The sequence below is a fragment of the Aythya marila genome (genome assembly GCF_965140915.1).
Source record: "Aythya marila genome assembly, chromosome: 8".
NCBI lineage: Eukaryota > Metazoa > Chordata > Aves > Anseriformes > Anatidae > Aythya > Aythya marila.
The window spans coordinates 3,836,172-3,980,047 of record NC_139049.1 but is presented as its reverse complement, the minus strand read 5'-3'; the positions used below and the strand labels follow the sequence as shown (position 1 = coordinate 3,980,047).

Sequence of the window (143,876 nt, the reverse complement as noted above, 5' to 3'; positions counted from 1 at the left end):
GCTTAGCTTTCTATCTTGAAGATAGTATGTATTGCTCTTATTTGTTTTTATTGTTGGTAATACTTGAAAGCCAGAGCATAGACTCCCCAAAACTTTTATAGTGCTGGACCAAAACAAAAACAACACAAGAAAAAAAAAATCAGCATGGTAGAGATGGACTTATATGGGAAAGCTATAAGTGCAAAACACCTAATCAAAGTCTTTGCAGTTTGCAGAGGGATGATCCAGATGTCTAAACTTGTCAGATGCCTCTGTTTACCTAGGTAGCTATACCACTGCCTAGGTGCCTTGTTGGATTTTATTAACTCATCTGTATATTTCAACAACTTTACGAATGTATTACCTGTGTGAACTGCTTATAAAAGACCTGTATGTATTCAATGTATGTTTTGTAATAGAGTTGATATAAGGTCATGTTCTGAACACATCTAAACTGAAGGTGTGTGATGTCTGGATCTTGCTCTTATGTTGACTCTAGGGCCAATCTCAAGTAGACTAAAGAAAAGTGTTTTTTTTCGTACAGCTTTCCCCAGTGATCCTGTCATTGAGATCAGCACATCATTAGTTGCCGGGGAACCAGCCACTGTCGTCTGTAAAATTCCTGATGTGTTTCCTTCTGATCACCTGGAAGTACTCTTAATGAAAGAGGGACACACTCTTCATGAGAAACATTTCTTGGATGACGACAGCAGAAATAAAGAAACAAAAACTGTGACATACTCATTTAACCCCACAACTGAAGATATTGGGAAAGAGATTACTTGTGTGGCCAAATTGCCAATTGCTACCATGGACTTTGAGCCCAAAGAAAGAGTTACTTCTCTGAAACTGAATGCAAACTGTAAGTGTTTTTATATCAGGGCTTTCATACCAAATACTGTTTAATGTTATGGTTCATTAAATAGATTTATGAAGTTTGTGCTATAAATCATTAATAATCTGCACTTCTTTGTATTTATATAGTCTATTGCCTAGGATCTATGTTAAACTGTAGCAATTGTATTGCAAAAATATCAAAGCTAGGATATGCCTTTTATTTCTTAAATGTTATCTCTGAGCACAGTCTTTTAACATCTTTGTGGAACAGATAATGGTTTCATGTTCAAAGGCCAGGGCATAGAAATTTAATGTTTTTATTCAGTAATGGTCATTGAGAAGCTTGTGCATATTGCCTTAAGCACCTGCTGTTGTTCATGACGGAAGTTAATCTGTCCTGTGGTAACTCATCTGTCACTCTCATATCTTGGGCCCTGATGCTCAGTCAGAAAGTTGAAGACCAGAAGAAAAATGACAGTATGCAGAAAAACAATTATTTTTAAAATTGCCATGGTATGCTTAGCAATTTCAGGTTTATAGACTTAACAGGGAGACAAACGTAAGAGTAAACAAACACTAAGCTATGGGTACATATTGTGACTAGCTTCGCTTTCAAAACTGCAAACTAAATGTCTTATCAAGTCTGGCAAAAGTGCTCCACTACATTAATGCTATCCACATTATTCATTTTTCCTTTGTAGTGCATGCAACACACCCGTAGAGAAGCTGCTGTTAAAGATGTACATATCATTCTTCACTAACATGTTGACCTTTTCTTTCTTCTGTTTTCTTCCAGTTGGTCCACAAAATACTATCATTACTGTATCTCCAAGCAACTTTACAGTGGAAGGCAACCCTCTAAAACTCACTTGTGTGACTGAGAGTAATCCACCAGCACAAGTAGTTTGGAGCAAACATCTGGCTGATGGAAACATTGAGCATTTTATAGAAAACAATGTCCTTTCTATTCCTCATGCTCGTTTCACTGACTCAGGACTGTACATCTGTGAAGTAATTAATCTTGTAACTAATAAAACAGAAAAAGCAACAGTCGACATTTTTATACAAGGTACAAGTCTACTTGAATTTAATTCAGTAACCAGTCTGTGTATTGGGTTGGAGTGTGCTGACATACTGATATATAGGAAATTAAGAAGCTTTCCTTACGTATTCAGGATTTAACTTACAGTTTACTAATGCTCTTTAAGGCTATGCTTTTAATTTCTATGCTTAATTTTCAGCTAATTCTCTAAGGCTATACATACATACCTCTGTATGTTTACTGCAATGCAACACTCAAAGTGATAAAAGAATCTGAAGAACTGGTGTTTTGGGGGATACTTATTTCCTTGAAATAAGCCGTAGGAATAGTCTGTAGAAATAGTCCGTAGCAATTTCACAGCAACATCTCAGTCTCCTTTGGACAGGTAGTTTTAGTGATGAGCAAATTTAGTGGTCATTTAATAGTACTACTTTGTCTACTACTTAGTGGTCATTTAATAGTACTACAAACTACTTTGGACTATATTTTGTTGTTGTTGTTCTGATTATTGTGCTACTGCTGTTTTAGTAGAGCCAAATGTTTCGGATGAAATCTGAGACCAAAACCAAAATGAGGAAATACTTGAGTGAGCAGTTCTTGATTTCATAAAAATCTCCTCTATCTTTAGTATTACTTTTGCCTTATGCAGAATTAACATAACTAATGATATTTAAGTGGTTTAGAATAGATTGCAGACACATTCCACATTAAGTGTCACTTCACTTTTTCCATACTTATTTTCTGCTGCACATTGGTAGTTGGTTCCATTTACAAATGTCACAGATGGAAGAAGGAGAACTCTTGCTGTAAGGCTCCATGCCTACACTGTCAGTGTCTACACTATTCCTTAAAATAATCTTGTGAGGAGGGTTACTCTCAGCAGAGAGTTGTATGGAAACATTTTTTCCTACTTGAACTGTTGTAGAAGACTCGGTGCAGAGTTCTACAATATTTGGGGCACCTGCGTGACAAGAAAAAATGGAGACAAAAGGTGGCCCCAACGCCACTGTCATTTAGGTATCTTTAAATAATTAAGGGTGAAATCTGCCTTAGTACAGATAGCTTATATGAAGTTCTTCATGTCAGTTGAGTTTTCATCACTCCTTTGAGTGATGCATGAGACAAAGAACCTATGCAGAGAAGTGCCTGTGTTTTCCATCAAATAGTTCTTGGTGTAGGATCCAGTTACCTGCATACAAAAGATTCAAAGAGAAAATACAAACTAATTTTTTTTTCTGTGGAGGAGACTACAGTGCACCTTTTGGCTTTCCTTTGAGCTACAACTTCGTAGACTGTTCTTGCAACTGCCATTTAAGCTATGCCAAATGTTGACTCCTCAACCAATATGAAATGATTGCAGTTTCATTTCAGTAGTAAGTGGATTTCTCTGCTTAAGCCCTGCTGCTGTTTATTACATAACAATGAAGTAGTATGTAGGGGTTGTTTCTGGCACTAATCTATGTCTTTTTGTTATTCTCTACTTGTAGCGCCACCAAAAAATACAACACTTTCAATTTTCCCTTCAAGTGTGGTGAAGCAAGGAGAAAGTGTTACCATCTCTTGCACATCTGCAGATGTTCCAGCTGTTCAGATTACCCTGAGGAAGAAAACAGGTGATGTGATCACAACCCTTGAAACAGAAGATGGCAAATACACCATAGACAAGGCTCAACTAAAGGATGCAGGAATATATGAATGCATATCCATTAACAAACTTGGAAAGCAGTCTCAACACATAGTACTTGATGTCAAAGGTAAGTTAAAATAACTACCGTACAGAGTTAATATTTGGTTTAGATGGATGGAATGACAATGTCTTTAAAAAACTGAGATGAGTTGCACAGGTTCTTGACATAAGTGGTAGGGTATTAGTGGTGATGAAAACTTCTGTCTGGATTTGCAGAGCACAAAATATTTGCTTATTCAAAATATTTCATATTTCCACTTCCCCCCCAACTTTGAAAACAGGATTTAAAATTGTGGAAGCTGGTGAAAAGCTGTTATTTTAGAACTTCTTTGCCTTTTGTACTTCTTTTCTATTGAAAGAGGACCTTGGGATCTATTGGTCTGTGTCCTTTTGTGAACTCAAATGAATACACAGTGAATTTAAAACAAGAGAAGAAAAGGCTCCATATAATGTAAAGATACACAGAATACCCCATCAAAATGTTCTTTCTGTCAACTGCTGTTGGATGAAGTATGTGTGGGATAGCCTGTGACAGAGTAGTGTCTGTCTAATATTATAAAGCTATGTGCTTGAAGAATGTAGTGAATTCATCAGCTGGATTAGTACTTCTCATATACAAGCCGCTGATACTTTGTGAGTTTTGGTGTGTTTTTTTGTTTTGTTTTGTTTTTTCTTCTGTTTATTTCTAATTTGTATGTTGTGTTTCTTTTCAGTTCCTCCTCAAAATATTACCGTGTTAGTATATCCATCAGAAAATGTTAAAGAAGGAGAAAATGTCACTATAACATGTAGCACATACAGTAACCCACCATCACAGATGGTCCTGAAAAAAGTTCACCAAGAGAGAGAAATTATTCTGCCATCAGTGAATGGAACCTTTACACTCTACAATGTCACCAAAAACGATACAGGCAAATATTTGCTTGATGTTTTCAATGAGGTTGGAAACAATATCAAAGTGATAGAGATAGCTGTTACAGGTAAGTCAATGTATTACCTTAAACTTATTTTGTTTGCACCTTCCAATGAATTTTGTGTCCAGGTGAGCAAAACTAGTTCACAGATAGTTTTCACAGCTGATATTTCACAAAAATACTGCACTTAACATTAACAAATAAATAAATAAATAAACAGGACAGCTGGTGAGAACCTCTTTTCAGCATGGATGTTGTCTCTGCTACCTGAGTTGGCATAGTAGCTTTAAGGATATGGCCAGAAAAAGGTGGATTCTGGCTCCATTCTGTCCCCTGCATGAACTACACATGATGTTCTTCTTGTATTCTTTATGGACTCCATGGTAATCTTTATTGTAGATTATATCAGATGGGTCTGAACATGCGTAGCATACTGAAGACCAAGATACCTGCCAAGAATTAAAGTAGTACTATGAAGTTACTAAAGAAAATGAACAAAAAACAACCAAAAAAACAAACAAACAAACAACAAAAAAAAAAAACATAAGGAAAAGGTTTTGAAATGTGCTTTGTGCATGAAAACAGAAAATGTGTTCCAATGAAGGTCATTAATAGCTCTGCTTTTAGTTATACATGTATATCCATTTGAATCAATTTTTACACAACTTTTTTTTCCTTTTGTCTCCATTTTCAGGAAAATTGGAAAAAAGACATCAAATGATGCCACTGATTATTGCATTCTCTTGCACAACAGCAATAGCGATACCTGTGGTTGCAATTTTGATCTACGTGTCAAGAAAAGCGAAGATAAATGGATCCTACAGTCTTGTTAAAGCACTGAGGCTGAAAGTGTGATTGTGTGAATATAAGTCTAAGTAGTTCATAGTAAGCAATGTTATTTATTGTTGTGACTGGCTCTACTCCTCTACATTTGGTAACAAACAAGTGATTTAAGAACACTATCATGTGATAGCAAATGGAAATTTTTTCAAGTCTTGTTAAGAATTTCAGTATTTAAATGAAAGGGAAGGCCAGCATCCTGTCCTAAGAACAGATAATACACTTCCATGTCGAAGCAGGCTGAACAGAGTTCCTTGGAGAACTAGGTTTGTACATAGTGTATAAATTGTGTTATAAATATGTTCAACTGGATATCAGTTTGTAAAATTGCAGTCTCTGCAACTGTACATAGATTTTGTTAATTCAGAAATACAAATCAGCATTACTTGAGCTGATCAGATGATATTTTATTTTGTATTATTCCACAGAGTGACTGTTTTTAATATAATCTTTCTGCTTGTGGTAATGTTTGGAAAATGTTCTCTTTTCATTTATTTTACCATAAACTCTGTACCTCCAAAGAAGTTACACAATCACTGGGCTGTACGCTTTCAATTATTTTAAATTAATTTACAAGCTGAAGACTTGTTCATGAAATATTGTATTTTAGCTAGTGAATATATTATTATGAATATTATTCAGAAAGTGGCTGGGATTATATGTTAGTTTTAGTACAGCTAAGGTGTTTATGTAGGATTCAGTCATTCACAAATTAATGGTAGTATTCTGTTGTTTCCTGAGGAACCAAATCAGACCCTTTATTTAGAGTATAAGCTACCATTAACTATACTTTTACGGATTTCCACTACAAGATAATACTGTTGCTGGGTTTCTTTTAGATTCCTCTAGTAATTCTTGCTTAATATTATGTCAGAATACCTGCTTACCATATCCCCTTTGCTAATGCTTATTTTTTGGAGAGCACAATGGTTTATACTTGGAAATCAGCTGCTGAAAATGTAGCTACTTTCTATCTGTGGACTTCATCTGATGTATGCAAACTTAGAGAGATCTTGGTGTAGGTTAGCGTTATTGAGGGAAAACTTGTGCAGTTCTCAGGCATGTTCCTGTGGAAGGAACGAGTGAAAACTGCTGTCATTAGCAATAGCAGGTTGTGTCAGGGGAAGCTCTCTCTGTAAAGGCACGAGCAACTCTGAGTGTATGTAAGTGGGGAGAGGCAAAATCTGTGCAACTTCAGCCACAGGGGTTGAGTTGGTTACTGGAGCAATACCCTTCCCAGGCTGCTCACTGTGGAAAATCAGATTACTTGCCTGACAGATTTCCTTTGAATAGACAACCTGTGCCTGTGTGTTTCACCCTGGCTAGTGCCCCTTTCCACCACGTGCTCTCTCCAGTGCTGGGAAAATGGCTGTGAAAACAGTGGGCCCTCTGTGCACAGGCAAAGATGAGAGGGAGCGCGAGGTGGCATTTAATGGTATTCTCCTTTGTATCTCTACTCCTGGGCAGCAGTGCTGCTTTGACTCATTAGGTCAGTGATGTTCAGCACTGAAGGCAAAGTTGTGGGAGGTACAAAGTGAGGTTACGCATGCAGGTGCTGAGGTATTGGAGCGCATTTAGGCCCAGCAGCCCTGAGGCACTGTGTTAGGCACAAGAAGGTGGGCCTGGCTCCTCCAAACACACTCGCATACGCCAAATCTGACAGATATGTGAAAGGAATTTCTTTATATTATTTACCATTCTTTAAAAATGCTAACAGCTGCCACCAACAGCAGTACAAATGCAGATGTCTCATGGGAGCTAGCTGCAGGGTGAGGTGGGGTACGGATCTCTCATGTCTTCTTCATAACATGTTCTGCACTGTTTTGTGCACAGTAAATCAGTTCATGCAGGGTCCTATGCTTATTTACAGTTGGAATGGGAGGTTTGGAAAGTGGGGGTGTAGCAGAAAAATGGGAGAGCAGTGTGGACTTGGCTTGGAGGAATGTGAGCGTGCAGTAGGAGGGTGAAGAAAAGATTGAAGACAGAGGAGGAGGAGAGCTTTGACAGGCCCATGACATAAATTTCTTGGAGGTGGTGCCAGGCAGATTTATTCAGAATAATGTCAGGCCTGTCTCTGTGCTGGCTTGTGAGCAAACCAGAAAGTATAATTTTTCAACTGTGTGAAACTTTAGTGCACACACATTTTGTCTACTGAGCACAGTTCTGGCTTCTGTATTGCAATAAAGATGTAGCACACGTAGAAGATAAAAAGTAAAGAAACCAAAGTGATTAAGATGATGGGTGACCTAGGGGACAAAAAAAAAAAAAAAAAAAAAAAAAGGAAAAATTAAAATGTATGGGACTTTTCAGTTTGGATAGGGAATTCTGAAGGAGGAAGAGATATGATCGAAGTTTTCAAAATTGTGAAGGTAGTTGATAACAAACAACAGATGCAGAACTGCTGGTGGCTATATCATGCAATGCCAGAACTGCAGGGCACTCAAGCAAGAGGTAGACCAGGTTAACACAAATAATAGAAGGTACTTCTCACAGCAAGGAGGAAAAAAAGTAGAAGCTGCTGCTCCAGGAGGAAGACAGTATCAATTGGCACAAAATGGGAAAGGAAAAAATAATGGACTAAATGTCCAAAAGCAAATAATAAAGGGAATAGGCAGAAATTTTTCAGGGAATACACTGCAGAAAGTGGCCAGGTCTGTATACTGTCCCAGAACAGTCTCTCACTGCTGGAGACGTACTGCCACAGTGGTCACACCTGGTAAGGCATTTCTTGCTTTCTTAGGCCTTTTCTGAATGGGCTGTGGGTCAGACTTGCTTGGAGAAAGGGCATAGCAGTTTCTGTGCTGTTTTTCCCTCTTCGTAGTCCCTTAGAAGGAATAAAAAGATACCTCTGAGTATCATCTGAGTAAAAGATGAATGGGGGAGAAATAAAGTCATCTCGCAACAGCACTTAGGTGCTTGTATATTTTTTCCTGGAAATTCCCTTCAGGTTCACAGTATATACAAGCACCTAAGTGCTGTTGCGAGATGACTTTTATTTTTCCCCCATTCATCTTACCTCTTCCCTTGTGTCCTCTGAGCAAGAATTTATCCCAGAAATGCTGTGGGGCAATGCTAAATGTCGATGCTATAAATTTAATGAGTATGAATTTTAGAAAGTGATTACAACATCTCACTCGCCACAACTAGTTTGAAACGTGTTCCTCCTTAAAATGTAAAGCTCAAACAGAAGAAGTTTTTAACCTTTTAAAAACTTTTTTGAGAATGCTTTCAAATGATTTTGTAGGTATACTGAAAGGAACAGTTAATAAATCCCATTACAGAAGTGCTAATTCAGTTTGTCTGGCCTTTTATGCCTTTCCTCTCACAAGATAATTGTATCCTGTAATTAAGCTGTCTCTCATCTCTTTGATAAACTAGAGCTGTTTGAGCTGTTGTAAGCCTACCTTTGTCTATAAGGCCTTTTCTGCAGTACATAAATAAACCATGTGTTCTTTTCTAAATCCCTTCCAGTACTTCAAAGTATGATGTAAGGTGTCAACAAAAGACCTGTATATGATTTTCCTGTACTGTTGCTGCTTTTCCAAGAGGCGATTTTGTTTGTTTATTCCTAATGTTTGCAGCTCTGATTACATAAACAGCCTTTTTTACATTAACTTTATATATATATATATATATATATTTGTTGTTGTTAGAGAATCACTGTGGAAACTTGTTCAATTCCTTATTCCCATTACAGTTTCTCAATCCTTTATAGGATAGAGTCCCTCAGAGGAGTTCTGAGGCACAAATGCCTCGTAAGTCCAAATACCTTAAATACAAATTTTCTGTTGTAGCCTACATTCCATAAAACCATACTGACTGACACTAATTATGTTTCTAATCATTTAATCCCTGTATCATCTTTTGTATTATTTAAATCTTTGTCATAACAACTAGTCTGAATATTACTGTAACCATTCAGCTGACCAGTAAAAAAGCTGACACTTTTTGAACCTACATGTATATTCAGTTTCAAAGCTGCTTTGCATTTAAAAAAAAAAGAAATGAGAGAAGCAGATACATCAGGAAACTCCCTCTCTTTTTTTGTTGTCTGTGTGCAGCCCAACTGTCTTTAAACATCACTGTCTTTGAGGTCCACATGCTATATATCCTGCCACCAGAGTGATGAGGTTTTGCTAAAAGAAATATCAAAATGTTTGTAAAAAGAGTAATGTGCTTTCCTGTTAGCTACCAGGCATCTTAGTAAAAATTTATTGTTCTGAGTAACTGGGTAGCTACCAGGCAACAAAGCAGGGAATCCGCTCTATGTCCCTCTGCCCTTTCCACCTGTGTAGTTCTTTTGATGCTGTTGAAGTGCACAAAATGGCCAAACTGAGATACAGGGATGTGAAGTCTTTTTTGCTAACTCTGTTCGTTGTTCCTCTTGGTGAGTCTGATATGTCTATGATTTGTTGTGAATGAAACAAGGGGAACGGTTTTTTGGTTGGCTGAAAATTTACGTGTGCAAGGTCACCTTTTGCTTTTTGCAAAGTGAAGAAGTTCAGATATTTAAATCCTAAGATTTGTGCCAGGACTAACTGAAGATTTACTAATAAATAAATAAATAGAAGATGGGTCAGAAGGTCTGTGAGTCTAGAGGAATGTGAACTCTGTACTTAATGTGACTTTACAACTTGACTTGGGGGCAACAATGACATCTTTTTTTCCTTGAAATAATGAAATGTATACAAGTATGTCATAATTGAACCAGAAAGGAGCATATGAGGAAACCAAAATGACTTTATTTTTCTTTGCTGCATTTAATTGTAAAAATCAGAGTGTTACGACCTAATGCTATTTTTCTCTTAGTTTCCCTTTGTTTGAATGAGAGGCAGATATGGGACATATGCTGTCAGCAGCTGAAAAAAATGGTGCCATAGAAGCTGAATGAATCCATGTTCCCAACACAGATGTCATGTCTTGAACACTCCTACACATTTCAGATAGATGTATTTTATGTTGTTCTTCCATATTTTTCAAGGGCTGAGAGACAGAGTGGTGGAGACTTTATTAATTTTTACTGTAATGTAACTTTGTGACATTGATACCTGTTAAGCCACAGAGCCTTTTCACTGCACCTAGTCGAACCTAGTAGATTAAACTAACTTTTTACATTCCCATGCACTTCAGTATGCATGAAAGCAAAACAAATCATAGCACTAGATCATTTAGCACTGCTTCTAACATGCAGCTGAAGGGAGAACTTCAGGAAATGGGCTTGGGGTATTAAAATTTTACCACAGATTATGGTTTGGTTTCCCTCCTTCAATATCAGAAATACAAATAAAATAAATAGAGATAAAAACATGACTCCCTGCAATTTTAAAAATTATATTAAAAATAAAATAAAATTCAGGAACATTTTGTCCCTCTCTACCTATCTAAGCATAATAGCAGTAGATGATGGCATGATTCTTCCCTGTTGAATAATTCATTTGGACACTCTTATCTGAAAAGCATGCAGAAATAAACATTTTAGGGAGATAATTTAGCTTATGTAGATAAGCTCTGGGAAAAAGGAAAGAAAAAAACCTTCTCAGATACAAACTGTAGTTCTGGCACAACTTTATTGTTGAGTCTTTTGTTCTAGTTCATAGCCAAGATGGGCTTTGTGCTGATATCAGAGTAGGGATAGAGCAGATAGCATCAGGTTTGTTCATATTGATTAAACAACATCACTTCTTTTGAGAAATTGTGACAATGTTGGCATAAATAACTCTTTCCAAATTGTCTGAGTTGAAGTAAAAATCGAGAACATGGCAGAATTGTGCTCCACTTGCCTTGTTTAGCAGCTCAGAAAGGGGTATAGCTGTAGAAGCAGATTTAAAAAAAAAAAAAAAAAAAAAAAGTATAGGATACAGGAGAATTTATTTCCACATCCAAATAATAGGCTGATAATTCGATGTTCAAAATGAAGATGTACTGAAATATTCTGCTTATTAGATCTATAATGGTACTGAGATAACTTAATTCTTCTTTGTTTCATTCCCTGTTTTGTAGCAAGTATCTGCAGTGACAAGAAACTGACGAGCATGCTCTACCAGTAGTATGCATGTATTCCTTTTTCTTTCCTGTGTCTAGCTCACTGTTAATTCAATAGATGGGGGCTGTATAAATCTCTAAGATTTTAGCTTCTTTATATGTGGGGAAAAAAATAGGAAAAACTGTTGTGGTTCTTATTAGCAAAGCACTCTTGATGCAGAGATGAGAGACAAGTGAATTAGATTATGATTGATGCATCTGTTCAGCCTTGGGCATGATTGAATGGCAAAGTGAGATGGATACTGGCTGACCCCCAAGGTTTCTGCAGTCTTTTAAATGTGCACACATAATTTTGGAACCTGGATTCGGAAAGGAGGTAGCAATATAGAAAAGACTTATATAGAAAGAGACAGTTAAAGGGAGATGGAGAGCATAAGAATGACCATGCTAGTAGGTCAGACCAAATTTTTAACTAGCAGTAGATTAAAGTTAATGCCTGAAAAATGCTGTGGGAAATCAAAGCATATAGTAACACCTTCTCCAAATGCACTCCCAGCCTCCAACCGTTTTGAAGCTCGGTAGCTTTCTGAGTTAGAGTTTGCTTCTCTGTGTTTGAGTAACTTGCAATTAATTTGTTTTCAGTTTGTTTTGTCACTTGAAATTATGTAAATTTCTAGCATCCACAACACCCTTGTTTGCAAGGGAGTAAGCACCACTTTGCTGCATTTGATATCCAGTGGTGGTGTTTCACGGAGGTTTTGGAGTTTCTGCTTTAAGCATTTTGGTTTGTAATCTTCTCAAAATGGAAGAAAGCAAGAGAAAGTTTGAGCAATCTTCCAACAACGAGCTACCTAGATTTCTAGATAACGTCTTGGACATGAGAGAATGTAGCATGAAGAATGCTACACGTTATTGCTGTAAGCTGTCAGCAGCAGGAAGGTGGGATTTGACAGTGATCTCACAAAGTATAGCTGGAGGACTGAATGTGGAAAGTCTATTAAGGAGTAATTTTGCATGCGGTCTGTATTGTATTTAATGCAGTACAAGTGAGTAGTGAGCATTACTTTTGCATTTCAAGAGCTCTCACTTAGATATTTAACATTCAAAGTATTTTTTTAAAGCAAATGTAAGCACATTGCATAGTTACTTTCAAAAATTAGGTCAGGTATTTCCTATAAAATTCGGTTGGAGGAAAAGCCAAATTTTCTTTTTTTTTTTTTTTTTTTTTTTTTGAATAGGGTAGCCAGGCTACTGACATAATAGTATTTTTATTATGAGCTTATATTTGACTCAGAGTAGAATGTTAAAAACTTATTTTAAATAGTGTTTTCTTACTGTATCTCTGTGAAGTAAAAACTGAAGTTATTTAATTAGAATAGCATTGCAGACTAAACACTGAAAAAATGCTTATCTTTAAGTCTAGGTTGGCCACTTTTTGGGCTGGTTTGAATGGCATGTCTGTTCACAAAATCGATTTTCATCTAGCAAAGTTGAAAAGAACTATTTTCCAGAAGGTGTAAATCAATTTAGAATAATGCTTCTTTTTGAGACCTGGGCCTTTCCAAGGAACTGAAATCAAGGTAAAGAAGGATAGTTTTGAGGTGGTGGAAGGTCTCTTTTTGAGTCATTGAAGTACTGTAGATGAGAGTAGATTTTGGGTGTGCTGCAGAAAGATTGTTTGACTCCAGTTTTGTCTGTTTGAAATGAAATGAGGTAGCTGTGACAATTGTGTTCAGGGCTGGCAGGAGCAAGACTAGCCACCACACCTTCTCCTGTTCATTGCAAACAAGATGAAAGCCTTTACCATGCTTTTCAGAACCTTGGGATTTTTTTTTTTTTTTTTTTTTTAATGTACATTATTTGGGTTCTAATGTTTTAAATGCTTAGAAACCTTGACCAGAGGTTAAAAAAAACACTCCATTGTTAAATGTCCTAGAGTAAAATAAGAGTTAAAATAAAACAGGCTAGAGAGTAGTAAGGAAACAGATGAGAAAGAAATATTATGGAGCTTACTGAATTAGTGGAACATTTTAAAAATCTCATTTTATAAAAGATTGTTTGCATAGGTATTGTTTCCACCATTAATGACAAAAACTTAATAATGAAAACTTCATTTAAAGGTAGCACTTTGTGAGATTTATCAAAATGAATATGTGAAGCCATAAACCAACAGCATGAAGCAAAGATGAAACAAGAGCTTCTTTTGTTGATGCCTGTGAAGACTGTGTAATCAGAGCTCAAGTCTATGACACTTGAAAAGAAAAGGTGTCAATTTTGAGCTGCAAAATTAATATCCTTGCCTTTAGTTAAAAGATGAATACCTCTTTTTAGTTGTATCTTTCCTGCAGTTGAAATGTCAAGCACAGACATCTGGAAAGTATGTGGTTTGAATATACATTTTAAGAAGATCCATCTTGGGGCTCCTGTTTTTTTATGGGAAGAGACAGAAGTCTGCAGTCTAGATAAAAGGAATGTATTACAGGGTATCTTCTAGGTCAGCCTGCGATTATATCCCAGTACAAGAGTCACATACAGAAGCACCTTCAATTTCATATAATAAGTTTGATCGATATATTTCTTGATATTTTTATGCAAGTTATGTAGTAGGATTTCCTAAGTTTAAACAGGTCATGATTAGATTGAATTAAATCATGGATTTTTTTGAGAATATACTGACTACAGGTTTAAAAGCCAAAGTATGAGAAACTTTGTGGGTAGTGTAAGATTACTTTTCCATCCCATTTAATCTATTTTACAATTAAAAGTTTGTAATCTGCAGGTATGTTTAAACACCATTGCCAGATAGATTAAAAAATCCATTTTAGAAGGGCAAAGTGTATTTCTGGTCTGGTTGTAGTCTTTCAATATCCCTCTGCTTACCTTTTAGAGAGAACACAGTCCGTTCTCAGAGGTGAACAGTAATAAGACAAGGAATTACATTCAAAGGTGCAACAAGGGAAGTTCTAGTTGTGTGTGAGCAAAAAATTGCTTATGGCAAGGGTGGTTCAGCACTCAGAACAAGTTACTCAGTGGCTGTATAAATTCTGTCCTTGAGGATTTTTGCAGTTCAACTAGAAAAGAGCCTGAGTAACCTAATCTCACTTCAAAGTTAGCCTTGCTTTGAACAGGGCAATGGACTTGATGATCTCCTGTGGTCATCCCAGGTTAAATTCTTCTGTAACATGGTGTTACAGAGCCTTCCTTGAGTTACTTACCGTTGCTTATTTCATAAGGAACGATGTCATTGCCATACAGGATAAAATAAAAAATACACAAACAGTTCTTTGGTAATAAGCAGCAACCAATGTTTCACAAGAGGATGTAAAAAGCACCCCTGAAGAACACCTTTAGGAACCGCTGCTTCTACAGTATTTTGTTTGTTTGTTTGTTTGTTTGCTTCTCTAAGTTGCTTAAATTTAAGTTTGCAGGCATAAGACTTGGTCTCTCTTCCAAATCACTGATGTTAGTCATAAGTCTAAATTGCCAGCCATTTTACGACTCTTGCTGAAGTACTGTCCTAAATTGCTTCCTGTGGATAAGAGTAGCATAGTTTAATTACACACTTTCTAAGAAGTATTTCCTTTGAATGGTTTAAAATATGTCTCCTTTGTCCCCTTGTTTTTGAACTACTATATACAGAGACAAAAGTTGGTCATCAACTGCTTTTCTACTGTTCATCAATGTGTGCAATTCTGTCTTACATCTTTTCTCAAAGGAAAAAAAAATCGCCAAAATATCACTCAAGTGTTTGTGTCTAGAAATGCATTTCATATGTCTATAATCTTTGTAACCCTCTCCAAAACTTCTACAGCAGCATCACCTTTCATACGTGGTGATCAATCTGGTACTTACCATTCCAAATGAAGCCCCATCATTTTGTTACCTTAAGCAAATAATAGTGTTTTTGTATTATTCTTCATCTCATTCCTTGCAGATCCTAGTATTTTGGGATACAGTGGTCTTAGGTCAACAGAGTCCAGCTGATGCCAAAAGAGGTTATTTCATACTTTAAATTCCCATTCACCTATGGTAGGTAAAAGGAGAGTTAGCTACTTACTAAATCCGAATTTCTCATCCAGTCAATCCTTTTTTTTTTTTTTTTTTTCTGCTGGGCTAGCTTCCAGCTGGGTCAGGTCCTGCACCCAACTTGCCATAGGGTCTTACTCATATCTAGTCTGTAGCAACCAAACTAGTGGCAGTGATGATGATCAACATGATGACAGAGCCATCTCTCCCACACTCGCATCAGTTCTCCCTCTCTGTGAAACCAGTTACTCTTGACAGCTGACCTTTTTTTAACCTTACATGCACGCTCAGCAGAGATCTTTACTGAGCTTAGAACAGTGATTGTTAATTGCCTGCTTATAAAATGGATTCTAGACTTACAGTGGATTGAATAACCTCATCTCAACAGTCATTGTTCAGCATCTCACCAGCAAAAATTTCCTGTAGGAAATCAAAGGCAGTTAGCTTCTCTCTCTGTCTTTGATATTTCTGAAGCATGTCCTGCGTTTTCCAAGTAAGTTGACTGAAAAATATTTTCCATTTCCCTGAACATTTTAAATGTATTTGATAACCACATTTAGGACTTCCTTTATAGTATCCTTGATTGAAAAGTGTATTCAAGTGAAAAGAGTTGAAGGTTGCCTTAACGTTCTCTTAAATGTAAAGACCTGCACTGTAGAAATAAATGAGTCTTGTCAGAGAGTATGCGGGACACAGGATTCAACCTTTACAAAGGAAGATGTGATGATGGGCTGTATTTCTCCTATCTTTGCCCTGTAGTTCTCTGCAGCCATAACCCTTTCCTTTTTAGAATGTTGCAAACAGCATTTAGGATCAGCTATCCTTGTGTCACTAATATTATCAGAAGTCAATTAAAATACATGTATGTGTATCTCACTATGGAAACTTACAAGAACTTTTGATATGGGGGAAGGCCAACATATTTTGTTTTTACCGAATAACCATTGAGTAAAATGTAGAAGTTTTCACTTCTAATACTAATACATTAGTATGAATACTAATACATTAGTATTAGATACTAATGGATTAGAGTAGTACTAATACATTAGTATTAGATATGCAAAACACCTCTTCTGCTTCTTTTCTGTTTGAAAGTTCTCACATGTATATCTGTTCTGGATTATCTGTTTTATAATCACACCAGTCGCATCCCAGGTTCAGCCCTGAACTCCAGTATGCGCTTCCCTATACTACCGAGACACCAGTTCTTGAATGTCTTCCACTTCAGTGATGTCATTAACCAAGGGATGGATTGGATGGGATGGCAGGACGTTGGGTGCACAAGACAAACCCAGGACTATGAGTTGTATCAGGATGGTGAGAAAAATCAGATGTTTACTGCCCCTGGAGAAACCCTGCAGTCTGGAGCCAGGTGCTTTCCCCAAGGAACTTGGTGAGCAGATCTGAAACTGTAGATGAAGTTGCTCTCTGAGTTCCTTCCAGCAGTTTTGCTGTACAAGTGATACATACTGATATGTCAGCAGCTTCCCAGCATTGTTTTGAAACAGCAAGTTGGTTAAGAACACACATTATTCCTGTCATCCTGTATTCACCCACTTGCTTAACAACAAAAAAGAAACAAAAAACTTCTTGTCAAAACCCATGAGTCAAGAACATAAATCTACAAACTGCTGCTGTTTGTCTTCCTACTGTCTTCTTGTAAAGAAATTCTTTAGGAAATATTTTTTTTCAGAGATATCTAAGGTCAGCTGTTTTTGATATGATTATATATGTGTAATATCAAAATATATAATTTCAATCAACAGATTTTTTTAAAATTTATTTTTTAGAGGAACATCATGATAGTTCAAACTGGCATCCGTCCTCACAGCTATTTAATACCCTGACTTAAATTTGGTGAGTTTGTCACCACCGCCGATGTTACTATTGTTTGCTTCTAAGATTGAAGGGGGAAGGAATGTCTCTATTTTCATGCAGTAGCAAAACTGTGCCAGAGTGGTTTTTAAGCTGTTAATTACTAAAATCCATAAAGTGTTTAAGCAAATCTGGTATTGTGAAAAGCCTATTAAAAAGATCTTTACTACACTTTTCATTATGCCATTATGATGGCTTTTTGGATAGTAGAAGTCATTATTTTAAATACTACTACTATCTGTAATTTATTAAGTTTTTGATGGATCTTTAATTTAACTTTGTTAACAATTTTGTCTCCTTTCTGGATAGTTGAATTGCAGTAGTATAGACGAGGTAAGAAGTAACTGAATAAGTTGATCCCTTATCTTTTTGCAGCAGACATAATTGATCCCAAAGGCTAAGATCTGTTTTGTTAGTCTTGAAAAATTACCATGACACTCACATGAAGTGATGATGTGAGACTGAAAATCATGTGTTAACAAAATGTGATGCTTTTTAAATGTGTAAGTAAATTCAGTGCACTTCAGTAAGACTATTTGCAAATGAAAACCAGTTTTTAAGTGTTTTCAGGACTCTGACCCAACCCTGTTCCATATGCCAGATGTGTGACTGTAGCTGTATACCCATACTTGCAGAATGTTGTGGAGAAGAGACAAGGTAGCAGCTTGTGAGGCAGTGGAAAGGGTGGCCTTGAAAGTGCCAGGAGTCATGGAGCACGGTGACATAGCTCTCAGAAGCTTTCCAGAAGGAGCAGTTTCTCTGCAAAGGCTTTCCTCTTCATTTGTGGATAGAATCAAAGAACTTTCCACAAAGCTGTAGTTGATACAAATGTCAGACCCCCAGGCTCATAAATGAAAATTGTTTCTGAATTACTCTGGTTCTGATTCCTTGCTGCATTCGTATTTGCAAAGAGGCATTAAATGTGTCCTTTGGGCTTGTGATAACGCTATAACGGAACAGCTGTGGTACAGCATGCAAGCTGGGTGCTATTTTTTTTTCCAGAAGAATTTCCAAAATTACACAAACTGAGAAAAATATATGAGGCACTTTGGGATTTTTGAGAGATCTGTTAGCATGAAAACAAAAAGATGTTTATTAGTTCTATATTACAGTAATTTAAAATGTCTTTACCATCAGTGATGTGGGGAAGTCTTTCAAATGATTCTTAACTTTACAATCATTACTAAATATTAAGAGCAGTCAAGCAGTACAACTAGGAACTGAGAACCAGGGATCCTGAAACCTACTTTTTGATTGTCTTTTCTAGTAAACCTTTTAACAATTCACTTCACTTATCTTTCTTTTCTATATCCTGCCTTGTAACACCACATTATCTTTTGGGCATATAGTGAGGTTTAATTCATGTAAATTACTTTTTAGCCACTGTTATGAGAAGGATACTGGGGCAGAAGAGTGCTCTTGCTCATATGATGATAGTTTGAGTGCAGGGTAGATAAATCATACATAGGAGTAAAATGCATGGAGATTTTCTAGACATTCAGAAAATTTGATTAAGTGTTGTGTTTGGTTTTGTTTGTTTGTTTCTTTGTTTGTTTTGTTTTGTGGATTATGCATGTCATGGTTTCATTGAAAGACAGACTTACATTTATGTGGGAAAAGCCAGTCTTGCCCTTTTCCTGGATCATCCACCTACACATTAACTCTCACTTTGTCTAATTTGGTTGAGCCCAGGACTCTCCAGGAGAAGTGACAAGCATAGGGATAGCCTGGCTCACATGAAAATCTTACCCCACGAGGCTCTGTGTGTGCAGCTGCCTCCAGGAACTCAGGCACAGCTACAGTGTTATATATGTGAGCATAATTTCCTTCAGTTTTATGTGGTTTAAATAACTTGCTTGATGCAAAACAAAACAAACCAACAGAAAACTCTGTAGAAGGATGTCTTTTTTCTCAGTACCCGGAAAAATAAAACGAAACTCCCTATTGCAATATTTCTTTAATTTCATAAGATATCTTGAACCAGTATTTGCTGAAGCTCCTTCTGCAAGCATAGGCTAGTGCTGCATTCCTGGGAATATCTCTCAGTAGAAGCGAGCCTCAGTCCCCTTAAACAATAGGAGGGCCTTGCAAAGATGTCCTTGAATCTGTTTTGCAACCCCAATTGTTGTAGTTTTCAGGAAGTAAAATGGTTTTGCAAGAACCAAGGCTAGCTGGAGCCAGACTGTACTTCTAATTCTGTAGTTTAACAATACTGTGATATTGTAATACTTCTGTAAGATAAAATAGAAAGGCAAAAGGATTAGAAGTAAAAAACGTGACACTTTTTAAAATTTGATCCTACTTGTCAGAAGTGCTTAGTTCTACTGCAACTGAGTCTGCAAGCTGGAGATGCTGTTAGTCTGCAGTGCAGAGCCAGTGATGAAAGTGAACAGTGACTAGGAGAGAGAATAAAAGGCAAAAGAAAGGATTATATCAGTAGGTGAGATTGTGTAATTTAAATCTGCTGTGTTTCAGGATTTTTGTAATATGTCACGAGAAACTTGTGCATTTTCTGCTGTGTTTTTCTTATTCTCTTCTGCTGAATTTTGACCTTATTTATCTTATCCACACTACTTACATGTCCAGGGGAGTAGTGGCTCCTGGAAACAGCCTGCTAGGATTTACTGGAAATTGAACTTCATGCAGTCATGTGGTGGAAGAAGAAGCTTTGGAGAAATAGTTGGATTTCATTGCCTGGCTCTGAGGCCCAAATTCCTGGGGAGTGGGAGATCTGGGTTTGACCCCAAGGCTCACTGTGCAGCCTGTGAGTTGTGGAGCAGGAAACCACCCAAAATGTTGCTAATTGTGGCCAAGACCTAAGTGGCAGGGAGCAATACCTAGGTATGTACGAAAGCCAGTTCCTCCCACAGGTCTGTAGAGACGTCTGTCCACCAGCTTGTAGTCTGACAGACAGTCAACCTTTTCATCAGAAAGACAGAGGGAGTCACTTAAAAATCAGGACAAGAGGTGGTAGGGTTTCCTTCTTTTTGCAATGTGTGAGTTAATATCATCCAGGAATTAAGAGATTCATGCTTGATTTCTTCCTCTGCCAGAAAGGATTTAAATAGATTTCCCTCTAAATTTCAGTAAATATTAACAACTATTTAATAGGCTGTGGGAAAGAGGCTCTCCTCTCTTCCTGCATGATAACAGGAGCAGCATGGTCATTCACATGGAAAAAGGTTTCGTTGGTTCTGTTTCAGCATCATTAAATTATCACTGGATTAAACAGCGTATGTTTAATACATCTACATTCTGTCTAAATGCGGGCTTAAGCTTGACTCTCGATTGAGTGGCAAAGCATTTGAATTGTGCTTATTTTACAGAGCACATATTAAATAATAAACAGGATACAGAAATCTGGCTTGCAGTCAGAGGACATAAATCTTTTGGTCCTGGAGGTCACCATCTTCTAAGACGGAAGTGAACAAATGTGCCTAAAAGCACAGTTTCAAAATTATTTGTGCTGACTGGCCAAAATGTGTTAAAAGCAAGCTAGTTCAAAATCATATTGACCTTTTCTCTCTGACAGTGATTATCAATAATTTGGGTATTTTAATTGATACCTGAAAATGCAAAAATTTATATATTTCTGATGATATAAAGTATTCTTATTTAGTATATGACTTTTTGAGCTATATTAGCCAATTCTTAACATTCTATTTAGCAACATGCTTTACTTTTCCTATGCTGCTGAAGGATATACATTTATAAATCAGTTAGTTGCTTTTAAAAATTTTGTTTCAGCAGTACATCCAGTTTGAAAGTTTTGCTCTAGCTGTAATTAACAAGGTGAAGGAAACTGGCGAATTTGAATGATTTCATCAATTAGCCTCATAGCACTTTTCTTAGACTTCCAGCAAAAGCAGCATCTTAGACTGATTTTTTTTTAATTGTTCATTTCTAGAAGTAAAAAAAAAAAAAAAAAAAAGTTCAGGAAAGTACAGAAGTATGAATAATTTTTAGAGATTTTTACATTTTGGAACAGGAAAATAAATAAATATGTGATACTAGTAAGAGTGTTTAAGCTGAGAAGACAGTTGTGTGTAGCAAAATCACTGGTAAAGCTGAGTAGCTGATGTTTAAAGTTCAGAGATATGTTGTTGGAGGTAATAAAAAGATGAAAGGTTTGGATAAAAAGTTGGAAGGCCAGGGATTTGTAGGGCTTTATGGAATGTAATTACTTTTAGCTCTTATTTTGAGCTGATGTGGTTCAGCTTTACTCACAGCTTCCCGTACAGTCTTACATCTGATAATTTGATTATGAAAATGAACTCTCCCACTTGGATGAGAATGCTAGCAATCTTGTTCTGATAAGAGATATTTATACAGCACAACCAAATCACTTAAACATAAAGGGGCCATGTGCTTATCCTCATTTCTAATGACAAGCTCACTGAAGCTATCTAAGTTCTGTCAGCACACGTTGGTATTCCCTGTTCAGTATGGGGCCAGTGCTTTCCAGTGCTACTTCAGAGCAACTTCTTTGACTTATTTGGATGTTCTGTGAATTTAATAGCTATAAATTGAGAATCTGTCTTTACATTCCGATCTTAAAATGGTACTGACAGAAGACCTAACTTTTGACTTATCCTTGGAGATGAGTCCAGGGAAGAGAGGATCACCTTCTGTAAAAAGCAAAATAAGTGGTAAATTTGAGTAGCTGAAAGGTAAGTGAGTGAGCATAATTCATTTGCTGTGAAGTGCTCACTGGCAAGCTGTTACAGCAAGGTATAGTTCAAAGTCAAAGTAGTCTGTGGCTACATTTTGAGGGGATGATGCTAGAATAAAAGTGAAGAAAATGCTGTGTAAACCGACTGCTTACTCTCCATTCCAAATGCTATAATCTGACAATCTTTTCCATTTAAATTTATAGACCAAATTCCATCTTCAGTTATATTGACATAAATTCCCTTAGTCATAGTTTGGCTGTATTTATAAGCCTAAGTTTGCTGTTGTGTTACAATAAGAAAGTCTTGATAATTGTTTCTAAAACACACTGGAATTTGTTTTAGTCTGCAGTATGCTTGTGTATAAGGGTACAGTCTGATAAAAAGTGAATGCTTTATTCTTCACTTTTTATATATATATATATACATATATATATATATATAATATAATACTAATGTAGGAAAGAAGACTGGGATCGAAACCTGGCTTTATTCAGGTGCTACAAGCATTACTGGTTGAGAAAACATACAATCTACTAGCTCATTCCTGGGTTACAGGACCTGTATAAATTTCAGGTCAACTGGCAATGTATAAACCAGTGCAGTGTGTGTAAAATTCTCTGTATATACAGAGGTTTCCATGTGGAAAAATTTCTATGTGGAAAGTGTTCTCACAAATTTTCACAAATTTTACACGGGAACCATTATTCAGTAAATGGAAGTCTTAAGTGACTAAATAAGTGTATTTGGAAGGAGGGAAGGAGAAATAATTCTAGATATTTCTGGTCTAATACAATGTGTGTTTTTTCTTTGTTCTATATGTTTGTTTGTTTTTAATGGACGTTGGAACACTTGCATGACATGGCAGAAAATTTGTCTAAAGTTTCACCCTAGAATACTTGTCTGTGAAGAAAAAGGTTCAGTTATTGTTTGAAAGCAGGATTTTCAAATCACAGTTCTTTGTCCTAGTAGATACTGTATTGTCGTGGCATTACAGTATTGGATTTGGAAAGCATTGGGCAGAAAGAATCCTGGGCAGAGGAAAGGCTGCAAAACTCCTAAGAGGCAGCTGGGTGGTACAAAAACTTGAAATCCCACAGCTTGTAGTGTGAGCTTCTCCGTACTGGTACTCCATAAGGGCTTTTAGCTTTTACGTGGGCTTATCAGTAGGTTTCCTAAGCCTTGAACTTTGGCCCTAAATGTACTAATAAATCTGGGATTAAAGGAAAAAATCTGGTTCTGCTTAATTTTACACAGAACTGAGTTTCTCGTTATTTTACCTCTGCCTTTACAGACTTTTCTGTAGTCAAATATTAGGGAAGCAGTAATAATGCTTTTCAGTTGATCTGTCTAACTTAATTTTTTGTTCCATAATAGTTCCTATTATCTCTAATAACCAACAGAATGAACCTCTGTGTTTGCATTCGCTTGCTTTTAAGTCAAAAACATGTAGCTCTAATTCTGTTATTTCCTTTGGAAATAATTTTACTTGGCATTTTTTTCTATATGCACCTTTATTTTATATAGAGCCTTATTGAACCTGTGACTCCTTTTAGCAATGTCCATTGTAAATAAGCTCTGCTGGAATATTATTTTAGAAAACTCTTCTGTGCTGTGTTCAGATGATCATTAGTTTCCAGACAGGGCACTCAGGATTGTAGGACAATTCGGGTGGGAAGGGCTGTGGGAAGGCTTTGGTGCAACCTGCTGCTCAGCTCAGGGTCAGCCATGAGCTCAGACCAGGTTGCTCAGGGCTTTATCTCACCTGTGTCTCTCTGGTGTCAGCTTACCCTGCTGTCTCTCACCCACTGCGAAGTGCCTGGCTCTGTCTCCTCTGTAACCAGCTTGCAGGATTGCTACCAAGCACTGGCAGGTTGCTGGTAGGTGTCACCCTCATGCCCTCCTCTCTGCAGGCTGAGCAAGTCCCCTCCCCTCATCCTCTCCTCACAGTGCTCCAGCCCCTGACCACCTTAACCGCTGGTGTCTTTCTTGTTTGGAGATTGTCCTGGTTTCAGTTAGGACAGAGTTAATTTTCTTCCTAGTAGCTGGTAGAATGCTATGTTTTGGCTTAGGATGAGAAGAGTGCTGATAACACCCCGATGTTTTAATTACTGCAGAGCAGTGCTTACACCAAGCCAAGGACATCTCAGCTTCTTGCTCTGTCCTGCCAACGGGCAGGCTGGGGGTGCAGCAAGAGCTGGGAGGGGACAGACCCAGGACAGGTGATCCAAACTAGCCACAGGGTTATTCCATCCCATATGGGGTCATGCTGAACAATATATAGGGGTGGCTAGCCGGGGGAGGGGGCCGGACTGCTTGGGGTTAGGCTGGGCATCAGTCAGCGGGTGGTGAGCAATTGCATTGTGCATCACTTGTTTGTACACATTATTAGTAGTAGTACTACATGTATTATCATCATTGTTATTATTATTATTGTTATTATTATTTTCCTGTCTTATTAAACTGTCTTTATCTCAACTCATGGGCTTCACTTTCCCGTTTCTCTCCCCCATCCCAGAGAGAGAGGGGGGAGGGTGAGCGAATGGCTTTGTGGCTGGGTTAAATCACGACAGAGGTGCCTGAAACTAAATGCAGGGTTTTTGACAAAGTCCAGAAAGCAGTAAATATTTAAGTAATATTTTAGTGAATAGACTGAGATGCATGAGCTCAAAAGAGTAACAGTTACTAGCTGAAGTAGGACATGTGAAGACAAGGCTAAAAGATGCTCTTTTTGAGAGTAATCAGAACCAGGGTGCAGTATTTTCTGAGGAGCTTTTTGTATCTGGCTACATATAATGCCTGTATTATTAGTCTTGAGACTTCAGTTCCCACATATCTCAGTGCAGTGGCTTTCTCTGATCATTGCATCCATCTAAACACTGTTGGCTTTCATGGAAATACACTACAGACACACAGGTTGGGAGAATTAATCCTGTCTCCTTGGCATATAGAACTTGTGAGTCACTGCCACTACTTGTTTGAGCAGTATTAAATGTAAGCATCTTAGTTGTATCTATACACCCACACTGAAGTTTTTATATAAGATTCTAATGTGCCTGATTAACATAAGAAAACCCAGTGCATATTTGTAGAGCAGGTGCAAGCGATGTCTCATCTCTTCCTGAACAAAAGGTTAATACATTCCTACAAATGACTTAATCCAACCTTAACACTAAAAATGATATGATTGTAAATTGATATAAATGAGAGTTAAAAAGCTTCAAGTAGCACACTGTAATTATTAGTTAATATTCAAAAGGGCAGGAAGTTTTTTTGTTTTTTTTTTTTTTTAAAAAAGAATTTACAACACTAACTAGAAACAACTGATTTACATACAGCATTCACTTTAAGACTTAATTATGCTGTAAAGTTTAAGCTTAAGTATATACAGCATGTACAGTGCAGAAGTGTGCAACAAGAACTGCAGCATGTTTTGATTTTTAGATTTAAAATGTGGGTGAATTGAATGTAAATGTAAACCTTTCCAACCTTGGTTTTGTTTGTCTTTATCAAATATATTGGCATTTATATGCATTTGTAGTCCTGCCTAGAAGACAGGATTTGCATTTCAGTTTTTTAATGGCAATTTATCTGTCCATTTTGTTTGTTTTTATTATTATCCTTAGAAACAGAACCTGCGTATGTTGATTCTTTTTTTTCCAAAATAAAATTTTAGCTAGATAGATCTAATTTCAGAACTAGAAATTCTAATGTGAGTTAGCTGTCTCAAGGTTTTGCAGTTCTTTATTTTGCTGCAATTATTCCAAGACAGTCTTGGGCATTTGTGAATGTGGGAAAAATTCTGGTTGCACTGCAGACATCTCCAGTGTGCAAACAGACATTTTTCAGAAGCGAAGAAAAGCTGTGAAAAAGTATTCCAGCCAGCCTTTGAGACCAGATATAAAATCATGCTCAAGCTCATCCCACTTTTCATGAATAATGCAATATGTGTATGTGAACAAATATATTGAAGCATGCCTAAATCTGAAAGATTTTATTTAGCTGTACTTTTATGCATAAGGTTTTCTTAACATGACAGGAGCTAGGTATGTTGATTTGTTTATTTTTAAACTATCTAGGCATTAACATCTAAGTGTGCTTACAGTCCACAAATAATCAATTAGGCAAGAGAGCAGATCTTCCATATTTGATTGCTAAAGTAGTGATTGTTGTAGTGGGTTTACGTGGCAAGGTTTTGGTAGCAGGGGGCCATAGGGGTGGTTTCTGTGAGAAAGATCTAGAAGCTGCCCCATGTTTGGTAAGGGCCTCATTGTTTTCCAGATCTGAACCAATAAGCGATGTTGTTTTGTGCCTCTGTGAGAGCATATTTAAGACAGGGAAAAAAAAACCTGTGCCACACAGCAGCCGGGAGAGTGAAGGGAGTGAGGAACGGCCTTGCAGGCACCAAGGTCAGTGCAGAAGGAGGGGGAGAGGTGCTCCAGGCGCCGGAGCAGAAGTCCCCTGCGGCCTGTGGTGAGGCCCATGGTGAAGCAGGATGTCCCCCTGCAGCCCATGGAGTACCATGGTGGAGCAGGGTCCCACGCTGCAGCCCGTGGAGACCACGGTGGAGCAGGTGGCCCTGCACCGACGGAGGCTGCCGCCTGTGGAAGACCCCTGCCGGAGCAGATTCCAGGCCAGAGCTGTAGCCCGTGGAGAGGAGCCCACGCAGGAGCAGGTGACCTGGCAGGAGCTGCTGCCCGTGGGGGAGCCAGGTTGGAGCAGTTTTCTCCTGAGGGATGGACCCCGTGGTACGGACCCATATCTGGAGCAGTTCTGGAAGAGCTGCTGCCCGTGGGAAGCCCACGCCGGATCAGTTCATCAAGGACTGCATCCCGTGGGTGGGACCCCACAGCACAGGGGACGAGAGTGACCGAGAAGGAGCGGCAGAGAAGCGCTGTAGACTGACCATAACCCCCATTCCCCCGTTCCCCTGCGCCGCTGGGGGGGAGGAGGTGGAAGAGGGTGGATGGGGGTGGAAGGTGCTTTTGGTTTCTTTCCTTTTTTTTTGTCACTTCTCTAGCTTGTTAGTAACGAGCAATAAATCTTACTATCTTCTTATGCTGAGTCTGTTTTGCCCGTTACAATAATTATTGTGTGATTTTCTCATCCTTATCTCAACCTTTGAGCCCCTTTTCACATATTTTCTCCCCATTCCTCTTTGAGGAGGGGGAGTGAGAGAGCGGCTGTGGTGGAGCTCGACTGCCCACTCGAGCGGAACCACGACAATTGTAGAGCAAGAAGGCTAAGTGTATAAGACACTCAATAGAGATTTTAAAAACTAAAGGCAAAGCATTAATTCCTGGATTGTAATTTATAAAGATGTGCACTGTGTTGGCTTATTTTGAATAATACTACAAAAAATGACAATTTTATTCTCTCTCTCTAAACATAATTTCTACAAAGGCTTCAATTTCATAACAAATAATTGTAATTGCCTGTAGTCTGTGCAAGTTGTTTGATTGGATATTGGTAAAAAGGTATTATTACATTATACAGAATTCAGTTATTGAACTTCAAAGGTAATAAAAATGAATATTTGTAGGTTACAAACGGCTTTTGATATGCTTTTCTGTATTAAGTAACTGCCTGTAATTAATTTTTGGCTATAACTTCTTATGTTTTAGGGCTTAATTGAAGCTTCCTCTTTCTCAGCTGCCAGAGTAACCTGAGGATTCCCCACATACCAGAAATCTTCTATATTGTTATTTTTGGCCACAACTTCTTCTGAAAGAATTTGTGAAAAACTGATGCTGTTGAATTATGTTACAGCCAGCCCTCCCTTCAGTGGGAATCTCTCCAGTAGAAGGGTAATTAGTTAAGTAAATTAAATTTTTGAACTGGGGAAGTAGGCAAACAAAACAAGCACAGAAAACAACTCCGTGGGAGCTTTTTTTTTCAAGTTTTCTTTTTAAAATACACTTTAAGTTCTTCCAAAAGGAAACACTGAAAATCATGAGCAGCAGCAAATAGGAATTTAGAGAGGGACGCTTTTATTAAATGAAGAATTTAGAGTATCAGTATTACAGACATAATTCAGTGGGTATCTGCTGCCCCCTTCAGACTACTCCCAGTATTAAAGAAAATTTTTTAAAGCGGAAATTAATAGCATTCCATTCTTCTGCACTAGTTTTTGCTGGGGAGTGGGAAAGAACCCTAAGAATAAATACATTTTTAAGCAGATAGCTGGTGATTTTTTTTTATATATATCAGCAGTAGATTTTATTTTAATGAGTAAGACAAACTGTACTTCAAGTTACTACTTCAGCTACTAGGTTCAATATAGCAGGAAAAAAGATCTTGGACTTGGAAAAAATCTGTGGACTAGGATGTGGGAAAACTGGAAAATAATTAGATTAATCTAGACTGTGTTTATACATTTTTGGTAAAGTCATTCCAATTCTGTGATTCAGTTCTTCATGTGCAAAACACATGATGCCTCATCTCTTTTTAAATCTTTTAATTCAGAGTAAGATTTGATAGCAAGATCAAGACCAGATTAGCAGAAATTCTTTCTTACCTGCTCCCCAGATAGGGGATAATGCAACTGAGTTTTATATGCCTAAATACACTTGTATGTGCACTGCTCAGTGTATGCACATGTATACATTTGTGTGTATATACCTGTATTCAACAGCTCTCTAATCTCAGCTGAAATAAAGTACTCCCATTAAGAAGAAACAACAGCTTTGTGCAAATGTAGACCAATTACTCTTAGCTAAAAAGGACAGATGTAGATAGAAAATAATAATTGTATTTTTTCTATTTGGGATGTAACATTGTACATTTTCTAAGCTTGTCTGAGAAGATTTTTATAAAACTGATAAAAAGAGAAGATTTAAAATAAGATTGTTATATGCATTGAGTGTTCTTACTCTACTGAGGGAAAGAAATTACATTTCTGAACACTTTCTTTATATCAATCTCCTATTAACACAACCTGCTGAGTTAATAGCAAAAAGAAATACCAGACTTGTTTGGTGCTATTGCTTTTTTTATTTCCTCATATATGATTTAAGCAAAATTGTTAGGGAAGAACAGAGATACAGATTTGATGGTACACTTCATTCCATGCTCCTCATAACATAAGGATCCCAAGAAATAAAATGTACATGTTTTAAAGTGGAAAGAATGTATCATCTAGGTATTTTTTTTTCCCAAAACTGAAACAGTTATTTTCTGCTTTGATGAATCTGAATTCTTAGAGCTTCTAATTGATGTTCTTGGATGCCCGAGTACATGCACTGTATTCTGTTTGCTGTCCTATCTGTACTCATTTTGCTGATAATAGAAAAAAAAAAGTAAAAAAAAAAAAAAAAATTAATTTCCATTTTTCGCACCACAGATTCTCAGCACACCAAGGGAAAACTTGATATCATCCTTGAAGTTAAATCAAATCAATTAGATGTGACAGAAGGATCCTCCTGTTCACATGCATATTAGACATCTATTGAAATGTAGTGCAATGCATCACTGAGGTATGTCGAGTTTTCTTGCTTTTTTTTTCTAGCAAAAAGCTTGCTTTTGCTAGCTTGCTTTTTTGTTGTTGTTTTTTAACCCTATAAGTTTGAGTTTATCATCCCCATTCCTTGGCACTCAATGATGTAGGTATCTTTACTGGGATCTTCCTCTTCTGATTTTGTCACAGTAAATTTGGCCTAAAACAGGATTAGAAATATACATCACAAATTCAGTTATATGCAAGTTTAAATTTTCAATATCTGATGTCCAATAATTTATACATATTACAGATTTTACTGATTTCATTACAAATATTAACTTAAAGGTGGTAGAAGTATCTAACAATTCTAAAGGCATTAAACTCTAAATTATGTTTAATTTATACTGGCAAACTCCCCCATAAATACTGTAACAGTTATTTTATCAATGCTTACCCTCAATGACAAAATTCAGTTCACACTGCCTGCATAAAACAGTGTGAATCTACAAAACTGCACCCTTCTTAGTTACTGGAATGCAACTGAGAGGATAAAATTCCTGAAGTTTTGGACTCACCTTTGTTAGCTGTTCTGCAAAGTGTATAGCAGTTTGTGTATGAAGTGTAATTGGTCCACTTTTCACTCTAGACACCCCCTTTGCTAGTGCCATAAAAATGATCAGCTGAAAAGAGGGGGAAAAGGTCATTATTAAATACCTCTTCAGATCCTAGGAAGTTACTGATTTAAAAAAAATATATATATATATAAAAAAATCCATGAAGTCTGTAAATGTAAAAACATTGTCTGCCAAATATCATAAAAGTTCATGCTGCTGAGTGTTAAGAGTGATCCAAAGCTCAAGAAGCTTGGAATTTACTAATGTGATGCCTGATTACAGAAGGGCTACTACTAGTCAAGTTTGCCACTAGAATTTGTGTTATTATGTTTTACTTTGCTCCTCATTCCTCAGGCTTCCCCAAAGTCATGTCAGACTCCAGATTACAAGACTACCTTTGTGTGGAGAGAAAAACTCAGAAAAGGTTTTTAAATATAACACTTTATGATGACATATTCACCAGACAGACAGGAATACCTCCTAGATAATCTGTTCTCCAATAACTTTAACCAGGGAGCTACTTTTACTCCTATACATGCAGCACCAAAGCGAATTACTACTTCATATTTTATACCTATTATTTAATGATGTGTGCAAAACCAGAGGCATCTGTGGTTCCTAAGAACTGCATGTAATATGCTAATTCTACTGATGTGAACCAGTACTGATGTGTACCACACCTGGAAACTTCTCAAGACTGATTATCAATTAATTATTTAAAGCCATGCCTACTTGTGGAGATAAAATCCAAGTTTGAAGTCTATGTGCCGTTCTTTCACTGTTCAGATTTACATTATTTACAAGTAATATATACATAAACGTTCTTGCTACATCACCTTCATGTAAACACAAATAGGAGCCTTACTTGGTCTTGTAAAGAATCATCCACAGCTCCACCATGTTTAAGATTCTTCAGCAGTATCTCAGCTGCTTCAATGCCAACCTTGTCAGAATTTTTTCCTAACAGAGAAATGTAAGAAGTTAGGATGCTGCCAATTATTTTTAGCACATAAAAACTAGAGAAAACAAACAAGCAAACAACAACTTTTTAAACTTTATTTCCATGCTCTTGCCTCAAATGTCTTCTTGAAAAAACTCCTGTCTTATGATGACATATTCCATAAGCACTGGGAAGCACATGGCCCCACTTACAGTCAGAAAAACATTTTATTCAAACCATGTAGATCAAAAGCACATCTATTCCTTTTAATCTAGATACACATTTAGATTCAATGCTGAACAAAACCTTCAGAGGTAAACCATAGAACCTGTATGTAAAGTCCAGAAGTATTTTCAACTCAGTGATCCGTAACAATCCTTTCTGATAAAAGGTGAATTTAATAATTTTGTAATTTTTTCTTGATACATAAAAGCAGCTTAGAAATACAAAGTGCAATATTTTATCTACTGAGTTTCAAATCTGTTCATTTCCTCTATCCCTTATTAGTAAATAACATCCACTTAAAAATGCAACACTCAAAGCATCAGATCTTTGAACAGATTATACTTCAGATTTCTACTTAATAGAATACTAAGTTGATTCTGAAAGAGATGTATTCCATACAACTCTTACCTCTCTTGCCAAGTGATGACCCAGCTAACAAACAACCTGTTGATGTCTCTGCAACAATGCTGAGCAGAAAAAGTATTAAAAACAAGATCAGTCACATTACACTTCATCAGACAATTAATCAAGACCTAGCTAATCAACCAGTAACGTTACAAGCATTAATAGAAAGTTTAGGCTTGTCTTACATTATTCCACTTCCAGTCCCAAAGGCTTGATCATCAGGTTCTCGAACAGGCTGAATGTTAATGTAAAGATCTCTGATTTCTTTTCTGATGCATCTCACTGCTGCTGCTGACATGTCTTTTGCCAGCTAACAAGAGGTAGAAACATTAATTAATTAAATGATGTAACTTAGGCACGTGGGGGCAGATGAAGCTTATCCTATCCTTGTGATATTCATAGGGTCAGAGATTTTAAGACCAAACTCAGCACTCTTCAAAAACTAGCTCAGTTCCTCCTCTCCCTTCCTTTTCTGCTTCCTAGTCTGTGTGTGAGATGGAGCCCTGAGGAGATTCCAACACTCATTCTCTGTAAACACAGATAGGATAGAAATAATGGAAAGGAGGAGGCATAAAGGGGCAAATTTATCTTTTTTTTTTTTTTTTTTTTTTAATTTTTGGCTAACTTAACTTGTTCTGTCTGATCCCAGTAACAATAGTTGAAGTCTGATTTTGTCTGTCTTCTATTACAGTGCACCATAGTTTAGCCATGAATCTATGAAAAACAGCCATTATTTCAGATTTCAGATAATTCACAGAAACATGAACTATACCTAGATATGATACCCCTCAATAGGTATTAAATATTTTTGAATAGTTACACGAAGGATACCACAAACACTGTTCTTATTTCCTATTTTAGCTGCTACCATATCCCTGTGCAATAACAATATTTTAGAAATCCAAAATTCTGTTTTATGGCCTGAATAATGCAATCCTTTTAACACAACTACTTGGCTTATATGTGACTGCAGAGTACAGGAACAGTAGAGGTGTGCTAGAGAGGTTACATGCAATTTTATATAGATCTGTGAAGTTGGATACCACCACAGCTATTATCAGCACTCACTTTTATAGGCAGTGCTCCAGCAACAAACGCTCTTCCATATATCTTTGTCACGGTGCCACGTTCTGTTAAGTTTATTGCGCTCAACTCTTTGACTGGTGACATCTGGACTACAACTTCACCACCTCCCTGAGGATAGTAGCCCCTGTTTACAAACAGTAATCAGATATAATTAAATGTAAAGATCACAGGGAAACCCAGAAAATAACCATAAGCCTCTTTGTATATTCTGTGATACATTCTCATGTTCTCTGTTACTATACATATCAATTTTGTTGGTGTGCCTAAGAAATCTTTGTAATACAAGAATATTCTCCAATAGCATTACCTCAAAATACACATCTTATTAACTGCCTAACACTAACTTAACTGGTACCTCAGAAAAAGCTCAGTAATGGACTGACTGTTCAGCATGCACTTCCCTCAGGGGTTAGTTCTCTGGAAACATTAAAACAATAGCTGAAGGCTCAGCAATGAAAAAGAAAAGACAGGGAAGAACCACATAACATTCGTCATACAGTGATGGTCCGCACAGGGGCCGCTAATACAGTATAGTTAATGTAAGATAAATTCAGCCCTTAGATTGATTCAGAGCACCTTGCGTGTGCCTCCATGCTCACACACTGCTGTAAGGACTGCTTCTGCCACACGACACTGTAACTCACCTCTTTTTTATGTCACAATTAAATGTGAAATTGAACTTTTCAACTATTGGCTTGAAAACCTAAAAACGAGCATATATAAAAATACACAGTGAATCTATTTTGAATTTATCATTTCCCACTATTTCATTCAGTCTTCAAAAAAAAAAGTTCAAAACAAAAATTTCAATTACATTATAAAAAGATAGGCAGTCTCATCCATACAGCTTATTTGAGGTTCCCCATATTGTATTCTGAATAATGCTTTGTGTTAAAGGATTCTTTTTTGAGAAGAGGAAGAGAACAAATAACAATTCACAGAGCTTCTAGAATAAAGAATATATCTTAAGTGAATTTTGCTTTAGTAATTTTATAATTACTAAATTATGCAAACAGACAAGCCATTATTTCATGAAGCATTGGTTGCTGTATACATATGGTATACGGATAGTGTAATATTCCCATGCTTGATTCCATAATTACAAATAAACTTGCAAAAGAGCAACAGAAGTAGGATAGTTATATTACATATATAGGCATGAGTTGAAGGAATTTTTCCCTACCATGAGTGTGTAGTCTATCTGAGGAGCCATTTCAGCATTGGTCCCACCTTTAAAATGAAGTTCTGATGGGGAAGCAGCGAACAGCACACAGGGCATTGCTACCTGCATCAGAAGACACACGCTCCTAAAAGCAATTACAAGATACTCAAATGTCATGCGGTCACAATCTGTGTAGAATCACAACACACAGAGGGCAAATGACTTTACAGAGAATAAGTATTTGATTTTTAACATTATCTATACAGTAAACTTATTACTCTTAAAAATAATTCTAATTAAAACTTCATGTTCTTGGCAAGCCTAAACATAAACACTTTTGTTTCACAGTAATTGTACCTTTAATATTCCTGTTTGAAGTAAAAGTAATGTATGCTTTCTTAGTATACTGATGGTACTGTGAAAACTGTAGGGTTAGACAGCAGATGGTAAAAGCAGGAAAGGTTTAGGCAGCAATTTTAACATTTTAATATTTAATTAATAATAAAATACATAAAAACCTGCAAAATTGCTTAGAAGCTGTTCAACATCTCACACAAGAAAATTCAGGGGCATAGAAAATATGCTTTGAGATACATGATTCCCCTGTTACTGAATCCCTCCACATTTCATAGATAATAATGAACCTCAAAATAGTTTTACAAAAGTAAGTGAAACAGTTATGTCATGTGTGTTTCATGTTTGTGAACTATACTTTTTTTTTTTTTGATGACACACACTTGTGATTAATTTTATTAATTCTTCTGCATTGTTGCCTACTCAAGCCTTTCTGCATTATGTTTAAGTAAAAGACATAAAAGACATCAGCTTAGTTGTTTATACTATCGCAATTCAGAAACATATTTCTCTTAAAGGAAACCTTAACTTATACCTACCCTAGCTTACACTTTCAAGTTCACAGCTAAACCCATTCTACTTTTTTGCAACAGATTCCTAGAACAAAGGATTCAACACAGGAAAAACAAAATGGAAGAAACACAGGGACAAAAACCAGCTGATTGAATATGGCCCAAGTTCCAAAAGACTAGTATACTGCACCACCATGTGCGTACGTACAACCTTAAAACTGACTTTATTATATAAGAAGGACTAATTCAATATTTCATTGTATAATCAATATATTATTACATTAATCAATGTACTAATTCAACATCAGATATGTAATACCTTTGCAATGTATTTTTGCATTTGTGAAATACCTATCTAATTTGATGCATTGACCTAACATTTCATGTGCTAATGGAAGAAAATTTTTTAAGTGCATGGGCATCTTTTTTTTTTTTTTTTTTAACATTAACCAAATGTTCAACTTTTATACTTGTTCAACAATTTATATGTAATTATATACTTTATCAATATATATCCTGCTTACATAGCAGGAGCTTTGCTCACAGGTAGCAGACAGCAGAGATCATGGCTCATTAGCCACGTGTTAACGTTCTTTTTTCACCTCTTTTGTGACAATTTTAAAGTTACCAAAAGCAGTTAAGAGCAGTTGCTTGTCAATCATTATCCACGTACAAAGACATACCCTGCTGTTTTTGTATCTGCTATGTGGGTTCCACCTTTGATCTTCCCAGGAGTGAAGGTTATTTCTGTTGAACCAATTTCTCCACCCTCCAGCTTCCCTTCACATAAATCTCGAACGATCTCCAATCCAGACAGATGCTGGGGTCTTAAAGTCATAATACGAAGTTAAAGATCCATTCAAATAGACTACATAGTCATGTTACATTAAAAAAAAAAAAAAACAAAAAAAAACAAAAAAAAAACAACTAAACATCAACTAATACATCAGTCAACATCAATTGCCGATTTAAAACAAGGATCAGAAAATCAAATCTGGTTCCTACATTTCTCCTGAGTTCAGAGGAGCTAAAGGAGTAGCTTTCTGATCATTCTGAAATTCATAGGGTCCTGGTGTGTTTTCCAATAGAAAGGGTCAGGACAGACAGACGAGATGCAACAGTCACTGTCCTAATGTGATAAATGATGAAAATGTAATGGGATAATGCTGCCAAGTGGTATAATGATAGCAATACTGAACTGGAGCCAAAGCCGATTAACTGTTCCCAGAGCCATAAGAGAGCTAACAGTTAGTTCAGTGCATCTCTCCTGCAGTGCTTGCATTTCCATTTGCTTGTGTAGTTTACATAGGAGAGAAAATAAATAAATAAATAAATCTTTTTTTTGTGTTGTTACATTTTGAAGATGTCATTAAGAACTTGAGCTATGATTTTATTCAGTAGCCTAACAGGCTGTTAAGACAGTAAAGCTCATAATTAATTGACTGTCAAGCCCCTCTTAATATATGAATTTCCTTACACGAAAACCATCGGGAAATACAGCAAAACCCACTGTATACCATTCTACAGACTACTTTCAAGGCAGTTATGAAACAGTAGCATGGATAAGCGAGACTGTTTCAGTAAGCCTAAACTAACTACCTCAAAGCTCATATCTCTCCTGGATACGTTTAAAGACCAATAATCTTTTTTTTTTTAAGCTGAAAAACGACACAACTACACATATATAAAAATGCTAAGGGATCGGTTTTCCTTAGTTGTAATTAAAACTCATCCTAAATAAATGATGATTCTGACCTCCGTGTTTGTCTTACAAATGTGATGTTAGTCAAAAAGCATGTCACTAATTAACTGAGTTAATGAAGGAGCACAATTCTAGGCAGAATAATGCCAGTTATTAAATCAAGATGAGAAATGCAAGTAATGTGTCTGATGTTTCTGGTAGCGTACAGAATACAAATGACTGCTCTGGGACATACAGATAGCATAGGAACTGTTTTGTATAGAATATGAAACATTTTGTATGGTGTATATGATATATATGCTATATACTCAGTGATTAATGTCTCAGTGAGGCATTATACGATCTTAATTACATTTTGTTTCACACCACGCAGGCTACTTTACCTTTGAAAATAGTTTTCAGGCACTTTTAAGGCTGCGCTGCCTGACAGGTGGGGGCAGAGGGAGTGCCCTCACCGCTCCCGGCAGCAAGGCAGGGCCATGGGGAGGGAGGAAGCTGCCCTGAGGGAGGAGAGGGCAGAAAGCAAAGCGCAGCGCGGCTCTGCCTGCTCGGACAGGCCTGCTACCTTCTGGCTTCCCTCCGCACTCGGTCCCTCCACGCCAGCGAGCCACAGGAAGACTTTTTGTTTAAAAAATGCCGCTTAAAACGCTGCCAGGGCGCGGTTTTTGCCCTTGGAGGCGTTTCGGGGCCGTTACCTGAGTCCGGGCTGGCTCCTCCCGGCGCGGATGCGGCGCACGCGGAGCGGCAGGCCCAGCAGGCAGCTCAGCGCCGTGGACACGCGCAGGATCTGCCCGCCCTGCGGGGGGAACGGCGCCGTCAGCGCTGCGGTCCCGCACCCGCCGCCCGCGGGCGAGGCGAGGCGAGCGCAGCCCAGCGCGGCCCGGCCCGGTTCGGATGCTCACCCCCTCCATGATGCCGCCGTCTATCTCCACCCTGTCCCCATCCATGGCGGGCAGCCGCGGGGAGCCGCAGCGAGCCCCGAGGACGGCGAGAGCCCGGCGAAGCAACGCTCACAGCCCGGTGCTGATGCCGGTGCCGGTGCCGGTGCCGGTGCCGGGCGGCGGCGCTGGAGCAGGCGCAGAGCGGGCGGGCGGGGGCGGTGCCGCCGCTGCCTGAGGAGCCGCCGCCGGGTCCCAGCGCCCGGGCGGCCGCGTAGCGGGCGGGGACAGCGCCCTCCTGCCCGCCCCAGCCACCCCGCCCCGTCCCGTCCCGGTGCAGGGATCGTTCAGGACACGGACACACACACGGACACACACGGACACACACACACACACACACGGACACACACACACGGACACACACGGACACACACACGCACACGGGGCCCCTCGGGGACGTTTATTCCAGCGGCCGCACCCTGCGCGCTGCCCCCGGGAGCTGGGGGGCGCTGGGTGCCGGTGGCGCCGCGCCGGCCCCTCACGGAGCGCAGCCGCTGCCTCAGCCCCTGGCCCCAGTCCCGGCCCCGGCCCCGGCCCCGGCCCCGCCGCCCGGTTGGCTGCGGCTCGCGGGGCTGCGCGCGGGTTGGCTGCCGGGTGGGAGGTGTGCGGGGCGGCGGCCGCGGCTGCCGGGCGAAGATGGCGGCGGTGACCGCGCTGCGGAGCGGCTGCCGGACCGCGGGGCGCCTGGTAAGGGACGGGCCGGGGGCCGCCGCGCCAAGGCCTCGCCGCCGGGGGCTGGCGCCTCCCCTCAGCCCCTCGCCCGCGGGGCGCCTCAGCGCCTGCTGCCAGAGGGACCCGTGCTCCCCCGGCAGGCCGCCCGCAGCCTGCTGGCGCTCGGCGGGCGTCTGGCGACATCCAAGAAAAAAAAAAAAAAGGATGCTTATTGCAATTCTGAAGTGCTGTGTTTGAATATTCTCTTTTTCTTCTTTTTTTTGTGGTTGTCAAGGGGAAGAGAGACAGGTTGTGGTGGTTCGTGGAGGCTGTAGGTTAGTAAGTAAGAAAGGAGCCCGGCGATCTAGGGTTAAATGGTGGAGAAATAACAGTTAGCTAGAGGCCAGGCAGCGTGCCAAGTGTTAAGGCAAGGAATTATGTCCTTCGGGAATATGCTGGTAAGGCTGTTGGTTTAGCGTGTAGGTAACTTTATACTCGGAAATACAGAAGATGTATGCGAAACACATCCAAGATAATTAAATGGTCAATAAAAATGACTCAATATGACAGCAAGTCCAAAGAGTTCCATAGAAGAATATCCTTTAATACGAAATAGTTGCCTTTGAGCACAGCATACTCAATATGACTTTGAAATTGAGTGTTACTTCATCAGGTATTCTGTTACCCGCGTGCTGTGTAACAACACTTTGTTCTGAAGCCAGCAGTAGATTTCTAGGGTTAGAGGTGATTTAGAAAAGCATGGTAGGCTGCTTCTTACGGGAACAGTGCAAATTGAACTAAACGGGGCAAGACGGTTCTTCCCCAAATAGCATACAGCTTGTGTGTTGCCTTGGTTCAAGCCACAAGTCTCAGGTCATCCACAAAACAGTGGCTGATACCTCCTCAACACCAGTGAGAGACTGGAGCAGACCATTAGTCCCTTCTCCTCACGGTAACTCTGCTTCTTGAAAAGATGCCCAGGAAAGTATTGCCTTTAGGTTGTCATACAGCATGATAGTGGTGACGGAAACATAACTGCTAGTACTTTTCTACTTGGGATTTTTTATTATTATTTTATTTTTCCAGATACCAAGATCCATAGGTTGGTTAACTTTTTTGACATTTAGTACTTGCATGAATATGTATGGGTATGCGATGAATGTTAGAACTAATCTTGTCTTTTATATGCTGTTATTATTTCCTTACGTCGCATTATGCAGCAAGTAGTATTAAAGTGATTAAATACTGAATACAAGCATAGTCTTTTTATTTTATGGTATAAAATTGTTTACCTTGTTAGAAAGGAATACTGTTCTATGCAGAGATTGGATACTGTATTATTGCTTTAACATACTAGCACATCAGCTTTTTACTAGATAATGTGCAAAACCTGCAAACCAAAATAATTAAGTTCTTTGAAATGCAGCAATTTTGAATGATTCCTACAGATGTAAATCGAAATAGCATTGAAACTTCTGTAACAAAACCGGTCTGGGTTTTGGCAGACACATTGCTAATTCGCTACCTGCTTGGTAGTAACTACCTGGTTACCAGATGTTAAAATCACATGGGAAGCATTATGAAACTTCACACTTAGAGATAGTTCAGAGATTTGATGTGCTCCTTGTGATCATCTTCACAGGTAAATACTGAATGGTTGCCATGTAGGTTTATATAAAGAGAAAAGTTTTATTGTAAGTTTGGGACAAAAAGATCTTGTTGGACAAAAAAAATGTAACCATGTGGACAGACATACAAAATTAAAAATAAGAGCAAATAGATTTCTGAAGACAGATTATATACCAATTTTGAATTGAATTAAAATTTTAAGTGTGTTCATGCAATAGGATTTGTCATCACTTACAATTACCATTTGCCTTTTTTTTTTTTTTCAGGGAGAATTATTTGGAGAACTAACAAAAAGGATTTACTGTTTGTTCATGATAGGAGTTAGAAAAATACTCTAGATCAGTAGATGCAATCTTGATAGCAGGCAGATGCAAAGTAACTCAATGTGACTTTGCTGTGTCCTTTACCGGAGTTTGTATTTTATAAATACTTGTTTCTAAAAGACGATATTAAATGTAACCTGCAATGCTAGATCAAATACTATAGAAAATGTACACTGTCAATTCAGAATTGTACAGATTTGGGGGTAATCTATATTGTAAATGTGTAATATATAGTTCAAATAGTTCAACGGTTTGGGGGGTGGGAGGGCAATTAGGAAGTTTAATAATACTCTATATTATTTGAAAGGATATTTAAAAAAAAGTTTAAATGAACTTTCCCATACAGGTGTCCTGTTTTCTGGCTCATCTAAGAAGATAATTTCTAAATTTTACAGTTGTGAGCTACTTGAGGTACATTGTAGCACCTGATTTTTTTTAATCTCTAAATTAATTAGAGATAGTATCTACAGATAATTTTTATTTTTATGAATTTTACAGCACCCAAGACAACATAACACCAGAATTAGATTTAAGAAATATTACTAAATAAGAAAGGGTCTGAACTAACTTCTGTTGAGATTAATGATAAAATGCCTGTTTATTTCAATATAAGTGCTACTGGCTTTGCTTTTGACCAAAATCATGACTGATTTCACGGTGCTTTAAAGCAGACAGTTTTCCATAAATAACCTTTCAGAAGATTTTTTGACCCTTTGATTCCTGGATAAATATAATTGCAATTGAAATTTATTTGAAGATGTTTGTCTCCTATACAATAACAGAAATAAAAGGGCAACTGTTTGTGCCCTCTGGTGTGAATTTCCTTTCCAATTTGCACTTCTGATCACCTTTTGATTGGAATAAGAACCATCAAAGAATAATATGCTGATTTTTTTCCCACAGTCTAGGGGACCTTTCCAGCATTTGTTCTGCATGAGAATATTCCAAATGGCTGATGTTTTTGCTATTATGTATGCTTTTTTGTGTGTGTCCTGATGAAACCAATTGTTTAGAGAAACTATAGCAACTATGAATCTCTTCAGGTCTTGTCATGATTTTTGTTAATTGATTATGTTACCGTGGCTTTAATCTCTCCATGTGTTGTGTTAGTAAAAGAAGTTAAAGACGTTGCAAAGCTTATGCTAATTTAATGGTTATTATACATTCAGTACTTATTTGGTATAATTGTGTTTTCATAAGAATTTCTCTATATAAATTACAGTTAAACTCTTTTGTTACTGCTGTTGCATCAAGATTATTAAATGAGCTCTGCCTCCTCAGTCTAATATTTTAACGCTTAAGACTTTTTTCCCCCAGGTTTGTGCTCACCACGTTAGATCGTGCAGCAGCATTCGCTTTGTAAAATCAAAATATGTGTGCGTGTTTGACAAATCTGCCTTCAAGTTTAGTCGTCAACAGCGATTATTCAGAACATCTGCTGGTAATCTTTTTCATAATAAAATTATTTTATTTTGCTAATGTTATGTTAGAGATTTCTATATGCTGGTATATAGACCATTTTTAATGCATTCAGATCATTCTGTCTTATATTTAATATTAAACATGCTGTTTTTCTTTATTGTCTGTTTTAAGTTTCGTGTGGCCAAATTGTCCAGTTTAAGCTTTCTGATATTGGAGAAGGGATTACAGAGGTGACTGTGAAAGAATGGTAAGCTAAGCTTTCGTATATATAAGAAATATACTAAGAAATCAGCAAGTAGTTTGAGTATTATTGATAATTGTCAATAATTCAGTTATTTACCTGACAGTGTTTTCTGTGAAGTTTTTCAAGTTTTGTTTTCATTGCATACAGTAAGCTTTATGTTTTGTATATTTGTAATCTGCTTCATTTGAAAATGGGAAATAAATGGGTGGAGGGAATGGGGTGCCCTAACTGCACCTGTTCATAGGCTTTCCTTTAGTGTTTTCAGGGTGCAGAAGGTCTTGGCTGTACTTTAGAAAAAAATACAACTCTAGAGAATCTACGTAAAATTATCTTTTACCCCTTTTTCATTAAATTTAACAAAATATTTAAACATTTAAATTGTTGCTAGAAAGCCGGTGATGTTTGGATTAAGCAAAAACAAAGTGTCCAGTAGAGGGAGCAAGGCAGTGTTAGAATGTCTCACTCTTTGTACACACAGGTGCAATATCTCTGTGTAGGAGACAGATTCCGGCTTCTAGATTCTGTTCTGAAACTGATGATACACTGATCCTGACAACTCAAAACAGACTTCTTCAGCTTCAAACTAAGCTAGGCTTATTCTTATTTTTACATGGTTTATTATCTGCCAAAAAAACTCTGCTTAGCTAAAGTAATAGTAAAAATTGTATATGTGGTGATATTCTGAAACATTGTGGCACTGCTCAAAAAACATTTTTGTGTGACATCTGGCAAAAGGTATATAGCCAATGTATCCAGTGTGTGTGATTTGTCATCTTATCTGGAATGCATTTAACGTTGTGGAGATATACATAACTGACTTTATCAAAAGAATACACAAAGTGGATTTTAACAGTTGTTATGTTTATATTAACATGTCTTTTCTTTTAGGTATATAAAAGAAGGTGATAGCGTTTCTCAGTTCGATAGCATCTGTGAAGTACAAAGCGATAAAGCTTCTGTTACTATTACTAGTCGTTATGATGGCATCATTAGGAAACTCCATTACAACTTAGATGAAATTGCTTATGTTGGAAAACCATTAGTGGACATTGAAATTGATGCTTCAAAAGGTATTGCAAGCAGTTTTTTCTATTGCGTATTTTGTTGTCATAAACCATCAGATTAACAGGGGAGTTTACTTTTTCCTCCTGAAAATGATAAATGTGAAATTGACTTTTTGTTCTGTAAAGCCAAGAAGATTAACTGGAAAACGTTGTGATGCTGTGTTAAAATTTAAAACTTCAATGACCAGTTACTTCCTATTGAAAACTCAAGCAACAGTCTTTAGCACTGTGTTCCCTTCCCCAGTATCTCATGTGAGGGATAGGTAATATTTCCTTTGTTGTGTTTTTTTTTTTATTATTATTATTTTATTGTAAGAAATCTGGGACAGTGTTCACTGTCCATTTAACTTTTTCTTGAGTTAGAAAATTTAAATCAAATTTAAATTCTGAAATCTATCAAATTCTTATAGAATAGTCTAATAAAGTTATTTTTTTTCATTTTATTTTCAGGTGTTGCCCCAGAAGAAGATGTTGTTGAAACACCTGCTATGTCTCATGAAGAACACACGCACCAAGAGATAAAAGGACACAAAACATTAGCAACGCCTGCAGTTCGTCGCCTTGCTATGGAAAACAATGTAAGTTTGCTGAATCGCATCTGGCCACATTTTATCCCTCTTTTATAAATCAGTTGGCTGACTGAGAGGATATTGACTAGAGGAAAGTACAGTGAGAAATGACTTATTTGCAATTTTATTTCAAATGTGTAAAAAATGTAGCGATGGAGAGAATGATGCTTTCTGATGATTATGACATATAGGAAAATAATTACTGGGCTTAAAATGAAGCTAGGGTACTCTAGGGTAGAGGTTTTAGAAAACCTTTTTAGAGGGGAAAAAAGAATGAAGTATCAAAATGGATTTCTGGGACAAAGGAGGGAAGAGAGAAAAATCAGTTCTCAGCTTTAGGTAGTTTGTTCTGTTCTCCAGATTTGTGTAAGAGCAGGGGATGGACTAGGTGGTCCTTTAAGGATTTTTTAAATTCTTTATATTTTTTTGGTGAATCTATGAATATTCCACTGTTTTTGAAAGCTTGTTTAATTTTTCTCCTAAAAATGCACCACAATAGAGAGAAATTTAAGTGACAACTAATTTTCTTCAAATTAATATTTTACCACTGATCATGTAATAAAGAGGTAAGTAGCATTTGTCCCTCCTTAAGTATGCAGTTAGACACCTTGCAGGGCCTTTTAGATGATCTGAGCAAAGTTGAGTACCTAGTAAATTACTGGAAGTGTCACCTGCCTGCTGCAGAGACAGATGTATTCTTAGGGATCGTGGGTAAAATGCTACTAAGTTGTAGTTAGAATTAAAGCTTTATTTTTTCACAGAATTTTGTAATTAGCATAGCACACAATTTCATAAGCAGTGTAGCTTATGGTTACTTAGCTTTTGTTCTAATTAAATGGAGGTGTCCTTGACCACCAGAAAATCATGTGTTTTGCTGTATAGTGGCATGTCTGGTCCAAATCCTGCCTAGGATTCGTAGCTGCTTGATTTTATAGGCAACGCTCTGTGTCCTGTTTTGCTTCCCTGTTCTGTGATGGGGTCATATCCTGGTTGGTCAGGTGCACAGAACCTACAAGATGCTGGAAGGGAGGGAAATTGTAGGCATATTGGATTAATACTTGGAATAATGAACTGTTTCTCACAATATTGAATATTTTTATATCTCTGTAAAGCAAGTGTCATAGCTTGTTATGTACTTTTCAGATTAAATTGAGTGAAGTTGTTGGAACAGGGAAAGATAACAGAATCCTTAAGGAAGACATACTCAATTATTTGGCCAAACAAACGGGAGCTATTCTACCTCCTTCACCAAAGGCTGAAATTATCCCACCACTGCCAAAATCAGAGACAGTGCCAGCTGCTCCAAAGGACAAAGCACGCAAAATTCCTGTACCTGTTTCCAGACCGGTTGTGTTTTCAGGAAAAGATAAAACTGAACCTATAACAGGTAATTCATGAAACATGAAGTCTTGACGTGATGTTCACAGTAGACTACCAGTAAAAGTTACTCAATGAATATTTATGAAATAATTGTTCATGTTTTGGTTGGATGGATTTGGGTTGCAAATTGGAGAGAAAAAAAAGAGTTTTCTGGTTGCCTTTCAGGCAGTATTGGCTTGTAGAGCGAATAGTGCAGAAATAGTGCAGATCACTGTACTATGACACTATGATTTCAAAAATATACAGAGGAGAGAGATGTAGTAATATGATCCGAAATAATAAAGTTGTAAAAATTGAGCTGTGTGTGCTGAATAACTGTTGGCCTGTTGGTGGACTTTATCCTGTGCTTTTTTTAAAGTTTAGTAACTTTAGCATAAACAAATAATTGCAATTTCACCGTAACTTCCCAGAAGTTAATTTTCTTGGAGTATGAAGTCAGTGAATATTTTCCAGGTTTTCACAAGGCAATGGTAAAGACTATGAGTGCAGCTTTGAAGATCCCTCACTTTGGTTATTGTGATGAGATTGACTTGACTCAGCTTGTTCAGTTGCGAGAAGAGATGAAACCTTTAGCACAAATTCGTGGAATTAAGCTTTCATTTATGCCCTTCTTCATAAAGGTGAGACAACCAGTAGAGGGCTATTTGAAGTACTAATGCTGTTTTTTAAGAAGATTTAAAATCTTCTGATCGATTATTGTTGTAGGTTGGAGCACCTCTATCACCTGAAAAATCACAGATCACAAGAAAAGTATCAGCTTTTCTTGTTTATTGAACTGCTCATCAATTTAGTGTTGGAATTGTAGCCAGGGTTAGATAATACCATGGAAATTATTTGAAATACTAATGGGGAAAGATAAAGCAGACAAAGTATTACTTAGGAAAGGGGTAAGCATCACTGGGTATTTAAATTAAACAAAACAAATTTAGCAAACTATTGGTATTTTTAGTGAGCTCCATTAAAATTAACCTCACGTGTGGAACACAATTTAATTTTGTTTTGATTTGGTGTCTGTTGGTAATGAATCCCTCAGGTGAATGAGTATGTCTCTTCTGTTGTTCAGGTGAATTGAGTCTGTGTCCTCTCTTGTTCAGGAGACCGGGCACTTGTACTCATTTAGTTGTCATGTTTCATTTCCAACTGTTGTCATCACTGAAGGCTGAATGTATAGTTTAGTCTAAAACTTAGGATAATGCTATTTCAACTGGAGTGTTAAATAAGCTCTTAATCTTCCCGCTCTTTTTAGGCAGCATTAATAGTCCCTGAAATAATAATCGTCTAAGTGGGGAGTTCAGAATGACACTGCTGAGGCATCTTGTAACTTTTTTTCTTGGGCTATTTGATTTGAATTCTTGAACAGGAAATTATTGCTGATTCAATTTCAATTATATTTCATGAAGGGATTATCTTTTATATGTCTGTTTCATCTATCTTTGTTTTCTGGAAGTTTTTGTTCTGTTTTCCTAATCATGATGAAGCATCAACACACAAAGAGCTTAGGAGAGTTGAAGCCACGTTTTATTGCACTAAGAACCAAATTGTTATCAATCTAAATTCTCTCACCATTTCTTGCTTTCCATGTACCTCTCTGAGATACAAAGTATGACAATCTATTTCTTGTTTATATTTAACAGGCAGCTTCTCTAGGATTATTGCAGTATCCCATTCTTAATGCTTCTTTGGATGAAAGCTGTCAAAACGTCACATATAAGGTTTGTAAACTACTGATAAAAATTGTGAACAGAAAATCCAAGCTAACAGCTAATGAGGACTTTTCAGAACGTCTGACCTAATTGTAATGACTTGTACTAAAATTATAGTGTGTACTGTCTCTGGCTAGGATGGAGTTAAGTTTCCCGACAGCTGTGCTCTGTTTTTGTAGCTGGGACAGCACTGTTATCGCACTGAGGTTTTGTCCATTGCTGAGCAGTGCTGGCACAGCATTAAGACCCTCTCCCCAGCCTACTGGCTGTGGGTGGGCAAGAGGTGGGGAGAGGACACGGCCAGGGCAGCAGACCCAAACCAGCCAAGGGGTATTCCATGCCATGAAGTCACACTCAGCAATAAAATCTGCAAAAGGGGAAGGGGGGCTGAACAGGAGGGCTCCTGTTAAGAGAACATCTGTCTTCCTGACACACCACTACATGTATTGAGGCCCCACTTAAGACATGTCTAAACATCACTTGTTAATGGGAAGTAAAAATTATTTTTTTTCTTTCTTTGCTTCCATTAACCTTTTTTTTTTTTTTTTTTTTTCTGAAATTATCCTTATCTCAACCTGTGAGTTTTTTTTTTTTCTGTCCATCATACTTTCCTCCCTTCCTCTCCTTTTGAGGAAAGGAAGTGAAAGATTGGTTGTGGTGGAGGTTAACTGTCCATTGGTGTGAAACCACCAATTGGTGTTGTGCTGGAAAATAATTTGAGGATCTAGATTCTGTCTAAGATTAGATTTGGTTCAATATACATCTAATTTCTGTGGTTTGTTTAATGTTACTTTTAAAGTTACTTTTACTTCTTTATTTGGGTTTGTTCTCAAAAATACATACTATAATGATTTCCTAGTTTTCACCTGAAGATGGACCAAGCAATTCAAATGAGAACATCTGAAATCCAGTGACAGTAATTTTTAGTAATGACACAGTTGTTCTACTGTTCTGACTCTCAACCCTTACATATTAAACTCATAAGATAAATTTAGTAAAACATTTAAATTTCATACAAAGCACTGGTGGGATATTTCTGGAAAACAAATGCCTGTTTTCTAAAGTACTGTATATAATACACATAATGGTAAAAGGTCCTGAAGCTCCAAGCTCCTGTTGTGCTGTTTTGTCAGACTCTCATAGACGAATCCTTACATATTTCTTCTACAAAATGAAAGACAACTCACTTTCCTTTTTTTTTTTTTTTTTTTATCGTTTTTCATATTATAGTGTTCTATAGTATTATAGTGTTCTCTTCTAAACTGATAGTTGTTTTAAAGATGGTTGTATGGGTAACAAAACACGAAATATTTTCAGTGCAAACTTGATTCCAGATTTTGTGTTTCCTGGAGGTGAAATTCCCACAAAAATCAATTTGGACTTACTTTGCAGATGTGAAAAGCTAATTCTTAAAAATTTACGTCCATTCCTCCACTCAAAATAGTATAGAGGAGCTTAATGTGGAGAAAGCTTCCTTGGTTAAAAATATGTATATATTTTATTGTGCGTGCGTATATATATTATTGCCAATATATATAATTTTGAAAGCATTCTTCAAGTGTTTTTTGTGTGCAATACATGTTACGTTGACTGTTTATGTTAATATCCAGTTAATGAAACTTATTGTAGGCTTCGCACAACATTGGAGTTGCTATGGACACAGAACAAGGTTTAATTGTCCCAAATGTGAAAAATGTTCAAGTCTGCAGTGTTTTTGAGATTGCTTCTGAATTAAATCGCCTCCAAGCCTTGGGTTCTGCTGGCCAGCTGGGAACAAATGACCTCACTGGGGGAACATTCACCCTTTCAAATATTGGCACAGTAAGTACCAGAAAAATGAGAACGTAACCTGAAAACTGCTTCTGAAATTAATACTCTAATTAAAGTTTAATATGCAAAGAATAAAATGATTAACAATTCATTCTAGAAACAATCAACCTTTTCAAATAAATTATATAATTATTCTTTAACTGATAATATCTCTAGCATTTTCTTTTTTAGATTGGTGGCACTTACGCCAAACCAGTAATACTACCTCCTGAAGTAGCTATTGGAGCACTTGGAAAGATACAGGTATATTAACTTAGTGACGTGTTTAATTCTAGTGAACTAAGGTCATATTAAATGATAATGTTCTTAGATATATTTATATTATTTATATTCATATATACAAATATATATATATAAACATACATGTGTGCACACACACATATATATGTACATATATATATTGTGTGTGTATATATATTCACAAAAACATGACCTCTTTCTGTTATATGAATGCATAGCTTGTGATTGAGGAGTTTTGTTGTAATTTTAGATGGCTGGCCAGAGATGCCAAATGTTTCAGTAGAAGTCTTTTATGCCAAAAATTCAGATTTATTTTCTAGAATTCTGTTATATTCACTCACATATACATTTAATCTTCTAGTTATTAGTAAATATTGTAAATTATATTTTTATAAGTTTTGCAACACGGCCATAGCACTCTTGCTATGATCAAGGAGAGAACTTGAGACTGAAAAAGTATTCTAATAATGCTTATAATCAGATTATTAGAATTAGAATGTATAGATTCAGGTGGCTGAATCTATACAGAACTCTGTATGGTTAAGGCAACTTCTTATTTTCTGAATTTGGGGATTTAAGTTTTTAATGTAGACATTTGAGATCAATACTGAACATGACTTAATATTAACTAGATTTACTTTTCGTATGTTCTTTCTGTGATCCTTTTGCTCAGGGAATGCTTTAGGGACACTGTCATTTTGAATGCTAGCAGTGAAAGAAACTATTCAGGAGGGGGCTTTTGAGTCAAGAAAGGTTTTCACTACTTCAGTATTTCCAGGATGGCGGAAACAGGATACAGCTCTTTCTTATATAGGTTCACAATATAGTCTCATCTGCAGCACAAAGAATGATGGAAGCTCTTTCATTTCTGAATGGCACTACTGTTACCTGTCTGCCTAATTTAGTCAAATGTTTGAATTTAGATTAACAAATGAACAATAAAACTACAGATTTGTTAATTAAAATATTCCATATTTCTATTTTGTTTTATTTTATTCCTTTCTCTGATTTTTAGATTCTTCCTCGGTTTAATGGAAAAGGTGAAGTATTTAAAGCACAGATAATGAATGTGAGCTGGTCAGCTGATCACCGCATTATTGATGGAGCTACAATGGCCCGATTTTCTAACTTGTGGAAATCTTATTTGGAGAACCCTGCTTCAATGCTGCTAGACCTTAAATAAAGGAAACCATGGCTAGAATATGCCTCTAAATTTTTCGTATTAGACTGAAGAATTACAAAAGCTGTCTCGGCTAGCACATGCCCTTTGCTACTTACATTATATAACAATTTTATGTGGTTAAAAGTTCTCAACAGCTTAAATCAGTCTATCAATTAATTGTTACTTCTTTTAATTAGTAGTGCTGTAATTTCTTCTACAGCCAGCTGTCAATAGGTCATGGCGCGACTTCTGAATGTGGTGATGGATTGTCTTTATTTTGCCTTTTGTAATACGTATGGTCATGAGGCTAGTCTAAATGAATCACTGATCGATCTACGTCTGCAATATTTTTAAACTGATTAACCGGTTTTGAAGGGAAAAGCTTGCAGTTGTTCTTTGTTGGAAACATAAATTTATTTTAACAGGTAATATCCAAATTCCCAAAAGAAGTTATGCAAAAATCAAACACGAATAAAATACCTATTATGCTTCTGCTGTAAGATGTCCAGAGAGCTTTTTGTTATTTAACTAAGTAACCTCTCAAAACTTTTGGTACTCCACTTTTTCCTGGCATTATATGCACAGGTACTCTTTATCAAATGATAAAGGGAAGAGGGCACACTTATTCAAATGCTTACTGATAACATTTAATGATAACTATCGGGGCCTTAAAACTGTCTAGAATATACTGTATTTTTGTAGGCTGTAAGTAGTTGCAATCTTTAAATTCCTTCCAGTTATTTTTGTTTCTTATAGAAAGCATGTCTGTAAAAAAAAAAAAAAAAAAGAGGATCTTACTAGTTATTCTGTGGTTAGATAAGCCTGACAATAAGCAGAATGTGTTCTAAAAGTTTTCACCATCTTGCGTTATTGATGTTCAGATACTAGAATCTGACAGGTTACTCTAATACAACAAAGAATTAGTATTATAAAAATACTATGTGGGATAACGGAGATCCAAGTCAAGTAATTAACAGGTTCAAGTTAATGCCTTCAGAACAGACAATAGTAATGTTTCTTTAAGGTAAACTAAACAGATGGTAAGGATTATAGCTGTATTTAACAGGAAATACAAAGAAAATGGTTGGATATAAATGCCTTCTAGAAATGTAAGCTGGACAGTTACATGGCCTTAAAAATTAATATGCAAATTGGACATTTTCTCCTTTCTTTAGATATATCAAAAACTGTCTCTACAGGAGCATTCTCCAAAATAGTAGACCAAAGTAGTCTAATGTATTTAGCTGTGAAGATGCAAGACACAAGCTACCAGAGGTAGAATCTCTGTTACCCTTGATGCTGAGACTGAGCAAGAGGAAAGCTGGTAATGTAGGTGGAGAGTATACATGTAAGGTGCTATTTATATTTTTATTGTGGTATAAGGGTCTTTTATATTAGTCGTTTTTTGCAATGTTTGACTAATATGTTGTGCTTATCACTTATTTCATTTTTATCAGATTTATTTATTCCTAATAAATTTTTTAAAGCCACAAAGAATTGTAGTAATACTGGTTTTATTTGTGAATTTCATGCAGGCAATCCTATACAGGTGGCTCAGTCTTCTATTTCTTCTTATCTTAGAGAACCTACTGCACTTGAGACTACTAAAAGAACGCAGCCTAATGGCTATTCTCCTACAAGTATATTGTTGTGGTAAGGGTCCAGTCTGAGCAGTGTATTTTTTTCTTAGTGTTATGATCATGCAAAAAATGAAATGGGACAACAAAAGTGTAAAAGAGAAAGTGATAAAGTGATCTTGAAATGTTTCATAGAAGATTTTTGTTCACAGGAGAAATGTGAAATTTCTTAAAACTCCAATAAAAGGGAAGGGTTTTTTAGTCTAACTCTAATTATCCACCTCTTCCAAGGAAGAAGAAATTAAGTAGACTTTAAGTTACGATTTTTTGTATTAAAAAATAAAAATACTGTGAGGATTGAACATATACTAGAACTGAAAGAAGAAATACCTATTACAAAAGAAGCTGTTATATCATTTTTGCTTTTGCATAACTTTGCCCCAGCTCCATCAAAAACAAGCAAACACACAAAATTATGAAAAATACACATTTGAAGACTGAAAGCTAAAACAGTATCTTTTTTATGTAGGCATTAGCAGTCAGGTAGTTTTTGATGGTCTGGAGAGGGTTTACCCCTGCCTTTTTTTTCTTATAAAGTTCTGTGTTGTAACAGTAGAATCTAAATAGTTTAAGAAAGCCTAATGACTGAAAATTCTTTCTACTGAAAGAGGATTGCAATCAAATGGCTGACATTTGTTAAGTTTCATCTTCGTATTTTATACCCTTATAATCTGCAATGTGGGTTAGAATGATCCAGTTTTCTGACTTTTATCTCAAATAGTGATCTATAATTTTATTAAACAATATAAGAGTAAAACAAGTTATTGCCGTTTTGAATTGAAAACTTGCTTATTTTTCATTATGTGTCATAACAAGTATGTTGTTCTTTTTGTTCACAATTAGTAATTTTTGTTAATCTCATAAACAATGTATGGGAATCTAGCCATTTTCAGCAAACTGGGGAGATGTGAAGAGTGGTAAATGCTTGGGGGTTTTGCAGAAGTGCCTCATATGATACCTTCTATTCTCAGCATAGGTTAAAATTAGAACTAGACTGACGTTGCATTGGAGCCTGCGTGAGAGTTCCAAATGTTTTTGGTAGTACAGACAAGATTTGTAACTTATCTATTCTCTTGTGCAGAAAGCAATGAGTCATGGAAAATCTTTGAAAGCACCACATCTTTGAGGTAAGTTGTTCTTAAACTTGTTCACATGATTGGAGATGAAGTTTTGGGGAGATCAGATTACATGGGAGGAACTTGAGGTTGTTTTACAGCCACACTTGTGAATTCCCATCTGAATTGTCAGTGACAATGTGATTTTTATGTTTGTGGTCCATTTTTTAGTCATGAAAATGAAACATAAAAGAACTAAAAGCTTTTGATAATCCTGTGATATAATTAAACATCCTTGAAAACAGAATCGTATCCCCAGGGCCTCTTTGATATTTCATGGCTTTAAGGCAATGTCTATTAAATCGTCTGTTTTCCACTACAAATGAGAGTTGCCAAGTGTAAGATTGCAATAAGAATAAGTATTGATTATATAGTCTGATACTGGGTTTAGTATGCATGAACAAATACATCTTTTGAGACTGGAACCCTAATGTCTCCTTTCTGCACAAAACACTTAAAAAGATTTCTAGTTTTCTACCTGAAAACGCATATAGTTCAGAAAATCAGGTATGATGGATCAGGTAAATTGCTTAATCCCAATAGAAATCTAGCCCTGAAGAATATGGCAATTTAAATTGAAACTACAAATCAGAGCAAAAAGCCTCATACAGTGTTTTAGTCACTACTGTTGCATATTTGCATGATGAATGGGAAAGGTAATTTCTATGTGGATCACTGAAAGAGAAGTTAATCTTTCAAAATACAGCACATAAATGTGATCATGTTTATGCAGAAGAGAGAAAAAGGAAAGAATCCTCTTTTAAAGGAAAAAAGGGATTGAATTCCTAAAAAGGGATTGAATTCGTAATGCACCAGGGTGCATTGTGCCACATTGTGTGACACTGTTTGCATCACCTGTCAAGTTCTGCCAATTTTCCTTAACAGAGAACAGTTAAGAATCCTCAATATGAAAGTGTTGGACCAGATTCTCCTTTATTCAAGCTTTATAATATGATTGTATGCTGTCTTTATAACAGAAAGTAATCCTGATGATTTAAAATTATTATTATTTGCCTGGCTATACCTTGTTGATTAATTGATTTCAGTATAACCAGGCTTTACAAATAACTCTGGTAGCAAAAGACTCTGTAAACATGAAGCAGAATGATTACTTGTTTGAACACAGAAATGTTCACTAAACGACTGTAATCCATGCAATGTAAAATTACAATAGAATAAACATGATGGTAAAGGATGTTCTAAAAGGCAGACCTGCTGCAGTTATTGTAAGGAAATATTTGCATGAAAAGACTTGACGTTCCACTTTCGTTATATCTACCTACTTGTTAGGAAGAAAGTTTTCCTCACTTTTTCAGTTTGAATGGATATGTAAATATTTTTGTTACTTAGCCCCTGCAAATATTATTAAAAAGTTGAAATAGAGCAATCAGATTGCCAGCATCCAGAGTACAGGTATGTACACTGCTATTTGCACAAAGTTTAACCCTCCAAGCTCTCCTTGATATGATTATCACTGCTTCAGTTTACTTCTAAAAACAAACAAACAGCTTTCCCCAAATCATTACAATACTGACAGTATTTTTCAGAGGGATGCACCTATTGGGATGATTGAATATCCTACTTTGCAGCTCTTCAGAAAATTATGTATTAATTATCTCTCTAAGGAAAAGATGACTTCAGAACATTAGCCTTATTTATAAATTGGGATCCTGAAACTCAGGAGGACCCCAAGAAGACTGAGAGAGAGGTGTGAAGAATTTAAAAAGCCTTGAAAGGTATTGTATTGCTAACTCTAAAATATAATATGAGATTATATATGAGAATATGAGAGAAACCATTAAGAAAATTAAGCATGATAATTTATTTCCAGCAGCATTTTAGTTTCTGTGAAGTGCAAAACTCCTTTAATTCCAAACATTTATACCTGCCAGGATGCAGCTATCATGATTTAACTGCTTAAAATTGCATGGAACAGTTTCATTTCTTCCTGGGAAAGGAATGAATATTTATATCTGCATTTAATAATTATGGTTGTTCTTAGTCTACAATTGTAAGGTGTAAGAAACTGAAAGAAATAGTTCTTCACTGATGAAGAATGCAGAAGAGATTGCAAAAACATACTTCACAGGGGTACCTTTTGGGGAAAAAAAGTTCAAAATGGTGCTTTCAACAGTTATTATTTACCTTGATTCCCGAAATGAAGGTTTAAATTCCTTGTGCTTTCTAATTTATTTGTTGTCATTATTTATTGTAGTTATAAACATATTTGAATGGTACTTCTGCTGTGGTTTAATGGTCTCCAATGGTCAAATTTCCCAGGTCATTGTACAATGATTTTGTTGAAAACTGATTTATGAAACTAATCACCTTTTTTTAACTATAAAATTTAACTAGGTGCAATTATTTTGTAGAGAGAAAGCAATTGGTAAAATCTGTCAGCTTAAATACATTAACTATGCTTAATGATGTAATCGAGGAGGTATGGCAATATTTTAGTTTTCATGTCACTATTCCCATCTGGTAGCTGTTATATACGTTGATGCATTGAGCCTGAAATTACAGTCAGATTCCTGTGGCTGAACCTGAACATGTAAGAATCATGACTGAAACTGCAGTTTGTATTGGATCATTCACTGCTGTGAAGACACTTTGGGAAGTAAGAATACAGAAGATAAATGAAGAATTACGGAAAGAAAAGGAATTCAGACAGAGGTCTGCAGGAAGGTAGGTAAATTGCAGATGGCTTGTAAAAAACTAAGCCATAAGGTACGCTGCAGTAGACTGTAACTAGTCTTTTCAAACTCATCCAGTCCAATTCTTTAGCCCTTACTCCAGCAGAATTCCCACTGGTTCAAATCTGGCAATATGTTCATCAAGCAAAGAACTGCGTTTTAAGATAAAAAATATTAGCATATACTATACCCACTAAATACGGATATTAAAATTCTCTCCATTGGTTAGAGTAATCCATACAGGATTTAATTTGCTATGCTCTATCCTCAACGGAGGAATTAACAGGGTCACTTAGTTTTCTATGTGGCCAGCAATTTAATAAAATGTGAAGAAATTAGCGGTTTCGGAACCCTTCCTTATTTGTCAAATGTGTTTTGAAATGGAATTACAAATTCAGAAGTTACTATTGAAAAATAAAAGCTGAAAGAAAGAGAATTAGCTTTATTCTCATAATTCTTATTCAAGTCCCCTTCAGAAACCAAGCTAAACGAATGCTTAGCTGATTGACCTTGTCTGCTTGCACTTACTCAGTTCAGGTTGAACTGTCCCAAGAGGTTGTTTCAAAATTGGAACTGTAATTTCACATGACTTTATATTCTTTTGCCCTGATGCAATATGATGAAACTGAATGCAGTTTTGTTTTCCTTCTGACCATAAATTTGAAGAAATGTGTTGAGCTGCAAATAAGTAAAATTCCTATAAGTTACCCCAGACAAACATTACTTCATGCACTTCATGTTCTTGTCTTCCCTTAATTGATAGTATAACTAGCATCCAGAGGTAATAAATATTGTTTGTCACCCAAAATAGTTACTGTTTCTTTGTTGTTCCAGAAAATAGAATGTGTAGCAATTATTGCCAGTATTGAGAAACCCTGAGAGTTTCTTTCTGTTGTAGGCTACTGCTTGTCTGGGAGGAGAGAGCCGCTTTAGCAAAGCTCAAAGAAAAAATAATTAATGAAGATGGAAGAGCAATTTTAAGGATAGAAGAAGAAGAATGGAAGGTAGTGTTAATAGGTATTAACGTTGCTTGGGCTGAATGACTGATGCATTAGAAAACTACTATTTACATCTTTACACTCACAGCTATACTATTTTTATTCTATGAAGCGCTCATGTGGTGCTTTGCTAACAGTGAATTGAGGTGCACTGTTGTGAGACTGTAAAAGCAAGCTGATTTTTTTTTTTTTTTAGTCCTGAGTATTAAGCATTACTTTGCAAAAATACAGCCCAAATACAGCCCATTTCCTGCATTAGAAGAGATTTGCATTGCAAATCATGAGTTTAATTAGGTAAATCCTCATTTTGTTAATGTACCAAAACTACTGAAATATATCAAGGAAAAAAACCTGTGTTTAGATGAGTGAAAAGATTTCTTCCTGTTAGTTACTTTTTCTAAAAGAGAAAACAAATAAATTGTATTCCCAGAATAGTTAATTGTTTCTAGTGTACATGTATGTGCACAAGTGCTAACTGTAGAATCAACAACTGAATGGGATCTAACCACCACCTAAGCTGCAGAGCTGGCAGCTTCACCAACACAGAAATGCAGATGCTGGTCTCTATGAAGTGAATGAGGCCATGCTGGGGCCAGTGAGAGTAACAGCCCCACCCAGAAATACTCTGGGGGTCCATAGGTTAGTGTAAGGAAGCTCTGTTCTTTGTTAAGAACAAATAACATACAACCACTGCAGTTATTCTATCCCTCCGCTCTTCTGCTCTCAGCTGCTCACTGTTTCTCTTGACAGAACAAGAAATACAGTTCAGATCACCACTGAAGTGCAAAAAGCAATTTAGAGCAGTTTCATCTTCAGTTATAAAGCCTGAAGCTTTTCAAGTAATGGCAGTAGTGCAGATATCTAAATCCTGGGAACAACAGTGGGCAGGTTAAAACAGTGATTAGAATGACACAAGAGTTCAGAACTATTTTTCTGGATCCTACAGTATAGCTTAAGAACAAGGAAGACTTATTTATTATAATGATAATACAAAGTGTTAATATTTCAAATAACCAACCACCACCTTCTACCAAAGCCTGTATTATTGTGTATTAAGCCGAATTTCTTCTGGTCTCTCTTTCTTGTCTTAGACATTACCTTCATGTTTATTGAAACTACTCCATCTCCAGGAATGGCAGCTTCACAGAACTAGCTTGCAGAAAATTCCTCAGTTCATTGGAAGATTTCACAATCTTGTTGTTCTGGATCTATCCCGGAATTCAATAGAAAGTATACCTAAAGAAATTGGTGAGCTATGCTTTCTTTTATTTTAAACTGCTTTTATTTTAAACTGCTTTTCTAAGAAAAATAATTTTATTCAAACATGCCACTTTTGTGCATTTTGCCTCTTTAGCATTCTAACTGGATAGATAGAAAACATGATTTAAATTTGGCAGTGAGACAGATCTTAAAGCTATTGAGTCCCTACAAATTAGGAAAAATAAAAAAGGCCAGGTAGAAAAAGACATATCTTTATATCTTTATGAAAGCTCTTTGGGGGGGGGGGGGGAAGAGCTTGTAAGCACAGCAGTTATTAGACATAAAAGAAAAGTGATACTGAAAAACATGCTATAAGTTCTGAGCTCACAGCAGGAGTTGCCCTTGTTTGTAAGTTTTCGGGCTTTTTTGAAGTACTCAACTAGAGTTCTATACTAGTGTCCTGAAGTTCTTGAATTTCAATGATTTTTTTTTTTTCTAGTGAGAACACAAAGTACTTGTATAAAAATACTAGGATAACGAAAAACAGTTAATGTTGTATTTCAAATCTCTTAAAATGTCAGTGTTTGTTCTTTCATTTATGCTTTCTGCAGGCCAGCTAACTAGCCTCCAAGAGCTGCTTCTCAGTTACAATAGAATAAAGTCTGTTCCTAAGGAAATAAGCAATTGCATCAGCCTGGAAAGATTGGAACTGGCTGTCAACAGGAATATCTGTGATCTCCCTCCTCAGGTTTTGAGATACTGTTCTTTTTTTTTTGTTTGTTTGTTTGTTTGGTAATGTGTATTTTGAATTTATTCAAAACCTATTCTCATGAGAAGTTGCACTCCATGTTTTCAGATTTATTTTGATACTCTGATTTCATAAATACTCCACAGAAACACACATGACCAGTATTCTCACAGGACTAGTCAAACTGAAGTCACATGAGAAGGATATATATATACACCTGAGTAGTTGCAGGAGCCAATCTGTTTTTGTCCAGAGTACTGCAGTTGTTAAGGCATATCAGCTAATGCAACTTAAAAACCATTCTTTGTTTACAAACTCTGAAATACATTTTAATGTATTTTAAATTTTTTCTTAGTCATGATTACATCACTGCTGTAATGGAATATGTATACAAGCATTAAATCTCTCTTCCTTTTCAGTTAAGTGAATTAAAGAAGCTTTCACATGTAGATTTGTGCATGAATCAGTTTACTACCCTTCCTTCAGCTCTTCTCAACATGCCAAATCTAGAGTGGTTAGATATGGGGGGAAATAAACTCCAGGAGCTTCCTGATGCAATTGACAGGTAAGTACAGTTCAAAGATCACATCTTAGTCTGAATTCTGCTGCACTGAAATTCTAACGGTTAAATTCATCAAAAGATTATTTTAATATTACCCTCAAAGCAAACTTAGGATTTATCAGCCCTAATACATTTTTGATAAATTGGAATAATCAATTCAATAAACAAGTAATAAATTTGCTATCAGTTATCAAGTTAAATGTTTTTTACCAATGATTTTTTTCTTTGATATTTTAGTATTCTTTATGTGAGTCCTTTATGTAACTGACTGAATGAATTCATTTATGATTCTTAAGATGAATCAATTTCTTTGTATTAATATTTATTTCTCTAATTCTTGACTGATTGTGCAAATACCTACTTTGACAGAATGGAAAATCTCCATACCTTATGGCTCCAGAGGAACGAAATAAACTCTTTGCCAGAAACCATTGGTAATATGAAAAATCTTAGTACTCTTGTTCTTAGCAACAACAAGCTTAAGGATATTCCTGCTTGTATGAAGCAGATGACAAATCTGAGGTAAGAAAAAGCTGCATAAATAAAAATGCTAGCAAATAAGTTTTAAAGCTTCCCTTAAGTTGTGTATCATTTAAAGAACATAAGCTATGATAGATACAGCCCCAAAGGTGAATGGAGACTGTAATACATGTTCTCATTTCCGAAAGGCCCAGATGCTTACTTCTAATTGGCCTTATATATTGCTCCCTAAATCCAAGAGCCAGGAGGAAAGATAGGTGTTGAACGTGAAAAAGATGAAGTACAATGTTGGCACTGCAAAGCCAAACACTCAGAATTGAAGAAAAAAGTATCAGCTATAAGGATATGGATAAAACTCTTCTGTACTAGATTAGAGAAAAAATAAAATGAAAGAACGTAAGTTGTTAATTGGTACAACTAGATTTTGTATTCTATGACAAACTTTCCTGTTATGTGTTTTCATTTAGTTATTTTACAGAAAGAATATTAGTCTAAATGATCCCTAATCCAGTAAAGCAACTCTTCTGTTTTCAGACCATTTAGGAGGAAGCAGCATCTGTTTAAACACACACATACAAGCTCACCTGCCCAATGTAATCTTTAGTTTGTGAAAGGGGAGATGTAGGCTTTATCTGTCTACAATCTGTGTTCCCTGTGTAATGGTAGCTGTTGTAGAATGTAGTAGGTTGGGCGTGGAGGGACATGCTCAGAGGTGTCATTTTCCTCAAGTAGATAAATACCCAGTTTACAGTTCTTATTTGGCCCATTTCCTACAGCAGCTAAAATATCCTGAGCATGCTGTAGCAAAAAGCCCCTAAGGTAACCATCAGAAATAGAGTCAGGCACAGGTACATGTGGAATAGCTGAAAGGGGTGAACTGAGAACGGAGGAAGATTGGACTGGCTCTTGCCTTGCAAACTTAGGAGAACACCAGCACTTGCACCCTTGTTCTTACCCACTCATCTGGTTATGAAAAGTAGATGAGGCTGACAGCTGGGAGAAGCCCAGAAGACTGCAACATTTTCTACCACCACAATTAGCTACAGTTAATGTAAGAAGTCATCTTCATTTAGTTTACATATTTCTACTAATATTGGTGGTTTCTATTAACTTGTAAGATAGCATCTGGAAAAAATACCCTTAAAATTACTTCTCATTTGTTCGAGATGTTGTCTGACGAATCTTAATTCAGTTTCAAAAGCTTTTTTCTCTGGACAAAACCTAGTGCAAGCATAACATTTTGCAATGAACTGTCAGATTTGTCAACTTCAGAGACAATCCACTGGAGTTAGAGATCACACTCCCTCCGTGTGAGAATACAGAAGAGGAGGAGCAACAGGAAATGTACGGCATTGAATTCATGCACTTGTATATTCAGGAGTCGCTGAAGAAAACAGGTATGGTTTCTTTCCAAATTCCAATTCCTCTGGAATAGAGTGAGGAATAAACTCTATTTGAGGATAAACTCTAGAGTGAGGATAAGAATAGCGGGAAGGATAAACTAGATAAAAAGAAAACTAGGAGATGTAAAGAAACCAACAAAAAAAGACGCCCAGTGGCAGTAATATCTAAAGCAACATATTCTATTTCTCTGTGCTTAAAGGTCACCGTAAAAGACCAAAAACCACTTTTGAACAGATGTGCAGGTAGCAGCTGTTACTTGCAAGGAACTTAATTCATTGAAGATGTGTTCTTCATGAAGGCTTAAAAAAAATTGACATGCTCTTTAGAACCCTAAGCCAGCTTTTTAAAGTGGTATTTCCTAAATGAATATTCAAATTACCAAAAATACATCGAGAGTTTAAAAATGAATTTTATTCCTTAATGAATTCCATTATCAGCATGAGCTGATAAAACAAGTACTTTGGCCTACTTAAAATACAAAACTATCCTGAACTTTAAACTGAAAACAAACTAAGTATGTTCATTTCTCTTATTTTAACCCATTGTCTTCCAGGAAATTTGGAGAGTTGCACTTCTGGTCCTTCTTCTATCATAACTGCTAATGATTAAAGAATGTAACTGAGTAGAAGAGAATACTGAATATACTTCTTCCTAACAATGAGGCCTACGACCAGTCTCAAGTATTCTTAGGGATTTTTTTCCAGTAATGAGAACTGGATTGTGTAGTTGTAATTCCAACTGAAACTGGGAACTGTAAAACCGTTTTCTGAGTAGAGGAAAGACTAAAACAGTTTTTTTTTTTTTTTTTGTAAGCACTAAATCTGCTTTTCAAGTGATCTAGACAGATTTTAGTTTGTCTTCTACCAATTCCAAATCTATATCCTATCATGTAGTTGGCTCTGGGACAGCAGTCAACAGGACATTCTCCAAGGATACAGCAGACTCTGTGTAATACTGTAGTGTAGCCCTGTATCCTCGTTGTTGTAAATATTTGATCCGTCCATGATCAATCAGCAGTTTACAGAGGGCACCAATCTCCTTTCGCTCTTCAACAGGTAGCCTAGTTTCACAAACAGGAGAAAAAAACAGCATGTATTAGGAGAATAATTTTAATCACAGAATCACAGAATCACAGAATTTTCTAGGTTGGAAGAGACCTCAAGGTCATCGAGTCCAACCTAACGCTAACAGCCCTCCACTAAACCATATCCCTAAGCTCTACATCTAAACGTCTTTTGAAGACTTCCAAGGATGGTGACTCCACCACTTCCCTGGGCAGCCTGTTCCAATGCCTCACAACCCTTTCAGTGAAGAAGTTCTTCCTAACATCTAGCCTAAAACTCCCCTGGCTCAACTTAAACCCATTCCCCCTCGTCCTGTCACCAGGCACGTGGGAGAACAGGCCAACCCCCACCTCGCTACAGCCTCCCTTGAGGTACCTAAAAAGAGCGATAAGGTCGCCCCTGAGCCTCCTCTTCTCCAGGCTGAACAAGCCCAGCTCCCTCAGCCGCTCCTCGTAGGACTTGTTCTCCAGGCCCCTCACCAGCTTCGTCGCCCTTCTCTGCACCCGCTCAAGCACCTCCATGTCCTTCTTGTAGCGAGGGGCCCAAAACTGAACACAGTACTCGAGGTGCGGCCTCACCAGAGCTGAGTACAGGGGGAAAAACTACTGAAGTCACTATAAATTCACTTCACCTCAGACAAGCATCTCATTTAAATATTTTAAAACTTATGTCTGTGAAAACTGAATTTTTGAAGTAGAATGTTTTTATGAGTAATTAAAGTATTCCTGTAAAAACAAGTCTTGTTGAGGACCCAAAACAATTTCATGTTCTACCATATGTAATTCTGTTTTTCTGCTGGAGTCTATATTCTAAAAAAAAAAAAAAAAAAAAATCACATACCCTTGCAGAGTGTCAAAACCACTCTCTGTTTTGCTGTATGGTTGGTCATGTTCTTCTGTGTTGTTAGTGTGATCTTCACTTTCTTCACTAGTAGAGGTTACGGTTTCTCGCATGCCACAAGTGGCCCAGCTACTCATTCTCTGAAAATAATGAAATTCTACTGGTCCAAGTCCTACTGATTGGAAGAACTCTCTTCCTACGTAGTGTGTCCAGTCACATTTGTGATGGCAACACAGTGCAATAACAATTCCAGCTACAGGCTTAAAGTCTTCTTTGTTCCTTTCACTATCAGCTGAACTCCTAGCAGCCATTTCTGTCTTATCATTCTTAGGACGTTTTGCTGCAGGCTCTTCATTTTCTCCTTCACAGCAAGTTGCATAGCTTTCTATCAAACATCTTAAAGCGAGATCTGGAAAAAAAAAAAAAAAAAAGATATACTGAAACTACTAGCAATGACCACTCTGCATTTATTTATATCAGCTGTATCGCAGCTGGGAACGTATGTCCCAAAAAGAATAGAAGTATGCATCATAAGCCAAACAACAACTTTGAGAATACTGAAAAATTAGAAGCACAGTTTGAAAATATAAAACCTAAAAGTGCTAAATTAATATTATGAGACATCTAGAGCTCCTAAGGGCTTATTCTCTTTAGTTCTCTTCTTCTTCTACCCAAATCAAGTTGAAATATTTTTGTTAATTGAGTGGTATATTGAAGGAGGATCTCTTCCCTATAAAACATGTCACTATTTGCTCTAAAAGTTTAATACCTAGGATATACTAATATATATATGCTTCTTAATGTTTATGTTACGTATACTTTTTAATAATATGTATACTTCTTAAATGTTTACCTGTATCATCTTTAACAGTACATATACAAGCATTAGAGTTGAGATGTCTTAAGTTAGTAGGCATGTAATTTTAGGAAAAGTGTATTAGTTCAAAATTATGAGGACAGAAAAGAAGTTCTTATTTGTTTGGAATATGTACTTAGAGCCAATACAATTTTAGAAAGAAAAATATTTTAGGATAGAGATGACAGTGTAAAGAGATAACTTTCAACAGTTGACAAGGACAACCCCCACCCACCCCATTATTTGTTCTACTGTGTCATAAACTGAAGTACAATTTGGGTCTACTATTATCTATTTTCAGTTCCACTGCAGGCAACAGATATTTAGAACAGAATTCATCAATAGCGAGCTAGATGGAAAGAAAAAGCATAAAAACGGTTTGGAAAATCATTCCCTTCAGAATGTAAGACATAATATCCTAACTTCCTGCAGTCAACAAACATGTAATTCATACCTGTGGCAGCCCCACACAAATGTTTCCCAATTCCTACCACAGGTAGTCTTTTCTTCTCTAAACTAGGTACCTTATCTGGAAAAACAAAACAAAACCAAACCTTTTTAAATAAAAAATAAACTACCCCCCCACTACTGTAGGGGGCAGTATAATTTTTTTTAATACAACTTCAGCACACTTAAGAACAAATAAATGTTTGATGCTACTAAAAATACAATGGTCTGCACATACTGTTACTAAAATGATTTTTTTAAGATGAAGGGAAACAGATGTAGTGGTTGAGAAGCACTATTCTTGAACAACTCAGCTTTGTACGAACAATGTATTTTAATGCTGTTATAAAAGAACACAGTTTTGTTTCTGAGCAGCAACAAAAACAATGTATCAGTAAAATGATTACCAGAGAACTCTGGAATTAACTGTGGCCCAGAGAAAAGCTTCAGTTAAATAGTAATGTAAATACTGTGCCTTTTATTAAAATGCAGTATTAGAAATAAAGGATTTTGCATTTATACTAGAATAATTACACTTAACCATTCCAGCCTTTCCGTACTATTAAATGTAAGCACGACATTAACAACTGTCTTTAGGAGATGCATTAATCTACAGTATGTATTTGCATATAAATGAGATACAGAACTTGCTTCATTCTGTACAACCGAAGATGTATAATCTTGCAACTTCTAAAAAAAAAACTTTCAAGTGTTTTTTGTTTTGTTGTTTTTCATCCACAACACTGTCCCATAAATGTATAAAAAGCAGAAATTTTAAGTCTGTTTGATAATTTTAAGATAGTGATTTTTTATACATACACACACACCCCATTAACAATACTAGGTAACCAGTAAGAAAGAATCTTCAAAACAAGATATATTTAAATGTACTACAAACAAATTGACTCAATATACAGAATTAAACCCTTTAATTCTGAAATAAAGGCTTAATTTTAAATCTTACTTAAGCATAAGTGCTGAATATCAACTTGAAGCCTTTCAAATACAGAATCTCTCTTTTTATGTTTTCCATCCACCTGTGTAAATAAAATAGATTCATTAAATAGGGCCAGCCACTAATAATTACAGTTTTGCTACAGATAATAGTGCCACACTTTTTGCTTTTAAGTCAACATCTGCACCTTTCCAACATAAAACACTAAAATTTTTTTTCCTAATAAATATACTATTTATTATTTATTTTTTATTTTATTTTTTTAATATTTATTTTATTTATTACAAAGTATGGAACACAAGAACACTTCCAAAACTTTTAACATTTAAGAATTTAATAGAATGGCTCATGTTGGAAGGGATCTCAAAGATCATCTAGTTCCAACCCCCTGCCATAGGCAGGGATATCAGCCACTAGATCAGGTTGCTCAGGGCCTCATCTAACCTTGCCTTGAACACCTCCAGGGTTGGGGCATCCACAACCTCTCTGGGCAACTTGTTCCAGTGCCTCACCACCCTCTGAGTGAAGAATTTCCTCCTAACTTCTAAACTATATTGCTTCTCTTTTAGTTTAAAACCATTACCCCTTGTCCTGTCATTATCTGATTGACAAGGAGTCACTCTCCATCTTTTTTATGTCCCCTTTAACAACTGAAAAGCTGCAACAAGGTCCCCCTCCGGAGCCTTCTCTTCTTTAGGTTTCATGTTATTTTGAAGGTAAAAAGCAAATGCTAACAACTTCAGTAACAACAGCTTAAAAATTACACTCCGCTAATGTGACAATATTTTCTTCTACCTTGAATCTTGTAGTTGCCCTTTCCACAAGCAAAAATTGAATATCTTCAACATCCTGTAAGGCAACATCAACCCAATGAGACAGCTTTCCTCGCCCAGCTCCAAACTCAATAAAACATCTTCCTGGACCAAGCAAATGTAATTTTTCCATGTTACCTAAAATGGAAGCCTACAAACATAAGAAGATTATTTATGAAACAAGCAAATATATACATGTGTATGGCAATGCCTGACAAAAAATTGTTATTTCATCAAACTGCAGAAAACTTTTTCAAGGCCTCCCTTCCATGACATATTAGGGAAGGGATCTTGTCTGCACAGAGGAAAAGAGTTAAAACTTCTGGCAAATCAGCATCACCCAACCCCACAGAACTCCACCTAGAAGCCTTTGGAATGGACTTTTGGGATCAGGTACACAGTAAGATTAGTGTTCTTTGCTGATTCTCAAAGTAGCCACCCAAAATACGGGTGCTACTCTAGACAGCTATGAACCATCAGTACCCACAGAGCCTTCTCTGTATCTGTGTCGTTATGTATAGGAAAGAAAAGAAGAGCACAGGAAGAAAGTATGGAAAACAGATGTTTCTCACTTTTTTTTTCCTTCCTCAAAGTCCTACTTTGCTATAGTATGCAATCCATCTTCCTTAAAATTCCTATATATATTCAATATACACTAAAAAGGCAGAAAATAAACTCAGACTAATTCTTTTTATGTTTCTACACAACTGGAAAGTCTTTATTGAAAAAGTAAGAAATTCCTTTTACACTTAGCACTACAGTAGTTTACCTTTTGTAGCTCAAATTTATTTTTAAGTCAATAGAAAATAAGAATACACAAATGAAAACTCACGAGAACCTCACACTGTACTTTATTTTATGATCCTAATAAACTTTTGTTACTAACACTTAAAGCAGCTATTTTTAAGTTTAATATAGATAGGCTAGTATTTGAAAAGCATAGAACTATAAAAAGCATATCAGATTTCCTCTATATGAAGTGACTAGCACTATGCATGTGCAGTCATCAGAATTTACGGCTGGAGAATTCCACATTTTTGAAGACATCTACAGCTATTAGTAAAGCAGAGACCATACCTGTTGTTTCAAATGTTTAAAAGCAGATTCTCCATTCTTTGGGTCATTTAAGGCTTCATGTAAAGCCTTGTGAGACAGTATTTGTTCCTTAAGGTCAAGTTCCAGACCTGCATACAAATGTAAAACTTTTCAGTATAGGTGTCAAGAGTTTGTTTTTGTAGCATGTTAAAATATTCAAACATGAGCTCAATTTGTGGCATTAACAAAACAGTCTGTTGAGAGCCTAAGTCTATCATCACAGCTTCGTAACAGAAACAGTTATCTGTAGTGATATTTGAGTGAAAAACAACCAAAAGAAAGCACAAAAGGAGGGAAAATTAGCTATATGAACACCACCAAAATTCATTTTATCATTCTCTCAATCATTTTCACTACTTAAGATTTAGTTATTAGAGGATTGTCTACACCTTAATGATAATCACTTCAGATGTGTTCTAGTGTCAAATACATCTCACCTTTTCATAAATATTTAATGACAAATATAACAAGGAAATAATTCAATTCAAAATGCCTTAGTCTATTAAGTGAGCTCACCATTAGTTGCTTTTTTCAACTTGATAATTAAATTCTCTAACTCTTCTTTGGATAGGGAAGAAAGTGTTACCTTTTAAGGGAAAAAAAAGACCTTTTTATTTTTGCTAGTTCTTTAGTCATATCATAAATTGCAGCATGTTACGTAGGGAACAAGCTTTGGAATGAGTAAGTGTACTCACTTGTTTTTCTGGCATTTCTGCTACATCTTTTAAACCTGCGTTAATATCTTGAACAAAGTAGACCTTCAAAAAGCAAGAGAAAAGCAATCTGATTTTATTACCATTATTTTCCTAAAGTCTGATCCTGAATACCCAGCAGAAGTTACTGTTCTGGCATATTTTGACAAGAATGAATGTATTTATAAGAATTAAGCTGTTAATGCTTACTAGACCGGTAACAGTGACAACTTTAATATTTCTTATGTGCAGCATTGATAAGACAGAAACATAGAGGATAAAGAAGCTGTCTTTGTTTTCTTGGAACAGCTGTTGAGACGTATCTGACTCCTTCCTTCAGCACTGACTGCAACTGCCAGCCTTGCTTTCCATAATTCACCGCTAAATGGAGTGAAGCTGGCAGATACTTAAGTTAGCAGACTGCCAGAGGTAAGAGAACATCTACAGCTCTCTGCCAGCTGTGCTTTTCCAGGACAATCTCTCATTAAGCCTCTAAAATAAATGATTTTGTGGCATTGTGAGAGCTTGTTCTTAGAAAACATCTGAGAAAATTCCATTTAGCATTTTCCTTCATAACTAAGAGAACTGAAAAGTTATACAGAATTACAGTGAGATATAGAAGACAAGGAGCATGGAATGCGAATTCCATTTCAGCTGAACAAGTTTCCACACTGTGCTTATGGTAGTGCTTGCTCAGACTGCAGTTTTCTTCTTCACAGCTATATTCACCACAGTAAATTCTGTGCAAAGCTGTAATGGTTGGGGCCTTAAAGCTGAGATGAAGTAATGCTGAATTTTACACTGTACTTACTGGCTTTGGCTTCTCTCTTGAATTGCATTTTTTCAAATGTTTTTGTAGCTGGTCTTCATATACAGTGCTAAAATCCAAATAGAAAAGTAAGTAACACCATTTATAATGAGAACTCTGATTTAAAAACAAAACAAAACAAAACAAAAACACGCGTATTTACATATACTTACTGCTTTGGATCAAGAGGACATGGAATTCTTTTTCTGTCATTTTCTTTCTAGTTATAAAGAAAAGGTTTAAACAACACTAAAGCACACATTCAGTGTTCCCATTTTAGAGAATGTTACGAGTGTTTTGAGTTTTATGAATGTTACAAGTTTTGAGCAACGTTTGAGTGTTTGAAACACCTATGCTGAGGTAGCCAGGTTAACTAGAGTGGAGGAAGCGGGTCAAGAATTGAATATCTAAAAATAAAACACCTCCTAAACCTTTAACTGAATGGCAGCGTTACCGCTGAGCTGCTGCCCGTAGGACTCCAGGGCTCACAGGACGGCCCCGTCCATGCAGCGGGGCCACCACAGCCGGGGGCGGCGGCGGCGGCTGCCTCAGCGCCCCGACCCCTCCCGGGACACCGCAGCCCCCAGGGCTCTACCCTCCCAGTACCTCCTGCTGCCCGTGCTCCCCGCAGAAGCGCCTCCCGAGGGCCGGCACCATCCTGCAGAAGCGCTTCTTCCTCGCCACGAAGTATGCGCACCGGCCCGGCTCCGGCTCCAGCTCCGGCTGCGGCGCCGCCATCTCGCTCCCAGCTCCCCCCGCGCTGGCTTCCCGGGCGCCATCTTGAGGCTCCTCCTCCGCGGGCGCCGAGCGGCAAAGTCAAAGCGCAAAATGGCGGCCGAGGGGCTGTTCAACCGGCCGCTCAGCGTGCAGCTGCGGGGCCCCGGCTGCCAGGAGAGGTGAGGAGGGAGGGAGGGATCGCGGGCTCGTCTCCAGCTGCAGGGAAGCTTTCTTGCCTCTTTCGAGAGAAGGGCTCCCGAACGACGCCTTTTCCTTTATGCGTTTATTCCTTCCTGCGCTGTATCGGTGCGGCTGTGGGGCTGCGCTGGGGGTCCGCGCGTTATGGGGCCGGAGCGGCTCCGGCTGGGGAGGAGGCACAGAGGGGCGGTGGGGACGCGGTTACAGGAGGGACGGGGGGAAGGCGGCTGAAGGTGGCTGAAGGCGGCTTCCCCCTGTGGGGCTGAGGCCGGCCGCTGTTTGCGTGCGTCTCCGGGCAGCCGCGGTTACTGAGGGCCCGGCGGAGTTGGCACGGGACGGTTGGTTTCTGTGGGGTGTTTTAATGCACGTAACCTCTCAGGTCACTCGACAAGAGGTAGCGGTGCTTAAATGATTGTTATAATCTTTAGCAGTCATTAATATATCTCAGCAGACTTTTCCAAAGGTTCTGGTTTCAGACAAAGCTTAAAAACTTCTGCCTTGTTATTGAGAGTTTGGTGGATTGTAAGCATAAAACAAACAAAAAACAACTGAGGTGACTGAGGAGCTGTAATGATACCTGAAAGCCCCATGATTTCAGTTATCTTAGTAGTAGTAGTGCGAGCTTTCTTGATATTTCTGCTTAAACTTTGTTTGCTAAGTGTCATCTGATTCCTGTAAGGTTGCTATGAGCAGATGTTATCTGAAGAATATTTTCTTGATTTGTTAATGTTACATCTTGTTGTACACAGGAGATTAGATGTCCGAGTGAATATTGAGCTGCTGTCAATTTCTAATCCTGTTCACAGAAAGGTTTGTAGATTTATTACATTTGTGTCGTTCATTGTTTTATCAGTATTTCGTTGCATAACAGGACAAATAGGCAAAGGAAAAGCAAAATAAGATTTTGGTATGTTTGTCACTTGATCTTATTTTATTTTTGAGTAACTCAGTTGGTTTGGTATGATTCTCCCCATAGCCTTTTTAGCTCACCCTTTTTAGTTTTGCTGTTCGTGGAAATTTATAAACTTAAAAACGAGAAGAATTTGTAGACCCTTGGAGGATCTTGAGTTAGCTTAAGAGCAGTCTTGTTTTAAGTATAGTTAGTTCTTGTTTAAAAATGCTATTGACCTTGCAAAGTCCTCATCTAAACTACTGAAAATTACAACTTCTGTGTGGATGCAACATTTTGTTTTTTTATGAGTGTGTGTGTTGTTGTCCTTGAATGTTTGGAATTCACCCAGTAGGGATAGGAAAGAAGTAATGTACTAAATTGCAGTAAAAAAAAAAAAATCCTTAGGAAACTAGCAATGAGATTTATATTAGGGATTATAAAATCTGTTTTGTTGTGTGTCTAATTTGTTATTTAAACTTTATTTCCACCTACCATGGTGTTACGGTTGGTCACCAGTTGGTGATAGAGTTAATGAAGACAGATGGGTGTGTAAAGGAGCAAAACATATACACGCATATATGTATTTATATGTATGCATATGTATGTATATGTACACATATAAATCTATGTTTTGCTCCTTTACACACTCATCTGTATCTGTCTTCATTAACTGAACGCTTAACTGAACACTGCTTGTTCACATAACATTATCATCACCACAGTTAAGAGAATTAAATATATATTAAAATATATATATAATTAGAATTAAATATATTTATATCATATTATATATTATATATAATGTATATATTAATGTTTAACTCTGCTCATGTTTATATTTAATATATCATATTATATATTAGTTATATATAATGTATATATTGATATATTTAATTCTAATTATATATATATATTTAATTCTCTTAACTGTGGTGATGATGTTATGTGAGCAAGCAGTGTTCAGTTAAGAACTGTGTACCAAGTGTGTATGTATATATATATATATATATATATATCCTGTATAAGCAGGATTGTTGAAATCCAGTTGTGTACATCAGTGAGTGATGACTCTAAAAAGATAACTCCCTGTACTCAGATCAGTTTGTGGGACATGAAACCAAGCAGGCGTTCTTATCCTATCCGACAGCCTACCCTAGTTGTATTGTAGTGTCAGTAGTTCTAACAGCTAGCTTTATGTGTAAGTCCCAAGGTTTGTTTACACCGCTCTAGCTAAGAGTTTTGTTATTCTTAGTGGTACCTGAATTACTGCAACTTACTTCAGTTTTGTAGGTGTACATGTGCTGTGGTAACACTTCAGTTAGGCTGGAAGAGCCGGTCAGTTTTCTACTTGATTTTCTTCTGCTCTTCACGTAGGTTTGAGCCTCTTTATTAGACAGCAGGTGTGTGGGTCTAATGTACCAGGTGTTTCTAATAGTCCCAGCCTTGTAACAAGACTACAATTTTTAGAGAAAGCAATTTTTCCAAAACACTGTGGAGGCTTCCAGTGAACAAATGAGTTTATTTTTTAAAACCAAAGCAGCATAAAACTACAATTTTCCTTACAAGTATACTAGATTTTAGCAGCATCAATTATATGTTTCCTTTGCTAAGCTCTGTATTCAAATATATAGACTGTTCAGAAGGTGTTTTCTCAAATTGCTTGGAGCAATAGGACCTGAAAAACCTGCAAATGTGGAAATGGCTTGTTTGTGACCCACTACAGTGGACTGCTCGCTCATAGGTGGAATCTACACACTATTTAATGATGGGGGATATTCTTCCTTCAGCGGGCAAATAATTTTCTTCAGGTAGAACAATGAAGGGATGTGGAATTTTGAAAAACTTGCTGCTGAAATTTGAATGTTTTTTACTTGTTTTATTTTTGTGAGAAATAGTTTTTCTGTTTTTTTCCCCACTGTAGTATTTAAAATTGAAATTGTGTTAAATGTGAATGTTTTCTCCTTTCTAAATTAGTTGCCATAATTCTTATTTTAATTTGGTTAAAAAGTAAAAATATTAAATAAACTGTTTGCAATATTTAAACAATCCTACAGTGTATTTTACAGTATTTTAAAAACATATTGAAATACCTTTCTTTTCAGGATTTAGCTGTCCGATTGACTAATGATGCTGACCCTTTTTTCCTTTATAATCTTGTCATATCTGAGGAAGATTTTCAAAGGTGAGTGAAGTGGTAATATTTGTGAACATTCCTCATGGTAATAAAAAAATATGTTTTTTTAGCTTATAAAGGTTTATCTTAGACTTTTGTTTCTAGCATATCTCATTTGCAGATTTTTGGCGGTAGTATTCTCTTCCACCCATCTGTGAAACTGACAAGTCTAGGAAGGTTATTGGCTCGAGGTTATGCAGATGAGTGACAGAATCCTGACATTAAGTTCCCTGTGTAGTTACAGTACCACAGTTTATTGTACTCCCTGTGTCTTTTTTTTGTATCATAACTGCTTCTTATAGATTATTGTAAGTTTGTGAACTATTTGAAGAGCTAACTGCAAGAGGAAAGTACGTCTGCATACATAGCTTCCAAACCTGAGGCTTTGTCTTGTAGTTGTTTTTTTTTTTTTCCATTCTAATTGCACTGTTGAATCTCAGTTTGTTTCGCTTGTTCAGAATTTGATCATCAAATTTGAGCCCCAGGCACAAACAGTTCATGCTTTTCTTCTTCAAAAAAGGTATTATTATATATCATACATACACACCTGTGTAATCAATGTGCTTCAAAAGTAAAATAGAATTTTTAAAGCAGATGTGCAGAAATATTTCATTTTTTCATTATACAAAGTATGGCTTCTGCATACATGTTTAACTCTTTGAATTTACCACATTAGTATTGAAGGTGCACAATTAAATGAGCAAGTAGGCAGGTAAAATCTTTGTAATTTTTGACTCTTCCCTCATCTGCAAAGCATTGTCCCTTTATACTTCCCTGTGCCCCTATCCTTACTGTGCTGTGCTTAAGAAGGACTTATGCTTGAAGGAATATGCTTGTTCTGCCACAATAGCTTTTTTTTTTTATTTTCTTAGTGCAGCAGTCTTGCAAAAATTCTTGAAGTTAAAAGTAATCACCAGAGAATATTATCCAAGACATGATCACGTTTCTTCTGTGTTCAGGGTTGAAAATAACATACTAGCAAACTTAATGATATGATCAGAATTGGTTCTTTCTATTCATGTAAACAAAATACTTCTTTAGAAAATAAATTACATTTTTATATAATGTTAATATTTTTTTTCCCAATCTGTTTATGTAGCTTGAAATCCCAGCAAGGTCTCTTGGTAGACTTCTCTGCTTTCCCACAAAAATTTATAGATCTGCTTCAACAATGCATTCACGAACAGAACAAAGATATCCCGAGGTAGGTGATAAGTGAGTACCATATCACTCTGTGTATCTGTTTTGAGTTTTTAAAATATTTGTCCAACAGTCTAAGTCAGTAGAACAAGGATTGTTTAACCTTTCCTTGGACATCTCAGTATCGGTTAGTGGATGTTGCTGACACAGCCTAAATCTTAAGAGGTCTCAGCAGTGACATTGCTGCCTAATAATACGTGTAGGCTCCCTTATCAGAATTGAGGCTGGCAAGTTACAAGAAGCTAGCAGATGCGCAAGGATGCAGTACCACTGTGTGATTTGGGTGGTTGTATATATTTTTTTTTTTCAGGGGGTTGGAACAGTTTAATACTAGAGAGCTAATACGAGCTTAATGGACTGAAGTATAAAATGTTATTTTTCACAAGAGAAGCCACAGTAATAAGGCATTCCGATAAGGATTTTCTCTTGCTTTTGTTTCAGTGCTCAGATATTAATATGTGAGGTGGGTGAACTGAGGTTTACTCTTTCCTTTAGTGGCATTTTCATACGTGGCTTTTGTGTGTGCACACTGAGAAAGCCCTGTTCACAGTACCTCACTCCCCAGTAGTTGGGGTCGTTTCCTGAAGTGTGTACTATGGACTTTGAATTTAACTAGGCAATAGGATTGAGGAGTCTATTTTCTTTTGGAATTAGGTTACCAAGGCCTTACTTGATTTTGGACACCGAAGTTTAAGATGGGCTTCTGAAAATTTTACAGATAACTGAACTGATAAGTTCTGTACATTCCTTGTTATAAAGCGTAAGCATTCCAAATTATATTTATTTGTAGTATCAACTACAACATTGGAATTGAATGGCATAGTCATTTTTTCAAATGAAAAGCTGGTCAGCCTTTTATTGCATGCATAAAAATATATTTTATTTGAAAATAGCTTGTAGGATCTATAGGTTGTCTCAGTAATGGTATGGTAAATGTTGTTTTTATTTTGTTTTTCCCTAGGTTCTTGCTGCAGTTAGTTTCTTCAACATCTGATCTAGATCACACTCCTGTCTCTTTAAATATTGTGGAGACCAACCCTTTTAAGCACCTTACCCATCTCTCTCTAAAATTCCTACCAGGAAATGATGCAGAAATAAAGAAATTTTTAGCCAACTGCTTGAAATGCCTTAAGGTAAAGTGATGACTGAGTCTCGATGCTATGTGTATTTAAACTTTTTTTTTTCAGTCTTAATACTTCAAAAGCATGAACCAAATTGTGTAGGCTTTTTTATTATTATTTCAATTCATGTGTGTCATTGCATGCAGTTATTTTGGCACATGTTACAGAACTAAATTGTTACTTTCTCTCTAGCAATGAGAATCTTACATACCCACTAAACCAAGTGTTATAATTCGAACTGACAGGAAATCGGGTGTTTATATGCTGTGCATGCACTATGCAGCTGTTGAATACTTCGGTGTTTCATGCTTCATAGCCTTGTTCTGATTGCCAGATCAACTGCAAAAATAACATACTGTAAGCTTTCTGTCTTTTTTTCTGCAATCGGGTTTAGGAAACCGTGTGTGTGTGTAATTCTAAGGTCCTAGGGGCTTCAGAGGGCTAGTGGTGTAAATAGCAAATGAGAATTGTGATGTTGGTGCAGTTGGTAGCGTGCTAAATTTTAATCTAATGCAAAATTAATGATTTCATAGTTTGACTGTTGTCTCTTTTGTAGCCTGCAATTTGCCTCCCTTCTATTGTGCTATCATGTTTAGAGCTGCCTATGAAGTCATTTTAATGAAACAAATTTACAGTATTTAGTTAATTTGTTACTAATGCAGCTCCTTTGTACTCAAATCTTTATAGCTCTCTTTCCTTAAAGAGACTTAATAAGTTTAATACAGTATTTTTACCTTGTGAGCTAATGCATTTATTTCTTTTTTTAATGTATAGATAGTCTTACTCAATATGGATTTTATTTAATAAGGTGATGTTTCCACAATTACAGTGTGGCTGCTTAGAAAGGATATAATGATGGTAAAATGGAACCTAAATACTAGCAATTTAGGAGCTAAGGGTTTGTCTTGCTATCAATTTGTACACAGGAAGACAAAATGATTTTGGAAGAAAAACTTAAAAAAACCGAAGAGGATCTGACCAGACAACTGAGTTATACTCAACAGGTAACGCACGTTTTTAACTCTCCTGTTCTAAGTTGTTTGTACTTCCTAGGTTAGGTGACCAATGCTACACATGAATACAACTTGTTAATTGTGGACTTCCAGTATAAGGCTATGCTAACAAATTCATTTTTTCTTGTTCTACCTCTTTTTTTCTGTTTTAGTACTTTTTTGTTTTCTTCCCCAGTCTGTGGAGAATGTGTGTATAGTGGTCTGGTTGGTAACTGCTACCTAGCCAAAATAATTGATGTGGAAGTGAGAGAAAACAATAAGAGTAGACAAATATTCTCTAAATATTCTGCATATGGTTAGAAACCTTTATATTTGCAGAAACTGTGAAACCATGACAAATAAATCAGAAGTATTGGAGGTTCACTTTTGGATTTTTATAGTCAGCCCAGTAGTGACTTCGCATTTGCGCTTTAGGAGAATGATAGCAATGGGTCAAATTCTAGAACTATCAAGGTGGCTTTTTTGACCATCATGAAACAGAAAAATTTCCTTAAATCTCCTGTTGTGGAGCATTTTTTTGGAGTAGAACATTCATCTTTTCATTTTTCATGCAATTGGAGTCTAATAGATTATATTTGGTAAATTGTAATGCAGAACTACAAACCAAAAATACAAAAAAATGCTGCTTAAGAACTCTCCCCCTGGCCCCTCCCACTAGAGCACTTTGTGTTTAAAACATCCAGAAGAGATAATGATAGGGAACATCAGCAGACTGTTCTTTCACTCTTAAGTTAGAAGAAAATACAATTTGAAATGAAGATTATTTTATTCACATAAGGTCAGAAAGCTGCTATTGAGCTTCTCAACAACTTTCCTGTTCTTAGAATGACCGGATATTTTGGTGTCTTGTACTGAGATGCACTTTCACAAAGTAACAATAAAGAATCATTCAGTATCAAATTAAATGCTTCGTTTTTTAAAACCTTGCTGTGTGGTTTGTCAAACTACAACAGAGCTTGTCAGAGAAGAGCCGGGAACTAGACAAACTGAAAAATGAATGGACATCGTACACTGCAGCTCTGACAAACAAACACACGCAGGAGTTGACAAATGAGAAGGAAAGAACTCTCCAGGTATGACAGCAGGAAAGAATTAACAATATTCTTGGCTTCAGCTTAAGATTTGTTGGATAACTGTTTTTTTCCTCTTTGTAGGCACAAGCTCAGTACCAACAACAGCATGAACAACAGAAAAAGGAATTGGAAAGTTTGCATCAGAAAAGTATTCAACAGTTGCAGAACAGACTCTCAGAACTTGAGGTTATCAATAAAGATCTAACAGAAAGGAGATACAAAGGAGACTCCACAGTCAGAGAACTGAAAGCAAAGCTATCTGGAGTAGATGATGTATGGCTAATTAATTCCCATAACCAAAGTTATAATTTTTAGAGTGATAAAGCTGCCTGCCTATGCTGATAAGAGAAAATATAGCATATTAAGTTTGACTCTTCTTCATTCCACATTTTGCATGCTATAATTTCAATGTATCTTTTAAAATTAGTATTATAGTGTGTTTTGTTGTTGTTTTTGTTTTTTAATTAAAACAATAAAATTCCTTCCCAACATTCTAGGAATGTCAAAGAGCAAAGCAGGAGGTGCTGTCACTGCGGCGGGAGAACACTACTCTGGATGCTGAATGTCATGAAAAAGAGAAACTCATTAATCAGTTACAGACACGGGTTGCTGTCCTGGAACAAGAGATCAAAGATAAAGATCAACTGGTTGTTAGAACCAAAGAAGTATTAGATGCAACACAAGAACAAAAGGTTCCTTCAAGTTTCAAATTCATTCTCTCTAAACCTCTGTAAACCTTGTTAATTGTACTGTCTTTAGGTTACTAGGTGACCACATTTTATGAGTGCAACAAGTAAGCTTTCAAATTTAGATAAAGGTCCTGAATTATGGCATCAAAAGTAAACTGGGTTCGTTTTGATGAAGGTAGCCACTGTTTTACTATTTTGTGGCAGTTGGGTGAAGTTAGTGGTAGTTTTTGTAAAGGTGGATGAATTGACAGAACCCTATGCAATTTGACTGAAAAGCAAGGACTGATTTTTTTTTATTATTTTTTAAGGACTAGTTATAAAAATTAATGAGGTTCTATTTAAAATTATGATGTCTATTCCATATCTTAATTATTAAAAAATATTCAAAATTCTTTTAAAGGTGATACTGGAAGAGAATACAGAAAAAAAACAAAGTCATATTGAAAAACTTGAGACAACAATTAGGTCACTGTCATCTGAACTTCTTAAGGTTTGTTTGAACATACCATTAGCTTTATGTCTGTCTGTCCTTTAGGTGTTTCTTATTTTGAAAATACACCTTTTTTTTTTTTTTTTTAAAATAGGCTAATGAAATTATCAAGAAGTTACAAGGAGATTTGAAAACCTTAATGAGTAAATTAAAACTGAAAAATACAGTAACGATTCAACAAGAAAAACTATTAGCAGAAAAAGAAGAGAGACTTCAAAAAGAGCAGAGAGAATTGCAGGAGACTGGACAATCTCTTCGAATGAAAGAGCAGGAGGTATTGTGATAGATGAACCTCTGTCCTGTAAACATTATTGTATGTAGTACATGTATGTTTTCTTGTGTGTATCGTGTTTTTTTTTAAAACTTAAAATACCTACAGCAATAATTCTATTCAACATAATAGACTTACTGTAAATTAGTTAATGCATGTGTGTGTGTGATGAATGTTTTCATATTGTCATGTTAAACTGATTTGCAAGAGACGTACATCCACATGAAGGAAAATACTGCTGAAAGTACAAAGCAGTGCAACAAATGAATAGACGTGCTTTACAGGGTATATTCCTGTGAAAGCTGGAGGTAGAGGCAAAAAAGTAAGAGTGAACTTGTTCCCTTGTCTTGCTTAGGGCCCTTGTGTTGTTTAATAATGAAGAATTAAGGTCAGAAAGGTCTCTGGCTGCAGTCTGGTCCAAACTCTGGCTAGAAGCGGTACTTAGTTTCGAAGTATTGTCATACTGCTTTTGTATGATATTTAGTTTGAACTTCTCTCAGTTTGGAATTGTCCCGATCCTTCACTCTTATGTATATATCCGTTACTTCTTATATATACGATCATATTTCTTGAGTTTTGAATCAGTACTAGTTCCTGATGGAGCTGTAATTAGTATGGGAACATTGCAGGTTTGCAAGTTACAAGAACAACTTGAAGCTACAATACAGAAACTGGAAGAAAGTAAGCAGTTACTGAAAACCAATGAAAATGGTACGTTTATACCATTTAATTTCTCTTTGAAATTTTACGATGATTTAGCTAGTTTGCTTTTTTTTTTTTTTTTTTTTTTTTTTAAGAGCTGCAGTTATTGTCAGCATAGCACAAATAAGCTTCTGTCTGGGTGCGTAGTAACCTAGAGCTGTATAGTAGAGATGACTGCCTGTGCGTGCATGGGGCTAGCTCTAGCTCAGGGTGCAGAGGAAGGAGCAGTGGCCTGTAGGAGGGGGAAGTTTAAGCAAAAAGCCTTTTTGTGAGACCTGGGCTTACAGTGATACTTGAGCTTGAGGAAGTGGGTTGGGGGAAAGCCCACCAAACGGTCACTTTTGTTTGAGGAAGAGTTAACTGGTGTTTTAAACGGCTTGTTTTAGCTAGGAGGTGAGCTTGACCTTTTTTTTTTTTTTTTTTTTTTTTTTTTTTTTTTTTTTTCATTTCTCTTCAGTAATCACATGGTTAAACAAACAGCTGAATGAAGTTCAGATGACAAAGAAGATGGATACTCCTACCAGCACGCATGGTGGTGCTAGGACTGCAATTTCACCTCATGGCATGGTAAGATACAAATATAAATAGCAATAAACTGTTGTTGTTAGAACATAATACCCAATTTGGTGCTAGCTGATGCCCTGGCCTTGGGAGTATTTTTTAAGCTCTAACTAATTAAAATATGTGAAACAATATTAAAACTGTTTTTGAAAAAATTAAGTGTGGGATGAAAACAAACACCTCCCCACCCTCCACTTTTGTGCTGTGAAGTTAACTAACGTTCTAAGGATCTTTGTATGAATCAAAATGTAATGTTTATTCCTTTTTGGATACACTTACTAGTGGGATTTGGAAATGTGAAAGTACACAGTAAAAAGCCCTATCAGGCTATCGCTAAGAATCATAGCTTAGTGGTTCCTGCTCCTTTTTAGCCCCCATGTGTACAGGCTTCTATTTGCACCTTGCAGCTGATGAGTGAGTTTCTTACTCAGTGGAAGGGCATATTCATGTGAAGATGCCTGACTTATGCATGTAATATATTAATCGGTTACACAGTATGTAGCTTATTACGATTTTATTTTAGTATAAGCTAGAACAGTGCTCATGTCCTTCAAATTTTAAAAGGCTACAGGTTTTACTTACAAATGTGAATCTTGGAAATGTGTTTTTTTTTTTCCTTCCTATTAGAAAGAATTACATGATTGAAATGTTAACTTTGCAATTGTGTTTACTTGTTAAGCCTGGAATTTCAAATTTCTACAGCACATATATTTGAAGAATTGTTTTCTCCTTTAGAAATGTATTCTTCCTTTCTTTCAGATGTGTTCTTTCTCTTACAGCTTGACCGACCATCCTTTCCTAGCCTAGGAATCAATCATCCCTTTTCTCCCCTGTATGCCTTCCAGAAGTTTCCAGAACAAGCACGTAACAAAAATATCAATCCGCAATGTCCAGTACCAAAGGTAGGTATTTTGACTTTTCTGTTTGGCTAAAACTATAACAGCATAAAAAATCAAAACTTTGTTTTGAATGTTTCTCAAAATGCATAAATATTTGCAGTATAACTAGTGTACAGCTTAACAAAGATAATACACGGTTAGTGTGCTTTGCTGTACTTAACTGCTATTCAAAGCATAGAAGTGTTAATCCCTGAGAAGCCCACTCTGAATACCTGCGGGTGGACCGTCCTGTCTGGAGTATCTGGAGCATCTTTACTTAACCTGCAACTCCTTTTTTTTTCAGCAGATTCAATTTAACACGCAGCTTTCAAAAATGGATCAACATTCAGATGTTCAGACAGTGACTGCTACAACTAGTCATCCAGCAAATAAGGAGAAGTAAGTATTATCTATTGCATTTTCCTTTTATAAAGCCATTTATCTTCTGTGAGTATCTGCAACTGAGCAAAACATTTCCAGTAGCAAGCTTGTTCTGTGATCTGATTTTCTCCACTGACATGTTAACGAATTTTAAGTTCTGGCAGACTTGCTGCTCAGTAAGCTTGGTTTGCAGGTAGCAAATGAGGATCTTTGCTTTCAGGAGGAAGTACCAAGCAGGTATGTCCCTTCTGCTGACATATCCATGGCTACCAGGGATAGATCAGTCAGAAAATGAGTTGTAGATTGTTCTTATTTGACTGAATCAGGCATTGTTTATATTTGAATGATAAAATTCATAGGAACTTAGTAGTTCCACTTCAAGTCTCTCTTTTTTTATTTTCCCGAATGTGTTTCTGTCCACAGTCAATGTTAATTGTTTAAAATCCTTAATTAGCTTTTTTATTTCTAGTGGTGAGAATTTGGGGCTGGAATCAAAGTATTTCAAGAAAAAAGATGACAGCATTCCTTTACGAGGGCTTAGTCAAAATACACTAAACTCAGGTATGTGTGTATGGAAAGAATTAAACAAGACCTTATTTGAAATGTACTTAAAGGGTAACAATAGTTATGATTCTATGAACACTATCTTGTTTCTGCTATTCTACAGAGTACTTGAAACCCTACTTACCAACAAAAGTCCAACCATTACCAACAGCTGCAGTAACAACAGCCTCAGCTTATTTTCCTGGATAGCAGACAGGATGCTTAAGAACTTTCTCTTAACTGTTTGGGGAATTTGGAGATGTCCTGTATTAACAACATACTCGTAAAGTATCAGTATGAACTGACAAGGTGACGTCTGGATCTGTTTTTTTTGAGAAAGATATCTTGACGTATACGGATGACTTTTTCGGATAGTTAAACCAATTCAGAAAAGATAAAGCTTTAAGGGGCCTCAGCCTTAATGGTAATGCCACTGTAGGTAAGTCACTGAATTAAGCGCTGAATTTTCTCCTGGTATTTGAGAACTTTGTCTTCCTGAAAATGCACAGAAGTGCACTGACATCTTTGTTATAGGAATTGACATCGTAACAGATAATGTGTATTCTCTGGTATTCCCCAATATGGAACGGTTTTCCGTATGACTACTTTTCTTTACTTCTTTCAGAGAAAGGGTGTTGCACATAATTTCCAGCACTTCCTTGGTTGTGCTGTTAACTTTACTAATGGTCAAGCTTGTAAGTTAGCATGACTTTTTTCCCCTTTCAGGTTTATTTTTGAAAACTTGATCAATTTGGGAACCAGCTTATTTGAATTGCATACAGGTTTACAAATACTGTAACTAATACTAAGATCCTGAATGATTTCACTGAAGGTATAAAAGTATGGGTTAAAAATGTCATTTGGTGTTGCCCTAATGTCTGTTTTCTGTCAGTACTATAGCCCCCAGGCCACTGCACATAAAATGCTGTAAAGCAATTTATCTGAACTATTGAAATTAGCACAACATCTAAAAGCTATTTTGTATTTACTAATTGTATTTTACAACTATAACACCGTACAGAAACTGAGGATATTCTAACACTCAAACTAAATTTGAGTCTATTCAGCATATTTTATTACCTGTGCTCAAATGCTAGAATCATGTTACAACTTCATTTGGTGCAATTTTTCACTTGGTGTCCCAATAAAGAACTGGCACGCAAGTACTTGTAACAGCTAAAATACACTTCTTTTTTCAAAGCCAGTTTACATACTTGTTTTTAAAGATAGTTCATACCTGAATATTTAACTGCAGCCAGAGGGATGTATATTTTAGTGGTTTGTTTTGCAGTGCAAAATGTGTATATTTGTTTATAATCAGCATCATGTATATTGACTTTTGATATGTGTAAGTTCAATGGAAATATTAAACGTTTATAAAACATTATTTTCAGAGGTTTTTAAGATTACTATATTAATATTTCTAGTACACTGACATGCCACGATGAGGACAATGGCAGAATGGTTCTGTACTACTGTATTCACTTTTCTCTGGAGTTTCCTTCCCAGCTTATTCACTTCCTCATGCAATGCTGCATTGCTGGACCAGCACTATGGTGCACGTACCATCTGCAGATGACAGCCACCCCATTCTAAGGTCTGCGCTTGTGCAAGGTCAAGCTAGTTTAGTTTGAGTGAGTAGGTATAACTGAATGTGAAGTTGATCTGTTTCTCTTCAAAGTATGTATAAGCTGCTATCCAACAGCAGACTGGTAACTAAAACATTAACTTCTCCCAGTCTTGTTCAAATATAAGATAAAATAAAACTTTAGTGGGCTTGAGAATTTGAAATTTCACAAGAGGAGGCAGAACTGCAGTGCACTACAGGTTGAACTGTCTTTGTTACTGACAAGTTTATGTATAGCATATCTATAATAGTACTGTTCTGCCAGAGCCCTAAGGAAAGAGGCAGACAGCTTGTGCTGCTAAACGTAAGGGATAACACCTACCTGCTCAAGGCAGGCTCATCTGACAAGGTATAGTGCTGGACATGTACTCCAGCCTTCTTGAAAACCCTGCTGAAGTGTAACATACATACTACATAACTTTGACTAAGGGTGGAAGAGACATTAACAATTATTTAAAAATTCATTAAAATATTCAACTTTATTAACAGTATATTTACATTTTTTTTCCTGCTCTTGGTCAACCATGGTGAATGTTCAAAGGTAAAAAAAGCATTAAGCAATAACCACAAGATGAAAACATTTTAAACCTATACAATACTTTATACATAAATTTATACAAAGGAACACTTAAATAATACAACTGGACACAAAAATATACACTTTTAGAGAAATTCACATCAGTAATTGTATAAAGCTCTCTTCTGTACTAAGGGGTCCTGAAAATTTAGGACTAAAACATTAGCTCTGTAATGTAAAAGGGTTATTGTGACAGTCCTCAAAGGCCACTATATAGCACACTGACATATTCAAGGCTATCAGCTTATATTTCAGTCTGTGTATTCAAGTTTTGAGGTCCTTTTATGATTATGCAAACATCAGAAATACAGTGGTATAATAAATGGTACTTATGAAAGCAGAGTTTTAGAGCCAATATTAAAATTTGCAGGCTCAAAACACCCACTTAATATTTAAACAAGTATTTGATACTACTGTTTGTTCAAAAATAGAAAGAGTAAATGCACTTACATAAAAAATAACTTTTACTGTTCAGCAAGCGTGCTCATGTGATTTTTATATTAGTACAAACTTAAAAAACAAACAAACAAATCCACCATATGACTTTTTAAAATAAATGATACCAATTCACCTTTCCCCTACTCGAGTACATTTACATTAAGGCTTTGAATCATCTGACCCACGATTTTACAACATTAAAATGAATGGGTCCACATGGATGCTAGTATGTCTCATTGAGACTTAGCATGAATAGAATTAAAGCTCACCACCTTAAGGAAACAGAAAGACACATGCTCATATCTTAACTATATTCCTTTTTGTCTCCAAACTAGAACATAAAGTTTAATAGTAACAGTATTTCATGGCAAGAGACGAGTACGTAATATTTTTTTAAAGTATATTATTAATTTAATGGCAACATCTTTGGAGAAACTTCCAGTTTTTGTTGTTTTTGTTTTTAAATTCCTATGAACGTCATGCAAAAAGATATTTCTTAAGATTACCTTAAGAAGTTTTTGATGGAAGTGGAATGTATATCCCAAACTGCAGATGAAAAAAAAGCTAAAAAGTCTTCCTGGATTTTTTTGTCATACATTTGTATCTTGCAATAATGGTTCTTTAGCTTCACCGGGAGCTTGTGGGCTGTGGGGATGGCTGTGGCTGCCGCAGTGTTTCTTCCAGTTGCTGGATCGTACACTTAAGTTGGTGTGTTCAGGAATAAACAAGGCAACAAGTAGTGCCAACAGCACAGAGCACGCTCCAAATAAGAACGGGGGTCCAGGAATTATAGAATTCTGAGGAAAGAAATAGACAGTTAACATCACAAAATATAATTAAACCTTTACATGTGTTAACATACTAAGAAAGGCTAATTATAACAAATTTTAAAAGTTGTTTTTTTTTTTTTTTTCTTGCTATGCTAGCCAATACAGTACTTGTCTCCAAGCAGAGTCTAAGAAATCTGTGATGATGAAGTTTCTGATTTAGGAGAGGAAGCACATGTTATTTACTAATGTTTGCTAACTTCCTTTTCTAAGGCAACTTTTATGAAGCAAACAGCTCTTCAGCAGTAGGCCAACTTCCCGCGCTTTTATGTACTTGACGGCTGGACTTCATTATGTATAGCATGCTCCCCGTGAGATACCTGGGGAGACTCAAATCTAGCGTCTTCTCCCTACTAACCTTAAACTTGGTTCTTTTCTCTCCTTCCCTTCAAGGTACCATTTGCTTTTTTAGTTCCAGACAGGTACATGCACACAGCACAACTGTATGAAAGCAGTGCAGAAAAGTTTTGTTTGCGGTCTGAACAATGAGTATTTCCATTAGCATTCAATTTCACTGCTGTTTGTAGAGTGGACTTCCAAAAAACACATTAACGAAAAAAAGACTGAATAAAATTCTGCAAACAAGGTATGGGAAAAGCTTTTGCTTGTAACTTAATCAGTTAGGCACAGCTAGACAGCACTGCAATGTAACAGCTGAAGAGAAGTATCCCATATCCTGCTGCAACCAGTATAGTCACCCGCTGAATTTCCTCCACAATTTATCATCTATTAGGAACTAAAAAAAATACAGAGGCCTTGGCTAGAAGGCTAAAAGACACCACGACCCAAATGCGTGATACCTGAGAGGTAAATACAATGTCAGAGACCTGCTCAGTAAGACAAGAAAACAGTGGGATTATGTAGTTATTAATTCATCTTTCCTTTGTCTTTGGAAAGGCTGGCAGTTGCCGAACTACTAAGAGATCCAGCTAATAGGAACAAAAACTGAACCATAGTACCTTGTCTCAAGCCAAAGCCTGTGAGAGTGATTTAAGAACCTATTTTTACATGCTTAATTTACAGTTAGCCTGACAATGTAATTCAGCATCATAGTCAGGAACCACCAGAGACATGGTCTCTTCCCAATTCATTTTTTTTGGGAATCAGTCAGTAAAAGAAGAGTACCTGTTGTAAATGGTATTGTGTGACAACACTGCTTCCTGGTGGTGATTCAGGCATGGGGAGTTCGTTCAGTTCAACGTGAAATATATAGAATATAAAACCATAAAGTGCTGGTCCCAAACCATTACACAAGCCTCGAATTCCTGTTATCATCCCTTGAACCACACCTGAGAAAACAAGATATTCTGTTATGTATCTACATATATATATAAAATTTATATATGTAAAAATGATTTTAATAGATTATGAACACATCAGTAAGACTTTTACACTGATGCAAAAAGGAAAACTTCTCTCACTGCTGTTGGACTGTGAGTAGCAATAAACAAAGGGTGCAGACAACTTGTCTTTATGGTATATATATTTTTTCCTATCTCCCTATAGGCTCAGAGTAATGCTTCCTATGCCATGCATATTAAGAGATCAGTATATACAATATCCTTAGTCTCACGCAGCAGCACTGCATACAGCCTGTACAACAAAGCCAACTTACATCTAAAGTACAGAAAACAAACAGCTTTAAATATTGTACTATGTTTGGGGTCTGAATGTTCTTGCCTCTGGGCCAGAAGGACTTGTCATGCACATATGGCAGCTTTAAAGTGATTTTAACTTTTTGTGACCTGTGCTCAGGTATATAGGCTACCACGAGTAAGGATAACTCACTAGACATGTTTAGCTTCACAGTGATCTTTGACTAGAATTCAAAGGATTAGGACAACACCTACCTTGTTGGTCAGCATCAGCAGTTCGTGAAACCAGTGCACTTACAGCTGGGAAAGTAATACTGGACATGGCTGCGACAGCTCCAGCTGCCCACATCATCCTGCAGAAAATAAAGATTCAAAGGAACTGTTCAGCCGGGACAGCATTCTGCATACGGAGCATATGTATGTACACGTGCATGTTTGTAAGTATCACATTCAGATATTAAAATGGAATTTACATACCATGGTTCTGATCCAAAGCCATACCACGCAAGTTGTAGTATTTGAAATCCTAGACCCAGTAGGATGGTGTTTTTATTTCCAATGGACCGCATAAGTAAACTCAAAACTATTGTCTGATAGAGCAAGGAACAAGGTACAAGGGAAAAAAAGTTAATCTAAATGTTAAATACATGCAAATACATTAATGCATTAAAAGAGCTAAGTTCAAAAGCAGCATTTGCCTTGTAGTCAGGAGTCCTGCCTCTACCAAAAAAATATATATATATATATATAATTTAGCAAGTAATATAAACAAACTATCACCGCTTATTTGATACATAAGAGGATTTAGTTTTCCCAACACAAAACACTTTGGATATTAATGAACCAAACCCTGTTTGGCAAGCTGTTTTATTCATCTAAGTTAGTTAAAGTAGAAGTGTTAATAAACTGTTAGATGCTTAGAAAAACAGCTAAAAGAAGGTGACTCATGTTTCCGGAACCACAATATTATGGAAGTTCTCCACAGTGCTTAGCTCTCTCCAGAGTTACTCAGTGAATTACATAAATTAACTCACCTGTGCAATAATGGAAAGAATCCCAAGTACTGCTATGAATGCTGCTACACTTTCAGATGAAAATCCCATTATCTGTATAAAAAATAAGAATGGTAATTTGATTATTGACCAAAAAAACGTGTATCATATCACACGTATCAGTGTGGGAACACACAATGCAGAAAACTGGAATTATTCAATTTTTTTTTTTTTTAAATATATATTTTCCACTAAATAAAGTGGGAAACACAAAAAGCAATAGCATAAATGGAAAACAAGTAAATGATTCCCTCAAAGTAATAAAGCAGTTTAAAATAGTGGTTTTCATAACCCAAGAATAATGCAAATAGTTACAAAATTGGAGAAGTTGCTTTAATGTGTTCATCTCTGTCTCTAAAAACCAAAAATAACAGCAAGAGTACTTAACTGCTGCAAGCTGTTAAATTACACTAGTTACCTCTGTTTTTTATTCAGAACTATTGTAAACTTTCCTATAAATTTACTTCAAATCCATATCAAAATGTTACGTTACCTGTCTGAGGTATAGGAAGAAGCTAGAATATTGGCCTGCCTCTGGGAGGTAGGAAAGAAAGACTGTTATGCAGATTAGCAGCACAACTGAGTCCTGGCCAACTTTCTTCAGGGACTATGGCAGGAAAAAAAAAAGAAAAAGGAAAACATTCAATTGTCATATTCAGAAAAGCATACATAATAAGAAAATGAATCAATTAATGAAATCATTATTCAAATCAATTAATTAAATCATTACATGGCACCACCAAAACATTTTCTGTGTGTTTAGCAAGATTGTTGGCAAAGGTATTGGCAGCAATGCAAGATTAAACTTGATAAAAGATGGCTTTTTTTTTTTTTTTTTTTTTTTAAAGCTTGAGATGTAGTAAATTCAATCACTTTTCTCAAGCTTAACACAAGCATCCCGCCATATTTAGCTAGCTTACTGCAAACGGGTCAGCCTGTTCCCACGAAATGGGTGCTCCCCACGATGCTGGCCTCATCTTCTCTGGCAGCGATTCTGGTACAGCAACCAGAATAAAACAAATGTCTAACAAGGCGATCGCCGTGGCTAGGACCACAACCAAGCTGTCTCCGTAGACTCGACCAAGGTAAGCACCAATAGCAGGGCTGGTAACTAAACTTGCTGCAAAAGTTGCTGAAACCTGAAACAAATAACAGCCGGTAAGATCTTCAAGGACACAATTCAAAAGTGTTATTACAATGATAATAACTACAGAAATATAATACAAGCATAGTAAAACCTTTTAAGTCAGAAGCAGAATATTCAAGAGGAGCTCCAGGACTGGGTGGCAAGAACAAGCAATCAGAAAAGCCCTACTCCAAACTGAACCTGACTTACCAGGGAAGAAACAAAAATAGCGATTTTGAAAACCTTTACCTACTGAAGTAATAAGCACTGAATACCACAGAGACAGAGAGAGTTAAAAAAAAATACATACCAAACCATAGGCCATACTTCTTTCATGTTCTTGCGTTATGTCTGCTACATATGCAAAAACCACTGAAAATGTCACTGCAAAAACTCCAGAGACAGATATAACAGCAAAGTACCACCTAAAAAAAAATCATATACAAAAATTAGAACACACAAAACGAAAGAAAAAGTCTGTACTTAAAATCCAAATACAGTTCAACAGTTACTGCCTTGTCCAAGTTTTCCTGACAAGCATTAAGATAAAGCCAATATGAGTGCACCTGGATACAGTTGTATGATTTCTTCTATGCACTGACCACAAAGCTAAACAGCATAATTTTGTAATGTACAAAAAGCTGCTGCGATTTAACACTTCTAGGAAGCTACGCGTTGATGCGTCTGTGACTGAAAGCAAGTCAGGAACTTCAAACTGCTCACTGAGAGCTCTCAACATAAGCCTCATCTTGATGCTAGGCAGTGCTGACGTCATTGGAAACCAGCTACGCTGGGAAATGAGCTGCTTCCAGGAAAGGGACGAGGAATCCATGTGACCAGAGAGAAAACTGGAAAGGCATCTGGAGCTGCCTGCACAGCCGCCTCCTCCTGTGTCGGTGCAGTCTGCGTTATTTCAGCTGCACCCTGAGGTACAGCACACAGCTGGTCCCACACCGAGCACCGACTGGGACAGTACCAGGGTAACGTACGTGCCAGTTTGATCTTACTCGACTTGCACAGCCGGTGAAAGCTGATGGATTTTAAAGCTTGAGAAACAGAAGTATAAAATTGAAGCAACATTTTAGGTTACACATAGTTACTTCATGCATAAGGTAAGTTTTCATTTCTTTGCACCTGGTTAGTTTTAGAGTAACATGGACACAAAAAAGCCTTGTTACCATTTCTTGGGTGGCATCCTAAAACACTTGACAAACGTGCTGAAAGTACTCAATGGGGGCTAAAGGACAGCTACTCCACTTTGACTCCGTTCCCCCAACTTTTCAGTGAAATAACACAAAAGCCTCGATATTGCATGGAGCAAATAACATTTTATCAGCAATACCACAAACACACGGATTAGACAACAACCTAGAGGAGAAGCGTGCATCTAGTGTGAAGGACTGCACTAACCATGGGCTGATCTTCATTAGTGGTATTGGTGCACAGGTGAAAAATACTGTTAGCAGCAGGAAGGACTTCCGTCCCCACACGTCAGACAGGGCACCTATGAGCGGGGCACTGAGGAACGATAGCAAGCCCTAAGTGAAATAGAGAGAACGCTTCAGTTAGAACCACGCGGTTAGAACTGCGACAGCCCGCCGTGCCACGAGCTGACAGCGACTGGGCTCTGTTTTTACAAAACTTCATCACTACAGTGCGATGCATCAAAGGCAAAATGGTCAAGCATTCCTAATTTTCTACCCCATAGTTACATAAAATTCAAATTTTAAATCCCCAGAGATATATAAAGCTCAAGAATGATGATCCAGCAATATCAGCAGTTTTATGAACTGTGTTTTGTTTTACATTTGGAATTCGCATGAATGTAAATAACTGCCAATACCCTACTAGAGCAGCAAATCTTAACACCACACATCGTTTTGGATCAGTTAACTACCTTTTTATTTTGTGAAATCAAACAACAGTTACAGACTAAACACTATCCTACAGAAAATAAAATGATTGGTATTCCCTTTGTTGGCAATATTTTGATCTTGTATTTTTTATACCATGAAAACTATCCTGAAAGTTTCTCTCATCTGGCAGTCATTTCTAAATCCCGCCAACCGTTTGCACAAAACTGTATTTTCAATTACTCAAACATTTGTTACCCTACCTTTACTCCTTGAATTAAACCATTCATTAGAAATGTATGTTTTGGGAAGGTTTCATGCAAAACCTGGAAAGGAGATAAGAACACTGTTATTCACCCAATATTGACCATAGATAGTACTCATAACGCATCCATCTTCTACAGTGTGGTACATCCACACCAGCTTTTATTTCCACTGATTATAGACAGATCTTAAAAGGTCTTGAACCTTTACGACATCCAAAGTTATGCAAGATTAATACACCCAAAACACTAAGAAAAATCAAAGTCTACACTTCTACTTAGTAACCATTATTTTCAGGTTCATTATCCAACAAGTTAGTTTCAAGGTTACTTCCTGAAATTACACAAGAAGAATGCTCCAAATACACAAAATCCATCACCTCAGCAAAATTCATAGAAAGGGGGGAAATAACTAAGCAGTCTCCTTCGCCGTTCTTGCTTTGCAAAGAACAATATGAGTAAAGTCAATGACCAAAGCGCTCTTTGGGATAATCTCTACAGACATTTGCTGTACTTTACTAATATAGTACTAAATAATACATTGAGTCTCCCCTTCAACAATGGGTAAGGTCTACCTGTATTATTTTAGTTGTAAGATACCAAAATGACTTTTTTTCAAACAGCACCTGCCACAAAGTTGTTGCTCTAGCTGTAAGTACCAACATTTCAAAAAATACAGTAAAATGCTTTACTGTAGGTAGGGAGACAACCCTGATGCAAGCATGAAGCGCAAATCTTAACTGGGGAGGGGCAGAGACACCTTCAGAATTCCTAAGTACATTTATTTATCAACTATGCCATCTAAGTATTTTCTTCCTCAATTTTGGATATTACCAAAAACACACCACAAATAACCTATAATGTAATTCATGTGGAAGTTACTTTGAGGTTTTAGCTTTACTTGATAGAGGCCTGTTTCGGTACTTTGCGAAGGATTCGTTTCATCCAATTTCAGTATCAGAAGTCTAAGAACACAAAGAACCTATAAAAGCTATTTCATCCCAGATTCTCCACACTACTGTTGTCTGTAGGAGGCTGGAAGGAGAGCGACATCGCCGTTCTGAAGCGCCTCTCCCAGCTCAGTGACTGGAGCCTAGACGTGAGGGTTACAGCAGGCACCGCTCTCCAGTCTGACAGCGTTGCCTGAGACGGTTTCCATTCGGTGCCTGGCTTCAAGTTGGTAACCCAGAGACTGCTCGTGGCTAGCATCAGCTTACAGACCTGCACCAAGATGGCATTTTAGGTGGAGTTCGCTTGGAGATCTTTAAGCCTTTGTTCTATCTCATTAGTAAGCATGTGTCACTCTCAGAGACTAAATCCAAATGGAGAGCAACCAACTGGACTAGATAAGAATTTGGTACAAACCCATCGCTATGAATGTCACACTGATCATAGGGAGGCTCTAACTGCCGTAACTGGGCCTGCCGTAAAGCTTGGTTCTAAAAGCACAGTGAGGTGAGCAAAGAGCTTCTTGCACACACACACACACACACACAGACAAGTAAGCTCCAGTGTTAGCAGACTGCCACATAAATACGTCATGCTGTTACACTGCTTTGGTTAATTTTGAATTTCTGACCCCATATAGAAATAAAGTAAATCAAAAAACTTTGTACTTGCACAAGAGAGCAGCTCAATAGTACCCACTTTTCATTTAATTCAGGTATTTGATGCTTTCGCAAAAATTACCCCATCTCCCATGCAACAAGAAGTTTAAGCACATCACTTACCACCAGAGTGGGTGCTGTTAAGAGTCCCCAAGCAAAGAACTCCAAAAATATCACTATCACAGCGTGGTAGACACTAGGCGAACCTATTCCTTGAGGCTAAAACAAAAGGAAAACTGGGTCATTAAAGCATCCGACAAGCTGTCATAATCACATATCTGAACGCTATAAACAGAAGGGTTAAGAAATGAGACGGAACTCAGAACATCTGAACGCAGGTGCCCAAGCTGGCTGCTACCAGGTGGAGCTCCCTTCTTAACCTTTTGCTGCAAATGTGCTGAAGCGACAATGCCCTGCGGAGTGCAAAGTACACCCTCATCTCAAATTCAGAAATGAACCGCTCATACGGCCAGGCTGGGAAACAAGGATGCTACTGAAAGCAGAAACAGACTCTACCGAGAACTAGATTTTTTTTTCCCTAATATATCTATCTATCTATCTATATAATATATAGATATATATATATATTATTATATATATTATATAATTATATATATATTAATTAATTATATATTATATATAATATATATTATATATATTGCATATATATATGTATATATGCATTATATATACACGTATATTCTTTTATATACATTATATATATATTACTATATATATATTACATATATATAATCTTATATATATACTACATATATATATAAGATTATAAAAATAAATATAAATAAAAGTTACAAAGTAAGAGACTTCAAATTCTTTGGTAATTTGGTACAATTAGAAGCAGCTTTTGAGCACATAAGAGCATGAGTGGGATAACCTCATCTCATATATTCTCCTGAAACGCCGCCTGCCCAACAACATGCCATATGTGCAAATTACAGAACCAGTGCACGAAGTATTTTATATGCATGCAATACGAACCACCCCTCAGACCTCTCACACGCGGGCTGTATGCCCAGAGGTGCTGCCTTAGCACCTGTCCCCGCTTGGTGTAAGGCTGCTATGGAGAGGCACCGGCTGGGTCAGGCCTGGCGCTTACAGCGAGCACAGCCCCAGCCCCAGCCCCAGCCCCAGCCCCAGCCCAGCTCTTCTCAGGCGCGTTCAGTGGCAAGAGCAGAGGCACCAAGCGAGGCACAATAAGTTCTACTGAAATGTTCAGCGCAGCAGAACACAGCCCAGGCTGCCCTGTAAGGCTGCAGATCCCTGCCCCCTGAACTCGCCTGGGCGCTGCCCTGAGCAAACTGCTCTAGTCGATGCTGTCTGGAGAAGGGCTGGGTGGCAAACCCAGAGATGTTCAGAGGTGCCTTCTGACCCCAAATGCTGTACAATGCTAAGTTCCAGTTAGGTGACACTAGACTCTTCCCTTGATTACAAGATGGATGCAAGTCATATCCAGCTTTTTTTTTTTTTTCTCCAGATTCCAATTTCTTCCAACAGAGAAAAAAAAAAAAAAAAAGCCTTTTGAACGACCGTAGGAAATAAATACAGAAAACCACAGGGACCATTCACCCTACAGCTAGAAGATCACCATTTTCAAAAGTAGTTTTATCAATACATGAAAGGTAAGCCACAAAAGTACCTTAATACTATGCTATTTTTCTTTCCCAAGCTCTCTTCAGTAACTGTTCATCTAGATCTCTGCTATTTTTTTAAGCCTTATTCTCTTAAAGAAGTAAATTAACAGCCTTCACAGGTACAGAAAGTGGCTATAATTATCTTCACTTCCCACAATTCCTTCCTCTTTCCACCCACAACCCCTATTTTGGGTTTGCATTAAAAATTTATGTCACTCTGCGCAAGCCAGAAGTAACAGTCTTAGCTGTTTGCCTCAGTCTGCTACAGAACATCAGGTTTGTTCTCGTATTCCCCCAATTCCTTCCCAGTCCCTGCCTCGTGACCCCCCGGGTGTCGCAGCCGGCGGGGCAGCAGCGGTGCCATCACAAACCACCCTCTCCCTCCGAGTGCCAGGGCTCAGAGCTGTCTCTGAGCTTGGCAGCTCCAGCACGGTGCTGCCCTAGGCCAGGACCCTGCAGGTTCCTGGGATCGCACACGGAAACCAAAGCAGCTGACTGAAACCAGGAGCTGTTCCGCACAACCGAAGCGTTTGCCATTTTAGAACAATACACGAGGTGACTGCTGCCCTCTGCCATGTCATCAGCAAGCAGCACTGAGCCGATGTTTCCATTACTATGGCAGAAACAAGCCTGCAGTGGCATCTAGACCACGGGGGTTAAACTTCCTTCCATTTTTATTGCTTGCTTCTCACAGGTACTGTTATTTGTTCTCATCTACTAATGCAGAAGTAATTTAGTCACATCTCGATCAGTGTGTAACTCAATGCATTTGATGAGTGCTTCAAAAACGCGCGGCCTTACGTAAGGTGAATTCCAGCAGGTCACTCAGAAAGGCAGAATTAGTGCTGATAGCACCCAACTGCTGTTAGCGCCTCTCTCCGGGTCACTCAGCACACAGCTGGCAGCACGCACACGGACAGCAAGGCACTGCCTCCTGCCATACGGCTACACAGCTGCGGGGAGTAACACACAAAACTGGGAGACAGCTCGATGGGATGGCGCTGGCATAGTCACCCTTTTTAAATTCTGCTGGTGAAATACTGGAAGTACTTGTAAGGAAGTATGGCACAGGGTGACACGGCCACACCACGTGCCAAGGCCATGCCAACTCAAGGAGTCTGAGGTGCCTCTGAATGAGGTGAGTTCATAAAGCCTGTGCCAGAACACCGAAGTGGTAAGCACTAAAACTGGCCTACACCCAAAACTGCCAAAGCTGGGGCAGGAGGGAGGAAGGGAGAGCAGTGAGTGGAGGAGCACCGTGCCCTGGCGCGACCTGCACCGCTCGCTGCAGGGACCCACCGGAACCTGCGGCGGAAGGAGAGGCCTTGCAGAGCCCGTGGGTGTTTTTTCCCCTTTTGCTTGCTTTCTTTTTTCCTTCTTCTTTTTCTTCAACATCAGGATCAACAGAGGGACAGTAAGTTAACCTGATAGAAGTTCCCCATCAGTAAATATTTTTGCCTCTGACAGCGCCTCATTAAGCAGCTGCATACTCTTGCAGGCAAAAGAGTCACAAAGTTTTCTTTGATGTGAAATAGTTTCAAAATAAGCCAATCAGACTGGAAACTGTACACTTAGATGCTTGATTAATTACTGGTTTGCTAATTGCAGATGTTCAAGTCATGGGCCCTTTTCATTTACCTGTCTCCCATAACGTCAAACAGCACGTCGGGCAGGCAAAGACACCAGCCAGGCTGAGCACAGGAGACTAATTAAACACAACGCTGCAGCAGAACAACAACCCAAGCATAAGTACATTTTTGCTGTCATTATACTCTGCTATAGCAGATTTTATAGTTCTAAAAATTGACTTTTCATAAAGTTCTCTGAACAGTTATTTGAAGGTACAAAGCATCACCATCTTGTATCTTTGTTATCCAGCGACAGATCTTTGTACCTCCATGTAGCATTTGCAGCCTGTTTTGTCTCACTGTGTTAAAAACAACCAACAACTGCTCGCAGCTCCCCCCGTGAGCTTGCGCCCTGCCTCTGTAATGGTGGGAGACACTGAACCAGAAGTACCGCTGAGAGCAGCTGCCATAAAATCCTTCCTGGCCCCTTGGCAGATGGAAGCTGAAACACGAAGGACACCTGGAAATATGTGATGTCTTAGCCAGTGACCAGCACTCACTCTGGAGAGAAGTAATCCTGAAGCACGGCGTTAACGTAACAGCGGCCGCTCTGCTTCTGCGCCTCACCCTGAATTATGTGCGTTTAACGCCTGTGCGAGGGGCTCCCGCGCGGTTCTGCCCTCACAGCACCGGCCAGCCCCGAGCACAGCGCCCCAGCCCCGTGCCGGTTCTCACCAACGGCTGCGGGCCCCTCCCCTCCCCTCCCCTCCCCTCCCCACCGGGCTCCCCAGAGCGGGCCCCGGCGCTGTCCCGGCGGCCCCCCCCGCCCGGCCTCAGCCGCCCCCGTGCCGTTGCGCGGCCTCACCGTGCCGCCGTCCTTAATGATGATCTTCTTGGCCAGCATGACGCTGCGGTTCGCGGCGCGTTTCTTCTTCTTGCCGCCCTGGCTCATCTTACCATCCTCCGGCGCGGCGCGGCGCCCAGCCGAGCGAGCAGCGCGGCCTGGCCTGGCCTCCCCGCCCCGCGCCTCCCCCCGCCGCCGCCGCCGCCGCCGCTCGGGCTCGGGCTCAGGCACGCGCCGCCATCTTGGCCAGCCGCCCCGGCCGCCGCCGCGCCTCACGCGATCGCCCCATTGGCCTCCCGCCGGTCACGTGGCCGCGCCGCCCGCCCCGCGGTGCCCGCCCGCCTCAGCGCCGGCCCCGGCCCCGGCCCCGGCCCCTGCCCGCCTCAGCGCCCCGTCACCGCTGCCCCCAGCCCTGCGCCCTCACATTTCCTGCCTATCCCTGTCACCCAAGCTCCTACGGGAAAAAAATCCCACGTTCCGTGGTTTCTCACTCCTTTATTTGAAAAGGGGGACCGAAAGTTTGGCACGGTTTCAAGCCCACCCCGTGGAGGGTGGTGTCACTCTGCGGTGGGAGTCACACAGGTGTACGTTAATGTAAGGAGCTCGGGTTAAAAGGGCACCACAACTGTACATTAGCGATGACATCCTGTGACCAGGCTGGTTAAAGAGATGTTTTTCCACCTGTGCATTTATATTAAACCAACCTTTGTTATCAATGGCGTTATCCAAAAATAAATGCATCTTAAGAGAAATAACAAGCTTGCTTATGTAGGTGGAACAGGTGGCTCAAGTAAGAATTCATAAATTTAGAATAAAGTCTAGATAAACATGACTTGCTTTTGCTGTCATTAATTTCAGCCAGCTACATATGTCCAAATTGCAAACTCCACTTACCTACATAAGTCCTGACACAATCCGCTCTACCATTACTTAAGTGAGACAAATTCCTGACAAACATTTAGTTTCCTGAAGAAGAGAAACAAAAGTTTTGTCTTACATCCAAACACCTGTACTGCTCAACCTCCAGTACAAAGCTAATGCGTAACGCTAACCATTAGCTGAAGATTTTACATCTTTTTTGAATTGGAATGAAAATGGACAAAGCACTTACATTCCCAAGGGAAAACCTTGATTTTGAAGCACCAATAATGGTTTTAATAGTTTCAGTAAAGACTCCTTGCTTTTAGGCAAAACCCAAATTACAGCATTCCCCGATGCCCTGTTCTAACTATGCTCTTTTGGTCAGTTGATGAGTCATTCTTTTCTGTAACCTAATGGCCTAAAAAATGCAGTATAAATTATACTGATTCCACTAAATTCAGAATGTAATTGATAAAATTACAATTACAAAAAGAACTGACAGAATAGGAGTCCTGAGAATTATTGGTGCATAGCTGGTGAAATGACTTGATTTTAATATATACAGATGTCTGGAAGGCGCAGGGAAATATGTTACCTTCCATAGCAATGCCTTTGTGAACTGTTCAGGTCTTTGCTCTATTGTAAATTACACCTACAAAAACCCCTCAGCTTCTAAACTGTACCAATCAATACACTGTGCTTGCTGTATTCTAGACAGTGTATCATATAGTACTTTCCACTGCTATCAAAACTATTTAAAACAAAACAAAAACCACCAACAAAACAACACCCAAGCTACGGAATCACGGTCTGTCTCCTGCTAACTTGTGGCACAACCCTTTACAGCGGATTACAGTATTTTACACTGCACATCATACAATACCCTACTTCCCAAAAAGCTCTTGAAGAACTTTAAAAAGATGGACCACTACTTTCCTTACATGAAATTAGATGCCTAGAGTCTTTGCAAAGCAACTTGTAAAAATCGCATAAGATGCTAAAGAAGATGCAAGCCTAGAGTGCAATAGTGTTTCTCAGATACAAATCAGGAATATTTCCCTTGGAGTAAAAACAGTGAAGTAATGTTCTCAGTTATACCCACAAAGCCAGTTTATGGCACAAACACCATCCTCCCAAGAATCTGCTCACTACTGGTAGCATAACATTAGGCAAAAAGTTCCAGAGTGAGTTTTCATTCAGAAGTGCTTTTACAGAGATCGCCTCACACTGTGCAGCCTGATTAAACTTATCAGTAACTCACTCTCAGTTACAGACAGGTAAAGACTAAACCTTGCAAGATCAAGAATAGGAATAGAAAATCTTGCAGCTCCCTAGTCTCACACTAGCGCTGTGAGGAATTGTATTAGATGTTCCCTACAACCTCCTGTTCATGAACTCTAGTTCTGAAGGAGACCAGGATTTTCAGACTAGATGAGAGTGCAGAGACAGACAGCCACTAGAATACTGCTGCAATGCATTCACAAATCAGGATACATTGGCCAAAAAAAGTCTGTCTCAGTAAGAATTAAAATTGTGCCAAAAGGAGGGAAAAAAAAATCAGTTTTTTATCCCATTACAGATTTTCAAAAGACTTCATGTATTCTGTGGTTCAGCAGTGTAATAGCAATAATATGACTTGTTTCCAAACTGCTGGGAAACACCATATATTAGAATCGTATTCAGTGTAGGTACACATGTATCAACATCAACACACAAAAAATCCTAACACTACCCTAAAAATTTTGCCACAATGTTTGAATATACAATTTATATTTGTGCTTATATATTTAAAACTTCATTTAAAATATACTGAAAAAATACAAACGTTAAAAAAATCTATAAAAGTGTTACTCAACAGCAAATACATGTTTAACATATAAGCAATTTTTACTTGGTTATCAATTGCTAATGAAATCAATATGGCTAATTAGTCAGAACAATGATGTAAGGTTTGAGGCAAGAATTAAAAATGTAATGGCAAAATTTTGCTCTTGGATGCAAATGTGTAGAAGACATTCAAGAATGAGCACCGAACTGCACCACAGGACAGATTTTTTTGCTTCTGCAAAGACCTATAAAATCACCTAGCAGGAAATAATTAGACAAAATCATTAATTCAACTAAATAGGAAATTTGGATTCGCAGTAACTGGAGCAGAAATTGTTATCTAATTAATCCCACTTATTTTGTTGCATTTTCCCCTGCATTTTACCCACTAAAAATATCCTCATTCTAGAAGTGTATAATGAGCTCACCTGGAAAGAGTAGAAAGAAAGAGTTCTCAAATAACTTCCTGTGGAGGGAAAAAAAAATTGGCATTAAAAATGAACAGAACAATGATAACAAATGAAGGGCACATTTCTTGGACTTTCTTATAAGAATACCATAGGTAATGATACACTACCACGTATATGGTATAACAGCACACTACAGATAAACATTACCTTTCTAATACACGCACGCAAAACATTCACTTTTAAAAAATCTTACAAAAACATGGATTTAAGAGAAGAAAAATAATAATCTTCCTCACTTACAATATCCAGCAAGAAACACTGTCAACAGGAGGAAAATGAGCAACAGCTTCAAATTTGGCAAATGATTGCTTTTGTACAACAGAACATGCATGGCTGATATGGAAACATAGAAACAGATGAAAATTACAGACAACAAAAAACATAAGAAATGCAAAGGTTCATTTATCACTTTTAAAACAATTTGACAAAATCCATTACAGTCTCTTGAATTACAGCCATAAAATTAAGTTAGGAACACAAAATGGTTAGGTACTCTCAAAAATCTGTTAAAGGACCTTATGAATAAGTGAAATGTAAGCATATGATCCCAAAATAAAGTAATTTCTTTGAGGAAAAAAAAAAAAAAAAAAGTAAAACTATTTTCTTAGAAAGTTATAGTAAAAACAGGTATTATCTCGTACAAGCAGGAACTAGTACATTAATCTATCCTCTACTATTAAAGCAAACAAAAATAGAAGTTTTGCTACAGTTTGTCTAAAACAAAGAACTTTAATAGAACTATAAAATTATCAGAATTCTTTGAGAAAAAAGATAATTGGGCACTTGCGGTTAACATGAAAATACAACGTTCAAAGAAATGTTCACCTTACTTTATTAGATTTAGGATTTTTCACCACTGAATTGCTGATTTATTTTGCTTTGGAGACAGTTCTAATAGCTTACTGGTATTTGACCATTTATAATGTATCCCAGAGATTCTCAGATAAAACTACTGAACATCCAAGTATTCAATAAATACTAGTACTCTCATTATGTAAGCCTTCAAAAAAATCATATAATTCAAGTTATTGCAAATAAATATCTAGCTGTAACTTCATAAATATTTAAATAAAATTCTGCTGAGTACAGATTAGCCTCCTAAATATACAACTAAACTAACAAATCCATTGTCTTAAAGTCAGAACTGTAATTCAGAAAGATAAGTTTATTTTCGGAAAGTTAGACTCCTACAGACCACTTTTAGGGCACACTCAAAGCACGCCGTTCCCTGTGTCCCAATGCTCTGCGCTAGCTATGCTTCTTTGGTTAGTTAATCAGCGATTGAATTAGATTTATTTTTTCCCCCTCAGATCCAGAAGTATCCCAATGGGAAAACGCACATATGCTTTCAGATTGCAGAAGTTACAGAAATCTGTAAATCCTCCTCAAATCCTTTCCCTTCACAAGAAGGGCACACCGCCTTCCTGCCCTCTACAGTAATGCTTTTCAGCCTGGAGGTCCCTCAGAAGCTGTAAGTTGCTAAGGAAAAGCAGCTAAAAATGCAAATTCATATTTCCTTTACAGAGACAGGTGCATAAAGAGATCTGTCCCTCTACTAGAAAATTTAATGGGACTGAAAATTGAAAGCACGACAGTCACTGACCCAAAGACAGGAGTTACCATTCCTGAACACAACAGGTATATTGTTTTCCAGAGCTATGAGGTCCTATTCAAAAGCAAAGTGCACATATTCCCATTCTTTCCTATAAGCTGAAGCCTAAAGACAAAAATATTAAAACTGGGTTGTGTTTAACAGAACTCCAGCAATGCAGCGATCACTGGGCCTGTTTGGTCCCGTCCTGTGCAACTGGTTTTAAAGTGTTCTCAATCTGCTCCTATTTTCTGGAGAAATTCCTTAACAAAGTAACCAATTCCATCACCCGAACATTTCCACTACTGTGATTCATGCTTCATGAATTTAAAACTACTGTTGTGTAGGCCAAATTCCAATTCAGATATTACTACCAGCACTCATCAAATCATTTCACAGTCACGTGTACTTCTCTTTCTACACTAAGTAGTGCTGTGAGCTACTACTCAACACATCTTACCCTCGTGTTGTATTTCAGTGGTAAAGTGATGTAAGTTTTGATTTTGCCTGATTGAGTGTTAGAGATGAAAGGTTTAATATTAAAAGTAGGATGCCAATTTTGGGTAATATTAGATAATTTTGACTACCAAATAACATAGCTCCTGCAATTATGGCATGCACAGTTTGGAAAGCTTAGCATGCCCTTGGCATAACACCGACATTACTTCCCTGCTCTGACATTACAGACAAAACGTTGATAATGCATGCCATTGACAACAAGAGAAAGCAGTATTTTTACTTGGCTGACATCAAGTGGAATTCTTCCTTTTCCATTTACAATACTTAATTAAAAATCAAAGAGTGCTCTTACAGAATCCTCTCTTGGCAATCCACCATTTACAGTGTTGGGGAAAAGAGGCTGAGGTACTTTGGTAAACATTTTGAAACACCTCTCAATTCACAACATAATCATTAGCACATGAAAGACGTCAATAAGTGCAGAGAGGAAAAAAAAAAACAAAACAACAAAAAACCCATAACACCTTTAACACTTGCCATTCAACTAAGGGACTATCGATATGCTTTTGCGTAAGGCATCCATTCACATATGTAACATGCAGGAAGCCACCCTACATTAATATCCACTGTGAACAGGTCTCCTGAAGACGTGATTTTTAATTTTTTTTTTTTTAAAAAAAAAAAAAAAAAAAAAACAACACAAAAACAAAAACCACTAATTCTGGCATTGTGTTTCTGTCTCAATTGGCTATATGCAAATACTTCAACAAGCAAAGTGTTCATAACAGTCTAACTGTATATGTTTCTTTATGTCTTTTTTTGGTTTTTAAAAAAAAAGAACAGCATGCTTTTATATTTGCCTATTGCACAATTCGTAAATTTTTCATTCTGTTCCCTATTGAAGTAATTCCACTACTAGACTGAACAGCTCCACAGAACCCAGTTTGGTCTGTTAGCCCAAGGACTTCTAGAACAAAATAATAACAATAAAAAAACCTCTAATTGAACTATTACATACAAATGTACTGAAACAGCCTTGGAGAGTTCACGAGTAAACAACACTTGTTTAAAAAACAAACAAACAAAAAACACCTCTGTAATAAAATACAGTACAGTATACAGATGATATACCATAATGGCTCCAGATGGAGCTGTTACAGATTACAATAATGAATATAAAATGTTTATTATGGGTTTCAAAATTGCAGGTAAAAAAAAAATCTGCAGGGGATATGTAAATCAAAAACAAAACAAACAAAAAACCCCCCACCCACCTACTTTAAAGGTTCTACCCACAAGCTGATTCATAATCAATAAAAATAATGAACATTACATCTGAGCAAGCACTCCATTGTAAGCCAACTCATAGTGCCAGATTACTGCACTGTGTGTTCACAGACTTATTGCATCTGTTGGAACACTACAAGCTATCCTGATAATGGCTGGAGTACCAACACAGACTTTCAGTTTTCTTTCTCAATTTCTCCCTTTGTGTACTTAGGTGAGATTGTTAACATTCTTACAACAGCTTTATAGAAGCAACAGAACACATATTTCTGTTATTAAATCTGCCTTCTAAAAATATAAAAATATCTGATATTGTGAAAATGTCTTTCAATCATACTTCAATTTTCATAGTTTTAATAAGGAATACCTAATTAGAACCATCGCTTTAGAACTATGATGTGCATTCAGTTGATTTCATGTAAATAGACAAACAGTTAAAAACATTTACTAAGATTAAATATAGTCAAATTGCAAAAACAAATAATCTGACAACGCTGTCATGTGCTATTTCAAAGAGTGCATAGGACATATTTCTGCAGCAGTCAATACAGTAAATTCTTTTGATGCAATCCCAGGTCAAAGCTGTAAACATTCCTAATTGCAGTTTCTTGGAAACTTTTTGTTCCTTTCAAGTTTTTATTAGCACATTGCACTGGGCTTGCCCCTGCCATTTTTTTCACCAGTTACAGACAGTATCATGATCCATCTTCAATCCTTCTGGTTCTTCAAAACTACTCAATAAGCATTTCTTCACTAGATTCAGGGTAGTAATCCTCTCCTTGCAGTGCACAATGACACCTTCCATGTGCCATTGCTAGCAAGGCCCCCAGTGCATGATCTTGAGAAGCAGGCTGATGAGGAAGTCTGCTATGCCTTAATAGGATTTCCTGCAGGTTTTGGATCATAACCATACAGGAAAGTAGCTGCTATTACAAGGATGGCTCCGAAGAAAAAGACACTAAATAGAATAGGAACAGAAGAAAAAAAAAAAAAGTTAGTTGGTTTTAGTCAGCACAATTTTATTTATGTAATACAATCAAGGGACTTTTTTCCTTTGGGAATAAGCAAAGCATCAATTTTATTCATTCAATTTATAACAAACAACATTATTTCCATATATTTCTTAGAGAAGAATGCAGGAAGAATTTGAAATAAAAAAACCTAATGTATGGTTAGTTTTTTTTTTTTTTACAAAAAAACTAACACTGACATATTTTGAAATAGCTTCATGGAAGAACTGTCAAAGGTAATCAGACTGAACTTTGATTTTTTCTTTTTTTTTCATTTTGACTAAGGCTCTATGCAAAATTCAAGAAGAAGCTAAAGAATTGCATCTTCTGTAGCTACCCAGGCATTTTTAGCATCTGACATACATCATGCTGTTGGAGTTATGTTAGCTTTGAAGTCCAAAGCTTGTGTCAAAACTAATTACTGCTGCCCATGAACCAGTTGCAAATCAGCATAAACTAAGTTTTGGCAGATGCATAAATATTTATGTAAAGATAAGATAATAAAGACATCTTTTGTACTGTGATGTATGGGCCTTTCAAGTTGTTTTGATAGCTACAAGTACACATTTTAGATAAGAACCTTGTAATAACGACATGCTAATGTTGACGATCTGATTTTCCATGCCGAACACTAAAAAAAAATTGAGTCACATGACAGGCAAACTGTATTCGCTGAAGGATTATCATATTTCAGGACATGATCCATTGCAGCAGATTTAAGCACTTAAGCACTTTACATCTACTATCCCAATCAGAAATGTTTGCTGAAGTGAGAAAAAGAATTAGGGAGTTTCAGTTCAAATAAATTCTGTTGGTATAAAAACACACTGAAGAGTAAGTTCTATTAAACTAGATGGATTCAAGTTGTACATGCTGCTAGTTGGCTCTACCTCATTTAATTATTTACCAGTTTCCATTTTCACCATGTTTGCAGAGGCTAGTAAGTTACTTATTAATTTCTATTTAAACACACAGAATGTTTTAAACCTCTACACATTTAAAGGTAGGCTACTTATAAATTAAGTCTGATGCGTTCCATTTTTAAGTCCCAATCATTTGTTCTGCTTTCACAGAATCACAAAATCATCTAGGTTGGAAGAGACCTCCAAGATCACTGAGTCCAACCTCTGACCTAACACTAACCAGTCCTCCACTAAACCATATCCCTAAGCTCTACATCTAAACGTCTTTTAAAGACCTCCAGGGACAGTGACTCCACCACTTCCCTGGGCAGCCCATTCCAATGCCTCACAACCCGTTCGGTAAAGAAGTTCTTCCTAACATCCAACCTAAAACACCCCTGGCGCAACTTTAGCCCGTTCCCCCTCGTCCTGTCACCAGCCATGTGTGAGAATAGACCAACCCCAACCTTGCTACAGCCTCCTTTAAGGTACCTGTAGAGAGCGATAAGGTCGCTCAGCTGCTCCTCGTAAGACTTGTTCTCCAGGCCCCTCACCAGCTTCATTGCCCTTCTCTGGACTCGCTCGAGCACCTTGATGTCCTTCTTGTAGCCAGGGGCCCAAAACTGAACACAGTACTCGAGGTGCAGCCTCACCAGAGCCGAGTACAGGGGGACAATCACCTCCCTAGCCCTGCCAGCCACACTGCTTCTTATGCAAGCCAGGATGCTGTTGGCCTTTTTGGCCACCTGAGCACACTGCTGGCTCATATTCAGCTGACTATCCACCAATACTTCCAGGTTCTTCTCCACCAGGCAGCTTTCCAACCACTCCTCTCCCAGCCTGTAGCTCTGCTTGGGGTTATTGCGCCCCAGGTGCAGGACCCGGCACTTGGCCTTGTTGAACTTCATGCAGTTGACCTCAGCCCATCGGTGCAGCCTATCCAGATCCTCCTGCAGAGCCTTCCTGCCCTTGAGCAGATCAACATACGAACCTAACTCAGTGTCATTTGCAAACTTAGTGAGGGTGCACTCAATGCCCTCGTCCAGATCATCGATGAAGATATTAAAGAGGACCGGCCCCAGCACCGAGCCCTGGGGAACGCCACTAGTGACTGGCCTCCAACTGGACTTGGCTCCATTCACCACGACTCTTTGGGCCCGGCTATCCAGCCAGTTTCTAACCCAACGAAGCGTGCGCCAGTCCAAGCCAAGAGCAGCCAGTTTCTTGAGGAGAATGCTGTGGGAGATGGTGTCAAAAGCCTTGCTGAAGTCAAGGTAGACCACATCCACAGCCTTTCCCTCATCCACCCAGCGCGTCACTTTGTCATAGAAGGAGATCAGGTTTGTCAATCAGGACCTGCCTTTCATAAACCCATGCTGAGTGGGCCTGATCGCCTGCTTGCCCTGCAAGTGCTGCGTGATGACTCTCAAGATAATTTGCTCCATGAGCTTCCCTGGCACTGAGGTCAAACTGGCAGGCCTGTAGTTTCCCGGGTCAGTCCTCCAGCGCTTCTTGTAGATGGACGTCACGTTTGCTAGCCGCCAGTCAACTGGGACCTCCCCCGATAGCCAGGACTGTTGCACCTCAGCCTTTTCCTCATCTCTTATCACTAAGTTCCCCCCCCATCCAGTAAAGGATAGAGATTCTCCTTAGTCCTTGTCGTGTTAATATATTTATAAAAACATTTGTTGTTATCTTTAACAGCAGTAGCCAGATTAAGCTCCAGATGAGCTTTGGCCTTTCTAATTTTGTCCCTACACACAACATCCTTACAACCCTTCTGAGTGGCCTGCCCTCTTTTCCAAAGATCATAAACCCTGTTTTTTTTTTCCTAATCTCTAGCCACAACTCTCTGTTCAGCCAGGCCGGTCTTCTTCCACACCAGCTGGTCTTTGGGCACGTGGGGACAGACCGCTCCTGCGCCATTAAGATTTCCCTCTTGAAGAGCGCCCAGCCTTCCTGGACTCCTCTGCCCTTCAGAACCGCCTCCCAAGGGACTCTACCAACCAGTGTCCTGAGCAGCTCAAAGTCAGCCCTCCAGAAGTCCAATACAGCAGTTTTACTGGTCCCCTTCCTGGCTTCTCCAAGAATAGAGAACTCCACCATTTCATGGTGGAGTGAAATGGTCACTCTTCATTTTGGTCACTCTGCCCAAGACAGCTCCTGACCACCACATCTCCCACCAGTTCTCTGTTTGTGAACAGAAGGTCCAGAGGGGCACCTCCCCTGGTAGACTCACTAACCAGCCGCGTCAGGAAGCTATCTTCCGCACTCTCCAGAAACCTCCTAGACTGCTTCCTCTGAGCTGTATTGCATGTCCAGGATACATCTGGGAAGTTGAAGTCCCCCACGAGGACAAGAGCTGATGATTTCACAACTTTTGCCAGCTGCCTGTAGAATTCCTCATCCGTCTCCTCATCCTGGTTTGGCAGTCTGTAACAGACCCCCACCAGGATGCCTGCCTTGTTGGCCTTCCCACCAATCCTAACCCACAGGGACTCAACCTTATCATTCCCAGTCTCAGCCTCAAGATCCACAACATCTAATATAGAGAGCCACACCACCACCCCTTCTGTGCTGCCTGTCCCTTCTGAAGAGCCTATAGCCAGACACTGCAGCACTCCAGTCATGGGAGCAGTCCCAGTGATGGCAACCAAGCCATAGCCTGCCTGCTGCACGATGGCTTCCAGCTCCTCCTGATTGTTGCCCATGCTGCGTGCATTGGTGTAGATGCACTTCAGCTGGGCCACTGCCTGCAACCCCGGGCCTGACATTTTTCTCCCTGGCACACCTCTAACCAGCCTTATTCTCTCCCCATCCCCCTTCCTACCTAGTTTAAAGCCCTCTCAATGAGCCCTGCCAGTTCCTCCTGCTAGTATTGCAAATGCTACTTTTAGATTAAAAAATAAAGTTTTATTTATATCAGAAATATTTTAAAACTAGGAATGTGTATGATATGTGAAAACATAAGTCCATTTTGACCGATGGTCCTATTGTTTACATTGACTTGGACAGGCTGGAGAAGTGGGCCCATGTGAACTGAATGAGGTTCAACAAGTCCAATTGCAAGGTGCAAGGCACCTGGGTCGGGGCAATCCCAGACAGGAGCACAGACTGGGAGAAGAACACACTGAGAGCAGTCCTGCAGATAGAAACTCAGGGATTCTGGTGGACAAAAGGCTTGACATGAGCCAGCAGTGCTCACTTTTAGCCCAGAAAGCCAACTGGACCCTGGGCTGCATCAAGAGAGGAGTGGCCGGCAGGGGAGGGAGGTGATTGTGTGCCTCTACCCTGCTCTGCCCTTGTGAGGCCCCACCTGGATTACTGCATCCAGGTTTGGGGCCCTGAGCACAAGAAAGAGGTGTACTTGTTAGAGCGAGTCCAGAGGAGTCCAAGAGCAACTAATCACTATAATGTAATTTCCACATGTGAATGACTGCAATAATCACTTTCAAAGACTTCTTTTAAAGATAATCTTTGAGATTGGATGACAAGCAGTATAAAAAGATTATTATCATTATCGTTGTTCCAGCCATAAGTCATCTTGCAATGAGGTGACTTGCCTAAGATACTGGCCTTTAGAAGCTAACTAGTGAACAAGAGTAATCCCTTAGTCCCAACCTTATTCAGAACAGCCACAAGGGGGAGATTAGTTCAAGGAGCAGAGATAAACGCAGTGCAAGGCAAGCATCAAATCTAATGAGGAATGAGCTGAACAGTGAGAATGGGTGGAGGATAGAAAGAAAAGAACAGTGAACTAAAACATAGAGCCTGGAATAAAGAGGATGTTTTGGCAAAAGATGAAATTTGAGATTCAATTATTTGTGACCTGTAGGGTGCTCTATCTTACAGAAAATTTGATTTTGCCAATTATACTGCAAAATTTAAGTGTTAGTTATGTTATGAAACTATTTTTTTCTGTGGGAGTTGAATCTAAATATTTTATAAAGGCTTATTTATTTATTTATTTATTTATTTATTCATTTATTTAGTAGTTATATGTGGTAAGCATTAAGTTTTCAACTACTGTTGTTTTTTTTTTTTTTTTTTTTTTTTTTTTCTGTACACATGGAAAATAATTCTTACCTTGTAGGAACAAAATCCTGAAGCCAGAAATAGGAGATCAATGTTGACAGTATAATAGAGAGGGAAGTTGCAAATCCCTTTAAAATGTTGTCTGCATATTTTATGACAGCAGCAACGACCAGGCCTCCAAGTGCCTGAAAAATAAGTTTGAAAATGAAGTTTGGATTTGCAATGTGATAATTCCACTGGGAGCATCTATGCTTAACAACATACACTTACTTCAGGAAAAGCTTTTGTCTATGTATAGAAACATTTATTTTCTGCTATGTATATACACTGTTGAAGATGAGTAGTGGTGTTCTTCAATTCCTAATAAATAAGTTGTTTATCATATTACCATTATTAAATCAGTAGAAAAAATTATCGTACTTTACACTTGCAGTTTTAGCCAAAGGAGAAAGGGCATACATTTTTTCTTCCTTTTTTTTTTTAAGCATTGCAAAAGAAAAAATGCTTACATGCTTTTATGTTGCACAATAGTTAATCATATACTTGCTCTGAATTCTCCAGGTTTTTATTTAGAAGTTAATTCTAATAGTGCTGTATCAGACTTAACTATAGAACTTAGCTTCAATTACACTCATTTACCCAGTCATTTACAGAAAAGTTAAGTCCCCAACTCACAAAGCATGATAGAGGATATCTCACCTGTAGAACAACAACTATCCAAGTAAGTTGATTATATCCTTGAAAAAATCCATTTTTTGACAGCTGTTCTCCATCATAAATGTATACACCCATCAGTCCAAATATGCTACCAAAAAATCCTGAAAGTACAAGATGGGTTTAAAAACTTCAGGCAAAAAAAGCACGCAAACAGGTTCCTTGTTCAAGGTCTTCTCACATATATCTGAATTGAAAATAGGACTTGCACATCCAACATCACCACATTCAAATGCAATCAGTGTTCAGATGGATCATCCCTTTTAAAAAGCTATTTTCCACATTTATATCCACATTTTTTCCTTGTGTCCACTGTGACATTCTTATACACATATCTTTCATTACTTTCTACTGAAATACGGTGATTTTTGTTTATGGCATGTAAAAAAACCTCACTTAAGCACAATTTCAGTTTTTCTGAAACTTGTCATGACTAAAGGCTGAAGTCACACTTCAGGAAGGAAAAACAGGGAAACCTTTCAGAGGAGGAGATGGCCACTGGCATGGCAAAAGAGGGACTGATCAGTTCAGTTTTGGAAGCACCCCACTTCCAAGACCCTTGTCTGAGCTAGCAGCCTCGAACACAATGAACTACTAGCACTGACAACATCAGAAGAAGAAACTGAGGTGAGATTTTAAAGTTTCTAATTTGGTGACTATTTGGTGTTCTGCTATCAGACAGGAAGCCTTCTGTAATCCCCTCAGGAAATAAGTGATGAAAGCATCTCCTCTATGACTGATCTAGGCTCTAGTCCTGAGCAGGAAAGGGGAAGCACTTACTCCACTCCATTTCTGTGAATAGCTGACTGCTATTTTCATTGTTTTTTCTTGCATCTGAAAAGAAGGGCCTGGTTTTGAGTGAAGTAAAACCTTCCATTTGACATGAAATACTTTTTTTTTTTTTTGTAGACATACTTAATAATTTAGATTTGACTCATATGAAACCAATTATTTCTCTTTTCTTGTTGAGCCGCAGAAATACAGAAACAAGAAACCAACTACTTATACATCCCAGATAAGCTACTAGCATGTGTTAGAAACTGAATGAGGACAATTTTTCAAAAAATATTCAGATATTGTTTTCATTTTTTCCTACAGTTCTAATAAGTCTCTATGGATATGAAAATGAACATCACGTTGGATGTATGTTTTTTGTTCTTTGTATTTTAAGTAAAGCTCTGTTTCAAAGCTCTTGCTTATGAATGATGTAACATCTGAAGTGGGTAACTATCTTGCACTTGCAGAAAGGACACACTAAAGTATTTCTGAAATTACGGTTAAATGTTTTAAATATTTTCTAAAAGCTGTATCAGGAAATCCTTTATGAAATACGACAAAATTAATTTCATTTCTGAACTGAAAAACAAATGTATCAGGAAACATATTCTACTGAATTTTCTATTGAAGCAAATTAAATAAATCAGGTGATCTGATTTTCACTATTCTTACAAACATTTATGTCTTCATACATCATAGTCCCAGTTATTCGTTATCTTAAACTGTTTATGTTAATATGCAATCTGTTCTGATCTCATTGTTTTCATGAAACAGTTACTGAAACATTCAATGTATGACCAGGCTTACTATCAAACTAGTAAAGTCATTTGCTTTCATACATACAATTGTGCACTGTAGAAAAATCTGAAGAGTACTTTTTAAGGATTATTGATTTTTTCAATAACTCTAAGTGTTTAAGTGGAATTTGTATCTGATATCTGCACTGTGGCATACCATAGTGCTATGGAAATTCAGAGTAATAATCAGTTCAAATAGTCAACAGCCTGTCTACACAGTTATTTGGGTTTTCAGCCAATCTGTGAAAGAAACAAGAAGCAATACTCATGTTTTTGCTTCTTACCTGTTCCAAAAAGCCATTCAAACTACCTGGCAAACAAGTATGCAGGACTGTAACATGAGGGGAGATCAAAAAGCCCTGTTTGCATGTGGTTAACCATTGTTATTGGGTACGACTGGGAAGGGAAAAGGTCACAACAGCATGAAGCCACAGGGAAGCAGTGCATCACAAGTTGCATCCTCTGGTTCTATTTTCAGCTGTCTGTGCCAGCAGATTTTACATTACATCCAACCAGAACACCAAAACCCTGCCTCAGACCCTGGACCAAGCCCCAGACACTCATCCTTCTCTGACTCCATAAATTCCCTAACATAACCTTTCCTGGTATATCCCTGGTCAAGGAACCTTAGTGTTAATGCATACAATTTCAATAAATGTTAACAAATATTAGCGATTAGCTAATTAAAAAACAGACTAACTAAAAACACCACCGTCTCCTGTTTTTATGTTACTTCATTACCTTTTACAAGACCCAGTACACACCCTGATGAAACAAAATATCCTTATGACTTAAGTCTACAGTACTGTGAATTTGGTCAAAGGTCTATCCTAAGTGTATTCCTAAGTTCAAATTCTGCCCCCAAAATTTACTTAAATATGCAATAAAAATTATTGCCTACAGGTGAGGACCAGAGGTATCCCATTAGAGGAAGAAGACAAGTCCATCAGTCAGTTGTGTTCCTATTGCAAAAACAGGGACAAAAAGGTATTGCTGTTGTGGTGTTTCTCATCTTACAAACTGGGCAAGATTGCTCTGAGGTGAGGGAAAACACATTCAGGAAAATGGATCAACTCTGTCATCATTTATATCTATGGTCTAGAAGATGTAGAACTACTTTGGAAATAGAAGGTATTCCCGTACTAATAGGTGCCGGCATTCAAATAGTTAGGATGAACATTTGCACATACCTTTCTTTGGTGATTACACAGACAACTTAAACAAACTGGCCTTTGTACTGAAATAATCATAATAAATTACCTCAACTTTATTCATGAATGTATGAGTTCTTTTTGTATTAAAAGTGCCAAGCTATAAAAACTTCCTATCCGGACAAGAGAAAAAATGTTAATTTTAAAATAGGTCTCAAAGCATTGTTTTAGGAATATATTTATTTTTAATGTTCCTATGCTCTCTAAGAAAAATAAAAAATATGGAAAAAAAAGCTACTATGTACATTTATCTGTGCAAAAGACACAACGAATATACAAAACTCTGCATAAGATAACATTCCTTAGAACATTTTAAATACAAATTCAATTCGCAGATTCTGGACAAACTTACAAACACCCTATAACCAAGTTAAATCAAGAACTAGGTTGACAGCAGAAAGCAATTCCTAGAACCCTATCTAGCAGAGTTTAAACTACTCTTATTTATAAAGTACGTTTATGCAGAATACTAAAATGTTTTCGGTATTTTTTATTTTTTGCACATTTATCTTAATTCTTTAGAATACAGTATTCCTGTTGTAACAGAAGACTAAAATTAAACTTACCAAGCTGAATGTTTCTGATCCACACAGACTGCTTAGTTTCCTTCAAAATTTTCTCAAAATAAACTCCAGCGAATCCACTAGAAAAGCATGCTATAAGAACTGCCATCAGGCCTACAAACTGAGATCCTGCTGAGTGTTCCTTAGCAGCTGTTGCTTGAGAGTCTGAAGGCCACTGGATATAAAAACAATTATTCAAATGTCACTATTACAATAAAGTCATAAGCATCTATAACATGCAAGATTTGTTTTTTTTTTTCTTCAGCAATACTAGTTACTAAATGCAGACTATCATATGCTTGTAAGGTTTTGCATTTTGTATCACAAACGCTTCTAAAGAACTGCAAAATCATAACTTTTCTTTCTAGGTATTTATAACAAGTAAAGTTGTGACTCAGCTGGGTGAATACCTATCAATTTAAACAGGCCAGGATTTTCTGGACTGTCAGCACTGTTTCTGAATCCCAACATGATCTGTCCTGGTATTCACAGTCACTAACTTTTACCACATGCCAGTTAGTTACCTATTCTCCATACAAGTATAAATCAGAATACCACTTATAACAGCTATATACACTCAGATAAATCAGAATATACACTTATAGCAGCTGTCTTTAAAATGTGATGAATTGTCTTCTGTGTGTGTCATACAAAATCACTCTTCAGTGTGAGAGCTAAAACATGCTGAACTTTGTGAAACTAAACCTCACAATATCTCTAAAGCTAACAGAATAAAAGGCGATGCCATGGACAATGTATTGAAGAGACTATTAATTACTGTCAGAATGTTCTGTTCTCATTTTTAACTATTAAATTTGAAAGTTCCATAACATTTAATCCTTAGAATTAAAAAAAAAAAAGCTTTGAGATTTAAGATAAAAGATTTTTATGATATGCTAAAATTTGTTAAAAATTCTTAGAATAGCCTCTTATCCCCAGATCCTACCCTCTGAAAACTACAAACCTCTGTAGCTATATCATTTGGAATGAATTTTGCTCCCAAAATGGTTTGAGTAAATTTGCCATGGTGAAACTGTATCATAAGGTGAGCAGCAGGACTGTGCTATCATGTAAGGCCTGTGAATCCAAATCACTAATGTCAGAAAAAATGTGTAAATAAATACTTGTAATGCTGTTATTTGAAGGATGCTCCAGAGGCTCAGTCATATTATACAGCAGAACACATGAAGAGGTTGCTATCTTTTGCCTTTGAACCATTTCTGGTGTCCTGTAGCCCTGGCCAATTGTGATATGTAGCTCCTGGCTGTACTCTGTTACTGGCACAGAGGTGGTAGAGTCAGGAAGCTGTATAATCAGGATACAAACTCATGTTCCTTGATTAAACACATTACACAAGCACATTACAAACCACCTGCTACTATTTACCTGCACAAATGCCACTCCTGTCATCAAAATCACTAATGACAGCCACTGGTATACGCCCAATTTCTTGCTTAACATGGACACAGAAAAGAGTGCCGTGGTAAGAATTTTCAGTTGATACGTAACCTAAAAGAACCCAAAAACAGTTATTACCACACAATTCATATTTTCTTCCTTTTTTTTTTTTTTTTTAAACTTGCGGAGCAATCCGAATGTACAATACCTGGTATGTGGCTGCATCTAGGTTTGACAATGCTACATACAGCAGGTTATTCTGAAGGGTATAAATTCCTGAAGGAATTGCAAGTTTAAGAGTTTCCATGGGCTTATTAAGGATTTCATCATGTAACACTCTGTTCAGAGCCCGTAAATTGCACTCTACCAAAGAAACACAGAAATAGATGTTAACTAAATGGAAAGGGGAAAAAAAAAAAAAAAAAAAGGAGAGAGCAATGTACTGTTCTCAACATTATTGCCCCCCTTCTATAGCTGTCACCACTATCAAGAACTCAAAATACTGTATAATGTTTGTTTGGTTCTCATAAACCTCATCTTTTTAAAAACGTCCTGCAATGCGTCCTGCTGTCCTAGACTATCAGAACTAGAACAATTATTCAAACTATGTTAAAGTAAAAGTTATTAATAATCATATATATTTCAAGATGATACATTAAAGAACATCAGCTAAGCAGTACACATTTAGGAGCCTACAGAGTCAGCAATATTTTTGCATACATAACGATGTTTATAATTACTGAAGACCAAATATGTATGTCAAGGAATTGGATAAATGCAGTATAAAATATAAAAGATAAGAATGATAGAGTAAATGCAAATATACTTTTTTTTTGAGCTTAAGACTGTGCTTCTTTCTGTATTAATGAAATTGCTTCCTTCCTCCAGCATCTGTCATTTTGTTTGCTATACGTTTCTACATTACCATTCATGTTTTTTCCTACTTCTATTTATGAATTTCCTAAAATGCCTGAAAAACACAAGCTTCAAGCTGCTAGTAGAAAATTTATTCTTGCATACCTTAGTATTCATATTCAAAGAGAATGCTCTTCAGCAAATAGACAATATGTTATGCGTTGAGAAGTGAAGTATGACTACAGTCTTTCCAAGAATATTTCTTAAATAAGAAGGAAAATGTTTTATTGTGGGCCCATACTCACATGGCTGCCTTGCAGTTGCTATTACAATACAGCATATTGATTACAAAAATTACTAGGTGCAAAATTTAACACATACTGCTGTCTTTGTAGACCAATAGAATACAGGTTAAAATCTTCAGGAGTTCAGCAAGAACTACTGCAGTAGAGGATAAGTAACGAGGTCCTTCTTCTTTCAGTGTCCGAGAGTAACGCATGGTCAACACTAGACTTGTAGTCTGAAAAACCAGGATGCTCAAGGAAAGGTACTTTAAATTGGTAGACATTTCTTGATTATTTTTTTCCTGAAACACAACCAAAACAAACAAACAAGAAAAAAAAAACATATATAAAAACAGGCTTAAAAGGTAACATCACGAACAGACATTTCCCTTAGGAATCAGCATATTAAAAATGTTAGCCAGAGACCTCAGCCAGCAAAAGAAAACAACGAACCTAATCTGATATTTAAAGAGAAAGGAGATTAACACTTTAGAAATATTTTTAAATACATGACTAGAAATGGGGAAGCATATTAGAATATTAAACCTAACAGTTAATAGAAGAATTCAGTGGAATATTTATCTGTTAAAAAAAGTCAAATAAGGACTCCTAACTTACAATTAACTTTCCAATAACTGGTTTCACAGAAGAAATCTCTGAAGTTAAACCAGTCACAGACCTTCTGAGCCTTCACCTATATAAGGGATACCTTCAAAATATCAAATAAAAAGCCCCATACTGTGGTACTGCAGAATGCTCAGTACACCTGCTGCAATGAGCTATCCCCACAATGGAGAGGTGGAGGAAGGAGATCTCTCTCTCTCTCTCTCTCTGAAGAGTTTTTCAGGCTGCAATTTCTGCCCTGCTAGGTGATGTCGTGACGGTGTAAGACTGGGTGAGGACTGGACTGCTTTAAGTGAGAGTAAGGGGTGTGCCTGAAGCTGAAAGAACAGGAGAGTTGTGGGGAAGCAGGGTTGGACAGGAAGACACAGAGGATGGTGGGGCAGCAGGGGAAACAACACTAATTCTGTCCTGCTGATTATCCTGCTCAGAAAAAATGAGCTGCATAAAAGTGATTGCACCTACTTTCTCATACTGCAGTTACTACCACAAACCTTACACTAGTAAAACTGTATGCCCTTCATACCTAGAATCAACTTTCAACATCATTTCTTTGCCCTTTCCCACCAATTTGAGCACTAACTTAGTGCAGGAGACTATCAGAGAGCAATTCTGCTTTTGGAAGCACGATATATTGCAAGGAAATTCAAAAATGCACCAGGGTTACTCAGAATGTTACACTGTTTTCTGATATTCTTCATACACGTTAAGTATGGAGAAGATCCATCTATGCAGAAATGTTTCCCTTTAGAAAATTAAATGTTACAGTCTTCACTACCCACTTATTCAAAAAACAGAGCAGTGTTTTATAATGCCGAAATAAAAGCAAACCAGTAATTAAAAGTTAACAAACATTTTTAAGTAAAAGAAAAATAGTAACAAGTCAATACATTGCATGCAGTTCTAATTTTTAGAAGTGTAAAGCTGATGTGTAGTACTTCTTGGATACATTTGCCAAAGCTGCCCCTATATACGCTTTACATTTACAGAGTGCAACATTTTTAACACGAATTTTGACTCTTAACCATCTAGTTTTGTACACGCTGCAGAATGACGTGCTGGTACCTCTAAATATTTGCGACTGAAACTGAAGTGGTTTCCCTCTGACTGCACTTCTCTAACTAAAGATGCACTTCACAACAATTATTACTGATATTTTTTCAGAGATCTGTAGACCTGTGTTATTCAAATATTTCTGACTTGCCCTTACCTTGTCCCTAAGCTGTAGACGATTTTTTGCAGTCAAGTCTAGAAAGTCAGCTGGGTGTCTATATGGCATCTGTACTTAAGAGACACCGCAGTAACCTGCAAGCAACTATGAAGTGCAGACAGTCAGAGAGGTATGAAGTACGGACACATCTCCTACAATATATAGTTGTTTACCTCAAGAGTCATTTGGCTGCCTAAATATTTGCAAAAGCCTAATAGAAAAGGAGAAATAAAAAGATGCCTGGAGGCAGAAGCTGAAGAAGTAATGCACAAGAATTTCTTTGAGGAAACTTAACCAAAGATACTTTTGTAGGAACTATGGCTTCATAGCTTCTTCACTGAAGACATGAATGCTAAAGATGCAGCTGCAGAGAACAGTATAAATCAGACAGAAATGTAACACATGAAGAAAACCGCAGACAAAAGTTCAGTTTTGCTAACTTTTTCAAAGAACAAGTTCTGATGGAATAACCCCTGACATAAGGATAACTGTAACTACACATCCCAAGAACAAAGTGGAGAACAGTTAGTCAGGGAGAAGCACCTCCAGGAGTACATTTGCTATAGCTGAGGACAAGGAGGAGAAAGAGAAGAAAAAGAACGGTTTCTCTGAAGCGATGAAGAGAAGATATGAAAGATCAGACGTCATACCCTCTGGGGAAATACCAGCAGAATAGAGAAAACCGAGGGAAAAAAAGGAAAAGAAAAAATAATTCCACTGACAGAGAAGACAGAACTGAACTTTATAAAAAGGTCTGGCTATGCTAAAGGAAAAAACTGGTAGGCAAACGCACATTTAGAGGCCAACTCACACCATTTCTGTGCTCCTTTTCCATCTACCTAATTTTTTAGTATTGAGACCTGAAAATCTGGATGTACAAAGAGCAATATGTGGTTATGATGAACAACACCATCTCATAAAAATACACTTACATATAAGTTTTTTTTTTTGTTTTTTTTTTTAAACTTTTTGGTTTTCATTTTTCAAAAAGCTTCTGAACAAAATATAGGTAATGGGAACACACATCTCTGCTGAACTGTGACCAAAATTTCTGTGTTCTGTGAGCCTGTAAAGTGACAAATTATTTTAGAGATGTTCACAGTTCTCGGAGTTCAATAATTCAAATGAAATAGGTCACAATACCAAAAAATAACATTCACATGCATTTCTTGCTGAAATACAACTATTTACTAAGCAGCTTATAGTATACTATGCAGTGTAAAAATGTATCACCAATACCTTGTTTATGAGCAAGCATCAAAGCATTCATATGAAAGCCTACCGACATGCACGGCAGTTTAGTAAGCCCACCAGCAAATCCATAAGGAGCACATACCATGTCGTCTCGAACTACAGTATTATCCTGATTAGTAATCATGATCCAAAAAAAGGGAACTTTCCCCACAGTAATAGTACTGATGTAATCTTGCTTCCAGAAACACAGTCACAACTCCACCTTGTCCCATTTACCAAGCTGCTTTGTGAAGCCAAGCAACGTGTCCAAAAAAGCACCAGCAGCAGAACGTGTTTCTTCACAATAATCCACCAAAGCAGTTTCAGAGTTTTACCAAATTCATTAAAAAAAGGACTTTAAGAGTCCAGTTTGATAGCTGAATAGACTAAAAGCTGTCTTGTCAGTGGTCAGCATGACAGGTTTGCAGAGAACCAGTTTCATGCCGTACTAAAACTATGAAAAGTTCACTGAGCAGGAACTACAAAGTTTAGATCCTTACCTGTACCAATGAACTAAGCACCCTCAGCTGAGCAAACAACGTCTTATCAACTATCCTCATCTCTCTTCCCTGCTTTTATAACATTTGCATATCAGTCCTTAATCCTGGGTGCAAACTGGGGACTGGATCCAGAAGATGAGCCAAGTGCTGAACTTCAAACAGCCGGACTGCCTTCAGCTGCAGTTTCACAAGGGGTTTAGAGGTACAGATCGCTGCCAGCGGGGTAATCACCCACCTAGCCAGGAGTTCCTGCTACCCCCGCTGCAACGGACTGTGCAGTCATAAGCAAGATTAAATACTGTCAGCAGTAACAGCCTGCACCTTGAGGTCTTAAATCAATACTGAAATCGAAGTTCCTGACGCGCTTCTTGTGTACAGGGTTCCTCCCAGGCTGGTTTCTCACCGGACTTTGGCCGGGCTGCTCAGTACTGCAGCACGCATCTGTTCACCAACCAGATCTACACGTGCTAATTCAAAGGCTGGGTGTTCAGTGGCCACAATAACCCTGCGACTTTATTAGCCTCATTATCTTTTTCTTTTATTAGTCCAGGTAAAAGAGAAAAACACAGTACAATAAACTGCGCCTGCAGAGTTTACTCAGCAAACCTTGTGGCCGCACCCTGCGGTAACAGCAGGAGGTGAAGAAGAGGTGAGGGGCAGGCCCGGACCCAGAGCCTGCCTGCAGGGAGCCAGGACGGCATTTCATCCGCTGGGGATGGCAGTACATGGGGGGGAAAATGTACAGGGATGCTACGTGAGGAGCTGTTCTCCTCAAAAACAAAAGGGAGAAGGACATGGAAAAGGTTTTGCAGCATGAGAAAATGATAAAAAAAAAAAAAAACACAACACAACTATACAGGACACATTGACCTTCAGCTCATAAAATATCAGACTGTGGGAAGTCTGGAAAATAACCACTAAAAGGAAGCAGACTTTTAGAAGTGTAAAATCACCTTTTTCCACTTCGCAATCTTCTTTCAGACAGAACGAACGCATTTCTGACTTGCAGATTTTCATTTCCTTTAGTAACTTCTCCACAACAGGCTAAAATTTTACATCTTCAATTTTACTTTAATATCATTCTTACACTGTCCTTCCTGAAATACTGGTACGCCCCACTGTTTACAGATGTAATATATTAGGTCAAAAGGAACACAATCAATTTGGCTTAATGGACAGTAAACCTAGGGGGTGTATTTATTTTCCTCTCTCCATTCTTGAACAAAACCCACGAATATTATCCGAATTTACTATATGAGCAACAAGAAGAAAACGACAGGACTTTTCTTAGCCTTAAAACTTCTGTCTCTTAAAGATCTGACTGTATAAACTTTTGAGCTTCTCAGCCGCTATATATCCACAGCAAGAGAATCTTGCACAAAATCAAGGATTTGTTTAAGAGTTTATTCTCAAGTTTGTAGGTCTCCAAATCTAACTGAATTACTTTAGTTACAGATACCTAAACCACTAAAAAAGAGAATTCTAGCAGGAAATATGACCAACCTATTTTAAATGAAATGCCTCATTAAACTCAGAGACGACCAGCTGATGTGATTTTTTTGGACTTCAGCAAGGCTTTTGACACGGTTTCCCATAGGATCCTACTGGACAAAATGTCCACCATACAGCTAAATAAAAACATCATACGATGGGTGAGCAATTGGCTAACGGGCAGGGCCCAAAGGGTTATGGTAAATGGGGCTGCGTCAGGCTGGCGGGCGGTCACCAGTGGGGTCCCTCAAGGCTCCATTTTAGGGCCGGTACTTTTCAATATTTTTATAAACGAACTGGATGTAGGAATAGAGGGTATTTTGAGCAAGTTTGCTGATGACACCAAACTTGGAGGAGTTGTGGACTCAAATGAGAGCGTAAAGGCCTTGCAGAGGGATCTGGATAGGTTGGAGAGCTGGGCGATCACCAACCGCATGAAGTTCAGTAAGAGCAAGTGCCGGGTCCTGCACCTGGGACGGGGAAACCCTGGCTGCATGTACAGACTGGGCGATGAGACGCTGGAGAGCAGCCTAGAAGAGAGGGATCTGGGGGTCGTGGTAGACAGCAAGTTGAATATGAGCCAGCAGTGTGCCCTGGCAGCCAGGAGGGCCAATCGTGTCCTGGGGTGCATCAAGCACGGCATCGCTAGTAGGTCAAGGGAGGTGATTGTCCCGCTCTACTCTGCGCTGGTGCGGCCTCACCTCGAGTACTGTGTGCAGTTCTGAGCACCACAGTATAAAAAGGACATGAAACTGTTGGAAAGTGTCCAGAGGAGGGCTACGAAGATGGTGAAAGGCCTGGAGGGGAAGACGTACGAAGAACGGCTGAGGTCACTGGGCCTGTTCAGCCTGGAGAAGAGGAGGCTGAGGGGAGACCTCATCACAGTCTACAACCTCCTCGTAAGGGGGTGTCGAGAGGCAGGAGACCTTTTCTCCATTAACACCAGTGACAGGACCCGCGGGAACGGGGTTAAGCTGAGGCAGGGGAAATTTAGGCTTGACATCAGGAGGGGGTTCTTCACAGAGAGGGTGGTTGCACACTGGAACAGGCTCCCCAGGGAAGTGGTCACTGCACCGAGCCTGTCTGAATTTAAGAAGAGATTGGACTGTGCACTTAGGCACATGGTCTGAACTTTTGGGTAGACCTGTGCGGTGTCAAGAGTTGGACTTGATGATCCTTAAGGGTCCCTTCCAACTCAGGATATTCTATGATTCTATGATTGCCCAAGGGCAGTTTGAGTTGCGTATGAGGAGATCCCTTCTGCAAGCCTGGTCTGACACTGTGGGCAAAAATAAAAGGGCGCAGGGCGATCACATGGGTCCAGGTGCTCCCTAAATTTTTCACCATGATGTTACAAAGAAATTAAGATAAGGTAAGCACAGAACCCCTAAGACAGCTTTGTCTAACACAAAGTATCTTATTTGATCAGCATGTTTCAGACTCATCGAATTTTTAAGCTCTTGCATTTTCTCATTGTTTGATAATTAAAAAAAAGATTTCAATTCATGCTCAAATGATCCACATTTCATTTGACTATGCATTTCTTTTGCAACTATAGACTATCCTAAATTAACTAGTATTCTGCAATATATTTCACTAATTCAGTTTCAATTACTAGGAAGCTTTTCTTAGTCACTGCAGCAGGCTCAGTTGTAATTAAATTTATTAAATTTAACTTTCCTCACATTTCTGAAACTTCAGAGGTTTATACAAAAAAAATTAAAAAGGAATTCAGCATCCAAAATAAACCAAACATGCAACACTACCCTGAGAAGTGGATAAAACACCAAGAAAGCAGTTAAGTATGAATTCCAGCACGTCACAGAACAAAAGCACAGGTTAAATTCACAAGTTAAATAATAATGTGCCCTCCTGTTACGAGTTTCAGAATGCTTAACCAAAGAAAAGGCAGTCACACCATTATAACACAAAGCTGACAGAATTTGCCAGACTCTTAACAAGTGCAAAAGGAAAAGTTTATTAATTTTTGTGTGCCAGTACACAAGTTTCGTATCTGAAGTGCCAGAAAATAAGCACTCATTAAGTCTGCCTTACAGAAGGGGGAAAAAAAGGAAAGCGAACAGTAGAGTCAACACTAATTCTGGCGGAACAGGTATGGATGCACTTCCTGGGTGAAAATCTTTGAAATCAAGACAGCAGATCACAGAAACAGGGCTGTGTTCTCGCATTTCTCAGGAGGAACGTGAACCCACTGCTGCTGCTGTTCCTACACAGGTACAATAAGCTGGCAACAAGGAGGAAAAGCACAATGGGGAGGCGGAGGGAGAGCTAGCTCACAGAACCTGAAGAACCTCTTTTTCTTTTTCCCCACTAAAACTCTTCCTTCTCTGTTTTACCATGGGCACTGCCCTCTTCCCTGGGTCGGATAACATGCACAGAACATGCTACTTTCTGTACCCCAGCCACATTCCTCACAGGGACACTCTGTTCCATAAAGCATTGGTGTAGAAGCTATCGGACTCAGTGTAGCCTTCTTTACAGCTGAAAGCAACACCTAATACAATGAACAGTTTATGTACGTAAATAAATATCCCAGATGGTACTGAGGAAGTGAAGACCTTTCAGGATCTAGAAAGTGCTGCCAAACTGGTTTCTGAACAGGATTTTACACGCATACAAATATTTAACTGCCAAATTTGGATTTCTATCATTCAATAATGCATCTCTTCCCCATTCTGCCCCAAATATGTAAATCTTTCACATGCCTGTCAATTTTATGAAAATCATAATAAAGTTGTAAATATTTGTAATAACCCCAAAGCTGGTACTTCTGATGTTTAATGTTAAATGTTCTGATGTTTAATGTTTAATGTTTTGATGTTAGGATTTCACCTCTGTTCCCTCACATAAACTGCCTATAATTGTCACCTTACCTTGCTCCTTCGTTTGTTTTTCTGTTTGTTACTCATTCTTCTTGCTGGATACTTTATAATGTGAATTAAGTGCACCGTTTTTCTTTAAGCTTGTATTCTTCTCATAAGTATTATAAGAGCAAATGTTCTAGCAGAGTTTTTCCCTTTTTCTTCTAGCAAGAAGTGAAAAACATTTTTTTTTTCTCTCCAGATGAATGTTTCCTTATAGTAGTATTTTCAATTTCTCCTTTTACATTAAAAAAAAAATATCTTAACTAGTGTAAAAAAATAAAAGCATCACTACTTTCTAACAGTATTTCATGAGAAGGATATCAAGCACAACACAGTGGAACACTGATGGACCTAGCTCCTGAAATATGGCCTTATAAAAATCAGGCTGATGCTAAAAGGTAATTATAGACAGAGCAGTTACACATTAAAATGCAATTGCTAAAGACCAACCAATGATTTCTTCTCAACTTTGGTCCAAAAACCTAGGCTTTTGCCAAGGATACTGGAAAGCTGTATCAGTGATTCACTGGCATATCGTTCAACCAGAAAAGTCTGACATTGCCAAGTCTAATAAAGAGGATGCAATTACATATTAACTAATGTTTCATTTCAGATAATACTATGGATTGGTTGGGACCTAGGTAAGGTTTTCTTCCATATTCACAGAAAACTATGCAGAACGTAACACTGTTTTTTGTTTGTTTGTTTGTTTTTCTTTTTTTTTTTTTTCTTTTTAATGGCCACACAAAAGATTTTTATTCTTTTTTGTTTGGCAAAAATGTCACCATCCTAATCTATGTATCAGAGAGAAAAGTTGAGAATTGTGAATCTCAAATGTAAGACAAATTTTCAGTGTGGCTAAATACACTTTAACACCCCACCCCGGGCAAACCAACAAATGCAAACCCAACCAAAACTTCATCCTTTACAGCAAAGCTAAGAACCCAAAGATAAGATTATTTTTTTTTTTTTGACTGATGAGAATTTAATTTGGTTTGATGAGTGTTCAAGAAATCGCATATTCAGTGCTCAGGAAATGCAGGCCCTCATTGAACTAAATCTACCTTCAGCATTGCTTATAAGGTGAAAGACTTTTTATATGTGCACAGTAGTGCAGTAGTTTTATATTGACTCAGGTTATTAAGCCAACGCCTGCCTGCCAGCATGGAAATTTGATACAACCTGCCTCTCTCTTCAAACAGTACACACACTGCATTCATTGTACAGGTCACAGTATGGAAAGATACTCGTCACACTCAGGCTCTGAGAGCAAGCAGGCAGTCAGTTCTCACTTTTAGTCCAAATCCCTCCTCAAACATACATGTACATGAGTGCAACATCAGGCTGGGGGTGAACTGAGGCGCTGCCCCGCTGCAGCTCCTGCAGATGCGTCAAGTCAATGACGTGGCTCGATTTAAGGTGCTGAGAGCGAACACTGAATACCGCTGGGGTTCAGCTGCAGCTCAGTTACGCTACTCATGAGTTACTAACCAAGTCTGTGCACTCGAGGCAGGGCAGCCACCCTCCAACAAGGCCACACAGTTTGAGTGCAGTAACACAAGCAAGATACTGCAGTGAAAATAAATCTGTAGACACTTATTGCAGAAAGCTAGTCATTACCAATACATTTAGACCGGTAAGCAGTGTACTGAAGGGGTCTGAATATAAGACAACAAGATTCAAAAGTGTGAATGGTTCAAATGGGAAAATACCAAACTCCTAACCATGGTATGTTCTTAGGCTGGCTCCTAGGAGGCACACACTAAGAACCCCTCCTTCCCTGCAGCCCAGCCGTGCAGCCTCCTGAGCTCCAAGGAGGGCACTACGCCTGCAGAAGCAGCATGCATTCAGGCAGGGACTGAAGTAACTGATGAAGAACATGCCCAGGTGGCAAGCCATTCAAGAGTAATAGAAGAGGAATAGCTAGCTCCAAGTAGCAAGCTTGTCCCAGAGATCAAGAATGTGTTGCCCTGATTTAACCATGACAAATTTGGCATGTGATTTCAGACAAGTGATTTAATTCCCCTAGGTACCTGGTTCAGATGACCCCTGACTTTTTTATGTTGTTACAAAAAGCACCATAACCAGCATAAGGAAATGTAGGATTGTTAGGGATATAGAGCAACTTCTAAATACATTGCATTGATTAAATTAAATTTATACTTACTTCTACCACAGTCTTTCCCCAGACCTACATTTTCACTACACTCTCTGCTTCCACATGCCAGAACATCACGCATCCCAAACCAATGGATCCTTATCTCCCAGAAGGAGAGATAATGGAGAAAGGAACCATGAGTTACAGTTTTCCAAAGGAAAGGGTTATTGTAAATCAGTTTCTCTATGGCTTCAAACTCATTCTGCAGCCCCTAAAATTTGGTGCGACTTCTTCCTTGGTAAAAGGAAAGCCTGAGTTACGGAGCTACAGCCTGCTGCAGCTGAAGCCACAGAGCTGGAGTCTACTCCAGCAGACTGTCTGCACAGCCGGGCTTTTTGTGGGGTTTGCTGAGAAGAACTGAGCAGGTCAGGCCCTCCAGGCCCACACGCAGTGAGTACGAGGGGGTCACGCACAGTGCCTGACTGCACAGAAAGGCACCCCACCAATTTTGGGAGGCGCAGTCCCTCAGCTGATGTTCATTCCCAAACCCATTTTGTCAGCCTGCTCCCAAGTTCTCTGGGAAGCGAGGCTTGCCTGCGACCCCAACACTTCCACGCAGAGGCCACCACGACAGACAAGCTTCCCAGCGGGTGCCCACTCAATTTTAGGTTATTTTGTTGCGTATCGCTCAGGCCTGTTTAGGTCTCAAATAACACAGGCCCCGGTGCATTTATTTAGGTCTCTCTCTTCTCTAACGCATAATTCCCTGACAGCCTTTCCCCTGGTGCCCAGCTCCCCCCCCGTTCTCACTCGGGACAGACTCCACGGGGCTCCCTGCGCTGCGCTGGTGCTGCCCTGCCCCTTCCCACCTGCTCGCAGCACCCACCCGGCTGCTCGGCACCCCCGCCTCACCCCGGCCTCCCCGGCTCCCCCTCCCCAGGCCGCCCCTCTCGCAGCGCTCCCCCAGGCTGAGGGCGCCGCGGTTCCCCCCCAGCGCCCCCCCCAGCGCCGTCTCCCACCTGCGGGCGCCCCGCTGGCCCCTCGCGGCCCGGCCCCGGCCCCGGCCCCGGCCCCGCGCTGTTTCCGGGCGCCGCGGTCCCGTCCCGCAAAGGCTCCGGCTGCAGCCGCGGCCCCGCCCGCTCCGTTCCCAGAGCCGTGCCGGGCCGTGCCGAGCCGTGCCGGGCCTCGCCTCCCGCCCCGCCCGGCCCCCGGGGCCGCCGCCGTGTGAGGGCGCCGAGCCCCCGGGGCCTCCCCCCGCCGGGGGCGGCCTGGCCGGGGAGCCGCGGCGCGGCGCCAGCTCGCAGCGCGCTCTCCCATTAACGCAGCGTTATTGTAATTGTCCGCCCAGGGGTCAAGGTCGCGTTCGTGTGTTTTATGCCTGAATCACGGCTTCGGGGGCTCAGCGGGGGGCAGCAGCGGGGGGCTCGTGGCAGGTGGATAGAGATAGACCTCGCGAGGTGCAGTTGCAAACCGTAGGAGACAATAAATACAATTTTATTGGTGGGCATACGCTCAACAAGACATGAACTAGAAGCATGGGTAAGCAGAAGGTGTGCTGGTAACATCACGCAGCGCAAAGCTGGCGCCGAGGTGGTATCGGCAGTACCGCCATGGACACGCCACCGCCACGCTGGTGCCACTGCCATGGGCACTGCACCAAGGCTGGCGGCTCCGACAGATGGTACTGCACGCGGTGGAACAGCTCCTGAAGCCAAGGATGGGCCAGGGTCCTCTGCGCCCACGTGTCCTGTACCTGGTTGCAGGTATCAGCGTCATTCTTGAGATTAAACTTGCAGATACATCAGGTGGCGTAAGCTAGACAAAACACTTAAGAAAAGGAGCCAATCCTAAGATACTACCAATTTTGTGAACTTAATTACATTTCTGTTCCTTCCCAGGGGAAAATACATTGGTTTTCAGCAGCTTCCAGGCAACTGACCTAACTGCCTCCTGTGCTGCCCTAGCTTATTTGCAATCCATTTGTTTCTTTGCCTTGAGCTGTTTGGCTTCTTTAATAAATATGCTTTAATACCCAACAGATTTCAGTCCTCTGTAAGATCTTTCACTTTTCAACCTCCATATTAAACATGAATTTGACTACAATAGACTAAAGCCAATACTCTGATACTATTTTAGCAATTTTTCTGCTATACTATGGACATCTGCTTACCAGAAGTTACAGGCTGTCTTTATTTTATGTGGTGAGGACCTGGACACTGCTCAGTTTGCACATAAAACAATCCGACTTCCTTCTGCTTTGGTTACTAACCAAGAATTTTCTAAGCATTTGATTCTCTCACCAATCAAAGTTCAGATAGGTGTTCATCACATTCTTGACTGGACATAAAAATAATAAAAAAAAATCATACAGGTAGGTACAATATGCTCTCTTAAAATTATACCTAAAATGATGCCTAAAACACTGATGAAACTAATGATATCTACTAATGACTAAAACCAGAAGATAAACTAATGAAAGACATGACATATTAACCAGACATAGAACATGACAACCAAGTACAATCTGCCAATTTCATTTAAGGGTATTTTTTTCTGACACCGGGTAATTAATCTGATATTACTGTGTACAATCCATGTCTAGGATGCCAAACACATCTTCAGAAGTTCATATAGACCATTTTGATGTAACAGCAGAGAGTACAAAGGCACTCAAAACACTGAACAACAGCAGGAGTTGGGGACTGGAGTGTTTCCCAGCAGAGCTCTATAAAAACAGAGAACAATTGTGATAAGCTAAATTCAAAATAAATTCCCCTCATTAAAAGCATAGAAAGTTTCAGAGCAATCTTTTGCTATTAGCCCCTTCTATTGTGTAGATACTTCTGACATTAAAAAAATATGTGCCACATCTATAGTATGTGCAACTCAACAGGTGTTCAGTTTTCAAGTAATAAACAGGAGTATAAAAAGTATACATTCAAAAGCAGGACCACCTACATAGTCCTGCTTTTCTACATTTTTATTGATACTGTTCCCATTTATTATATGTACATTGCACATGCAGTCTCAAATGCTTATTCACATACAGGAAATCTGATAATCTATATATTGTTTAGGCCTCACAAGTATAATAAATTCTTTCCATTTTCTGCAATATATAAATAGGAAGAAACCAGTAGAAACCACAAAGAGGAAAATTGCTTACCACTTGACTGCCCCCTGAGGAAGGCGAATTCTGCAAACAAACAAACAAAAAGTAAGGAAATCTAGAAGTGTTCAAACTCAATGGTTTTGAAGACAGTTTTGTTGAAGACCACTATTTTTTTTTTTAAAATAATAATAACAATAAAAAATATGCTGTGGGTTAGATTCAGACAGGTGAAGGAAATAGTTTTAGTTCCACATTCTCTTTATCCCATTTTACATGTGAAAATGTCATCTACAGCTGATGAAGGGGCAAAAGCCTATTTTTCTCTCATTCCATTATCACATTCCATACAGAGTTTCTCATCCCTGTATTTGAAAGAGGATTTAAAAAATTAGGAAGTGCTAAAAAATAAAAATGGAGGGAACAGTGTGAGGGGTCGGTGAGGGAAAAGAAGTAACCTGTAACTGAAAGACTCAAGAGTTGGGTTAATCAAAGCAATAAACAAAAACGAAAAAAAAAAAAAAACAACACCAAAACCTAAGGATTAACCAAGCAGGACCTACAAAAACCTACACAGATAAAACAGGAATTCAAAACTGGAGGACAGCAAAATGTAACAAGGTCACTAACTGGAATGTAAAGCAAGACAGATTCAGATTTAAAATAACTGAAACCAAAAGAGCTTCCCCAACCAGAGGCTGTTTTCCGTATTTCCCATGTTTCCAATAGCAGTTTCTTTAAATATGCTCTAATACAAAAGGAACTAATATACAGTGTTATCTTCAAACCAAATCACCCAGAAATTGCTCTACCAACCATCCTTATTTATTTATTTATTTATTTATTTACTAAAAAAATCTATGATGTTAAAAGATTCTGTGATGACATTTTTCTTACCGGTTTCCCAGAATAAGTGCTTCCTGAGTTAGAGTACCCCTGTAAAATATTAATAAGACATTTACTTTTGCTATAGTAGACTACTCATGAACTGTTTAAAGAACATACATGAATCTAGAAAATGTCCTATATTAGTAGACTTTCATTTTACATTTTCCTTGCAATTTTTTCTCCCATTTTAAGTGAACGGTCTCAAGTAAGCACAGCTACACCTTTTTTATTCCATTAACAGTTTCAGAAGATTTTCAAAGCCATGTATCAATCTGAGTGAACAACAAAATTTGAAACTGAAACAGCTACCCTGGTATTTAAATACATAATTCCTAACAAAATTATCCAAACACATTCCCCTAGACAAATAACAGATACATCAAAACGTTGTTGGTGGGAGGAATGAATGCAGCCTCACCCTAAGGTTGAAGTTTGAACAAAATATTCCAACTTTAATTTAGTGGCCAGTTTTCTCAGGCATTTATGACTTATTTACTATTGTAACATAATTTTAATTTTCAATTATATTAAACTATTTTAAATACTGTAATCAACATTTCCGAATTAATTGTGGTATACTGAAAAAAGAATGTCCTTACTGGCTTTCCTTGATGACCACCTCCATAGGAAGATGAACCCTGAAAATAAAAATAAAAATAGCCAGTTCGTTTTGACTCTAAGTTTATTTGTACTTCATTATATACTTGCTAACTGGAATAAAGGACCACAGGACAATGAAACGTATTTTGTGCCCAGTCACCCCAAAATCCTAGAGAGTAGCCTATGTGAATTAAGAATGCTTAGCATTGTCCTGTTGTAAATATTTGTTTGTGTGATGTATTAGTCATAGAAAGTTTAATTCAAAGTTCTTAAGAAGGAGTTGGTTTGTAGTTACAATGTATTCAATATATAGAAAGGAAAAAAATAAGGTCAAATTATACATTAATTCATTTGGAATCAGTCTACTGTTAGGAAAAAAAGGTAAATTAAAATTGAAATGAAGAATGGAAAAAAAAAGGAAACGGTAAGAGTCTTTATGCTATAGCCCTATACAGCCCCAAAGAAAGCTCTAATAAGGAACATAATTTAAAATAAAAGTGAATACTGAAAAGCTAGTAATTCTACAAAATCTTATTTGGTCCTCTGACAAAGTAGCTCTGCTTATTTGAATGTCATCACCAACAAGAAATCTCACAGGCATTGACTCTAAGAAGTGGTACAATAATGGTACTCAAATATGGTACATAAAACATCTCTCCTTTATGATTTAGCTGGACGAAAATTAACAGTTGTGCCCACTTTTTAATGAACAGGTTCTATATGAACAGGTTTTATGTTCTATAAGAGAGAAACATGAAATAAGCACATTGCATGTGCTTATTTGTATCTCCTGCAATTGATTGACAAGAGCAAGGTCTAAATTACATGGTTGAAAATACTTAAAGGGAAAAGGTAAAAATAAACATAGTGAAGTAGCAACTATTGTGTCCTTCAAAATGAAAATATTTTCTTCAAAGGAAGCCAGGAATATTTTCAAAGACATATAGATATAAAGTAATTCAAAAAGTGATCCCTGAACACACAGTGTATGATTGCTGAATGAATTTAAACAGAAGTAACTGTTCGTGAAAGTCCCTTACTACAAATAACAGTCCTATAGTCTCATTCTGTTATTACTAAAAATAATCTAGAGAATGACAAAGTCCATTTACTGAGTTAAATGCTGGCAAAAAAATTAGGGAACTGAGTGAAAATAAATCTTGTGCTTGCATTTGTTGAGATTATCCAAACACACTGCATATTTGTTTTGAGTAACTCTCAGAAAATATCTGTAATTAATTGGCTACAATTTTTTCTTAAAAAAAAAAAAAAAAGTAAAATGAAAAAACAGGCTTACCAGAAAAAACAAATAAACAAACAAAGTTGAACTTGAAAAGTTTTTACTTACTGGTTTACCATATTGTCGGCCTCCTGAAGAAGATGAGCCCTGTAAGAAGACAATCAAACACCTTTTAGTTGAATAAAAAACATCTTGTGTCACTGCCTTAAGACCATTTGTGCAGTACTTAGGACAAACTTACCTGAATGTTGTTTGAACAAAACTAACTGGGGTACTTAAAACCTCATCTATCTACTATACCTCAAAACAACAGCAATTTATTATTCTGAATCAAAAAAGCAGTGTATGATCAAAGATATGTTTTTCACAGAGCAGTAATTATAAAAATATAGATAATTCTTTTATTCAACTTGCTGAAGCTACTTTAATAGATATTTACATATTGATCTACCTCAGATATTTAAGCTCAGTAAAAATGAATGCATCTTTCAGCATCAAATAACTGACCCGGAGAGTACAGGGAAAGCATTAGCAGTGATGGGAAGAGAATACACTCACCTGCCCACCATACTGGCTGCTTCCTGAGTGAGAAGATCCCTATAAATAAATAAATAAATAAATAAATAAATAAATAAATAAATAAAATAAATAAAATAAAATAAAATAAAATAAAATAAAATAAAATAAAATAAAATAAAATCACAGAAAAAAAATACTTAAGTATTCACAGAATAATAGAATAACAACAGTTACTCCTTTTTGCTGTGCAGAATGAAATATCATAGAAAGACCTTGTGACAGGAGACAGCAGCAGCAATCTGGGAGTATATTAATCTGAAAGGATGCAGTTGAAAAACTTCTGACTAATTCCTCTAAATTCTTTAACAGATGAAAGTAGTAAATTTGGCCATCACAAAACACCCGCTAAGACTACTCTTTGACAAATATACGGATTTCAAGTGCCTTTATGTATGGTTCTGTTCAAGAGAAGAAAAATTCTGCTTATGATTTTTCTGTTAGGTGAAGCATGCATACAGAGAGCTTTGAGTGTATTTTTTTCCTTATTATTTCTAATAAGTTAGTTGGGAAAGATGTGATTTGTTATGAAGCTTATAAAACCTGAGTTATTTAGACCTCTGTTCTCTCTGTACTACAAGAAATCATTGGCTCAATACAGTGATAGTGAACTCAAATGCTTTCCAGTGAAGTAAAAAGATTTTTTTTTTCCCAACAGAGTAATACTAATGAAAAATATGTTCTGCGCTCTTATTAGATAGGCATCTATTATATTTGTTAACTTTTTGGGCCAGTAATATTTCCTCTATCTGTAACAAACTACTAAGTCTACAAAAGGCACATAAGGAGCTGCTTACAGTGAGAGGTTTGAATTGCAGCTGAAGATTAGGAAAGAAGTATTATTGTGGGCAACACACTCAAATATGTATTTTCAGAGCAATATAGTAGTATATTTTGCATCATATTAGTAGTATATATTTTAGTAGTATATATATTAGTAGTATATAGTAGTATATTTTCCAAGTACTTAGTCTAAAAAATTGCAAAAAAAAATATGCTAACTAATAATAAGATTGAAAAATAACACAGAAAATAGATTTTTAACTGGTACCGTAGCCATGGGCAACTGAAACATGAAAATGGTTTAATTATCTCTTGAAGTAAGAGGCATTCAGAGGTAAAACAACTGAAATTATGATCTATTCACTTTCTTTGTATTGAATTTTGTTGCTGTTTTTTTCATTTCAGTTACTAACAGTCCCTGCATCGTATTTTTCATTTAATAAATAACAAGTAGGAATAAAGTCTTGAAAACAAAGAGTTGCTTGCCTGTCCCCCGTACTGATTGCTTCCAGAATAAGATGAACCCTGTAAAAAAAAAATAATAATAAAGTGAAATTTTGAAGCTTTGTATTTATTTTTTCTTCTTTTTTTTTTTTTTTTTCTTTTTTTCTTTTAAATTTTTTCTTTTATTTTTTTTTCCCCACTACTACCTGGCACCAAAAAATGGATCTGATCTAAACAATATTCTTAACACCAAGTAACTGAAAGAGTCTTATAGGTATTAATGCAGGTGGCAGATGACTACATCAGAGGAAGAGCACTGTTATGCACTACGTTAGTATTTTTTCAATGAGATAAAACCTGCATAATATTTTCAAATATTTTTTCAAAGTAAACAGGTTTCTAAAACTACAATCTTGACTACTATTAAAATCTTGGCTCTGATAAAGTCAACAGACACTATAAAAAGATACAATTGAAATCTGAAGAGATTGATTCAATAAAAGCCAGATATACTCCTTTAAAAGCTCTGTCCCTATCTCTGTGATTAACTTAAATATTTAATGGCTTCTGGGCGAATATGGCAACCAAGCCATGTTAATTCCCAAGAAGCTAATCCGTTCAAGTGTTAAAGAATAATTGCTTACCTGTCCACCATGGTAGCTGTTTCCTCCAAAAGAGCCCTATATTCAACAAAAAATAGCAATTGTTACTTTGTGTAAAATTTCATCTTATGTAGAGGAAAAACATAAGAGCATAAAAGCATCAAGAACATAATCTTGACTTATTGTGCCTGTGAAGAAATTCACACTGATTGCTAGTATACTTTTCTAGTTGGTTGATCAAACAAGTAAAGGTTTTAGTTTCAATTACTCCTTATTCCTTCACATTGGTTGCTTGCAAAGAGAAGCAAGCTAATAGTTTACATGCTGTTTTTAGCACTTCTGATACTCAGTGGTATACTCATGCAACATGGTTTTTGCTTGATTTCATAAGGTGAGAAAGAAGAAATTAGGCAATTTTGTCTATACTGTAGCAACAGATAACTGAATCCAGTTAAAAAACAAATTATCATAAAATTCAAAGCAGGTGGTTTTTGTTCGTTTTTAGTAGTTACAAAAATATAGAAAATACACTAAGACAGAAAAATGAAAATAGTAACCTTTAAAATAAATAAATAAATATGTTGCTCTGCTCCCACCTGAAAGCATTTTAAGCCAAGAATTTTATATTCAAGCTCACTATTTCAATCATTCTGTTAATAACTATCATAGAAAGAGCAGTATCACACACACATATACCAAAAACAGCAAATACGCTATGAGATACTTGGAAAACAGTTTCTCAGAAAACTTCTGCACCTCTCTTACAAACCAAATAAATGAAATGCTTTGAAGCAGTTTTTCATGTCTGGGTATTTTAGAGAATTGGCACTGGGTTTCCTTCAATACAACTGGAGAACATTACTATTTATTTTATCCAGGGTGGGGAAAGTGCAATTTATTTCCCCCCCCCCCGTTTTTTTTTTTTTTAAATAGAAATGCATCTGGGTGGGTAGCTAGTTTTAAATACAATATTACAGTTGCAAGTCAACTAATATTTTAGTCCTTAGCAAGTTCAAAATCTCTCACTTAAGCACAATGCCAAACAACTATTATCATTTGTATAAATTCACGGGAAGAATTAATTCAAGTGTAGTTCCTTGGGAACATTCCAGTTACACATTACTATGGAAGATATACAAAGAATACTTACTGAGCTTCCACCAGGACACAGACATCCACCCTGTATTACATACAAAACAAACAAGTTTATTTTTTAAGGAGTACTTGATTGGAAGAAGCTTCTGAATTAAAAAGTCAAACTCATATTTGGCTATAGCAAGAGAACAAACTCAAGTTCCTGCTCAAAGACTCACTCAGCACCTTCTAAAAATTATCTTCTTCTCTCTCCACTGTTCTTTCAGGCAAGTTGTGCACTTACTGTTTTTTTTTTTTTTTTTTTTTTTTTTTTTTTTTTTGTCGTCTGTTTGTTTGTTAATATAATCTTTTTGTCATTTACTCTTACAGTGAAAACTATACTCCCACAAGGGCGCATAAAGAAATCTGAGTACAGAAAAAGTGTTGGTTATTCCTCTCCCACCTCCCCTGAAAAGAGGCCAGAGCAGCTGGAATGAATGCAGTATTCTTACATGCTACAGATATTAGGGAAAACTTTGGCCTTTGGGATCTCCGAATGACATGCAAAAGGAAAATAGCATGTCACCTAGGCTTTGGGCAAGAAGGACAGTGGTGAGAAAAAACAGTTCTTGTGAAGGAAAGATACACAGGTAAATTGGGAGTGCCTGTCACTAGCACAATTGACTGGTATTGAGAAAGAAAAGCCTACCTGTCCACCATATTGGCTGCCTCCTGAAGAAAATCCCTAGAATAAAAATGAGAAACAAATTATTTCTGTGTTATTCAGTAACATTCTTGATTGTTCTCTGTTCCTTAGCCTTTTAAACTGTTTCTGTTTAAAAAAAAAAATGGATTTCTTAGATCAAGGTTGAATTTAAGGAAGCATTTCCAATACAGTCACACAGACCCCTGTAGCATTTGCTCATATCGTGATATACCACATAGACCTGGATTTTGCAGTCCTCACTTTTGCTTAAAGCTATGCTTCCTTAGATTTTTATTTTTTATTTTTCCAAACATTACTGAACAATGTTTTCTTGATGAACTCTTTACCAGAACTGCAAATACTATGAAGGTAGAGATTTTACCTGTCCACTGTACTGCCTGCTTCCTGAAGAAGCTATACCCTAAAGAAATAAGGAAGCATTTATATTTGTTGCACATTCTTTAACTTACAACCTGTTATTGAAAAACACAATTTTATTTTCCATGGATTTAAAAGCCACAGGAATATAAACTCTTCCTTCATAACCATTTAAAAATATCTGTTAGTCTTTAAAATGGCTATATTTTTAAATAGTACAATAAAGTTTAAATCAAAGGGAGCTTCACACAAGTGCGAATAGTACAGCTACACTGTTTTTCTCAGAACAGGGAGAGAAAGGTGAACAACAGGAAAACAACCCAGAGAGAGAAAAACAGTTGTCACCTGTCCTCCATAATGTCTGCCACCTGAGAAAAATGGACCCTGACACAAAGATACCAATTATTATTTATATCAAAAAGCTTCTTTACAGGATTTTGAAAGAAGCAGTATTTTCTTTCTCTGTTGTACAATGAAGGTTTACAGAAAAGCACTCATCTTACTCCTTTATGTGTTCTATGCAAGTTAGGGACCATCTGTAACATGAATCTTCCATAATACTGATAGTAAGGAGTGATCATGACCTATTATGACTCTATATGTAGTTGCATTTGGGGGGCATTTTATTTTGACTGAAAATTTATTTTTCATCTAATTTCCTTTCCAATGAATCTGATGAGAAATGTTTTCAGAGGACAAGGGCCAGTCTGTTGGGAGGTTTCACTGCATATGAAAGGCTCCCCGTAAGACTGGGCCAGAAACCTTCTTCATCCTCTTTCATTTCACAAGGGCATAGAACACCTTCCTTTAACAACTCCTAACCTTCTCCCATTCCCTTCCTGAGGCACGTTGTTTCTCTGATACCAGCTCTGTACTTGCGTTTTGCTAAGGGAGTTGAGGTGTTCCATTGGTTGAAGTAGAGGAGGAATGCAACTCGATTCCACACTTCTTACAGTGAGAACTAAGAAACCATAACAGTAGTAGAAGGCAAGAAGGTTCTAGAATGAGGAGTGTAAGTCAGAGGCTACAACAGAAGTACTGTCCTTTCATATTTTTTGTATTGTTTCAGATCACGATCATTAGAAACCTGATGATCTATAGTCATATTAACAGAGCTTACTCAAAATTATATTTTTTGCAGTCAATACAAAAGTAGCGAGTTATGAGATAGAAAGTGTGTGTGTTAGCATAAGAACTACACAGGAAGAGATTCTCACCTGTCCTCCATACTGGCTGCCTCCTGAAGAAGGTGAACCCTGAACAAAAAGAATTAAGTGTTCTTTACGGCCATGTTATAGTACTCCTTTGTACCACCATCCATACAAAAGAAAGGTACCCCATTTCTTTCACTGCAAAACTATGAGTCGGATTAACCAGACTGTGAAAATGTCTGATGCATCTATCATGATGCATCAGAAATTACATCTCCTAAAAACTCTCTTGTGGTTTTGTATCATGTACATTTACAGTTACTATAAGCAGCAAACTAAGTAGAATATAAAAATAACCAATCTTAGAGTAGTCTCTTACACAGAGAACTACTTATTATCTCGTATAAATTCATAAATACCAAAAGGGAAGAATTCTCACCTGTCCACCATACTGGCTGCCTCCTGAGGAAGGTGAACCCTGAATGTCAACAGAAAAGAAACTGAAACTTCTTTGCATCCATATAATGAGACTTTAAAAGTTTTTGGTCAGCTTCACAAAGTATTTATTTCAGAAAGACGTGGCATCTTACCCCAAGGGACTGTATTCACATACACACACTTTTATGACCTAGTCCTGCAAATTTCTGGAGCCATATGACTCAACCATGTATTTTACATTCTATTTCTTCTTAGTCTTAAATATGGTCTTCATCTAAACTTGTTTAGTTTAATCACAGTAGCAAGCACAGTGCTATATTGAAAGACTTTCTAGGATTATAGACTAATATAAATTAAGTTAAAGGTGGGCAGACATCGAATACAAGTTATGCTTAGGTAAAAAAAAATGTAAGTGGGGACTATTAATGCTTACTCGTCCACCATAATGGCTGCCTCCATAAGATGATGGTCCCTGGAAAAATATTGAAAATTGTTTTTTTCTGTTTCACAAGATTTAACAGAAAACAAGGTAACTCATGGATATGAGAATACATCTGCATTTTGTTCTTTTACTGTTTTGTTTATAATCTTCACAAAATAAACTCTGCATTTTCATTTTCTTTAAATTCACAATATTACTAGAGAATAGATCACTAAAAATGTTCTCAAAATTTTAAATTGCGGCAGCTATCCTGATAATCATTTAGTTGATAAGAGTCAAATATTGTTAAGAAAAAATAATACAGAAATATTAAAAGTAAGAGCTTACATGTCCACCGTAACGGCTAGTTTCAGAGGAATATGAATCCTGTAAAAAATGCCAAAGAAGTGAATTATTTGCTGTAGGATTTCCTTAAATCAAACCACTACTATCCCAGGACAATAGGAGCAAGACAACAAGATAAGAGGGAAGACAGGTTAGTAAGACTTTCGGTATGCTCTAATGACTAGAGTTCAAGCCTTACCACATAACTTCAGGAAATACTTGAATTGCCAATCCATACTGAATTTTTTACTTTTAAAACACAAGCACTTTTGTTTCTCTTGATAGCTGTACACTGCAATGTCACAGTACTCCTGAAAACATTTTCTCTTTTGTTCTGCAGACATGATAAGGCTTACATACCTTTCAAAAGGTCACAACGGAAATTATTTTCTACCTTGCCTCACCATGTACCTCAAGATTCTCTCTCAGAGAAATAACAAATAATTTATTATTTCAGAGAAATAACAAATAATTTCTTCATGCACAATCTAGCACACGCCCCTTTATGCTTATGAGACAGGTGCTAATGTGATGAAAGATATTTTGTTGGATATGTGATTTTTCTCCAAAAGAATCCTTGCTACTGCAGATGATGTAGAATAAAACAAAACAGCATTCACCTTAAATCAAACTTCTTTGTCAGCAATACAAGCAGCATGACACCAGAACATGCATCTTTGAAACAAGCCTTTCTGCCTGGACATTTTTTGTTGTTGTTGTTTTGTTTTCTGTGACTCAGATTCTTTATTTCTGATGAATGATCATATGTCACTGTTATTGATAATGTTTTGATGATACTTATCATGATTCACAATTCTTTTATGTCACCACGCTTGTAATTGTGAGTTTGAATAAAAAATGCTGCATTCTGGTTCATTGTTTCCCACATGTATTTTTTATGTGACCATCATCATGCAAGTTCCCCCAAAATGAGGGCAACTAGTTGCTCAGAATGTACTGCTTTTAGGATGTACCAAACTCAACAAATTTAATTTACTGAGTTTTTGCTCTCTAAACAAAGTTCCCACAAACAAACTGAACTCAACAGAGTTTTTGAATAACCATCATTTTGCAAAGTGTCAGGGTGGCTCTTCTTTCTGAATGAGTACTTACTTGGCTACTGTAATAGCTGCCTCCAGAAGAAGATGTGCCCTGCGGAAGAAAAAAATATCAGTTATTTTTCTCTAACAGAACTATTTTAAAGACTTCTGGGAGGACAATAGTACATGCAGTTCTATTTTAACTCTTTTTCTTGAGTTTAAAATCCACTCAAAATGTAAAGTCTATCCTTCCCTATTTTGCTAACATGTCTAGAATTCAATGTGTACCTGTCCAGTAGAATGGCTGTCCCTAGAGCACTTTTAGAGGAGAAATATCAGTTATTTCACTTCAGAGGATCTGACTGAAGGACAGCCAGTTTATTTCTTTCAGTTTAAAAATCAGTGAACACGCTGAAGAATGACACACCCACAAAAAAGCTTTTAATATTCATTCTTGCAGAGTACTATGGACCTTTTGAATACTGCTGTTTTTCCACAAGATCCGCTAAGCCTCATTATGAAACAAAACTGTTTTGTGTCTAGTACATAATGTTAAACACTTGTCAGAAATGTGTCCTTCATAAGGAATCCTTACTGTGCAAAATGGCTTTCCAATTGCGCTGTAGAGCAGATACTAAAAGACAACATTCTGAGGTGGACCCCAACATACAGCTGGGGGAGAACTTAGACCTACATTAAGTATACACAAGCCATTTTCCCATGCTGAGGTACTGGGTACATCTGTGCATTGTGGATTGGATCAGGAGTGTACCATTGAGATGAAATTCCTGGTAGCACCCACTCACTACAGTTTGGTTTGCATCATGAAGTGGTCTTGGAGGGAATGAATTAGATGCCTTTCAGGTGAAACTAAATTGGAAGATGTTCTTTAGGGACACAATGCCTTTCAGTAGTAAACTGCCTTTTCGTCCACAAGATTAGAACTAACCCTTCTGGAAATGTGTATAGTGTGGCCATCAATTCATCAGCAATGACCGTTTCACTCTGTATATCTGTTTCTATAAGTTTGCAGTAGTTGTTCATGTATACAGAGCTGCTAAGTTCCCTCACTCTATATACAACCCCCGATTCAGACCCGCTCTCTGAAGATGGCCAAGTCAGTATAAAAAAAACTCAGTCCTAATCAGAAGATTGAAAGAAAGCAAACTCCACCATAATATTAAGGATGTAGAACACAGACAAGTTAGAATATTTTCCTGACTGTAAATCTATACACATTCCTCCTTCTTACAAGAGAGCACAAGGCTAGTTCTATTTATCCCACAGTATTAATTCATACGGTGCATTTATGTAGCTGTATCTAAGCTGGCTTTATACCAGCTAGCAGACTGACAAGAATGCCACAGAGTTCAGTGCTAGGTACAGAAAGATCCCGGTGCTTTTTCTTTTTTTTCCTTCTAGTACAGCACATATGGAGTTCCAGTGACATGTACTGCGTGACTTTCTAACTCATGAGGAACAGAATTGGTCTTGAGAATGCTGTAAAACAGGTCTCTCCTGCAAAAAGAGTTCTTATCCATATGAGGTGATTAAGATCACAAAATTACTGATCAATGAAATACTAAACTATTTCTTGCAGTGAATGATCTGAGAGGAATACAAAACAGATAAAACTATGTCCCTAGGGGATATTTTGACATCATTCCAAGGAAGGCAATGGAACTGATTCCCAAAGTAAATATTTAAATTGTTATGTACCTGTCTTTCTGCCAAACATTTTCATTCAAAGACTTCTGTTTGAATGAATAATATCTCAAATGGAAAGAGAAATTGAACGATGCAAGAAGGTCCTGTGTATATTTTAAATTATAACTAATTAATTTTCAGAAGTGTTTAACTATTCATTATTGACTCTTTTTAGTCTCTCTAGACATCACATTGACAGAAGAACACAGGACACACTTAAGAGGTGATGAACACTGCTTACATTTGTAGAGGAATTGCTTCTCAGTGAGGTAGATGATCCACCCTGTGGGTAAGGAGGAAAAAAAAAAAAAGGTAAAGTAAGTTATCCTTTGCTTTGTCTTTAATCAAACTAAAAATGAAACAAAACCTTACAATGCATCTTCCTTGCTACTTTAAAAGAAGAATATCACAGTTTGAAGTTACATTACACTAAAATTTCTCTTTTCTTAACTTGCCAAGCTAACTATCTGTCCTTTTTGGCCTGTAAGGCCAAAAGAACCATCACAAAGAACCATTTTTTATCCACCCATGACTGATTACCTAGAAAATAAGAACACTACCCAAGCTGTGGGAATGTCTTTTACATGCTACATTGACCACATATTATTTTGCTTTGGAAAACATATGGTACCTTATTTCACAGCCTAAATAATTTGATAAGGACTTAAAAGACAATGAAAGGTCCTTAAAATGACAAATGAGAGGTGTTTCAGAGTTTTGTTGTTGTTGTTGTTGTTGTTGTTTTTAAATTAGACAGATATATTTCTGAGTCAGCTTTTTTACAACTGGCAATTTCATAGACTTTGTTATTTTAGCCTCCCTTCATGATGAAACTTTTGTCAATTAACTCTGGTATTTAATTTAGAGTTCTACTCTAGAGTAAAACCACTATTGCCTTTCTTTAGAATTGTTATTTATTTTTAAGAAGACATACACATTTCTATAGATACTGTATGATAACTGAAAGCTACTGTTCAGTGAATACACCTTGGTGCCAGCAGTGGGCATCTGAATTCTGCATCTTGGCATAATGAGAAATATCTTCTATCATGCCATTTATATGTAACATCACCAAAGGAACAACGAATATAAAATCACATAGTACTTTCAAATAGATAAGTAAATGAGTTATAAATAAATAGGTATACAGATAGTTTTCCAAATTAATATATAGTAAGAAAAAAATACAATGAACAAACAACACTTACAGAACTTCCACCAGAGCAATCACATCCACCCTGTAAAGAATCCAGAAGGTATTTAAGATCACAGAAACACAGCACTGAAAGGGACTCTAGTTACAATTCTTCTACAGTCTCAGGTATACAAACCATAAAATAACATTCATATCTGTCCAAGTTCTCTCTAGAAATTAATCTATTTTTTGTTCTCTCCATTCTTTGCAACTATTCCTGGGGTAAAACCTAATTTTATCTTCAAATCTGTTAGCTACAGTTTTTACTTTGAGAACTCTACTCACCAAATGTGTAAGTAAAAAAAAATCTGAGTAGGACTACAGAACAAGTCTTGGTTATTCTCCCTCTCTCAAAGAGGCCAGAGTGGCTGGAATACATTCAGTATTCTTACATACTACAGATGTTAGGGAAAGATGACTTCCAGCGGAGGCCTACCAGGATTTCTACTCTGATTAAACTAAGAGGTGGCTGGAGTTTGCCATTCTGTGCCTCATTGCCACATGCAATCTAGATAAAATAAGTATAAAGAAAAAGAAACTCAGATACAACTGACAGACAGATGGCTACTTTGGCTTCTTGGATCTCTGAATAATATAGGAAAAGAAAGTAGCATGCCACCTAGGCTTTGGACAAGAAAGACAGTGGTGAGAAAAAACAGTTCTTGTGAAGGAAAGATACATGGGTAAATTGGGGGTGACCGTCACTAGCACAACTGTCTGGTGTGGAGAAAGAAAAGCCTACCTGTCCACCATATTGGCTGCCTCCTGAAGAAGGTGATCCCTGTAAATAGTTATATTTTCATTTGAAAGATCATCTTTAAGTTTGACATGTCTATTTGATCAAACTGTATTGTCTTTTATACTCTGTAGAATTTTAAAGAGGGTTTAAAAAAAAAAAAAAACACCAAAAATACAGTAGTCTAAAAACTTACATGTTACCAGTTCCATAATATTTTCTTGAAAGACATATACTGGGGAAAAAAAAAGAAGAAAAACTTCCTACCTGCCCACCATACTGGTTGCTTCCTGATGAGGATGAGCTCTGAAAAAAAAAATTACAAATTACTTTCCTTCTATTCTTAAAATACACATTGTAAAGATTTTTTATTACTTTCATTTGTTTCTTAGTGTCAGAAACAGTTTATTCCATTACTGTATTTTGAGCATTCTGCTTCTACTTGGACATTTATATAAATTTATATATAAATAAGAGGACCAAATGGATTTCAGTCCTGGTTAAAAAATTGAAATCACTGCAATACAATACAGAGGGCTTTTTTTTTTTTTTTTTTTTTTTTTTTTTAGTACAAAAGTATTTACCTGTCCACTGGAGTAGCCACCACCTTGAGAGGATAATCCCTGAAAACAAAGAACAACAATTGAATTTATTTCTGTTTATAAGGCTTCTAGAAAGCAAGACTATGCTATTCAATAGTTGTATACATGCTTTTACAAAATTGTTTGGTTTTCATTAAGTTTATAATTAGATTTCACAAGACAGCTGTCACGAGATTCTGGAAAGAATAGTTGGGCATAATTTGTAAAGATCACTTTTAATAGAAGGGCCACTCGGAAATGGAACTGCAAATAATGAATAAAATAGATGCTTACATGTCCACCTGACTGGCTGCCTCCTGGGGAATAAAAATCCTGGAAAAATGTATTGAAAGTACATGACAAAAAAACCCAAGACTTCCTTTCTTTTGTAGCATGGAAAGATAAGGAGGAAAGTTGAATACTCTTTCTGCCTCTCCACATTCCTTAACTTTCTTTCATGGACTGTTCAAGAACAAGAAACACTTTCTGCATAAAACAGCATGTGCCCCTTTATCCATGCTTTTTTGGTGAAGAAGATACTCTTTTGGAAACAATGACTAAAGAGTTTGTATATCTTCACTAAAATAATTTCCTAGTCTGAGTCACTGTATTCTCATTTGAAGTAATATAATGGGTGACAAGTTAAAATGACAGGAAAGTGGAAGCTCTTGTAAGTATATCATAATGCACAAAAAAGCACAGGGTTTTGCCTAGAATAAATGCTGGAAAAAACATGGCATAGAAACCTTTTGCAAAGGACAATGAGTGAAAAAGTGGGAGATCATGAGCAAGTAAATTGTGGCACTATGCTTGTAATTGTGAATTTGAGATTTAAGAGCAGACCTCAGAATCAGCTGGGATTTCTGGTAGTGCTTAAACACTTTAGCCATACTCTCATTCTGTCTTTGCCTTAGCTTGAGGGCTTTCTAGTCCACATCAAAAGCTGCTACACCAGCTTCCACACAAGTTATAATTCAGCTGGCTAGTACTTGCCAGTCCTA

General features: G+C 37.5%; 8 protein-coding genes and 1 long non-coding RNA gene across 13 annotated transcripts in view; 4 read left to right on the top strand and 5 right to left on the bottom strand.

Annotated features, from left to right (window-relative positions):
* VCAM1 (vascular cell adhesion molecule 1) overlaps nt 1-7,586 on the top strand; it is an 8,876-nt gene extending 1,290 nt beyond the window's left edge. The window contains exons 3-7 of the mRNA XM_082766170.1: nt 524-841; nt 1,613-1,885; nt 3,346-3,612; nt 4,259-4,525; nt 5,154-7,586. Coding sequence (XP_082622296.1) covers nt 524-841; nt 1,613-1,885; nt 3,346-3,612; nt 4,259-4,525; nt 5,154-5,314 — 1,286 coding nt within the window. The 3' untranslated portion in view covers nt 5,315-7,586. The remainder of the gene's footprint in view (nt 1-523; nt 842-1,612; nt 1,886-3,345; nt 3,613-4,258; nt 4,526-5,153) is intronic.
* A 21,075-nt stretch (nt 7,587-28,661) lies between these two features.
* Nucleotides 28,662-37,442, bottom strand: RTCA (RNA 3'-terminal phosphate cyclase). The gene is made up of 11 exons (XM_082765541.1): nt 37,193-37,442; nt 36,986-37,086; nt 35,272-35,415; nt 33,744-33,867; nt 33,205-33,263; nt 32,543-32,684; nt 31,660-31,784; nt 31,478-31,536; nt 30,770-30,864; nt 29,866-29,970; nt 28,662-29,507 (listed from the first exon to the last, which is right to left on the bottom strand). The coding sequence occupies exons 1-11, from the start codon at nt 37,235-37,237 to the stop codon at nt 29,409-29,411; spliced, it is 1,098 nt and encodes a 365-aa protein (XP_082621667.1). The 5' UTR covers nt 37,238-37,442; the 3' UTR covers nt 28,662-29,408.
* Nucleotides 37,443-37,725: 283 nt separating this feature from the next.
* DBT (dihydrolipoamide branched chain transacylase E2) lies at nt 37,726-49,940 on the top strand. Its single transcript, XM_082765538.1, has 11 exons — nt 37,726-37,915; nt 41,149-41,272; nt 41,425-41,500; nt 42,386-42,567; nt 43,012-43,139; nt 44,274-44,517; nt 44,964-45,130; nt 46,145-46,222; nt 47,843-48,034; nt 48,215-48,286; nt 49,299-49,940. The coding sequence occupies exons 1-11, from the start codon at nt 37,865-37,867 to the stop codon at nt 49,464-49,466; spliced, it is 1,482 nt and encodes a 493-aa protein (XP_082621664.1). The 5' UTR covers nt 37,726-37,864; the 3' UTR covers nt 49,467-49,940.
* A 150-nt stretch (nt 49,941-50,090) lies between these two features.
* LRRC39 (leucine rich repeat containing 39) lies at nt 50,091-60,964 on the top strand. Its single transcript, XM_082765542.1, has 11 exons — nt 50,091-51,098; nt 52,164-52,209; nt 53,823-53,933; nt 54,683-54,882; nt 55,789-55,894; nt 56,980-57,136; nt 57,700-57,836; nt 58,256-58,401; nt 58,768-58,920; nt 60,136-60,275; nt 60,836-60,964. The coding sequence occupies exons 4-11, from the start codon at nt 54,758-54,760 to the stop codon at nt 60,889-60,891; spliced, it is 1,020 nt and encodes a 339-aa protein (XP_082621668.1). The 5' UTR covers nt 50,091-51,098; nt 52,164-52,209; nt 53,823-53,933; nt 54,683-54,757; the 3' UTR covers nt 60,892-60,964.
* TRMT13 (tRNA methyltransferase 13 homolog) lies at nt 60,674-68,589 on the bottom strand (the record flags this gene model as incomplete). Its single annotated transcript, XM_082765540.1, has 11 exons — nt 60,674-61,342; nt 62,187-62,595; nt 63,497-63,571; nt 64,454-64,526; nt 65,240-65,407; nt 66,334-66,440; nt 66,868-66,937; nt 67,047-67,109; nt 67,855-67,921; nt 68,025-68,071; nt 68,458-68,589. The coding sequence occupies 11 exons, from the start codon at nt 68,587-68,589 to the stop codon at nt 61,168-61,170; spliced, it is 1,386 nt and encodes a 461-aa protein (XP_082621666.1). The 3' UTR covers nt 60,674-61,167.
* Nucleotides 68,541-82,140, top strand: SASS6 (SAS-6 centriolar assembly protein; the record flags this gene model as incomplete). 4 transcript variants are annotated; one of them, XM_082765537.1, is made up of 17 exons in its annotated part: nt 68,635-68,747; nt 69,516-69,576; nt 71,761-71,840; nt 72,931-73,035; nt 73,993-74,164; nt 75,079-75,156; nt 76,119-76,238; nt 76,320-76,511; nt 76,736-76,930; nt 77,328-77,417; nt 77,512-77,691; nt 78,318-78,399; nt 78,848-78,957; nt 79,731-79,853; nt 80,137-80,228; nt 80,680-80,771; nt 80,878-82,132. In XM_082765537.1, the coding sequence occupies 17 exons, from the start codon at nt 68,680-68,682 to the stop codon at nt 80,961-80,963; spliced, it is 1,926 nt and encodes a 641-aa protein (XP_082621663.1). In that variant the 3' UTR covers nt 80,964-82,132. The 4 variants fall into 4 exon arrangements, with proteins under 4 accessions (XP_082621660.1, XP_082621661.1, XP_082621663.1 ...); XM_082765536.1 differs by having other exon boundaries at nt 68,667-68,747; nt 80,134-80,228; nt 80,878-82,134; XM_082765534.1 differs by lacking the exon at nt 69,516-69,576 and having other exon boundaries at nt 68,541-68,747; nt 80,134-80,228; nt 80,878-82,140.
* Nucleotides 82,141-82,886: 746 nt separating this feature from the next.
* On the bottom strand, nt 82,887-95,985 carry MFSD14A (major facilitator superfamily domain containing 14A). Its single transcript, XM_082765539.1, has 12 exons — nt 95,804-95,985; nt 91,842-91,937; nt 90,112-90,174; nt 89,406-89,533; nt 88,306-88,420; nt 87,790-88,008; nt 87,363-87,476; nt 86,852-86,923; nt 86,295-86,407; nt 86,073-86,170; nt 85,348-85,511; nt 82,887-84,192 (listed from the first exon to the last, which is right to left on the bottom strand). Exons 1-12 carry the CDS (start codon nt 95,888-95,890, stop codon nt 83,986-83,988), a joined length of 1,476 nt encoding a protein of 491 aa, XP_082621665.1. The 5' UTR covers nt 95,891-95,985; the 3' UTR covers nt 82,887-83,985.
* Nucleotides 95,986-101,676: 5,691 nt separating this feature from the next.
* Nucleotides 101,677-126,007, bottom strand: SLC35A3 (solute carrier family 35 member A3). 2 transcript variants are annotated; one of them, XM_082765530.1, is made up of 8 exons: nt 125,881-126,007; nt 114,921-115,125; nt 113,893-114,047; nt 113,673-113,795; nt 112,290-112,461; nt 108,924-109,042; nt 108,276-108,409; nt 101,677-103,235 (listed from the first exon to the last, which is right to left on the bottom strand). In XM_082765530.1, the coding sequence occupies exons 2-8, from the start codon at nt 115,105-115,107 to the stop codon at nt 103,145-103,147; spliced, it is 981 nt and encodes a 326-aa protein (XP_082621656.1). In that variant the 5' UTR covers nt 115,108-115,125; nt 125,881-126,007; the 3' UTR covers nt 101,677-103,144. The 2 variants fall into 2 exon arrangements, with proteins under 2 accessions (XP_082621656.1, XP_082621655.1); XM_082765529.1 differs by lacking the exon at nt 125,881-126,007 and adding an exon at nt 122,773-123,120.
* A 1,425-nt stretch (nt 126,008-127,432) lies between these two features.
* LOC309881003 lies at nt 127,433-129,506 on the bottom strand. Its single transcript, XR_014318060.1, has 4 exons — nt 129,458-129,506; nt 128,868-128,906; nt 128,028-128,057; nt 127,433-127,586 (listed from the first exon to the last, which is right to left on the bottom strand). It is a non-coding gene; the product is annotated as an uncharacterized lncRNA (long non-coding RNA).
* Between the last annotated feature and the right edge of the window lie 14,370 nt (nt 129,507-143,876).

Coding starts and splice junctions, on each gene's coding strand:
- RTCA (XM_082765541.1), bottom strand. CDS start 37,237: ATGGATGGGGACAGGGTGGAGATAGACGGCGGCATCATGGAGGGG. Junction 35,416..36,985: donor AGGAGCCAGCCCGGACTCAG/GTAACGGCCCCG, acceptor TATGACTTTAAG/ACCCCAGCATCTGTCTGGAT. Junction 29,971..30,769: donor ATGATTCTTTACAAGACCAA/GTAAGGCTCCTA, acceptor CCCTCTTTTCAG/CTGATCATTTTTATGGCACT.
- SLC35A3 (XM_082765529.1), bottom strand. CDS start 122,808: ATGAGTAACAAACAGAAAAACAAACGAAGGAGCAAG. Junction 112,462..113,672: donor CAGGAGTGGCATTTGTGCAG/GTAAATAGTAGC, acceptor TTTTATATCCAG/TGGCCTTCAGACTCTCAAGC. Junction 109,043..112,289: donor GATCAGAAACATTCAGCTTG/GTAAGTTTAATT, acceptor TTGTACTTTCAG/GATTTTTTGGTAGCATATTT.
- MFSD14A (XM_082765539.1), bottom strand. CDS start 95,890: ATGAGCCAGGGCGGCAAGAAGAAGAAACGCGCCGCGAACCGCAGCGTC. Junction 88,009..88,305: donor GAAGTATGGCCTATGGTTTG/GTATGTATTTTT, acceptor TATTTGTTTCAG/GTTTCAGCAACTTTTGCAGC. Junction 86,924..87,362: donor TCTTCCTATACCTCAGACAG/GTAACGTAACAT, acceptor TTTTTTATACAG/ATAATGGGATTTTCATCTGA.
- LRRC39 (XM_082765542.1), top strand. CDS start 54,758: ATGACTGAAACTGCAGTTTGTATTGGATCATTCACTGCTGTGAAGACA. Junction 58,921..60,135: donor AAGCAGATGACAAATCTGAG/GTAAGAAAAAGC, acceptor ATGAACTGTCAG/ATTTGTCAACTTCAGAGACA. Junction 60,276..60,835: donor GGAGTCGCTGAAGAAAACAG/GTATGGTTTCTT, acceptor ATTGTCTTCCAG/GAAATTTGGAGAGTTGCACT.
- DBT (XM_082765538.1), top strand. CDS start 37,865: ATGGCGGCGGTGACCGCGCTGCGGAGCGGCTGCCGGACCGCGGGGCGC. Junction 44,518..44,963: donor TAAAACTGAACCTATAACAG/GTAATTCATGAA, acceptor AATATTTTCCAG/GTTTTCACAAGGCAATGGTA. Junction 48,287..49,298: donor GAGCACTTGGAAAGATACAG/GTATATTAACTT, acceptor TCTGATTTTTAG/ATTCTTCCTCGGTTTAATGG.